Here is a 144,179-nt window from a genome sequence, read left to right on the forward strand (position 1 = left end):
AGGGTGTGGTGTGGTGTGGTGGCTCGCGTGGCCCGGGAGGGGGGAGGGGCCGGGTACTGCCCTGGGCCGTAGGGGCTGAGATCATGCAGCCCTGGGTGCCCGGGCGCGCTCCCGTGGCTTTCGGTTCCCGGGCGCGCCCCCCGTCGCCTGCCACCTACTTAGGACGCTGGCGGAAGGGGACATGGGCGTGACCTACTGTCTGTTTCTCTGAATGGACAATAAAGTTTGCAAAGTTTGAAAAGGCAGAGGAAAGTCCACGCCCCTGGTCGCTTGGGCGTGGGTGCCTGTGGCCCCGGCCGACCTCCGGCTGCTGTGCGCTGGCGGAGGTGTGGTCCGTGGCGGGGATGGGGATCACGGTGGACGTGCACCAGGTGTACAAGTACCCCTTCGAGCAGGTGGTCGCCAGCTTCCTCCGAAAGGTACCAGCCCCCTCTGTCCCGGCCCGGGCTCGCCTTCTCCCGCCCTGTCCCTGCAGCTGGCGCTCTGGTGCGCCGCTGCCTGCTGCGCTCGCTCAGGGGTCCTCTGCCCCCGCGGGAATCCGATCCGCGACCGAACCGCCTCTCCCTCCACCGCGAGTGTTGCTTCGGGGACGTGCGGGGAGAGGGAGGGGGGCGGGTTTCCTCGAAGACTCCCGGGCTAGGATGAGAGCAGGGACACCGTGCAGGGCATCACGTCCACACCCCGCCCAGCTGAAGGGAGCAGCCTTGGGCAGAGCTTCACTTCATCGACTGACTTGTGGATCTTTCTAGTTCATCACTAACCCCTTAAAGGCTAACCCCTTAAAGGAGGCTGTTGAAGCCAATGTCCTTATTTACTTAGTATTCATTCTACTACCTCAACACTTTCTCTTTTAACAGCTGTGGGACTTTGAGCTTATCCCTTACCCTCTCCCAGCCTTAGTTTTGTAATCAGTAAAATGGGGCAAATGTAAAACGGTTTTAACTCACAGAGTGGTTGTGAGAATCCAGACAAGATATTTAATGTGAAATGATTATCGCAGCGACTGATTATTAGTAAGGGCTCCAAAATATTACTTTTTTTTTTTTTTTTTGGAGGGGGTGGGTACCGGGGATTGAATTCAGGGACACTCGACCACTGAGCCACATCCCCAGCCCTATTTTGTATTTTATTTAGAGCCAGGGTCTCACCCAGTTGCTTAGTGCCTCGCTTCTGCTGAGGTTAGCTTTGAACTAGTGATCCTCCTGCCTCAGCCTCCTGAGCCGCTGGGATTACAGGCGTTGCGCCACTGCTCCTGGCCAAAATATTACTGTTGTTTATACTCTTGAAATTGAGAACCTTATCAAAATATATCAGGCCCTCTTGCATCCCAGCCTTGGAGTGGACTACAGTCTGGTTCTATCTTTAGTTAGTTTTCTGGTGACTTTGGCCAGGGGTCTTTCTCCCCAGGACTTAGTATCCGAAAGATGAGGGTGTTTGTACCAGATGATCTTTTAAGTTCCCTTTCAGCTTTCATAATCTTAAGCAAGATTTTAAAAAATTGCTGTTTGCCTTGGGCAGTAGCCCTGGATAGTGAAATCATATACAACCTAGAAGCAAAGCTCAGGGCAGTGCCGGGGGAGATAAAGGTCATTTCTTTAAGTGATAGGGGTTGGCCTCTATTACATGTAACATAGTTGGGGACCCAGGTTACTGAGGGTTAGAATGCTGGTTAGCATGGTGTTGCTTCTGAGGCCTTTTTTAGAGGGAATGTCAGCATGTTGGTATTGTTTATTGATTCCAGTATAGTGCCTAGCACCTATTAGGTATTCAGTAGAAATCTGATAAATGAATAAATGAATGAAAGAATAAATTATGTTCTTATGTAGACTTTGCCTTAGGCCAGGCATTTAGGCTTAAAAAAGGCAGTAGCCAAAAAGCTCTCTCCTGTTTGTTAGGATGAGCACTTTAGAATATGGATTCTCTAAGGCCACTTATGTTAGCTAGCTTTCCATCAAAATAATGAAATACCTGAAAGAAATAACTTGTAATGAGAAAAGGTTTGTTGTAGCTCATGGTTTAGGAGGTTCTAGTTCATGCTCAATGAATTGATACTATTGCTTGGGCTTGTGATAAGACAGCACATCCTGGCAGGAGTACCTGGTGGAGCAAAACTGTTCTGAGCCAGGGAGCAAAGAAGAGATTAAGGAAGGAGCTGATGTCCCATAACCCCCTTCAAGGGCATAGCCCCTATGACCTAAGGCACTTCCACAAGGCCCCACCTTCCAAAGCTCCACCATCTCCCAATAGCACTACCCTGGGAACCAAGCCTTTAACAAATGGGCCTTTGGGGAACATTTTGAGATCCAAACTGAAGCACCACCACTCCTTTGCAAAACTCTTCTGGGTTGTTGTCACAGAGAAGTTATCTCTGCCTCCTCAAGACTCAAGAGGTACTGACCATCTACAGGCTCAGATTCTGGTGGTGTCTTATTCTCCAATTAGACTAAGCTCTTTCTGGCCAGAACTCACTCCTGCAGAGGCACATATTGCAGCGCCACACTCTCATTCATAGATTACTCAGGAAAATGTTATTCTTTCATTCAACAGGTATTTTAGATACTGCTGTGTGCCTGCTCTGCCAGGTTCTAGAACACCATAGGAGGACAACAGGCAGGCTACCTTCTTATGAAGCTGATGATCTGTAGTGGATGAGACCACCATTATTAAACGATGAAGTGAACTATAACTCCAGTTGATGATGACACAAGGAAAACACATGGTGTTGTGACTGAGTATGGCAGGAGGCCGGCTAAAGTCCAAGAAGGTGGTCTTTAGGGAGGCTTTCGTTGGGAGGTGGCATTTGTGAGATGGCCTAAATAGGAGTTTTCTAGGCAAGTTGTGTTTGTGTGTGTGTGTGTGTGTGTGTGTATACACATGTGTGTACCCTTTCCATATATTGTCATCTTTACTCCTCCCACCAGCCTCAGGAAGTTGTTATAGCTGACTTCCATTTCACAGTATGGAGAAACTGAGGTTCAGAGAAGTTTAAGCAATTTTTCTCAAGTTCCTGCAGCCAGCAGGCAGCATGGCCAGGATTTCTAGCATATCTGCCTCCAAAGCCCATGCCCCTGACCGGCAGGCGCTGCTGCCTTGTGCATTCTGGACACTCAGAAGAGTACTCAAGTAATAAAATATTTCACAATCCCCTTTGTGGTGTTCTTCATCTGATCTTGGTCTCCTTTTGTGCAGTCTGCTCAACTGGGTGGACCTGTTGTCCCTGACATAAAGGTACAGCTTTGATGTGTGTTAGGGTGAGAACATGCAGTCTTCTAGTTATTCATTGCTCTGTAACAAATCACTCCAAAATTTAGTGACTTAAACCTATGACAGGCTTTTTTTCTTTTCTTTTTGATGCAAGGGATGGAACCCAGAGCCTTGCATGTGAGGTAAGCACTCTATCACTGAGCTATATCCCCAGCCTCTTTTATTTTGAGACAGGGTCTCGTTAAGTTATTGAGATTGGCCTGGAACTTGCGATCCTCCTGCCTCAACCTCCCGAGTTGCTGGGATTACAGGTGTGCACTACTATGCTTGGCTATGATAGGTTTTTAATCTTCTTGATTCTGTGGGTTTTTTATGTGTCACATAGTATAGCTGATGTCACTACATTCAGTTAGAATCCCGCTATGCTGCTTATAAGATGCTCAGCAAAGTGGCTGTATGGTAAATAAGAACCATGGAGGACATTTGGCAAGGTACAGTCATTCAGAGGTTGCCTGGGAGGAGCTATGTGACTTTCTGTGGTGTCAATAAATCAATTTGTGTTGAGAATGTTCACCTTTTTTTTTTTTTTTTTAAAGAGAGAGTGAGAGAGGAGAGAGAAAGAGAGAATTTTTTAATATTTATTTTTTAGTTATCGGCGGACACAACATCTTTGTTTGTACGTGTTCACCTTATATTATTTGAAGCCATGAACTGGATGTCAGTAGACATTGTTCGTTCATTGGAGGGATGGATAGCTATGGGAAACAGTTTTCACAGTGCTTTCAAAGATAAGTGGCACTATACTACAAATTAAGAAAGGCATCTTTAGGGGTCTTCTCCATGAACTTCTAGAATATGGGGCCAATGGAAAGTAAATAGAGCTGTTAATGCAAATTAGAAAAGCATCCTCCTTCCCTAGGTGCTCAGTGGCCTGTGCTCAGTGGCCTGCTTGACTAGAGACCTTGTTCATTAAACAACATACACACCTTGTATAAAACAGCCCTGCTTTCTCATCTGTAAAATGGTAATGCCTTCTACCCCACCTACCTCCCAGGATGGTTTTGAGGATGAAAAGTGTAACAGCTTGACACATATATGCTTTTTTTTTTTTTTTTAACACATGAAAGTTTATTTGTCAGAGCTGACAAATAAAGGCCATCTCTGGGAGAGAGAGGCCTACACATATGCTTTTTATAAGCCCAAAATAGTAAGAATTGTCTTTCTTGAAAAATATGCTTTTTTTTTTTTTTTTTTTTTAGCACGTGTGTATGTGTGTGTGTGTGTGTGTGTGTGTGTGTGTGTGTGTATTTTTCTCCCATAGGAAACTACTTGATGGAAGTGACAATCATATGAGGATCTCTGGGAAGCATTTAGTCTGATTTTGTACAATGGTATGTTTGAAGCCACTTTAGAACTGAGGAAGTTCTAGTTTAAATAGAATCTACTGATCTATGACTTTTGGTATGTTAGGACTTGCCTTCCAAGTTATAATACAGTACTATTTTAAGACCTGAAGAATGTTTGCTCTTCTCACACCTGCCTGTTGAATACCACAAGCAGAATTTTAGCTGCAAGATCTCAAAGATAAGCGATATTTTGAAAACAAACAATGCAATACTCTTTGTTCATGGAACATAGTGTTTCTCAATGAACTCTTCGTGGAGGAATGCTAGGAAACCCACAATGGTTTATTCATCTGATGCTAAACTGTACTTTCCATGAACTGGGATGTCAGTGCTCTTGACAGTGTGTTTTGGTTTCTTTCTTTGAATGACTCTTAGCTTTCTAGCTCTCATCCCTCACAGCTGTTTCCTTCCTTTTACTTAAAATCATCTACAAAAAGAACACGTTGTATAGATGGATGTAGCAGTGTGCAAGATCTGACTGCTCTGGAAGCCCGGATAGGCCTTTTGAATGGGCTTGCCTTTTTTGAGCTGGAAGAAAGGGAACTCCTTATATTTCATTTACCTGGAATTTGAAGTCATTAAAAAGGACCTAGAGAGACGTTGTATTGACTGGATTTTCTTGTTTCTTGTTTATACCTACAGGAGGCCAGACAGGTCAACGATTTTCTTATTAGAGAGCCTTTCAGGTGGACTGTGTGCTATAGGCAAAAGACTCATTTTAAGAGTGTAAGCTATCTTGAGCAGGGATTTTCGTCATTTGCTTTGCATGTATACCAGGTACCCAAAGAAGGCTCAGAAACATGTCTTTACCTTGAATACTGTAGCAAAACAGACAGATGAAAATAATCTCTCTGCTTCAATACATGACCTTGGGGGTTATTAATTCTAGTTGGGACCCTATGTGCTGAATGAAATGGCATGAGAGTTTACCCCCTAAGCTCATAAAAGGGATTTATGATTGGCTATTTCCATTTAGAGTAGGAAGATGATTGGGTAATTAATAATGTTTCCATTTCTGATCTTATCTTTTCTCTCTTGCAAATCTGACACTTACATGTGTGGAAAATTTCTCCCTCAAGAGCTCCAGAAATATTTAGGGTGAGCCTACATTTCCAAAATAAATGACCTGATAAACCATAGGCTTAGCATAACATAATGGCTATTCATCTTTTTTTTTTTTCACATCTGTTCTGGCCTTTCTTTACTTCTACTTCCTATTCTCAGTTCTCCTAGAAAAGAAAGCCTGACTTGAAAGAGAAGGGCACAGATGGGAGGGGCAAGGGGTCTGACAGGTTGGAAAGCTGCCATGTGAGTATGGACAGGTCCATTCATTTTTCTCTGCCTCAGTTTCCTCACCTGCAAAACAAGAGTAATAGGCTGGGTGCAATTGCGTGCCCTTTTCATCCCAGCAACTGGGGAGGCTGAGGCAGGAGGATCACAAGTTCGAGGCCAACCTGGCAATTTAGTGCGACCCCTATCTCAAAATAAAAAGGGCTGGCGATATAGCTCAGTGATAAAGCACCCTTGGGCTCAATCCACAGTACTGTGAACAAGAATAAAACAAAATAGGAGTAATAGTAACTATCTTCTGGAGTTGGAGAAATTAAATTAGACAATGCATATACTTACATACAATATGCCTAACTTAATGTTGGCACACAGTAGGTACTTTTGTGTGTGTGGTGGAGATAAACCCAGGACCTCGTGCAATACTAGCCCCACAGTAGTGCTTTTAATGTTCTTTATAAATGATGGGGATAATAATAATTTATTGAGCCCCTTCCATGAAGCTGAAAATGAAAAAACTGTTTTTGAAGTAGTCTGTACAAATCTTTACTAACTTGGAGTGACAAAGGGGAATAAGCATGAATAAAAATGCACATTTGAATGGCAAATTATTTTAAAAATGCCATTTAAGTAATTTTTAAGTGTGCTTTGAAACTTATCTAGTAGAAACTGTGGCTTAGTGTATGAAAGGAGATTTTTAATTATCAAAGTATTAATAGTTATACATTCATTAGGTTTATTATATGGCATTCTAAGTCTGCACTGTTTGACCCTGGGAGATGTGAAGATGAATAAAACATGTTCTTTTCCTCAAGGAGCTCATTGTCAGGGGAGAGGAATACACTCAGTTTTGTGATAAATGCTTTCCCAGGGACCATATTGCAGATCTGTAGTGTAGAGGCAAGATTCATATTTGAATTTAAGTCTATAAGAGTTTTTAAAGTATCTAGAAACAGTCTGTTACCTTCTTTCGGAGTAAATGTTCCCTCTAGTCCTTTCTTCACCAATACAGTGCTTTCCCCAATGTGAGTGAAGGGAAGAACCAGGGAGCTGTTGTATTTTCTACAAATTCTGAATTGGTAAAGTATGTATTAGAGAAGTTGAAAGCATTATGTTTGAATAATTTTTCAGTCATTTAAATGTTTTTGGATTGTGGATAGTTGCTAGAAATAAACCTAATGCTGCCCTGCAGTAGATCTCGAGGCAAAAAATCAATGTCTTGATTCATTCCTTAGTTCCACGTCAGCCGTGTTTGTTGAGTATGAGCCTGGTTCTGGTGTCAGACTTTATAGGAGCTTCTTTCCTTTAATTCCTGTAATAACTCTTTGAGATAGGTGTTTATTTTTGTTTTATAATGAAGAAACTAAGGCAGATCAAAGACGGTTTGCCCAAGACTCTCACGAATGCACTTCTAACTCTCTCTCTTGGATACTAGATACTAAAACTCATTCTGTTTTTCAACATTGTGTGTCTAAATAATTTTAGTTTTGGGCTGGGGATATGGCTCAAGTGGTAGCACGCTTGCCTGGCATGCATGGGGCACTGGGTTTGATCCTCAGCACCACATAAAAATAAAATAAAGATATTGTGTCCACCTAAAGCTAAAAAATAAATATTTTAAAAAATTAGTTTTATTTTTAAACCTCTTAAGTAGAAATAATTTGACAATCATTGCAAAACCAAATTATCTCCTTTCCCAGCTTCCCCAAACCACAGCAAAATTTTTATTTTTTATTTATTGTTTTGGTGCTAGGGATTGAACCCAGGGTCTTGTGCATGCTAAGCATATGTTCTACCACCAAGCTATACTCCCAGCTCCTAATTTTAAAACTAGGATGTTATCATTGCTTAAATTCTAGTAACTAATTTAGAGACCTATTCAGATTTTGCCAGTTGTCCACTAATATCCTTTTTCTAGTCTAGGATCTAGTCCAGGATCCTGCATTGCATTTAATTGAAATGTCTTAGTGTCCTTGGTGGTGGGCAGTTCCTTAGTTTTTCTTTGTCTTTCTGGATCATGGTGCTTTTGAAGAATGCCAGTCAATTATTGTGTCTTTGTAATTTTTATTTTTACTTTTTTGGCTTTGCTGGGAATGGAACCCAGGGTCTTGCACATGCTACACAGGTATTCTACCACTGAACCACATACCTAGCCTTTTGATTGTAAGTTTAAAAACTTTGGGTTAGCTGGGCATGGTGTCCTCTAACTGTAATCCCAGCTTCTGATGGGCAGAGGCACGAAGATCGTGTTTAAGCCCGGTTCTGAGCAACTTAGTAAGACCCTGTCACAAAATAAAAAATTTATAAGATCTGGGGATATAATATAATGCAATGGTAAAGCCCCCTTTGGTTTATGCATTCGTTTAAAGTTGAGATAAGATAATTTTCCTCTATATTTCAATTATAAACTATCCTTTCAAAAAACTTCACTATGCCATTTGCTGATTATTGGGACATTTTTGAAAGAGAGGCTGCTGCAACTTTGGGTGGCCTTCGTTGAGAACTGGAGTTTGTTCGGGGCAGGACCTCCGAAGAGCGCCTGGGGTTTACCGCCCTCACTTCACCAGAGGTGGCGTCATGGTCTACATGTCTGGGCTCCTTGTCCTTTGTTCTTTCTGCTTCATCATTATGTTGGCATGAAAGACCAATGAACAGCTACTCAAAAAATCTATTGACTTAAATGTTTAGTCCTTGATCATTCAAGTTTTGATTAATCAATGACTCATTTGATCTTCATGTAAAGTCAGGTTTGCTTTTCTTCCAAGATAGAGTATTTCATGGAGCTCACAAAAAAGGGATTTGGCACAGCTCATGGTGGTTTCTTTCTGTGGCTAAACACCAAATCTCTTTTCAGCAGTTTTATTCCTCTGCATATACATGTTTGGAAACAGCCTGGGTAGCAGATTCCCTTAAACCTTATAAAGGAAATATGTATTTGCTAATATGCAGACTTATTTTAGGTCCTCACGGCCTCCTTTGCAGGACTAATCAGAGATCTGTTAGCTCACCTGCTACCGTATTCTCCCATTTGAAATTTAGTACATATGACTCCTTTTGAGGTCATTGACACTTTTGGTGCGTGTGTGTGTGTGGAGGGGCAATATTACAAAAGGAAGGCACTGACTTCTGAGCTTTTTAGAAAGTTGATACTTTAATAACTTCTAATTTTTGAAAGTAGGATTTCTGAATTATGAATTTTACCCTCAGAAAATAAGAAAATTAAATGCTGTTTCTTCATAAAGCTTCATCCACAGTTGTATTGAATATTATTTCTATAATTAGACAAACTCATTTTTTTTGTCCTTATTTTTCCCAATTGTGTTGGTTTTAATGTATACTCCTCCCACTGCATCATTTAGTGTTTGGCCTCTGACCTTTTAATAGGTAATAAATAAGTAAAAGCGGGAGTATATGGCAACCAAGGAAAATCTACATTTTGCTTTTGCTAGACTGTTACATATACTATGTATGGTGATTTTTGATTGGGAAAGGGAAAGGAGTTATCTTATTTGTTTTGGAAAGAAAGTAAAAATTATAAGTAAAATAAAAATAAAGTCAATTGCACCTTGAAAAATCCCTCAAATCACCCATAAAACATCTTATACCTAGTGATTGTGTGTAGCTTTATGGGAAATTCTTATGCACACTGCAGATTGTGATGTGCCGAACCAGGTTCAAGGAAGACAAGGGCTTTTGGCAGAAATCTAGGTCATCAGACAGACCACTTTGCTTTTAGGAGAGACTCCAGTGTGGAATGGGAAAGGGAGAGTCCCAGTGAGACCCTGCTTGTCTGGGGGCTTCACACCATTAGGTTTGTAACAAAAAGATTCCGTGTCTTAATACTTTTTTTTTTGGTGTGGGGGGGCAGGGGACTAAATGAGATCATGGCAGCCTCTATCTAATGCAGAGCATCCTGCATGGACAAAGTTAGATGCTCAGTGAATCTTCGATTGAATAGATCCTGATCTGGCTCAATGAATTACATATCACACTGTGCTTGAAAAGGTTTTCAGAGAAACCTGGCCACCTGTTTACTGCCTTTCCAAGTTGGTGTTCCTGCTGGTGATCTCTTGGAGCACCTTCCCTTTCTCAAACCCGTATTATTGGCCTTTAGATAAATTTTCATGAATTGAAACATGAATATTCAAGTTACCACAAGATGGCGTTAGATCCTTTCTAGTAATGCCAGGTAGGAGGAGCCTCAGTTCAATATTTCTTTAATTAAAAAAAAAAAAGTTAAAATATGTGCTATTCATGTCATGGTGTAATGGTATTTAGCTATTGCACATAAACCCCCTCATTTCTTTTACCAATCTTGTATAGAAATTTGAGGCTCATGCCTGTAAAATGCCAAAAGTAGTTGTGTAGGAAAATGACTTAGATCTTGCAAATGATTATTTCCTACAGAGAACAGTTCATGGTGGCTATGTTCAGCTAATAAGATTTCCATTTTACTTTTGTTATTTACAAACATTGTCTAATGAATGATCCTGAAGTATTTTACAATGCACTGTTCCATGGGTTTTCATTTGCTTATTATCCTTCAATCTGCTTTATTTTCTTCTGAGCAGAACTGACCTATTTATTATTTGTTTACCCAATTAACCTATAAATCCTGTAAGAGGCTACAATTTTGTAGCCATATGCTATATCCTGAGTGCCTGGAACAGTGTCTGGCATGGTATATTCTCAAAAAAACTCGAATGAAGAAAAACTAGAGAGTTTTCACTATTGTTGAAATCAACACCTGTGTATTAGTAAGCAGATTTTAAGATTATGTAAAATCATGAAGTATTTGAGTTTACAGTCTTTAGGAATTTTATTGACAACTCAGTGAAGTATCAGAACTTGAAAACTTTTATCACTATACTTCCATGGTGACTACATTTCTAATTTCTTCTGTGATTTAATTCAGTGTAGACAACATGTAGCATATTTATAATATGATATTCAATGAGGATTTATTTGTGGGTATACAGTGAGCAAACCAGAATGTAGTACAGGAAACAATCTTAGTTACTTTAGTGTGCAAGTTACAATTCTCACACACGCACACAAGCTTCCCAGGCCTTGGGAGTCTCGGATTCTCCCCTGCTTCAAGGTTCTCGTTTAAATGAAGGTCTCTTGTGCTGAGAAGTAGAATATCTAAACCAACTCTTTTGGACATGTGTCTGTAAAGGGCTAAACTTCAGAAAACCGGTTGTTTTAATTTTGAGCACTTCCTTTCCAGGGATAAAAATGAATGTTTTTAAAGCAATTTATAAAAACCATGTTTTTTGGTCTGGGAATATAGCTCATTGGTAAAGCATATGGAAGGCCTTGGGTTCGACTCCCAGTACTGCAGAACAATCGAACGAATTAACAAACCATGTTTTTCATCAGTTAACCAAGATTGCCATTGCCAGAATGGAGATGGGAGTGACATTGCCAATGTGGAAGGTCTGGTGGTGTTGAGACAGCTGAAGAGTGAGAAGCTACCTGCTTCCCAGACTAGTTCCCGAGGTCACTCACTCACTCAGCAAATAGTTATTGGGAGCTTCCCATGTGTGCTGGTCAGTGGAGAAACGGGAGTAACTGAAACAGATGACATCCCTGCCTCATAGAACCAATGTTCTAATCTAGGGTCTTTCTGCGGCCACAGATATCTTTAAGCATGTGTGAAAGTGACAAATCCTTCTTCCTGAAAATCAGCTGGTCAGACAGACTCTTCTAAACAGAGAGACAGGTGTGCAGGTGCAGGTGCATACACACACACACACACACACACACACAGGTGCCTTCAGCTGCTGCTGGGAAAGACCCACATGCTTAAAGCTTGACTTAAAGCTCAAGTTCTTCAAGTGAATGGCCCCTCTGCTCTCACCCCTTAGCTTTACCTCTTGCTCAGCATTTTTTGTTGCCCTGAATAAGACTTTCTGCTAATTTCCTTTTCAAATTTGATCACATGAGAGGCAGGAAACCTGGGGAGGCCTGGGCCCAGGGGCTCAGGGCCACCTGATTTATGACTTTGAGGGAGTCACTTCTGATCCCTCCATTTCTCTCTCCACATCTGAGTAATGGAAAAGGTTGGGTTAAAGTAACTGGCGAGGTAATTTCATGGTAGGGAGGAGGACTGGCTTTGGAGACAGGCAGAGAGTATCTGGGGTAAATTACATTATCTCAATATATTACTCATGAATTCTTTTGAGCAAATAATTTAATTTACAAACCAATCCTTATTTCTCACATATGAAATGGAAAAAATAACACTCACTTCATGGAATGTTTTGGAGAATTAAATGAGATAAGGTATGTAAATTGCCAAGGACAAAAATGGTAGCTATTATCAACCTTATTACATCCAAATTGTCTTTCAAGAGAATTCAATCAGCAAATTAAATATTTATAAAGCACCTACTATTTCCCTGGCATGGTATATGTCTATGATCATTATCCTGAGATGCTAATCCAGCTACCAGGCAATGGTTATAGGACAGTAGTGAAGGAATTCTCTCCGTATTAAACAGGCCTGGTTTAATCTGCTCACTCCAGCAGGGGCCAGCTGGGTGACTGTAACCAATCCAATCTTCATTCAGTATCCATTTCTGAAAAATGGGGATAACAACTTATAACCCATTCCTAAGAGAACAGCTTTGGATTTACATGGGATCATGCCATTAAAGCATTTAGACAGTGCCTGGCACGAAGAACTCTCTTGATTTACGTTAGTCTGGCTCAGCATTGATAGTATTATTATTTGTTAATTAGTCTAACCTCACCCCCCCACACATACCCAGGGCTATGTTAGAACTAAATCTTCCCTGGATTTCATACAAGTCCAGGCTTCTCACTTATCCAGGCCCAATAATGAAATTAAGATCCTTGATTTAAAACTGGCCTTTACTGAGAGGTTGCTTGGCAAATATTTATGGATCCTGCAGATAGCTGTGGTTTCTACGACCTAATTCACTTTGGTTAAAGATGAATTATAATTCTTCTTTATGTTTTTTTCATTTAGTATCCAAACCCCATGGATAAAAATGTCATCTCTGTAAAAATCGTGGAGGAAAAAATAGGTAAGTCCTCTGAGTGTACCCACTCATCAGTGATGATTGTCAGGTGACGCCAACTTTTGTAAAGATGTATGTGTGCATATGTGTGCATCCTGTTTTGTCTTAAGCAATTCTCTTGTCACTTTCAATGGTAAGACTGAGCTGCAAGCTGGCTGTGGTGGCACACGCCTGTAATAACAGTGGCTTGGAAGGCTGAGGCAAGAGGATCATGAGTTCAAAGCCAGCCTCAGCAACTGAGTGAGGAGCTAACAACTCAGCAAGATTCTATCCCTAAATAAAATACAAAAAGAAGGGCTGGGGATGTGGCTCAGTGGTTAAGTGTCCTCGAGTTCAATCACTAGTTCAAAAACAAAACAATAGTGAGTTACATCATTGTAATAGGTAACATTTTGGGTTACTTAATATGTGCTAGGCACTCTTACTTTGATTATTTAATGAATGAAGACATTGATATATAGAGAGGTTAAGTAATTTACCCTAAATCTAACGGCTATATCTTTATCCTATGATTATGTATTATTTTGTAGATAGCAAAACAGGTGTGATTAATAGCATATTATGAGATGTGACCAGAGAATGGTTAGATTATGGACTCATAAATGTACTTGACAATGTGTTTCAGTGTTGGTTAGACCGATGATGGCTCATGATGCCTGTTTTGGGGAGTTCTATTGGAATATATTCACACCAATTATTTACCTATGACTCTTTCCTTTCTGTAATGGCAGAGCTGAGTTATTTTCAGTAGAGACCTTAATGCCAAATTATTTATGGCTCTTTTCAGAAAATTTCTGACCCCTGCACTAGACCTTAGGCATCTCTCCTGTTCTTTGTCATCGCTATCCTCAGTGGAAAGGTTGTCCCTGCCGTTTGAACTCGAGGAATGGGCAGCATGGGAAGCTATGACAATATACGTCATCAATGCACAAACGTTTGGAGACACCCAGATTGCTGTCTAACATGCCCTGCAGCCTTCTTAGAAATCATGAGATGCTCCTGCTCTGAGGCCCCTCTGTGCTTGATAGATGTAAAGCTATCTTTTGTTTGTAAGGGTATTTTCTTTACTTCTATAGTTAGATAAATATATTTAAAAATTGTTTTCTCATGTATCTGCATTTAATGTAGGATTAAGTTTTTATCTGGCATCAGACACACCTGACTCCCAGTCCTGATTTGTTACTACCTCCATAGTTTAACTTTTGGGAGGCTCAGTTTGTTCATCTGAGCTCCCAAGTAGTAAAATAATCTGGTTTTTAAGTTGTTGTGAAGATCAACATTGAGAAAACAACAAGCACATTCTAAAATGCTCTAGGAGTATTAATTATAATGTCTGTCATTGTCAAGGGCATCTTTGCCTCTGAGAGTAGCTCATCCATTTTAAGAGTGGGGATGACATGGCCAGAGGGAGTTCCAACAGGCAGATGGTTTTACAATAATTCTGGGCAGTCAGGATGTTTGCAGCCAGGATCAGGACTGTGACCTGCAGTGTAGTTGAGTTCCAGTAATTCTCAGAGCAAATAACAGCACTTCAAAGTTTGTCATTTTCTTTGCCTCTGTCTCCCTTTTCCTTAACTCCCATTTATTGTGTTTTTTATATACCTGGCACTCTTCTGGAAACTTTTTACAAAACAGAATCATTCTGTTCCCAGGGCATCAATTCCTCTATGAGCAAAGAGTATGGCTTGTATAATTAGTTAGCTGTAATTTCTAACCAAGGCTTAAACTCTGGTTAGAAATCTGCTTCAAAGTGTGGTATAGATGCTGACAGAACCAGATTCTACACCTTTTTTTTTTTTTTTTTTGGTACCAGGGATTGAACCCAGGGGCTCTTATCCACTGAGTTATATCCCCAGCCCTTTTTGAGATAGGCTCTCACTAAGTTGCTGAGGCTGTCTTTGACCTGGCAATCCTTCTGCCTTAGCCTCCCAAGTTGCTGTTATTACAGGTGTGCACTACCATGAACAGCTTAGATTCTCCATCTTAATACAAAACATTCTCTTTATTGGAATTGAGCAGGAGGCTCACAGGCTGTCGTCACTGGAGCATTGACATTGATAATCCAGAGTAGTACACAGTTTATGATTCTTTATCCTTGACTTTAGCATGTGCATTGTGAGTTGTTCTAAGTTTCACCCTCAATGCTTGATCATAGATAAGGAACACCTGTGACTTAGCGAAGAATCGGGGTGAAGGAAACTGAGTTTTGAGTTAAACATTTTCTCTACGAACTATACATATAGAAAATTGAGGTTGACTTTAAAAGATTTACGTCAAGAATATCTTTTCTTACTTAATTTCTTTTTGAGTGTGAAATTTTCTTTTCTAGATGAATCAACAGGAATCATCTATAGAAAGAGGATTGCAATCTGCCAGAATGTGATTCCAGAAATTTTAAGAAAGGTAAATTCTTTACAAAATTTAGTCACAGTACATGTAACACTGAGTAGCTTTTAACAGTTTTGGAGAGAGATATGAGGCAGAGCCCTGGACTGTCCTACTCCTCCCACCTCATTGCTCTTTGGAGGAGGAAAGCCTTTTCTTATCCACCCTGCTTTTGGCAGATGCTGCTGGGGATTCTTTGTCCCTGTCTCTACTTCTTCTGTGAAGGAATCTTAATGGATATAGAGATGTTCTACGAGTATTAAAGATACTTTTGGTATTTTGCATGAAGTGATATTGTTTTCAGCCTGTATATGGCTAAAAATGACTCAGGTAAACATGATTGGAAGGGGGAAGTTTGTAAATATTTAGTCTGATGGTAAGGAAGTTAAAAGTTCAGTTTCCTAATTCACTGTCAGAGATGAGTAATTTCTGAGAGTATGATGTTCTTAGTGCCCTATGTAAATCTTTTTGTATATTTCTGTGAAATAATCTTGTTGATCGTGAAATCTTCATGATAGCAAATTGTTTTCTCTCTTTGAAACTCTTTAAGCACTCTGGTGATTCTTTGTTGGAAAAAGGTGAGTGGAAAATTTTAATCGCTTGGCTTGAACCATAGAGAGACTTGTGACAAGAGTCTTTTTGCAATTATTAGGAAGTAAGAGGAAAGCATTATGATACACACGTCTAAAAATGCCTCAGATGGTTGTTTCAACCTGCAAGAGATTCTATGTGTGATTTAGAACTCAACTCGGCTCCTGCTGATTAGCTTGCAAATTAAATTGCTGCGCCATACGTAGGGAAAACGGCAGCTTCCATCACTTCCCTATCGTGGATTAAAAGACTCTGTCACATTCTTAGTAGAAAGAAAGCTAATATGTCAATGAAAATGAACTTTCTTTTATTTTCCAGATGGTAAAATGTGTTACACTGTAGCAGCAAATTATTACTGGCTTTTTCCACTGAGTGCATACCCTGCCTTTGCCCTATACACTCACTTTGAATCTATTATTTAGAAAGGCATTCAACTTTGTCTTGTATCTCAATTCTTAAATAATTTAAGGATACCTCTGACTTGTACAATTCTGCCTTTGTAGTTTTCCATGTCTTCTTCACCTAGGAAAGCATACAGTTCTAGGTATTGGACAGAGTTTAAAATGAAGAAAATATTTTACCAGATAGCACCCTGCATGTGAGCCTGTAAGTGGGCCCGATTAGAATCCATCAATTTAAGAAGGCCATAACTAGCCCTAGAAGGAGGCTGATAATTTGCTTAGTGTTTAGCAGTTAGGGAAATTAGGCCAGGCACCGTACAGCTAACATAAATTCTGGGCTGTTTGCACGTCTTTGCCGGCTCTTGGTAAGGTCGTAGTGTGTTTGATTGCCAGGGGCTCAGCATCGGTGGGCCATCATCTGTATGTCAGGGGGTCTTGTCCTCTTTATTCCCCAAGATTGAAAGCAGGTCTCAATTCCCTGCATAACTTTTACTTCTTAAATTGAAAAAGGCATCCTTTCTCTGTTGGCAGGTGAGCATTTTAAAGGTCCCTAGTATCCAGTTAGAAGAGGAATCGTGGCTCAACCCTCAGGGAAGAAACATGGCTATTCAGAGTCACTGCCTTACGTGGACACAGTATGCATCCATGAAGGAGGAGTCTGTCTTCCGGGAAAGTATGGAAAATCCAAATTGGTAAGGTCACCTCTGTGTGTGTGTGTGTGTGTGTGTGTGTGTGTATTTTGGGTGCAGGGGTGCACAAAGGAGCATGTGTATTAAAAAGCTATGATTGAGTACTTTTGACCTCTGCTTACAACTCCATAAATGCCACATAATTAGTTTCTTGATCACATAAGTAATAAATGAATAAATATTTCTTTGGAGGAAAAATGGTGGAACTCAACTCCTCTGACCATCTCTTTCAATTTTGGTGTCTTGTCAACTTCTCCAGAGGCAGTAGAATATTTTAATTTGTATAATATTCTTCTAGTTCTTTAGCACTTAAGTACCTTAGGGCTCTTATATAATGTAAACATAAAGGCTGAATATATGGTTTCATATATTGCTTTTGCAATACTGTGTAAATTATTTTACAACTTTTTTTTTTTTTTTGCTAAATGGAATGTTTCTGAGCTTTATCCATTTGAGACGTATATGTATGTATATACCTGACATATTCTTTTGCATAGGATTCAAGTTTATGACTACTCTACATTTTATTTATTTACTTCCTTTGTGATAGACATTCAGATGGTGTCTAGTTTCTCTATTTTACAAACAAGAACACAATATCTGTGAAGCATATGTCTCTTATAGGTGATCCCTTATACTATATTTGAGCATTGCTGTATGTAGAATTTTTAAATGTTGCCAGGTTTTTTGAGAAATCGTTTACATGCAATAAAATTTACTCATAGTTTAGAGTTCTGTAAGTTTTGACAAACATGTATAGTTGTGTTGCTAATCCTACAAATAAGTTGTTGCATATTTAAGATATATATTAATTATATATTACAAGACAGTTCAATAGGAGAAAGAATATTCTCTTTGACATATGGTTCTGGTACAACTGAATATCTATATATGAAAGAATGAAGTTGGACTCCTACCTCACACCAAATATAAAATTAACTCAAAATGAATCAAACAACCTAAATAATAAAAACTCTAAAGCTATAATATACTTAGAAGAAAACAGATATAAATTTTTGTGATCTTAGATTAGGCAATTTATTTTTTAGATATGACAATAGAAAACTAAGCATCAAAAGAAAAAAACATAAAATTGATTTTATCAAAATTAAATAAAAACTTTTGAGTTTCAAATGGACACTGTCAAGAAAGTAAAAAGACAATCAGGAGCATGGGAGAAGAAATTGCAAAACATATATCTGATAAGAGTCTATAATCCATAATATGTAGAGGACTACTACAACTCTATAATAAAAGGACAGTCCAATTAAAAAATTGACAAGATATTTGTATGGAGAGTTCTTAAAGAAGATACATAATAGCCAATAACCCCCACAAAATTTGTGGGGATTATTTGGGAAATGCAAATAATAAACCACAGTGAGATACATTTCAGATTTACTAGAGTAGCTATAATTAAAAAGACACATAATAGTTGGGCTGTAATCCCAGCTGAGGGATTAATCTACTGTAATTGAGAGGCTGGGGCATGAGGATTGTGAGTTCAAAGCCAGCCTCAGCAATTTATCAAAGCCCTAAGCAACTCAGCAAGACCCTGTCTCAAAATAAAAAACAAAAACAAAAACAAAAACAGAAAAACAAAAAGGGTTGGGGGAGCTGGGTGCGGTGGTGCATGCCTATAATCCCAATGGCTCAGGAGGCCCAGAAGGCAGGAGTATTGCAAGTTCAAAGGCAGCCTCAGCAAAAGCGAGGTGCTAAGCAATTCAGTGAGACCTCGTTTCTAAATAAAATATAAAATAGGGCTGAGACTGTAGCTCAGTGGCAGAGCACTTGTCTAGCATGCATGAGGCACTGGGTTTGATCCTCAGCACCACAAAAAAAAAAAAATGAACAAATAAAATAATGGCATTCTGTTCATTTACAACTACAAAAAAAAAAAATTTAAAAAAATACAAAATAGGGCTGGGGATGTGGCTCAGTGGTCGAGTGCCCCTGAGTTCAATCCCCAGTACAAAAAAACCTCACAAAAAACAATAACAATAACAAGCATTGGGATGGATATGGGGAAACTGAAACTTTTATACATTACTGGCAGGATGTAGAATTGTGAAACCACTAAGGAAAACAGGGTTTCAATGCCTCAAAAAGTTAAATATAGAGTTACCATTTGGCCCAGAAATTTTACTCCTATATATATATTCTGAGAAATGAAAACAAATCTCCACACAAAAACTTGTACAAACATTCATAGCAGCATTATTCATTATCCAGAATATGGAAACAGGCCAAATGTCTAGCAGCTGATGGATAATTAACTAAATATAATATACTCATAAAATGGAATAAAAAGGAATGCTTATTTATGTTACAATGTGGAAAACCTTTAAGGATATTGTGCTAAGTGAAAGAAGCCAGTTTAAAAAGTCCACATATCATGTGGATCATCCATGTATTTGAAATGTCCAGAAAAGGTAAATCCATAGAGTTAGAAAGTAGGTTAGTGATTGCCACTGGCTAGTGAGAGAGGAGAACAGGGAGTAACTTCTAATGAGTATGGAGTTTTTTTTGAGGGGAATACAAAAAATGTTCTGGAATTAGTGTTGATGACTTCCCAACTTTGTGAATATATTGAATTTCACTAAATTGTACACCTTAAAAAGCTGTATCTTAGCCAGGTATGGGGGTGCATGCCTGTAATCCCAGTGTCTGGGGAGGCTGAGATAGGAGGATTGTGAATTCAAAGCCAGCCTCAGCAACTTAGGTAGGCCATAAGCAATTTAGTGAGACCCTCCCTATCTCTAAATAAAATATTAAAAGGGCTAGAGATGTGGCTCAGAGGTTGAGCACCCTTGGGTTCAATCCCCAAAACCAACCCCAAAACAAAACAAAAAACTGTGAATCTTATGGTCTATAAATTATATCTCAATATGAGAAAAATTTATAGGGCTTGTTCTCAGGACATGAGTGTTTATGTTTCTATGATAAGAATTCTGTAGACTGGGTGATGTGAACAACACACACCAATTTCTCACTGGTCTGGAGCTTAGGAAGTCTAAGATGTAGGCACCTACAGATCCAGTGTCTGGTAAGAGCCCTTCCTGGTTTGCAGATAACTGTCTTCTGTCATTTCCACACAGGGTAGAGAAAACAAGCTCTTTCTCTTTTTATAAGGACACTAATCCCATGATTAGGACTTCTTCCTTATCACTTCCTATAGATTTAATTATCTCCCAAAGGCTCTATCTATCTCCTAATACCATTACATTATGGGTTAAGGTTTCCCAAAAAGAATTCTTGACAGATGTGTGTGTGTAAACATAGACATATAGTTCATAACATACAGATTGTGTCACATTGTCTTCCAGTGTGTTAATAAGACACTAATTTGCACTTATTAACAGCACATAAGAATTTTCATTTTGCTATAAAATACCCAACACCTAAATTTTTGCCAATATAAATGGTAAGAAATAATTAATTCCTTGGAGATGAGTTTAAAAACAAAAGTAAAATGTCACAAGCAATAAATTTTAATAATTATTGCTGTGAATTATGATTTCAGGAGATAACTTACTGTGTTTTTGTTATTCTGTATGGTTTGATTTTTTTTTTGTTATGCACCTTTTCATGGAAAGAGTATAGCCCTTCAAGCCCAAATTTATAACTAAAATGCCCAAATCTAAAATCCATTCTTATAAGTCCAGCACTTTTCCAAATCATTACTGCTCCCATAGCTTTTAGACATAGAATGATAATTCTAGGATGTTCCAGCAGCCCACTGGATGAATGAGAATGTCAGGTCTTATTAGCGTCACAGGTGGATTTGCTCTGAAATACCCACTGGTTTTTATTTCTTAGTTTCCCTCATGGCAAGAGCTCACATAGGACATAGATGGTTGGGATTTAGTGTAAAGGCTATAACAGAGAATAGAACTCTTTTCTCTGTTTGTAGAAATTGTAAAAGAAAGGAGTTGTTTGATTTTATGCAAAAAAGTCTTCCATTTCATCCATTCTATTTTAGCTTTGATTTTTGCAGGCATTTGGGCTATTGGTTAGTCTTAAGAGCTGAACTGAACCTTTATTCACTAGAGTAAAATGGTAATTATTCCTGAGAATCCATTAAAAGCATCTTTTAGGAACTTTTTCCGCTGTGTGTGTGTGTATATATATATCTTTGTGTGCGCGCACTTACATTTAATTTTATTTGAGACAGAGTTTCACTAAGTTGCCCAGGCTGGCCTTGAACTTGTTTCCTTTCTAAACCTTTCCAGTAACTAGGATTACAGGCATGTACCACTGTGCCAGGCTCTGTGTGTGTGTATGATTAAATATTTAAAATAGTCATTCTAATTTTGGAAAAAATGATAGAAAACATTGACCAATTCTGGGAACAAAAAGAAAAAAAATGCTCTTTACCTAGAGTTAGTTATCTGTTTATATAATTTTCTTGGTCCATGCCTAATTGACACTTAAGCTTTTTGTAAATGAATTTTTTAGATATCACAAACAGTGCTGTAATGAAAATCTCCAGAGTCTGTAGTTTTTACACTTAATTACCTTTTAAGGTGGATTGAGCAAAGTGGGGTTTCCAGGTCAAGGTTATGTGCATTTTTTATTTTGGTACTTATGGTCTGACTTATAAAAAGTTTTGACCAGTTAACACCTTTTTTCTTTTGTCTATTATGACCTGATCCACTCTAAAACACTCTATTTTATACCATCCACATAGAAGACTCATACTTATTGACACCTAGTATGACATCAAGGTCTAAGCTAGATCCTTCATGTGTACTTTTGAGGCTTAGTTTAAATAACATGGTCAAGGTGATACAGTTAGTAAACCTGAGGCAAGATGTGAATCCAGGTATAGAGTTCACCTCGAGTGAAGGGTTGAAGAAGGAATATGGGAATTTACAAAAGGTGGGTTTATCTGAGACTGCAGAGTTCTTTGGATCCCAGGTCTAGAGAATAGGTTTTGTCCTTCATCAACAAGTGGCCACATGAAGGCTTCTGAGTAAGGGCAGCTGTGCAGAAAGCTCTGAACCAGACTCTAGAGTATGTTTTCTTAGCTCTTGATGTGGATTTAGAGGCATTTAGGTGGGCATTCTAAATGGGTGGGTAGTCTGGGAGTGGGGAGGAAGTCAAAGAAAGAAAGACATGTTATTGTTTTCGCTTCCCTCCTTTGCCAGAGGACGTGAGAGTAATGACCAGCCAGTGTACCCTGAAAATGAAATATGGACAGTTTTTTCAAAGGGGGAAGAAAAATACCTAAATTTGTCATGGCTGCTGAACCTAAAATTAGACTTTCAAGCTGTATGCTGGTTAGCAGGTGTGGGTGGGTGACAAGAAACCAGATGTTACCGTCCCTGTTCATGGCCTACTGGCTCAATTCAGAGATGGGCTTGAAATCGGTTTCCTGTAGATCTGACGAGGCTTGCTCTTTGCCTCTTCACAGAGGTCTTTTATTTTGGCTTCCCACTGAAGTCTCCACAGTTGTGACATTTGTTTTGGACAAGAGCTACATTGGTCATTTCCCCATCTGTTTTCTCAGACAACTAGATAATTCTCCCCTTCTTACTTTTTTGTGGACTTGGGGATGGATGCAGGGCCTTTTGCATTGCTAGGCAAGTACTCGACCACTGAGATACTTCCCAGACCTTTTTTTTTTTTTTCTAAAATTTTATTTTGAGACAGGGTCTCATTAAATTGCCCAGGCTGGTCCTGAATTTGAGATTCTCCTGCTTCAGCCTCTAGGATTACCCATGTGTGCCACCAAGCCTGGCACAATTGGATATTTCTAATGTGCTTTCTTCCTCTGTTAACTTTATTTGACATTTTTCCCACTGTAGTTTTTATGGAATGGAATTTCCATCTTTTTTTGGAAGGTAGAGTGATGTGCTATTTTTTATTTGTCTAACTCTTCCAGAGCCCAGGTTGTCACTGTGCCTCAGAGAGCTCCTCTGGTACTTACTCTATCCCTTTTCCTGGACCAAGTAGGTTGCCTTTTGTTGCAAATAACAGAAGCCATGACTCAAGACAGTAGCAGCCTTCCATTACTTATGTTTTACTATATGCCTGGTACTGTTCTAAGAGGTGTGTGTGTATGTGTGTGTGTGTGTGTGTGTGTGTGTGTGTGTGTGTGTGTGTGTTTACAGTAGGTTTAAATATATCAATTTATTTAAAATTCATAATGACTCCCAGGTTTGAACTCTTATTGTCCCTATTTTATACACTCAGGCTTAGAGAAGTTAGTAACTTATACAGGGTAAGATGGCTAGTAAGTGTCAGAATCAAACTGGGCACTTTGGCTTCAGAATCTGCTGTTGATAACTATCATGGTTTTCCTCTCAGCCAGGAACTGTTTTAGCTCAGAACCAAGTGGGCTGTATTTGCATACTTTTATTCTTTTGGCTCTACCTTTCCCAATACTACCCCTTGGTGTGTGTATGCTTAAAAATTTAAAATAGTCATTCTGATTTTGGAAAAAATGATACATGCCCCCCTCCCCACGCCCCCGCCATTTGGATTCCTGTTGAAACTGCTGTCAGCATGCTTCTTTGCTTCTTTATCCACATTAGAGGAACAGAACTGTGAGAGGGAGAGAACCTATCTCCCAACACATGGGAAAAGACCTTTCCCTCAAGACCAACTGAGTCCCTTTAGATCCCCCGCCCCCACCACCAATAAGAGTGATCAGAGGATTGCTGTGGCCAGAGAGGCCCTGGCCAGTCAGGATCTGCCCTCAGGCCTGGGGTGAGGTCAGTGCCCTCTGCAGGACATGGACTTAGTGGAAGAGTAACTGGAGTGTAGAAGAAGGGGCACTGCGTGCCTTTCTTTCTATCCCTCTTTTCTCTTCAGTGGTACCCATTGTCTTTGTTTTGCTTTGGAAGTAACAGAAACTCATTACTACAAATGACAGGGACATCTCTGTATCAGTGATCAGGCTACTCAAATTGGAGAGCCAGAAAGAAGTTTTCACGATCCCTTGTTTTTCCTGTGTCCGGCTCATTGATTGCAGTGTTTACTGATCTGCTTTATTCACACAGTCAGCCTGGCTCACCTAGGCCTTGCAAGGTCTCATGTGTCCCAGTAACTGACAAGATCCTTGAGTTAGAACCCTACCTCTGAAAATAATTATATGAACTTGCATAGTTTACTTTGCTTCTTTATGCATCACTTTCCTCAGCTGTACGATGGGAATAATATCTCTACTTCGGAGTATGGTTGTGAGGATTAAAATAGTACATGAGAGAGCTTGCAGAAGCACCAGCCCATTGTGGTCAGTAAATATTAGTGTTCTGATATTATTGCTTTTGTTGTTGTTATCATCAGAATCTTAAAAATTTCTGTGTCTTTGATTCTAATCCCCATTATTCATTTGTTATATAGAAGTGGTGCTTCTAATTATTTACCATTATAGCACAAGAACATGCTTTAAAGAGAGAGAGAGAGAGAGAGAGAGAGAGAGAGAGAGAGAGAGAGAATTTTTTAATATTTATTATTTAGTTTTCGGCGGACACATCTTTGTATGTGGTGCTGAGGATCGAACCCAGGCCGCATGCATGCCAGGCGAGCGCACTACCGCTTGAGCCACATCCCCAGGCCCAAGAACATGAGTTTTGTTGAGAATTTTGCATTTCCTCAATATACGGTCTCCACTGGTATTGTGAACTTCCTATTCAAGACTCATGGGAGTAGGAACCTTCTATTTTAGTTCCAGAGTGGAATTTAAGCTCTGGAGAGAATTGTATTCAGGGGCTAATGCAAGCATTTGGCAGAAGTTTTTTGTATTTCTGGTTCTTTTTTTGGTTCCTACAGTGACTGGTGGTTGCAGCTCCTGGGTTGCCACACAGGTTGCTTTGATGAATGACTTGAATGAAGGTCCAGGCTGAAACTCTGCTTTGCCTTAGGACATTGGGACCAAATCAGAAAATAGAAAAGTGAATCTTAATCTGAAGTCTAAGAATAAAATTTAAAGTCAACTTTTCTGAGAATGTGCTTTATTTGTTAGGTAGAGTAAGATCCAGGCTTTTACCTCGGAAAATGGAGAATGGAATGTATTTTTTTTTTTTTTTAGGAGAAAGTTATAGTTTCTTCTCACTGAAACCTTACATTTTGAGATAAGCTTTTTTTATTTTTTTTTCCCCCAGTACCAAAGATTGAACCTACCAGGATTCAACCACAGAGCCACATTCCAGCCCATTTTAAAATTTATTTTCATTTATTTATTTATTTTTATTTAAGACAGGGTCTTACTAAGTTGCTCAGGGGCCTCACTAAGTTGCTGAGACTGGTTTTGAACTCATGATCCTCCTGCCTCAGCCTCCTGAACCTCTGGGATTATAGGCATGTGCCACCAAGCCAGGCTTGAGATAGGCTTTTTAATTTCATAATATCTTCTCTTTGCATCTGTTCTTTAACATGTATTTGTTTGTCTGTTTCAGTTCTTATTCTTCTCTTCCTGGTAATAGGTTTTTTTCTATTATACTATGTGGAATATTATTATTGTGCTTTTGATTTGATCTTGGTAATTGACATTTTGCCCTAGTAATGTAATTCTAAAAGTTAATCATCTTTGTGTAAAGGTGTTTCCCTGGTCTTTGCCCTCTCACCATAGCTCTGTGGTTTTTTTTTTTTTTTTTTTTTTTTTTTTTTTTTTTAACCACATAGGGGCTTTTCTTGTCTCTTCTAGCATCACCATGAGTGGAGTCTTCCTCTCTGTTCATGATGTTGCAAAGCTGTTGTTTTTGTGTGTCTTTTTGCTTTTGTGTAATAAGATCATCCTTCCATACTCAGTGTAGCTTCCCTATGGCCACGTCTTCACCTGTCTATGTCTGAGGATATCTGCTTTTCCTTTGGTGGTCACAAACCTCAATTCTGAGATTGAAAGAAGAGTGTGTATTAATAACATTGAGTAGATCCCTCTGATATGTTGGTTCCACATTTACAAACTTACCAATGAAATTCCTCCTGGAATATAGTAAAACAAACATAAAACCCCAAATCACATTTTACAAACAGATTAAGCTAATCGGATGAACAGCTGTTTTTAGTTCAATAAATTTTCATTATTAGGGAAGTTACTCAAATGAATATTTTTCATTCTAATAAATAGGTTTGTAACTCTTTTGAATTTTTAAATTGTGAATTGCTGGATTAAAACATCACAAGTCTCAAGTCATTTTCTTATAAATTGCAGATTGTATAATTTACATGTTTCAAGGGCAAATTGGGGGCATTTTTTTTTTGTGTATCTATATTTTTTCCTGTCTTGAGTCTTTTTCTTCTTTATTTCTCTAGGCGTTGACCTTTCTGATTGACCTCCAACTTGCTTTTGCTGAAGTATTAAAATTCTCTGGCTCTGCTGACTTTACTTGGGTATATTTGTAAGCCACGATCCTGGCGCTAAAGAGTTTGAGGGTGTAGTTATCTAACAGCCTGAATAAATGCCACTGTTATTTGTCCCCAAACATGCCTCCCTGTGCTCACATTGACCTTGATTTTCAGTACACCAGTGGGTGACGGAACAGTTAGCTGAACACACCACAACTGTGACTAGCAGAGCAGCAAGCCCTGTGTGCACATTGACATCTGGGCTGGAGCCTTATTTTTGGCTCCACAAGTTTGTCCTCCAAAAGATGCCCATTTGCCTTTTGATGTTTGTGTTCCCATAATCAGGGTCTTCTTTGGTTTTCTATCCTGTACTTAGCGTCTGGTGGTTGTGCCCTGAGGTCACAGTTCTCTGCTGGACCTAGCACAGCCTTTGGTTCAAATGAATGAGGAAAGCTCATGGGGATTCAGATGGCACTCCTTCTGGGCTGAAATGGGAATGAAGGGAGGGGAAGGAAAAAGGGATGGGAATGGACCAAGGGTAAGTGCAAATTGGGAAGCTCTGATATAATTTGGTGGGCTATGCCCTGCAAAAGTAGCCCTGAGGCAGTAATACAGGGGCAGGGACCAAAGAGCTGCTCCCAGTGAACCTGCTGGGTAGTGAGATTTGGAAACATCTGCTAACTAGTCAATATCCCGTGGTCCTAGTGATAAGCAGACCTATAGCTGGTATCCCTTTTGCAATCTCCTGATTTCTCCTTGGTCATCTCTGTGCTCTTTGGGCCTGGGAAGAGTTGGCTTCAGCTCCCTTCCAGGGTGATGTGAAGATTTAATAAGATAATAAACGGAATGCTCTATGCTTGGAGAGCATAAAACACGAAATAAATGTAAGTTGTTATTGGAACTAATGGTGAATAAATGTTGTTTTCAAAATGAGATGGCTTTTTAAAGGCACTACCTTTGGAAAGAGGAGTAAGCCCTTTTTTATTTTTTTTATTTGAAAATGGAAGTGGTGACTGAGCTGAAAACAATGTTGTTTTGCCAAGAAAGCATTCTATAGCATTTATGAGGAAGAGCTTTTGAAATATTATAGTGGATGACTATTGATTTTTTTTCATTTTCCTTTGTCTTTTTGGTTTGGAGTTCTGTTAGTCCAAGGTTCGGGAAGATTCAAATGTAGATGCAAAGTGGTGCTTCTAGTTTTGTAATCAGGGCTGGCTCCAGGTGAAGCTCTAGCTAGATTTAGAAACTTGTGATAACTAGTCAGTATCCTGAGGTCCTAGTGATAAGCAAACCTTAACTGGCATGCCTTCTAGAACTCCATTTTTTTGCAAAGTTCTTGTTAATCTTATAAAGCATGACCCGTTGATAATCTGGCTCTCCAGAAAACAGCAAACACTTCTCAGCAGGAATGCTATGCTGAAAAGTTTAGCAAAATTCAGGTGAGGGCCTTGTTAAATGTATGTTAGAGGAACGATCAATGGAAGTAAGAGATGAGGGAGGGAGACTTAAGGGGGTCTGAGTAATGTCAAAATTGTGTGACATTCTTTGCTCTTACAGAGCAGACATGCTAGCTAATTTTTTTTTTCTTTATTGTTGTTGTTTTGTTTTGGTACCAGGGATTGAACCCAGGGGCGCTTACCCACTGAGCCACATCCCTAGCTCTTTGCATTTTTTGAGACAGAGTCTCACTAAATTGCTTAGGGCCTCACTAATTTGCAGAGGCCAGCCTTGAACTTGCAGTCCTTCCCCCTGCAGCCTTCCGAGCTGCTGGGATGACAGGCGTGTGCCACCTGTATTACCTGGTCAATTTCAACATTTTGAGACAATAGAGAGAAACTTGGAGATGGCCCACCTCTCGGTCAGTCTGTGCATGCCACCTGGGAGCATGACTGCCATCAGAACTGATACTGGTTGTTAAGTAAAGAGATGGAGAAGAAAACTGACAGGCCAAGTTCACATTCCAGGTTTGCACTTGTGAGTATATTTTGACATGTCTTCTGTGCTCAGGTGGAGGCTTCTCCATTTCATGCATGCCTGACTTCCAGAGGGTGTGGCATCAAGAGGAGTTTTGTTGATGATTCCTAGCTAGTGTGATTTTCCCTTTAGCTCCGGAGGGATTCAGCAGCCTCTTGTGTGAAGAGAGGAAAACCTTCCAGCCTCACTTAGGTCTAGTTGGGATGGATGCTACTCCAAAAATTCTCCATTAAATATTTTAAATAACCTTTCGTATTTTTCACAGGTTTTGATTGCATGTTCATTGCAGAATAGTTACAAAATACTTGTAAGAAAAAACTGGGACATGCTCATACCCTCTTTGGCTCTGTTTCCTTCCTAGCCAGTTACCCCAGAGGAAACAGATATTTCGACCTCCATCCTTATAGGTTAGCTCTGCTTGTTGTTGCTCTTCATCTCCAGTAGAATCCCACATTTTGTTCAGCCTGTTTTGTTCACTTAGTGTTGTGTCTGGGAGCAGCACCTTGGGTGTGTCAGTAATTTGCTCTTTTTCTATTGCTGCGTGGTGTTCCTTTGTGTGAGCGGTCTATAGTTGCTGCAGATTATTTACTCATTCTGCAGAAAAATCATCCAAACATACAAACGTGGAGTTGTACTGTACACAGTATTCCAGCTTTTACATTAACTTCACACTACTTTTGGGACTAACTTTATTTATTTATATTTTTGTGGTACTGAGGATTGAACTCAGGGGTACTGTACCACTGAGCTACACTCCCAGCACTTTGTAATTTTTATTTATTTATTTAATTTTAATTTTTTTTTGCACCAGGGATTGAACCCTGGAGCGTTTAACTACTGAGCTACTTCCCAGCTCTATTTTTAATTTTGAGACAGGGCCTCACTAAGTTGCTGAGGCTGGTCTCAACTTGCAATCTTACTGCCTTAGTCTCCCAAATTCCTGGGATTACAGGCATATTCCTCCATGCCTGTAGTTTATTTATTTATCAGATATATTCATTGTATAAGATTACTAAGTATTCTAGTTATTGGGCATTTGCTCCTAAATAAAATGATGTGATGAATCGCTTTATAGATTGATGTAAGCCATCATCTAAGATTATTTTCTTAGGACATACCATATATATTTTATATTAATATTTAAAAATTTCTTTTCTAATTAGTTATACATGACAGCAGAATGTATATCATTTCATTGTATACAATGGAGCACAAATTTTCATTTCTCTGGTTATACATGATGTAGAGTCGCACCATTTGTGCAATTATACATGTACCTAGGGTATTAATGTTCATCTCATTCTACCATTTTACCTACATCCAAGCCCTCTCCCTTCCCCTCCCACCCTTTTGCCCTATCCAAGGTTCCTCCATTCCTCCCATGATCCCCCCTTATGGATCAACATCCACTTATCAGAGAGAACATTTGGCCTTTTTTGGGGGGCGTGGATTGGCATACTTCGTTTAGCATTATATTCTCCAACTCCATCCATTTACCTGCAAATGCCATAATTTTATTCTCTTTTAATGCTGAGTAATATTCCATTTCATATATTCTTTATCCATTCATCTCTGTTGAAGGGCATCTAAGTTGCTTCTATAGTTTAGCTATTGTGAATTGAGCTGCTATAAACATTGATGTGGCTGTGTCACTATAGTGTGCTGTTTTTAAGTCCTTTGGGTATAGACCAAGGAGTGGGATAGCTGGGTCAAATAGTGGTTCCATTCCAAGTTTTCTAAGGAATCTCCATACTGCTTTCCAGATTAGTTGCACCAATTTGCAATCCCACCAGCAATATATGAGTACCTTTTTCGCTGCATCCTCGCCAACAATTATTGTTGCTTGTGTTCTTGATAGCTGCCATTGTGACTGGAGTGAGATGAAATCTTAGAGTAGTTTTGATTGCATTTCTCTAATTGCTAGAGATATTGACTATTTTTTTTCATATATTTGTTGATTGATTATATATCTTCTTCTGAGAAGTGTCTGTTCAGTTCCTTAAATACATACCATATTTTACCACATAATCATGGCAGGTTTTTTTTTTTGCCAATTTCTTTCTTTTGCAAAAGAGTGGGGTGAGACCATTATGTAAAGTTATTTTTATTGTACTGATATTTCTTAAAAATTATATATTAGTAAACTATCCTTGGTGAAGATTAGAATCTTGGAATACTCAGGAATACATGTTAATGTGGTGAAATATGGTATTATTAGAAGTAGATCCTAAGGGTTCAGGGATTTTGTTTGAGATTTTCATTAAATGTTGCCAAACTGAAGCACATGCTCCTAAGCATCCCAGAAAACTCCCCAGGGGCATGGCCCTTGTCATTGTTGTATAGATCTGTACTTGAAATAATATCAAGAGCATGATATATAATTGTGGGGCACAGTGCAGATGACAATGCAGAGCCCCTACATTTCAAGACAGTGACATCAGAGTATTCAACCAAGTGTATGGCCATTCTAAATGCTGAGCCCTCTGTGACCACACAGACACCTTCTCACAAATACCACCCTGAGTGGAATGCCTTCACAGCCTGATATCTAGGGATAAGCTTCCAGTTGGGCCAGTTCACAAACCGTATGTTTTGAATCTTTGCCCATCAGCTAAGGATGCCAGTAAATTTTCTTTGAATAGACATTTTTATAGGTACTAGAATTATGGGAAAGGACATGGGTTCTGGTTAACTGGGGATTCAAATAGTGGCCTTGTGTGACCTTAAGCAAGTTTGCTTCCTTGAACCTCTGTTTTTTTCACTTGCAAAATGAGCTTAATATTATTTATCTCACAAAATTGTGAGAATTAACTAAAATGCATATTTATAAAATACTTAATACAGTGCTTTACAATGATAGACTATTAAAAAGTGTTAACGGTTATTATTATCAATTCTTAAATATGACATTTTAAGAGATGGAACAAGACAACATAAAATATATACCTGTCCTAAATTGCTGGGCTTCTGAGATTCCATCATTTGGTTTATTCCTTAGTGTTATGGTAACAGTTAGATGGATACCTATGAATCCTCCATGGGTCAAAAGATCAACTCAAGGCTGGTTTTGTGGCTCAGTGGTAGATCACTTGCCTAGCATGTGTAAGGCCCTGGGTTCCGTCCTTAGCACTGGGAAAAAAAAAAAATCAGCTCAGTGGGAACAGACTCCAGGAGATCAGGTTAGAGCGGGGGCAGGTGTGTGGTCTCACAGTTTCTCAGTGTTTGAGCATGATATGGTGGCATTGTGTGTGTGGGCGGGGTGGGGGGAGGCTGGGGTGATGGGAGGGTTCCCAGAATTGCAGGGCCTGTCATTACCTTTGTTGAAAATGGTTCTTGGTGATTGAGGGCCACTGAAAAGTTACTGAATTATAAGTGGATTGGAGTTCTTTGGAACTGGATTTGAACTGTAGGCATTTAACTTCTCAGCCTCTGTGTTTCTCTTACTATAAATTGGAACAATAAGGGGGATGATGATAGAATAGGATTATTACCAAGATTAGTAGTGTTAGTATTGTTTACTATCATTTGTTGAGTGCTTACGCATATACCTTGAGTGCTTTACACAGATTACCTTTTTCAACCTTGGGACAAATCATGAAATAGGTATTAACCCATTTTAAAAAGGAGAGCAAGCTTCACAGAGCTTCAGGAACTTACCTGTGTGGGTAGGAAAGATAAGATGTGAATCCAAGTGGTCTAATTCCAGAAACCATACCCTTAATCATTGTTCTGTAGTTCATTCTACTATATCTATCTATCTATGAATCTGTGCATACAGAGCATGTATTATATAGGGAATATTTGTTTATATTTTATTTGTAAATATAGTATTAACTTATACGTCAGGACTAAAAATTGCACAGCATTTCTTGAGCGCTCTGTAAATTTCATTGGTTCTCTGAGGAAGCAGCTTTAGAACTGGGTTTAGCCTGACAGTGTGGGGGGTGCAGACAGGAGCCAGGCAGGCTCCACAGCAGTGTCAGCCCCAGGGAACTGTGCAGGGGGAGTGAGCAGGCCTGAAGTGACCTGAAGACACTGCGTTTCCTTTGGGGCACACTGTCACTGTGGTTACAAGAGAAGGCCCCGAACACCATGATTAGAGCTGAGATGTCATCACAGCAAGAATATCTGTGGAACATTTTCCCTCCCCTCAAAGACACTTTAATTAAATTCCCATCATGAAAACAATTAGGCGAGATTTGCCATACCTACCCGGTCAATAATTCAGAGACAGGATCTCATTAAGAGTTGTTGCTTTTTCAGAAACTGCCGTTTTGAGCATTCAGAGCTGGTAGCTGCATGCTCTAGGGATTGATTCCTGATCCATATTTTCCCTGAACTTTTTTATTTTATCAAATTCAGAAGGAAAAAAAAATATTTAAATGACCTCAATGGACACTGATTGTATAAATTGCCATCCATTTTCACAAAGCTGTTTCCAGATTGGAGTGGTGCTTTCTCTGTCACAATTCCAGTGTGTTTATGTGTGTTGAGTGGGCAAAGCACTAGGTGCGACTCTCATACAGGCCCTGCTTGTGGGAGTGAGGGAGCCTCACATGCTGGTGGGTGGCTTATCCCTCAGCCTGGAGCAGGCTGCCCCCTGCTGATCTGGGAGGTGGAACTCCTGAGACATTTGGTTTACTTCCCCAACAGAAGCATTGAGATGTACCATGAATGTCTTCTCTTCTTTTGCTTCTTCTCTTCCTCTTCCCTACCCTGCCTCCTCATCTCCAGCCTTTCCTTCCTACAGGCATTGATTTTCTACCCTATGCTAGTCATTGCAATTAGATTGAGGATGTATTGAAGAAAAAATCAGATACAGCAATTTTGAAAACCATTTGGCTGTTGAAAAGTTGAAATTGTGCACATCCTATGGCCTAGATATTTGCTGGATACTCTACAGTCACTTGGGTATTTATACCTAGATACACTGTATTTTCATAACAGCACTGTTGATAACAGCCCTAAATGGTTACATCTAAATGACATTTTCATTAGAGTGACTAAATAATTTGGAGTGTTTTCAGACAATTGAATACTATGCAACAATGAAAATGAACAAACAACAGCTACATGCAACAATCTGGATGAGTTCCATGAACTAAGTCTGAGTGTGCAGGCTGTTTGCTGTGTCTACTTAGCAAACAGGCAGTGATGTGACCACTGTGTGCTTAGAACGCTGACTTTGGGCAGTGTGGAGCATAGGGTCTCCATGCTGGAGAAAAGGATCTCAGTGGGAGGCAGTTGCTGTGGTTCTTTCTAGAGAAGAATGTGCTGTGCTAGACCAGGAAGGAGCTGCAGTAAGGGGAAGAGGGCATGGATTAGTGAGGGTCATTAGGAGTAACATAAACACAATCTGGTGACTAACTGGATATCTGGATTGATTATAGAGAGAGAACCATAAGACATATTGAGGTTTCTAATCTCATAGACCAGGAGGATGGAAGTATCATTAGCAGGGATCAGAGGAGCAGTCAGGTTTTGAGGTGATCAATAATGAATTTGCACATCATGAAGCTATATGATTCTGGATGAGTTATTTAACTTCTCTTTCCCAAAGGTTTTTTTTTTTAATGTATAAAGAGAGAAAATAATTTTCATAGCATAGCAATCTCTGAAGATAACACTTTATCTAGTACATAATATACACAGTTGCTATTTGGTTCAGATATGACTTGTCCCCCAAACGCTCATGTGTAAGACAATACAAGAAGGTTTGGAGGAGAAATGATTGGGTTATAGGCTTAACCCAATCAGAGAATCAATCCCTGATGGGATTAACTGGGTGGTAGCTGGAGGCTGGTGGGGTGTGGCTGGAGGATGAGGCTCCTGGAGGGCATGGCTATGGGGTTTATATTTGTATATGGAGAGTGAAGTCTTTCCGCTTTCTGATCACCATATGAGCTACTTCCCTTTGCTATACTCTCCTGCCATGATGTTCAGCCTCACCTCGAACCCCGAGGAATAGAGCTGGCCTTCTGGGGACCAAGCCCTCTGAAACCGTGAACCCTCAAACTTTTTCCCCTCTGCAATGGTTCTGGTTGGGTCCTCTCGTCACAGCAGTGCAAAAAGCTGACTAAGACAGTAACTATGAAGAGGAGTCTCCCTGTGTGTGCAACAGCATAAATGCAGTGCCATTCTCCCTTCAGGATTAACAGAGATGAAAGAGAGGCGCAGGGAAACCCGACTTATCCTCATGTCTCTTGAGTGAAGTACGATATACTTCAAGTGTGGGTGGGAAGAACAAGTCTTAGGACAAAAGGCACAAAGAGCTGAGATTACATAGTGTGGGGACATGAAAGCCAAGAGGTGATGTAAGGAGATTTTTAAATGAAAGGCAAGCTCAAACTTAGTGTGTAGTTTTGCTGAAAATGGTGCTTGGTAGCACAGACCCTTTTAAAAAGCAATGTTTTATTTATAAAAATGATGCACAAGACCTTAACTATTTATTTTTTAATTGCCAGAGTAATACATATTTATTATAGAAAACTTGTAAACAAACGAAAGGAACTGAACACCTATAAATAAATTGCACCTATCTTTCTAATGCCTACAGGTTCTGTTCACTGGCACTCCAGCTCTGTTCATTCATCTATCTATCCCTGCATCCCTCCATCATTCATTTCTCTCTCTCTTTCTTTTACAGAGATAAAATTAAACTGTATGTCATGTGAACTGCTGTGTTTTGCATAGAAACTTTCAAGGAGGCTAATGCTGCTGAGAGAGATTTGGGTTAGCTCTATGTAGTAAGAAGAAAACATCCAATGTGCTTTGTCAATGAGTTATTGAGGGAGAAAGCAACATTTTCTACTTTGACAGTCTTAAAATGTAATAGGATAAATTCTCTTCTCATTGATGGCAAGGGTATGACCCCGCTTTACTGCCCTGCTATTCTCTGATATGTGGACAAACCCTGAGAGTGCTTTTCTAAGGACTTACTTCTCCCAAAAGTGGCAGAAAGAAATATTGGTTAGAATATGATGTAAGAGAGACTTTTTACTAATCCCTCACCTACACTTGCCTTGAGGACTGAAGAGTTCATCTTTCCCGAGAGTGTGAGTCTGCTCAACTTTTCATTTTTAAATATTAGAATCACTGTAAAATTCTACTCTGACTAATCCAGAATAAGGAGGGGGAAGATTAGTGTCACGAGGATATAGTTTTACATGAGCAAATCATTTTAAATAGGTTTAAATCTAAGAAGCTGCTTAGAGTGAAGGCATTTATGTCAGATTGGATGGGATAACTCTGTGTGTGTGTGTGTGTGTGTGTGTGTGTGTGTATGTGTGTGTGCGTGCTGTGTGCATGTGAGAGTGAATGGGGAGGCAAGGATGAAGTGAGAGAGAAATTCTGAACTTTTTTACATTTGCACGATTTCAGTATATAGACTATTAATATTGGAAGGTCTGGTTTAAGGGGTTATAATAGCTCTTTTGCTAAATTTACAACTTGTTGGATTCATTATCTTCTCATGTGTATTTTTTCTTTTTTTGGTGTATCAGAACCTGTGCTTCTGTAAACTTGCATCCCTAAATGAGTAGAAATATGTAGACACACATACTGGAGACCTGGCTCTCATTTTTTATAGGGATGTAAGAAGGTAGGGAGAATACTTTCTTTGTTGAGTATTTTTGATTAAAAAGATATTTTTTAAATTAATGAATTTTACAAATGTTCATTGAACTTGAGTATAAGCATTGTGTTGCAGATGGGGAATAGGAGATTTAAAGTATTAAGGAGTGAGAACTAGCTTTTTAGTCATTGGAGCACATGTAACTGTTCATCTGTGTCTATTACTTGGTGAACAAAGAAGAAAGTCCCTGTTACCTTCAGGATAACTCCTCAGCCAAACACCATTTCAGTATGATTCCCAGTCATCCTTTCAGCTTCATCTGTTAACATTTTCCATATTTACCTTTTGCTCTAGTCCTTTATGGGGAGATTATGGGAAGGATTTATGAAGTCCTCAAACATCTGTGGTTCTTCAAATTTCACAACTCCTTACCTGGGTCCTTGTGGTTTTCCTCTGATGGAATGCTTTGCTTGTTTGCTGACCCTTACTCACAAAATCTCTTCATATTTTCTGCTAAACAGTGAGATCCTGGAGAACAGCTGTCATTTCCTTCACTATGGCCTCTAGAACTCAGTATAATGCTTAGCATAGAGAAGCCACACAGTCAGTGTGTTGAACAAATGAATGAATGAGGAGAAAGTAATGTAATCCAAATCTCTAGTGGTGATGAATACATACAGCTTTTGTGTATCTGGGAAAGTCTTAATTTCTCTTTCATTTTTGAAGGGTAGTTTTGCTGAATTCTCGGTTTGTGGTTTTTTCTTTCAGCATTCTGACTATATTATCCTTTTCTCTTCTGGCTTTTAAAGAAGAGAAAAATTCATTGAAAACCCTATGAAAGGGGGCTGTGGTTGTGTCTCAGTGGTAGAATGCTCACCTAGCACATGTAGGGGCATTGGTTTTGATCCTCAGCACCACATACAAATATATAAATAAAGGTATTGTGTCCAACTACAACTAAAAATATTTTTTAAAAACCCTATGGAAGCTCCCTGTATGAGCTGATTTTTTTCTTGCTGTTTTTGATATTTTTTTCTTTGTGACCTTTGACAGTTTGATTATACTATGTCTTGGTGTGCATCTCTTTGGATATAAGCTAATTGGAACTTATTAACCTTTTTGAATTTGTATGCCCATTTCCTTTTTCTAATCTGGGAAGTCTTGGCCATTATTTCTTTATATAGCTTCTTTGCCTTTTTCTCATTCATGTCTGTTTCTGAGACTCCCATAATGTAAATTGATCCACTTGATGATATTTCATATGTCTATTAGGCTGTCCTCATTTTTCTTAATTCTGTTTCTTTTTGCTTCTGTGACTTAATAATTTCGAATGACCTATCTTCAAGTTTGCTGATTCTTTTTTATTCTTGATCTAGTTGCTATTGAACCCCTCAAATGAATTTTTCAATTTAGTTGTTATATTCTTCAACTCCTGAATTTCTGGGTTTCTCTTTGTTGCTATTCTAATTTTGTTAATGTATCAGTTTTCTGATTTCATTTAGTTGTTTCTCTGTGTTCTCTTTTAGCACACTGAGCATTTTAAGATAATAATTTCAAATTCTTTTTCATGTAATTTCTGGATCTGTATTTCTTCAGGGTCAGCTGCTAGAGATTTATTTGGTTCTTATACAGGACCATGTTTCCTTGTTTCATTGTGTGCTTTTCTAATTTTGTTGATATTTGGGCATCTCATCTCTTTCAGTCTTTATGGATTCACTTTGTACAGTAGAAGTCTGTACAATCAGCCAAGTTAGAGATTTTAAGAATCTTCCAAACATTCTCTGAGGATGTGTCTTCCTGGCTTTTGTGTGTATTTCCTTACTTAAAAAGAGACCTCTGATATTATCAAGAGCCCATAATCCCTTGTTCCTTTTGGTATCTATCTGTGGTACTTCAGAGTCTCTAGTGCTGAAACGAGTTGCCATGTTTGCTTTTGTTCGCTGTGGCCACCAGGCATCCAAAGTAGACTGTTGTTCCATTCAGTAACTTAGTCATGCCTTTAGGAAGTACCCTGTAAAGACAGAAAGTAACTCCTCTTTTTTCCCTCCTGAGGGAGAAATGAGGGATTGGGAGTTTACTCCTGATTGTGCTATTCTGTGCTAGGTGTGAGGGTACAGTCATGAGTAAATTCATAAAAAAATTCTTATCTGCTTTGATGTGGCTTTTCTTGGCTTTTCACTCACTTGGGGTGCTGCCAACTCTTAATTGGTTTCTGGAGTTCTTACACAGTGAATTTGGTTTATATGTTGTTGTTAAATCAAAGTCTTCATGGTGGTATGAGGGCTTGGGGCTTCCTATTCAGCCATCTTACTTATATCACTCTTAAAGGGAATCCAAATCTGTTTTGTGAGATGGAGATAATTAATATTGTAGAGCTTTGATAATTAGCATTTGTATAGATGGAAGCACATCTGTTTTCTCCCCCACCTTTCCAGTCAAGGATTAAAGAAGTCATTCCAGACTTCTGACTTTGTAATCTAGTGTCTGTCTCTCTTTAGTAATAGTGGTTAACATTTAGTAAATGCTGATTATGTGTCAGTCATTTTTCATATTCCTATTATATGTAATAACTCACTTGTTATAATAGTTTAAAAGGAAGATAGTATGATTTCTCCCATTTTACATGTAAGAAAACTGAGTGGCAGAGAGTCTATATAATTTATCTAAGGTCATACAGCTGATGATTATCTTAGACTCAATTTTCAAAAGGCATTAAATGGATATTTTGCATCATTAAGTTAATATTTTTAAGATTAGAATGGTGTTGTTTATATTAGTCAACTTTAAGCAAAATCATTTGTTGCAACAGGCAATTATTCAATTATTATGGATATTATTTTGTGTTGATTATAAGTGTAATTACACTGCTGAAAATATCTATAATTTACATATCCAAATGTAGAATGACATCAAAGTTGTATTTTTTGCAGGACAGAATTCATTCAGAGAGGCAGGATTTCAATCACAGGGGCTGGATTTCTCAACTGTATTTTGGAAACTTTTGCTGGCACATTCTTAAGACAGGGGGCACAGAAGGTAAGCTTGTTTCCACTTTGAACCAACATTATTTTAAAAAACTATAGGGATTCCAATAGGGCCTTGAAAATGATTTAACAAGAAAAATTGTCATGAACAGACATAATTAGAAAAAATACAGTTAATAAACAAATGTATCCTGAAATAATTTCTCTCAATAATCTCAATTAATTAAAATAAATCTAAATCAAAGTAAAACTAAAGTACAACTATTAAATTAAAAATATGCTGAAGTCTTCTTGTGCTAATATAAAGAATACTTTAGTCTAATTAAGAACAATATCATAATGAATAAACATTTGCAGTACATGAAATGTAACAAATATATTATAACCGCATAATAATAATTAATATTTATTAAGTGCTTACTATGTACTACTGATTACTAGATGAATTTTTATTTATTATCTCACTTAATCCATATAAATCTTTAAAGCGGCTGTTACTGTCCTTATATTATGGATGAGGAAAATAGACCTGAAACTCCCAAGTGTCCATTCTTACAGAGTTCAGGCTCTGATTTGAGGGAGCTTAGGCTTCCATGAAGGTGATTTAGAAACCCCTTTGTGGTTCTAAGTTCCCGTCTGCCCTGTTTAAAGTGGACTCATTCTGTTTTTAATCTGTCTGACATGGCAGTACATCTGACTTTTATGTATCCCATTTTCTTGCCCTTGTAGCACTGTTTTAAAAATTTCTTTAGAAGAAAGTCCGTTTTTCATGTGTTCTCATATGCCTATTGCAGTGTTGATTATAGAGCAAGTACTCAGAAGTGTTTTATTCTTGTTGGTATTCATTGTGATGGTAATTATTCCCATTATTTCCAGAATTTGCTCAGAATATAATGCATGTTACCTCATTTTCTTGTTGTATGGGATAAAGTTAATGAATGGTCTAAGGAAATATTGTAATTCCTGGTTAATGGACTCTTGCTTTTCATTTTTTTTTTTTTCCAAGAAGGAACCTAGACCAGAAGGCATTATTGGGTGGGGGGGTTGATAAGTGTGATGAATCAGTAGTTGATACTGTTCCATACCCCATAGACATCATGTTGTGGTTGGTGTGTTCTTGGCTCTGTTGAGGTGGTTTCTGACACATATCCTGACTTGTCTAGATGGCTTAATCATGGGCTTGAAAGGAGTACTTAATTTCTAGAAGGTCTGATTTCACCTTTAATCACTAAGACATTATTGCTAGGTTTTCTGCTGTGTCACAATGTGTGCATTTGTAAAACTCTCCATGTTCTAAAAAATTGCATTCTAAGTATGATGGGGGTGATGAGAAAAATAATTTTATTATCATGTCCTTGACTAAATGGGCTTTTTATGCATCCTTTAAATCTTGTGTTATAACAACAACATAATAATAATTAAATACATTTTTTTTGTAATGCAGGTTTATTAGAAGAATTTAATTCTTTTTTGGGGGGAGGGATAACATTTAGCTGAATTAGTATTCACAATTAGCGTTTGATGATAGCGTTCCCTGTCATCAAATTGGCTGCAGTTGTTCATTTGTAAAAACCATTCTTGTCCTGTGAGCCATGTAGAAACAAGTGTTGGGCTGGATTTGGCCTTGGGGCTGTGGTTTGCCAACCCTTGCTTTAAATAAGTGAACATTGTTCAATTAATCCAAGTGAGTCTGTATTTGATCTGCCAATCAATCTGAACCTATTAATGACTTTTAATCATACAGAGATTGTGTTCATTTTGATCCTGTGATGTGCAAAAAGTGAACATTTTGATTCTTATTTTACTAATGACAAATGACTTAAAGAGATAAACATATCCAATATATGGGTAACTGTTTTTTTTTTTTTTCCAAGAAGGAACCTAGACCAGAAGGTGCTTGCCCATCTTCGTTCTAGTAAAATATATGTTGAGTGCCTGTTTTGTGATTGATACCATGCTCAGTATAGGCTAAATGGATTCACTCAGTGCCACAGAGCTAGTATAGCATAGGATCTGGATTCAAATTTCTGTCTTTTGTCAACAAACCTTGCCTCTTTCTACTACTGTGCATTTCTCAGATGAATGAAACAGAGTCCTTACTTCTGAACAGCACGAATGTCACAAATGCTACTGTGCACCAGCTGAATTTGAGTTGTGGTCTCATTCCCTTTCGTTTCTTAGGATTCTTTTGTTGAAGTAACAGAAGTCACTTTAGGCTAGCTCATTGTGAGGGTACAAAGGTGGTGGGTGGTGAGGCTGGTAGGCTTCAGAAAGATCTGCACTGGGGTTTGAGAGCTGCCAAGCACCCGTCTGCTGATGTCTTTTCTTTCTAAATTTTGTAGAAGAGATCCTTGCTGGCCTTGTTATAGGTCCAGAGCCACCAAAAGGATGAGGGACAGGTTTTGTAAATACCTGTCATCCTCTACTCTGACCTTGTGGATCAGGGTTGGGGATTGTTTCTCAGAGAAAGGGCTGGTGGGAAGGGCAGATATTCCCAAAGTTTTCTGGCGTGTTATCACAGGAGTGTCTTTGTTCCTTGTTGGTAGAGAGGGGGTTTTGTTTCTTTCTTCTTCTTTTTTTTTTTTTTTTAAATTGAATCTTAGTAAATTTAGTTTATTAATTGTAGTAAAGAACACATAACAAGTTTTACCATCTTATCCATTTTTTAGTGTGTATATTCACATTGTTGTGAACAGATCTCCATAATATTTAAATCTTGGAAACCTGAAGCTGTAAACCCATTAACAGTTCCCTTCCAACCCAGCCCAATTAACTATTATTTTGCTTTCTGTTTCTATGATTTTGACTGCTTTAGATACCTCATATAAGTGGAATCATATAGTATTTGACTTACTTCACTTACTATCCTCCGGTTTATTTATATTGTAGGATGTGAGATTTCTTTCTCTTTTTGGACTATGCAATAGTCATATATCTATATTTATATCTACCTGACTATATATATGTATATATGTGTGTCTATTTATACACACGCACACACATACACCATATTGAGTTTATCCATTCATCCATTGATGGACATGTGGATTGCTTTTGCCAGCTGGATATTGTGAAAAGGACTGCTGTGGGCATGGGTGTACAAATATCTGAGATCTTCCTTTTAGTTCTTTTGGATATATACCTATAGTGAGATTACTGGATGGTTTTTAACTTTTTGAGGAACCTCCGCACTGTTGTTCTTATGGTTTTATTTAATCTTAATACTGATCCCTCCCCAACCTGTAGTACCTTGGACAGTGTTCAGTGTATTTATGTGAAAATAAATAGAAAGGAAATAGAATGCATAGTGATGTCAGTTGCTGATGCAGTTTCTGCTGAATTAATATTCAGTTAATACTGGAAAAAAATCAAGGTATTTGATTTTTAAAAGTGATGAACCCAAGTGATTCCTCTTTATTTGCACTTTTTAATTATGCTTAGAAGTAAGAATACATTTTTTTTCCTTCTAGTTTTACCCTTTCTGACTTTACTTTTTCTTTCTGAAGAGGCCAAGTTTAATTAGCTTTGTAGTTTTAGGAGCCACTCATGCTTAAGTGTCTTTTGCCTTTTATCCAAGTGGTGATGTATTCCAGTGTCATCCTGACTTCCTGATAAACCTTCATGGCTGAGCCTGCATAAATGGCTTCTGCAGAAGTCCCTGTGAGAGCGTTTTATTTTCACTTTTAGGCTCTATCCCTGAGGCTGTTCAGTAGTGGTGAAGGTGGGATCTGATATCTGTTTTTTTTTGTCCAATAAAAACAAAACTAGATACTCACAAACTTTATGCCTCTGTGTTTGTAAATTAGACTCTGGCTCCTGATGTGGCTCCCCATGCTGAGGTCACTGTTTCTGTGCCTCTGGGTACTTGTGCAGTTGCTTTTTTCTTTCTCTTCACTACTGAGACAGCTTGTAATTTGGGGGCCTTTCTCATACATGGTGACTTTTTTTTTTTTTTTTGGTACAAAATGTGTTCTTTTTATTAAGAATTAAAAAAAAAACACATAATCACATTCTTCTTTGTCATAATTTCTTTTTAAACTTGACCAAATATGTATGATGGATACAACTAGATTTTAAATCTGGAAGGCACCTTTTGGGTGTCAGTTGTGTGACAGGCATTGGGTGGAATACTGGAGACACACGTAGGAATAAGATATATTCACAAGATAGAGACTGCCGTCTGCAGCTTTGATTCTGGGCCATCTAGCTCAGGGTAGAAAGAGTGACAGGTAGAATCAACATCTACTGATGCTGAGAAGTTACTGAGCCCTGCATGGTGTTCATTGTTCAGAACTATGAGCAGTGCTGAGGACAATATTAAAGTGACAGCTAGTTTTTATGAAGGCTTATTAGATGCCATCATTGTGCTTAGCATACTTAGCCTTTTCTGAACAACTCAATGTATTCTCATCTTATGTATAGGAAAACTGAGGTCCCAAGTGGAAAAGCAGTTTTCTCAAGTTTTTAGAACTAGAAACTGGTGAATCTGGACTTTGAGCCAAAGTCTGTCTGACTCCAGAGTGTGCTCTTGATCACTGTATCATGCTGCCCCCTCCATCCTCTCTGCACTTAAACTATGTGGGGCAAGGTGTGTGTGATTGATGTACCTAGAGCCAGGTGACAAGGTGTGTATGGTAAGGATGAAAGAATGCAAGAACAAGGAATTCAGTAACAAGGAAGAACTCAGAACAGGTCAGAGGAGTGGGGCCCATGCTACTAGAAAGGGCCTTTGAATAGTCAGTGAATATCTTCCCTTCTGTTGAGAGATCTCAGCCTCATTGTCCACACTGTAGCTGTCCTAAATTCCAGAGTGCCATGGAGGTTGAGGGGGTGCTTTGTGGAATTTCTATCATTTTTATGTAACAGCACATCCTTTTTTTTTTTTCTTTTTTTGTACTGGGGATTGAACTCAGGGGCACTCAACCACTGAGCCACATCCCCAGCCCTATTTTGTATTTTATTTAGAGACAGGGTCTCACTGAGTTACCGAGCACCTCGCTTTTGCTGAGGCTGGCTTTGAATTCATGATCCTCCTGCCTCAGCCTCCTGAGCCGCTGGGATTATAGGTGTGCGCCACCACACCCAACTATTTATTTATTTATTTATTTTGCTTTCTCATGTACCACAGATTTGTTGTGTTATTTGCTTTGAAAATATCTTTACATTAAAAAAGGACACTCAAACTTTGTTTTTTATTGTGGTAAATATAAATATGATATAAAATTTACCATTTAATTATTTATTTTTTTGTGTGTTGTCATCTTTTTTCCATTTAATCATTTCTAGGTGTATAGTTAAGTGGCAGTGAGTGTTACATATATACCATGTTTTGTTTGTCTAGTTATCCATTGATGGATGCTTAGGTTGCCTCTGCATTTTGGCTATTGTATATAATACTGTGTGCTAGTTACGTTTTCGATGCTGTGACCTGATAAGAACAACTTAGAAGAGGGAAAATTTATTTTGGTTCATGGTTTCAGAGATTTTGACCATGGTGGGCCATGTTTACTGCTTTTGTTCCAAGGGGAGGTAGAACATCATACCTGAAGGGTGTGGCGGAGGAAAATTACTCAGCTCATGGTGCCTGGGAAGCAGAGGAAAGGGAAGGGGTCTCAGGGAAGATGCGTCCTTCTAGAGCATGCCCAGAGTGATCTACCTCCTTTAGCCATGCCCCACCTGCCTACAGCTACTACCTAGTTAATTCGTTCAAACTAGGATGGGCTGATCAGGTCACAGCTCTCATAATCTAATCTTTCACCTCTGAATGTGCCTATTTTCTTCTAGTAGATTTACAGTTTCAGGTAGTATGTTTAAATCTTTAATAAATTTTGATATGATTTTTTAATACAGAGTGAGATAAGGGTACAATTTCATTCTTAAGTATGTAGCTATCCAGCTTTCCCAACACCTTAGCACTGTGTATTGTAGAGAATGTTCTTTTCCTGATGTGTGTTCTTAGTACTGCTGTTAAAAATCAGTTGACTGTAAATGCATAGGTTTATTTCTGATCTCCGTTTTCTTCCATTTGTTCATGGGCTTGTTTTTATGCCATTACCATGCTATTTATATATATATTTCAAATGAATCAAATGTTGTGGTGCCTCCAGCTTTTTTTTTTCTTTCTGTTGTTGTTGTTCATGTTGCTTTGACTATTCAAGGTCTTTTGTTGTTCCCCTTAAAATTTAGAATTTCTTTTTTTCTATTTTTGTGAAAAATGGCATTAGTATTTTGACACGGATGACATTGAATCTGTGGACAGCTTTGGGTAGTGTAGACATTTCAATAATATTATTTCTTTCAATCTCTGAACATGGTTTGTATTTCCATTTATTTACACCTTTAATTTCTTTTCATCAGTTTTTTTTTATAATCTTACATGAAGGGTTCTATGACTTTCTTGGTTAAATTTATTCCTGAGTAGCTTTTTCTTTTTTGTAGCTATTGTAAATGGTTTTTACAGATTTCATTTTTGGGCAGTTGGTTATTAGTGTATAGTAATATTACTGATATTTGTATGTTTTTTATACCCTGAAACTTTATTGAATTTGTTTATTAGCGTTAACAGTTTTTGATAGAGTCTTTAAGAATTTTGTATATAAGATAATGTCATCAGCAAAAAGACAGTTTCACTCCATCATTCTATTTGAAGGCCTTTGATTTCTTTTTATTGTTTAATTTCCCTGACTAAGCCTTCCAAAATTATGCTGGATGTAAGTGGTGAGAATGGATCGCCTTTTATTTTTGAAGTAACTATTGGTGTACATGTCAGCAATGGTTGTACCTTTACTGAGTATATTTCTCAAGTCTATACAAAAGAGTGGGTATTTACATACTAGCCTCTTAGCCATGAGCAGAAGTGTGTGAGCCATGCAATGAGTTCCTCAGTTTAAGAGGCATTCACCCATCCCTCAACTCTGCCATAGTATCTGTTTCTCAGCTTTGATTTCATGTTATGCTGGACAGTTCTGACCCATGGTAGCCAACAGAAGGAGGGTTTATACTGCTGAAAACTTACAAAGGACAAGTATCACGTTGAAAGCCGAGTACATATTTTGGCATGCTTTGAGGTCAATAGTACATTAGAAAAGTGGATAAAGGAAACAAAGATCTGAAGGAAAACAGGAATTGGTAGAAGTCTGGGATACATAAAAGGCTTCACATTTATTTTTGCAGCGGAGGAGAATTGGCAGAGCTTTTCTGTGTGAACTGTGGTGAAGCAGAGCTTGAAGGAACCTAGGCCAAGTCACAACCTCAGGCCTCAGGCATCCAAAAAGAAGAAAGAGAGAGTTCACCTATGCTCTCTGGACAGCCATGATTGCCCAACCTTTTTTTTTTTTTTCATTATCACTCTTTAAAAAAGCCTTTTAATATATTTTTCCTTCTAATTGCTCCTTTCATTATGAAATTTTAGTACCATAGGCATACTGATTATATATTTACTTACTGTATTATATCTTTGATTTATGCACAAAATAATGTTTTCCTCATAAGAATGAATTTTTGCTTCTTTGTGATTTTGCTCCTGTTCCAAAAGCATGCTTTATACCAAAAGAACAGAGCTATCTTTTGGGGTTTTTGACACCACCCCTCCGAGTTAAAACAAAATAATCACCAGATATCCCCTCCAAAAACAAAATAAAATTCCAAATAAAAATCAAAAGAACATTTTGGTGAATTCCCACATGGCTAGTTATAAATTTCACATTTTCTGTTTCAGAGGAGGCTCAGGAGTAATATGGATGATAACAGTCTTGTCATGCAAGTATTCTTTTTTTAGCCTCGTTTGTCTCCATGCCTAGGAACTACTCCAAATGCACTGGAAATCAGAGCTCTCATTACACAATCACATAAACGTGCCTTTTTTTTTTTTTTTTTTTTTTAAGTTTGTGAAGTACGTTTCAATGTGTGATAAAATAATTTGTTATTTCAGCCGGTTTCCTAGCAAGGCCCCATTATTAGTTCCATCATTATTCTTGTTGTGTTTATCAGAGAGCTGAGAGAGATTAAATTCATATGAAATATTTGTCACTGAAACAATTTGGGCAAGTCAAAAAAATTGAACAGTACTTTGAAGAAGGGTTGACCTAGACATGCTACAGCTAGAGCCCAAGCATATCTGCTACTTCCTTGGGCTTGACAAAAATCTATTTTTATAGTAGAACATAATTCCCTGGAATTGAATAAAAATGTGGAATACTATATATGTAGTCCAAATGAGATTTTTAAAAAACCTGGTTACTACTTACATGCACGATTTTTGCAAACTAACTGTATTAGTTATTTATTTTGATATAACACATTAACCCCAACCTTGAAGCTTAGAACAATACTCATTTATTATCTCTCTGCTTCTGGGGGTCAGGAGTCTGGGCACATCATAGTTGTGTCTATTTCAGGGTCTCACAATTAAGTTCATAGATGAGGCTGCAAACTTATCCAAAGGCTCGATGGGGAAAATTCAATTTCAGACTATTCTGGCTGCTGGTAGGATTCAGCTGGCCTGTAGAGCATCAAAAACATCTTGGAAGGGAGTGAGTGAAAGGGCAAAGGAGTGCTGGCAAGGTAACATAATTACAGAAGAGATATCTCTTTCATTTTTCTGTAGTCTGTTCATTAGAAGAAAGCCATAAATGCAGCCCACCCTAAAGGGAAGAGTACAGGAGGACATGAATACCAGGAGGAGGGGTACTGGGAACCATGTTGGAAGCTGAGCTGAGCCAATGTGTATCTCAAGGTGTATGCACAACTATTGAATTCTGAGAAGTGGGATAATTAGAGATTGGTGATGGCCAACTACATACCCCAGACCTCGCCACCAGTTTATGAAACATTTATGCAATACATCCAGGCATGTATTAATAATTCATTTATAAGTAGGCATAAACTCATTGACTATATTCAATTTATGACTTAATTCAATTTATTCTATAAATTGAATTAAGTCTCCATCCTCTTGGGTTCTCTCACCATGAATTGCATGAATATAGTTCACTAAAGGTGAAGCAGACATTATTCCAAAGCCAAGATACAGCTGGGTTACAGATAGTGTCAGTCAGTCAACATCTGCAGAACCAGGCTGGCCAGGGGACGGTTCAGGCCTGAACTTAGGGTGTTTTCCCTCCAGTTGGAAGGTGAAGGGCTTGCTTGGTATAGACACCCTGATCATGCAAGGATGGGCACATTTCTAGAATTTTGAAGTTATCCTCGTATCTTAAGTCTCATTCATTGTATTAATGAGAATCCATTTTTTAAAAATATATTTCTTTTTTTAGTTGTAATTGGCTGCAATACCTTTATTTAATTTATTTTTATGTGATGCTGAGGATTGAACCCAGCGCCTCGCACATGCTGGGCAAGTGCTCTACCACTGAGCCACAACCCCAGCCCCAACGAGAATCCATTTTTAATATCCATTATGCTGGTTAATAAGCTACTAATTTCACCAGTGAAAATTTACAATTTTTAGCATTCCTTCTGTTAATTATCACAGGCTCTAATGTCTTTGAAGGATAAATATAACTGAAATGTCTGGTGAATGAGGTCATTGATAAGAACATCAAGGCAACTCCTGGAGTGTGAAGCCCACCTTCCAATAGCTGACTGCACCTGGTGTATTATATTTCTTGAACTAACATACATACCCCGTAGAGCTATTTGGTATGTGCTGAAATATTTTAAAGCAAATTATAGATATCCCAACAATCACACACCAAATATCAATTCCTAAACTAAAAGCAAAGTATATTGTGCCTTGCAAAAGATGATTCAGTGTGAAACAGGTTTTGGTCTTGTGTTTAACCAAGAGATTGTTGTTTTGTTTTTGTTTACTGGGGTTTGAATCCAGGGCCTCATACTTGCTGATCAAATGCTCTACCACCGAGCTACGCCCTAGTGCTTAAGATAGAGATAGAATGTAGAGCTTTAGAGAAGGGCTTCTTCATACCTGGTCTGGTTTTCTCACTATCCCAGTGTCACACTTCACCTCTCATATCCTCAGCTTTTCTCTCTATAAACCATGGCTCTATATCATGGGGTTTTAAAAATATTAAGTAAGGTTACATTTTTGGTGTCATTCCTTGAAAACTGACTTTTCATAGTTGTGTAGTATTCCACGGGCATAATAACTCTTAGTTTTGTTTTCTGTTTTCACTATTATAAATAATATTGGGTGAAATCCTATTTGAAGGCCTTTGATGTACTTGCATACATTTCTCATTGCTTCTTGGATTAAGGCCTTTAATGCATTTTACCAAATTTCCTTTCAAAAGAAGTCTACCAGTGTAGTCTAGACCTGGTTGGCACTGTGGGCCATCATTTTCTTGCTATATGACATGAATGAATGACTTAACCTCCTAAAACTTGCATATGTCATTCGGAAAGTAGGGTTCCTTATTTTTGCCTCATAGAATTATAAAGAAGCAAAACTGTTAGCTCCTGTCTTCTAAGTATCCACTCTGGAGATGCTTGAAAATGGATGACTCTACTATTCACTTGTGGTTGGACCTCAGTTCCACTTCCACCTTTTTCTGTTGTGTGACCTGGGCCTGGCTGCTCAGGGACGCTCACTCAGTTCCTTAATGGTGCATTGAAGTACCGCATGCACGAGTAGTCAAAACCCTAAAGAAGAGTGGACGTTTCAAAACTCAGTAATTCCAAGATCTGGGAAAACAGAAAATAAGACTGTCACTCCACAGAACAAATGGACGTCGCATGGGTGACATGAGGACCGCAGTGTGACTGTGTGCTGCCCACTTGTTGGTGACTTCCACTTCCTGCTTGTTCATGTGCATTGTTTAAGATTCTTTACATTACTCTAGCCACTTGAGAGAACTGATGAAATATGTTCTCTCTCTCGTTTCCAGAGGGTTTATTTCCCAGCTCTGAATTTACCTCTGCTGATAATACTTTTTAATCCCACTCTTGAGTGCTCAAATAGATTGATTTAGTTGATATTTATTCATTAGATGCCATGAGAATATTACCAAGAATTCTTATTTCTAACAACTTATTTCTGGATCAGTTAAATCATAGTAGCTGCTATTTTCTTACGTATCCCCCCTCCCCATCCGCTCTGCTCATACTGTTGCCTCCGGAGTTTTAGTCCCTTGAAACATAGTTTTTGCAGGGAAAGCATCTTGGAGAAAATGAGTATTCTGTGAGTGATAACGGTTTTTTTTTTGTTGTTGTTGTTGTTTTTTGTTCCCTCCACTGAGTTTAAATCAATGCTTTTACCTTGACTCTGAGGCCTAGGAATCCGAAATCCCTGGATGGCTCATTTGAATTCATCCGGGTTGTAATAGACTTTGCTCAGTGGTAAAGCTTTCGGGAATCCCTTAAATCAGCCGGCTGAAATGCTGGGACGTGTCTTCTGTGAAACTAGTCAAAGTCTGGGAAGTGAAGCTCTTGCCTGAAATGACAGAAGGTGGTTTCCTGAGCTCCACGCCCATTGGTATGATTATTTGTGTGGGGATGGGAGGAAGCGTGTCTCACCCTAGTGTGGTGGGCAGTGCGACAACCCAGCCGGGAGTCCGGCACCTGGCCTCCTGCCCTGTCTTGGCCACTCTCTAATGGCCAGGTTGCTCATTCTAGTTGTGCTAAGCACGTCACTGCCATTTCCCCAAAGTCAGATTGGATTAGATTAGTCATTTTTGATTCTGAAGTTGTATGATTTCTTTTATCTTCCACCCGCCTTTCCCCTAATCTCTATATAGCAAGATTTTTTTTTTTTTTTTTGGTCTCATTCTTTAAGCTGCATAAAAATTCAGTAGTTTAAGCTAAGTAGAAATCCCAAGCACCAGAGCTAATTCATCTAACAGATAGATGGTTAAGGGTTGAAGGAGTAATAAAATATTAAATAATAAGAGTCATATTTTTATAAAATACTGGTTAGCCAAAGGAGTGCTAAGCTTTTGGTAGAGATGTTACAATTTTATGTTGTAATTCTATTCATGTGAGTGTCACTTTGCAATAGCAAAGACTCATAGGTGTTTGAGATATTGGTGCCCAGTAATAGATATTGGCTTATTTTTAATCCATGCCATCTACAAACACACTGTTCTAGAAACTTTGGGGGAAGTACAGATGGAATAACGATAGTTATTTATTGAGTGTTCACTGGGAGCCAGGCACTGCATGGTTTTATAAATATGAGTCCTCCAAATAGCCCTCTGAAAGAGAGACTGCTCTTAATTCCACTTTTCCAATTTGCAGAATAGGAAATGGAGGAATGCAAATGTTAAATTACTTGCACAAAGTCTTCAGCCAGCAAGACAGTGGCTCCGGGTGGTCTGATCTCTGAGCTCACTCTCTTTCATGGCCAACATGAAGGATAGAATCCTTTCCTCAGAGAGTTTAGGTATGGAGACTGACCAATGCATGGCCCATCTCCACCAGCAATAGGTGTACTCTGACCTTGAAGGGGACACTTGGACGGAGGAGCATCCTGTCTTCAGTACACTTACTGTGACCCTTGCTGTCCTGTGCTCCTCTGCTCTCATACCCAACCAGGTATCTGGAGGTTTAGGAGCTGTGTTCTCTCTCTGCTGTTCAGGATGCATTTCCAGCCTGTATATTAGTTTTCTGAGCCTGTTCTCTCATTGTTGTGCTAAATTCAAAGACAGACAAAGACAATGAAAAAAATAGGAATTTGTGGCCACCATAAATCTTCACCTACCTCCTGTAAACCTGAGGCGGCACCAAATTGAAAGCTGGAACACTTCTGGCCAGGCTGCATTGAAATTCTGAAACAGAAAAGAAAAGAAAAAAAAAAAAAAAGATAGGGCTATGTCTGAGCATTGTGTGGTCTAAGTGCATTTGAGATACAAATCTGTCGTGGATCAAAAATATTACTTGTAGGATTGGGCTTGCATTCAGCCAGGCTCTTTGTGCTAAATTAAGGCTCTTAGTCTGATCAAAAAGACTGGGAAAGTGTCATTCAGTCATCTCAGCGCAGGGTAAATACAGAACTCTGGGTAGAGCTACATTGAATTGGAAAGGTAATTTCATTTCTTAATGGCATGTCCAGTGGTTAAACTGCAGTGTGTCCTTGAGCCATGCAGCATGCCAATTAAAAGTTCCTTGGGTTTTCTGAGGCATCCAGCCGTTCCTCTTGGTCACCCTGCCTCTCTTTATTTATGGTGATTTGTTTTTTAAAAAATTTGTTCTTTTTAGCCATATATGACAATACAGTGTATTGTGACCTGTTATATATACATGGTGTATAACTTATTTTAACTAGGATTCCATTCTTGTGGTTGTACATGATGTGCAGTTACACTGATTGTGTATTCATCATTCTGTTGTCTTTCTTATTCTCATCCCTCCTCCCTTCCCTTCATTCCCCTTTGTCTAATTCAATGAACTTCTATTCTCCCCCCACCCCCTTATTGTGTGTTAGCATCCACATATCAGAGAGAACATTTGGCATCATATTTATTTCATTTGGCATGATATTCTCCAGTTCCATCCATTTACTTGCAAATGCCGTAATTTCATTCTTCTTTTTTTTTTTTGGTTGAGTAATATTACATTGTGTATATATATATATACCACATTTACTTTATCCATTTATCTGTTGAAGTGCATGTAGGCTGGTTCCATAGCTTTGTTATTGTGAATTGAGCTGCTATAAACATAGATGTGACTGTGTTACTGTAGTATGCTGATTTTAAGTCCTTTGGGTCTATGCCAAGGAGTGGGATAGTGGTTCCATTCCAGGTTTTCTGAGGAATCTCCATACTGCTTTCTGGAGTGGTTGCACCAATTTGCAGTCTCATTAGCAATCCAAGAGTGTGCCTTTCCCCCACATCCCCACCAACATTTACTGTTGCTTGTATTCTTGATAATTGTCTAGGGTGGTTTCTTACGCTGACTGCCCACTCTGGTAGGATTTCATCTTTTGCTGCTGGAGCTCTTTGGTTGTGACTACACTTTGTGAGACTTGGGTCATGGGCAGAGCCCAGGAAGGTGGTAGGGCAGAGACTGCAGTACATGCCTTTTAGGGAAAAAAGAATTGCATCTAGTGGTTCCAGGTTTGTTGGAGTGATATGTCTTTGACATTTCTAGATTTTTTCTGGAATACCATAAGTGGTCTGGGATTTGATCCCCTATTCCCTGACTCAATATCTCCCTTGCTACTTCTAACTAATCTGTTTTTCTATTTTTCTCTGAATATCCTTAGTGAAGAAAAATGATGGCTTTTGCAGAGTTAATTAACTCCTTTCATATTGATTCTCAGTATAAGTAGAATTTAAAGGCTATAATTAAATACTTTCTTGATCAGTGGCCTTTCATGAGGTATAGCTTTTGTTATTTTTAAAGATATTAACATTTGTTAAAACCTACTGGTTTTTCTATTATTCTCTAATCTTGATATGTTTGAAATGGTTCAGATTTAAAGAAGTTATTACCCTCCTCTAAAGACTCTAAGTCTTTCAATTCTTGTTTAAAATGTTTTTTTCAGACACTACCTGCATATGCATTTTAAAATTGCATTTCTAGTAGAGCCACTTATGTTCTTTTGCCTCAGCTACCTTTGACACCTGTAGAATACCCTGTCCCCACCAGCTATGAGACCTTGGATAAGCCATTTAATTTTCTGTGGCACATTTTATTCATCTATGAAATGAGGACAGTAATTGGAGCCTACCTCATAGAGTACTCTGAGGAGTAAATGAGCCATGTACATAAAATGCCCAGGACGGTGCTTGGCACATTGCAAACTACCAGCTATTGTTGTGTTACTATTATTTAAAAAGCAAAATGCAAGGAAGTTAAAAACACAAGTGTGCTTTTCCCACTATGACATCATAGAGAGACATTCAGTGGCTATGATGAGCCTGTGTTTGGGGTCGACCTGACCTGGATTTAAATTGCAGTACCTTCTCTCATAGGTCTGTACAAATGCAGCCTCTGGGAGAAATGTGAACTGTATCATCTACCTTAGGAGTATGAATTAAAGGATATGTGTAAAGAAGTGCTTAAAATGCCTTGGCACAGGCTGGGGTTGTAGCTCAGTGGTAGAGTGCTTGCCTAGCCTGTGTGAGGCACTGGGTTCAATCCCTGGCACCACATTAAAAAAAATGTCTTGGCACACCATAAATACTCCATAAATGATTATTGTCATCTTCCATGAAAATTCAAATCAGCTGAGTAATATTCCATTGTGTGTATATGTCCCACAGTTTCTTTATCCATTCATCTGCTGAAGGGCACCTAAGTTGGTTCCATAGCTTAGCTATTGTGAATTGAGCTGCTTTGAACAAAGAATGACTTTGTGACATTTTCTAGAAAATGGATGGATCTGGAGACTATCATGCCAAGTGAAATAAGCCAGTCCCCCAAAACCAAAGGTTGAATGCTTTCTCTGATATATGGAGGCTAACCCACAACAAGGGGATAGGGAGAGGGAAGAATAGAAGTACAGTGGATTAGACAGAGGGGAATGGGGGAAGGGAGAGTGAGTGATAAGAAAAGGAAAGACAGTGGAATGAATCTGACAAAACTTTTATATACACACACACACACACACACACACATACATACACACACACACACACAAAACTCAGTGGATCTCACCATCATAAACATTTATAAAAATAGTATTCTAACTAGAATAAGATATATTTCATTCTTGTATATTATCAAAATGGATTCTGCTATCATGTATAACTAAAAGGAACCAATAAATTAAAAAACTCCTCCAAATTGTCATATTTTCTTTTAGTCTTTTATATGCAGTTTTAAAAAATCACTAGAATATTTGTACAATTTCATGTCTTAATTTTTTTCAATTTAATTATATATATTCTAATTAATTAATTTAGTTCTAATTTGTTGTATGTGACAGCAGAATGCATTTCAATTCATAATACACAAATGGAATACAATTATTCATATCCCTGGTTGTCCGCAAAGTAGAGTCACACCATTCATATCTTCATACATATACCTAGGGTGATGAACATCATCTCATTTCACCATCCTTTCTACTCCCAGGTCCCCTTTCTTATACCTCCCACTCATGTGCCCTACCCAAGTTCCTCCATTCCTCTCATGCTATACTCCCGCCCCCCCCCCCCCCCCCCCGCTTATGCATCAGTGTCCACTTATCAGAGAGAACATTTGCCTTTGGTTTTATGGGATTGGCTTATTTCATTTAGCATGATATTCTCCAGCTCCATCCATTTACCTGCAAAATCTATGATTTTGTGCTCTTGCTGAAAGAGCATAAAAAGTAATATTACATTGTGTGTGTGTGTGTGTGTGTGTGTGTGTGTGTGTGTATGTGTTAGAGTCTGTAAACAAGTCAGGATGGCACCTGGCATTTTGCCAGGGGGAGTGGTTTGTGAAGTAACACCAGGGAGCCATTAAGTGTGAAAATTTCTTATTGGTTGACTGCTGTTTATGCTAGTTTATGCTAATTAAGTTTTTATCTAGTTTATGCTAATTAAGATAAGCTGTGTGGAATGTATAAATACCACTCCTGTCCTACAATAAACGGCTTCCACTCCTGCTGTATCAACGTACACAAGTTGTTTGTCACCCCCCCAGTTATTTTGCTGCAGCTGGATTGCGGCATGTGTGTGTGTGTGTGTGTGTGTGTGTGTGTGTGTATATATCTCACAGTTTCTTTATTCATTCATCTATTGATGAATGAATGAAAGGGATCTAGGTTGGTTCCACAATTTAGCTGTTGTGTATTGAGCTGCTATGAACATTGATGTGGCTGCGTCAGTGTAATATGCTATTTTTAAGTCCTTTGGGTATAGACCAAGGAGAGGGATAACTGGGTCAAATGGTAGTTCCATTTCCAATTTTCCAAGAAATCTTCATACTGCTTTTCATATTGGCTGCACCAATTTGCAGTCCCACCAGCAGTGTATGAGTGCACCTTTTCCCCTACATTCTCGCCAACACTTATTGTTGTTTGTCTTCATAACAGCTGCCATTCTGACTGGAGTGAGATGATATCTTAGAGTAGTTTTGATTTGCATTTCTCTAATTGCTAGTGATGATGACCATTTTTTCATGTATTTGTTGATTGAATGTATATCACCTTCTGAGAAATGTCTGTTCAGGTCCTTGGCTCATTTATTGATTGGGTTATTTGTTTTTTTGGTGTCTAGTTTTTTGAGTTCTTTATATTCCTTATATTACTGCTCTATCTGATGTGAGAGGGGTAAAGATTTGCTTCTAAGATATAGGCTCTCTATTTACCTCACAGATTGTTTCTTTTGCTGAGAAGAAACTTTTTAGTTTGAGTCCATCCCATTTAAGATTCTTGATTTTAATTCTTGTGCCATAGGAGTCTTATTAAGGAAGTTGTGGCCTAATCCCACATGATGGAGATTAGGGCCTACTTTTTCTTCTATTGGACACAGGGTCTCTGGTTGTATTCCTAAGTCTGTGGTCCGTTTTGAGTTGGATTTTGTGCATGGTGAGAGATAGGGGTTTAATTTCATTTTGTTGCATATGGATGAGAAGAACTTGTTTGATGAATGTAGATACTCCATTGTTTGGGGCATATATATTTATAATTGTTATATCTTTTTGGTGTATGGTTCCCTTGAGCAGTATGACATGACTTTCTTTATCCCTTTTGACTAACTTTGGTTTGAAGTCTACTTTATCCGATATGAGGATGGAAACCTCTGCTTGTTTATGCAGTCCACGTGAGTGGTATGTTTTTTTCCCAACCTTTTACCTTCAGTCTGTGGATGTCTTTTCCTTTGAGATGAGTCTCTTGGAGATAGAATATTGTTGGGTCTTCTTTTTAAAAAAAATCCAACCTGCCCATCTAAGTCTTTTGATTGATGAGTTTAGCCATTAACATTCAGGGCTATTATTGAGACATGGTTTGTATTTCTGGTCATTTTTGTTCATTTTTAGTTTTTAACTTGACTTAGTTTCTCCTTTGATTGTTTTTTTCCTTTAGTATCATGCTTCCCTTTGCTGATTTTCATTTGTACTCCTCATAGAATATTTTTCCGAGGATATTCTGTACTGCAGGTTTTCTTGTTATAAATTCTTTTAAGTTTTTTTTTTTTTTAATCATGGAAGGTTTTTATTTTGTACTCAAATCAGAAGCTTAATTTTGCTGGATATAAGATTTTTGGTTGGCATCCATTTTCTTTTAGGGCTTGGTATATGTTGTTTCAGGATCTTCTAGCTTTGAGGGTCTGGGTTGAGAAATCTGAAGGGATTCTAATTGGTTCTCCCATATGTGTAATCTGATTCCTTTCTTTCGTGGCTTTTAAAATTCTCTCCTTATTCTGTATGCGAGGCATTTTCATTATAATGTGCTTTCATGTAGATCTGTGGATTCTGTACATTTTGTGTCCTGTAAGCCTCTTGTATTTGATTTTTTCCAATTCATTATTTTTTTCTTTTTATTTATTTATTTATTTTTGCATTACAATTCTTACTACACCATTTTACAATAATTTATCATACCTCTGATTATATATTAGGTATGTTGACACCAAATTCACATCTTCATACATGTATTTTGTATAATAATGAGGGTCTCCATTCACCATCCATGCTATTCCCTTCTCCCTCCCATTCCCTCCCTCCCCTATTCCCTATCTAGAGGTTCCAATTCATTCTTCAAGTTTGGAAAATTTTCTGATATTATTTCATTGAATAGATTGTTCATACTTTTGGTTTGGAACTATGTGCTTTCCTTTATCCAAATAATTCTTAAATTTGTTCTTTTGAAGTTATTTTGTAATTCTTGGATATTCTGCTTATGGTTTCTTACCATCTTCACTGTGTGGTCAACTTTATTTTCATGAGTATATATTTTGTTTTCATTGTCTGAGATTCTGTCTTCTAAGTGTTCTAATCTGTTGGTGATGCTTTCTATTGAGTTTTTAATTTGGTTTATTATTTCCTTCATTTCAAGGATTTCTGTTTTTTCCTTCCAGAATCTCTATCTCTCCTTGTTGAAGTAATCTTTTGCTTACTGTATTTGCTTATGTATTTCTTTATTGAAATAATCTTTTGCTGCCCATGCTTGCTCTCTTATATCATCCTTTAATTCTCAGAACATTTTTTAAATTATATATATCCTGAACTCCTTTTCTGACATTTTTTTCTGCTATGCTGACCATGGATTCTAAAAATGTAGTATCTTGGTTTGTTTGGGGCATTTTCTTCCCTTGTTTTTTCATATTGTTTATGCATATTCTCTTGTAGCAGTGCAGATCTGAGGTGTTTTAGTTTTTACCCTATAGACTTATAGTGTCTCTGCAGGGTTCAGAAGGAGATCAATATTAACAGATCCCAATTAGCCTTAAAACAAATTAAGACATTTACGGTTTTGTCACAATAGACAGAAATGATGAGTTTAATTATTATCTACAATATGTACAATATAGGTTTGCAAAAGGGTCTACAGTTTCTAATGGTGGAGAAGGAGAGAACGGGGTGGGGTGTAGGATGAGATGTTAAGTAGTAGGAGGTGAGGATATAGAGTTATTAGATCTTTGGAAGCATGAAAGAGGAATCAAAAGAAGTTGGGTACTGGCAGGAGAAAAGAAAGAAATGGCGAGACAAGTAAGTGGGAAGACAATAGAGAAAGTACAACAGACAAACATAAAAAGTAAGAAAAAGAAAAATGGAAAAATAAAAAAATATACAAACTATAATATACTATTCATATATTCCAATCCTCAGTAGCCTAATGCATGAAAAATACTTGGTTTCACGAATGTTGGGAATTTAAGGGCGGGAAAGAGAGAGAGGGAAAAGGAAAAAAAAGAGAGAGAGAGAATAAAAGGATAGAAAAGAAAAAGTAATCTTGAAGGAAAATTAAGGGATTGTTTCTGTTGGAGTTCAGTATCCTTCCTGCTTTCCTTCCCATCCAGTAGGTGGGGTTTTCTGTTGTTGGCTGTTTTCTCCACCCTCTGGATGGGAAAGGTTATTAGGGTGGGTGGGTTGGTCTTAGGGGCAGAACACCTTGAGGTGGGGCATAGCCCTTGCCTGACCCAGTTGGAAGACCATCCCCCAAGGATTTCCTTTGGGACCCGCTCCTGTGTTGTGGGTGCCTGGTCTTATCTTCTTATATTGCCTGTAAACCTCACAGTTCCTGGTCTTCAATTTAGTCTCTGAACTGTATCTCACTCACCTCCTCCCTTTCTACTTCCTAATCAGGAATCTCTTTCTCTGGAGTTCTTGAGGGCTGTGCTGTTTTGTATTGGGCAGATCAGGGCCAGGCTTTGTGAGCTAGGACTGGTCACATAGCTTCGAGCACTGTGCTGGGTTAGTGGCTGCTGGGAAGTGGTGGGTTGGGGGACTATAAGTACCTTGATATTGCTTCTAGGCCCCAGGCGGTGTCCCAAGCTGGGGGTTGTCCTAACTGGTGATGGCAGTAGCAAGGATAACCCAAGATGGTGACAAAGGTGTCCCAAGATAGAGGTTGCTGCTTTTAGAGATGGAGCGTTGGGGTGGCCCTGGCGGTGGCATTGGGTGGCATGTTTGGAGATGCAGCTCAGTGTCATACTTTGCTATGGTGGGTGGCTGTCTCTAGACCCTGTTCAGTATCTCTAGGTGCAGGTTACCACGTGGAGGGGACTATGGCAGCAGTTGTAGTGTCTCAAGATGGAGGCAATCAGGGGAGCCAACGTTGGTAGATGGGGATCCACACAGGAACCCGTGGCTGGGGGTACTTCTTAATTTTTTAAAAATACCATTATATCACAATTGCCTTTCATGGTGACTACAGAAACTTCAAACTCATCATTTTAATGACTGCTTAATATTTCATTAAGTAGTTATATAATAATATATTTCACCCTCTTTCTTATTGAGTGTTGAAGTTATTTCCAGCCTACACCATATATAAATGATACAATGTGAAACGTCTTTAGATGTAGAAACTTTATATTTTGTAACCAGTACCTTAGAAAAGATTTCTCAAAGTACCCTTATCCAAATATGACTGTTTTTATGATTCATTTTATTATTCTTGGTCTCCCTTACTGAGTGACTTCTATGTGGGACTCACCACTTTATCCTCAGTACCTAGCACATTGTCAGTTTCAATAGATATTTATTGACTTAATGAAAAAAATGTACATATTATTGTATTATTTTTTCCCTAAATGATTAGCCCTTTATTTTTTTTCAAAATGGCCATACTACCAAAAGTGCAATGACAGATTTATTAAAATTCGAATGTCATTCTTCATAAAAATATAAAAAGCTGTCATGAAATTCATTTGGAAAAATAAGAGGCCCAGAATAGCCAAAGCAATCCTTAGTGAGAAAAGTGGTGCAGGAGGCATCACAATTCCAGACCTTATGCTACTGATCTATAGTAACAAAAACAGCATGGTACTGACACCAAAATAGGCATGAAGACCAATGGAATACAAGTCACAGAGATTAAATACAGTTACCTCATACTGGACAAAGTCGCCAAAAACATACACTGGAGGGGAAAAAAGTCTCTTCAAGAAATTGTGCAGGAAAAACTGGAAATACATATGTAGTAGAATGAAATTTAACCTCTGTCTCTCACCCTGCACAAAACTCAATTCAAAGTGGATCATAGACCTAGGCTTTAGACTTGCTAGAAGAAAATGTAGGGCCAAATCTTAAACATGTTGGTTCAGGAACTGACTTCCTCAACAGGACTCCTATACAGTGCAAGAAGTAAAATAAAAAATCAATAAATGGGATGGCATCAAACTAAAAAGCTTCTTCACAGTAGAGGAAACAATCAAGAGTGTAAAGAGAGAGCCTATAGAATGGGAGAAAATCTTTGCTACCTGCACCTCATAGGATGTTAATTTCTGGGATATGCAAAGAACTCAAAAAAATATAACATAAAACAAAACAAAAATCAAACCTAATCAATAAATGGGCAAAGGAACTTGATGGATACTTCTCAATAAATATGAATAAATACTAATGGTCAATAAATATGTGAAAAATGTTCATGATCTCTAGCAATTAAAGAAATGCAAATTAAAACTACACTGAAATTCCATCTTATTCCAGTGAGAATGACAGTTGTCAAGAATACAAGTAACAATAAATGTTGGCTGGGATGCAAAGGAACAGATACACTCCTACATTGCTGGTGGGACTGCAAATTGTAACCACTCTGGAAAGTAGTATGGATGTTCTTCAAAAAACTAGGAATGGAACCACCATATGACCCAGTTATCCCACTCCTGGGTATATATCCAAAGGATTTAAAATCAGCATACAACAGTGATGCAGGCATATCAATGTTTAGAGCAGCAAAATTCATAATAGATAAGCTATGTAGTCCTTTATTTTAAGTTGTTTAGTCGACATTTTCTACAAGTGGTTAAGACTTCCTTATGTTTCCATTCTATTTTAATAAGTCTTAAAAATAAAGGAACTTCTTGTCAATCGTAGTACTACTAGGGAAGGTAAGGGTGCTTACTGAGCACAGGTAATAGTTATTGTGCACTATATACGTCTCAGGCATCATCCTGAGTACTTGCCCAGGATCACAAGGGTGGTGAGTTGGTAATACCCAGATCCAAACTTGGCAGTTGGACTCTTAGTCTGGGCACTGGTAGATTAGGTGGCATTGCTTTAAGATGCTGAAAATTCTCCCTCATTTTACTTTTCCTACAGCCCACCCCTTTACTTCAGCCAGTGTAACAAGTTATCAAATTATTTTCCAGAGAACCTGGACTAGTCGACCAAATTACAAACAAGGTGTTGATCAGAGTTACTGAGAATTTTGCATTCGCTTCCAAACAAGAGCTCGAACTGCTTGCATGGCTTGGTTTAAAAAAAAACCAGTTCACCAAGTGAAGCAGGTTGGAATATATATTTTTATAAGCCTTAGATTTTTTTGACTGAAGGAAAGAATCCATTATGTTAACACGAAAGACAGTTGGTGGCTTTAGAACTTCATCCATGTGGGAGTTATTAATCCATGAAGGACTGTATCTGAGACTGAACATTACAAGTGATATGATCCTAGGGATTAACCAATAATGTTTCCTATTTAGTTGGTAATTGACCTGATAAAGTGACTTCTAAAAAGTATGAGCCATGCCGTCATTATGTCCATTTCTTCAGTCTCTCCTTTCTATTATAGGGTTTGGGAGTTGCAATAAGCACTAGAAGGCTTTTTTTTTTTTTTTTTTTTTCTTTGCAGGAGTTGACTTAAGAATTGCAGCAGGGTTTATTCTATTACCTACATATCTCTATATGATTTTTTAAAAGTTACTTAGTAGCTTTCCTATATGTAGTTTCTATTCTAATTATGCTAGTTAATTTGTAATGTTAAATACTTCAAATTTTTAAAAAAGCATTCCTTCTTGGACTTGCCACAAACTTACTGTTCTGCCACCCCACAGATGACGTGAGGGATGCAGAACAAAGGCCAGCCTTTGTGTTTGTGGTGCTGTGGTTAGTGACAGCACTCTAGCTCCAAGTTGTAACCTGAGACTTGGCTCAGCAACTGTGAGTTTTGTCCCTAAGAAATGAGGATCATGTTTAGCATCAGTGGGAAGTCAAGGGACTTCCTGGTTGGGGTTAGGCATGGACCAAGGAGTTCTAATTGGCAGGTACAGTGTTGGAACGGAAAAGCTTCTGTGGATGCTTTGTGCTTGTCCCTTGGCTTCTCCAGAGTGCAGGAGCGAGCTTCACCTAGTAGAAACAGGAGACAAGGTACAATTGGAGATGTGGCGGGGGTCCTTGTTCTTAGGGTGATTTCAAGAACTACTTATGGTTTGTTCTCACCCTGCCTCCTGTAAATTAATAAAACCACCTAGATTTAGATGGAAATAATTTCAAGATGGCAGGGAGGACTGTGCGAAGTGACATGCCCTTTTTTGGAAATTTGAGAAGAGAACCCTATAAACACACTTTTTAAAGGAGGTTGTGTCCTGAGGGCTCAGAGTGACAGAAATCTGGGTGCTAGCCTGTGTTCTCTGCTTGCTAGTTAGGCCATTGGTTTCTTGACCTTTGTGAGTTTCATTTTACTCATGTGACTGACTCATCGTTTGGGCGTGGGGGTGAGACAAGACTCTGCGTGTAATGTGTTTAGCACAGCCAGGGGTCGCCTTAGCCTGCCAACCGATCATTTCTTTCAATGACCTGGATTCTAGTTCTATCTTTCTGTTGCAGAGGACCACTGTGCCCTCAGGAAAGCTGGTTGACCTCACTGGTATTTCAGCATTGTAAAAGCATCAGCGTCTCTTACAGGTGAGGTGAAGAGCAAGTGAAATATTTGTGAAATACAAAGAAGCCTTTGCTGACATTTCCTGTATGCCACAGACCACCGACTAAATCAGGGGATGCCTTGCAGTGAAAGCCCAGTTGTGAGGGGCTCCCTACTCAGATCTAGTTCATAAAGAAATCAGTGGCCACTTTTTAAGTCACAGGGTGAATGGAAGGTCATGGTTAATACAAGTCTGTTGTGTGCCGTGGCTTTATATGTTGTCTCCTTTAATCCTTAAAAGTAATCCTGCAAGGAAGTGTGTTTCTTTGCTTCTTCCCACCCATTTTACAGGCATAGAAATAAATTCAAGTGTGGTAAATACTCATTGAAGAAAGAAGCTGGAGAAACCCAGTTTAAATCTTAGGCCTGACGCCTGGTAACGGCTTTGTGACCTTCAGCAAGTTGTTTTCCTTTCTGAGGCTGTTTCCTTACCTGGAAATGGTGAGAGTAAAAGTTCAGAGGATTAAATGGGATCATAAATTCCTGGCATGTCGAGAACCCGTAATAAATTGTCATTAACCTCAGTATTGTTCAGATTTGGTGAGATGTTTGATTGAAGAATGGCTTCAAAAATTATGTTTTGTTCAAAGGGAACATCTGATTGGAAGATACAGGAGTCTGGTCCTGCATATAAAGATCACTGACTTATAGAAATGCATGAATCTGGGGGGAAGGAGAAGGGTAGAAATAAAACATAAAAGGAGAATTATCTGGGCATCTGTTAGATTTATTTATTACCTGGGCATCAATGGGATTTATTTATTCTGTTGGACAATTCACTGGCAAAATATATAAGCATGCTGTTCACCATTTTATCTTTCAGAATAGGGAAGAAAAAAGGAGAAATTATGTGTGAGTTTAACTCTGATGAATAGTGAAGAAATGGCTGATAAAAGAGAATTGATAGGAACCTTGTTCTTCTTTTTTTAGTGTGTCACAGCCAAGAGTTGATACTGGGGCCCACTGATGCCAGGCACCAGGATGGTTCTGTTTGTGCACGAGGGAGAGGTGTCTTATAAGTAGGACTGATACGGGTTGAATGAGGAGAGTAAACTTCTCCTGAATGGGGGCTACTAAGCAGATAAAGGTGATCAGTTGCCAGAAGTGTCATGGATGGTGTATGGCCTGGGGTGAGAAATTGGCTTTAATTACTGGTGAGAACAAGCCATATTTTATATGATGTCTGAGTCAGGAAAGGTCCAACTGTGCACAGGTTACATGTTTTAAAGTTCAAAATGGAAGTGGTCTGAGTCACATCAGAGGGTGGGGGAAGTAACTGTGTGAACTAGAGAACACCATGTGCCTTCAATGTTCACATCTGGACAGGGTTGATTTGGAAACTGGCAATGTGGAGATGACTTTGTTCCTTCATTCTAATATTTGATCACAAGGTACCTCTCTAAATCAGATGGGTACTTTCATTCCTTGGGTGAGAGTTTCCTATCTGGACTAGATAATACAAGGTCCTTTCTAACTTTTAGTTCTTTTTTTTTTTCTTTGAACATATTCTTTACAAGTTGTGAAAAATATTCTTCTTAAAGAGAAAGAAAAGATTCATAATGTGAAGTAGAGATATCTGAAGGATTGTATGAGTTTAATGTTCTGCAGTTACACCTAAAGATTGGGGGTTACTTGATGAAAATAAAAATCAATCTTACTCAAGAGCCCATTCACTACTATGGGAAAATGTATTGAAGCTGTATATTCTGTCAGGCTATTCTTATTTGAGAAGCATTGTATTTAACCTGATTTGTGGATGTGATTAGATATTGATTCATATATTAAGATTCGTGGTGTTTTGTTTGGGAGCAGGACTGAAATGTCTGATTTCTTTAACCAGGATTTTTGAGTGTTGGCACTAGAGAAGGAAGAAGACTCTTGCTGTGAACCTGGCGTTATAAACGGTGTTTGCACATTCATATTCTCACTTAAACTTTCCAGTCCTCTCCTGTTGTCAGATCTGGATTCTGGGTCCTCCTTCCTGGTTGCTTTGAGTGGAATCAAGGCCATGTAGTTACTGTGTGAGTTTTGGACAGGACTTTTAGTTGTTTAATTTCTCTGAGCTTTGATCTCTGGGGCGGGGGATGTGGGGATAGGAAAGGAATCCCCTAAGGTAGATGAAAGGGTCCAGTAGGCTAATGTGGGATAGAAGTCCACCCAGTGCTTGGCACATGCCATGTGCCAATACATTTTAACTGTATTATTATTTAGTGTTATTTTAGTTTTATAGATGAAAACATTAAAAGAAAAGAATTTAAAAGAATGGGATAGCCTCAGATTAAAAGATGTTTTGTTGTGGTGAAAGACCTCTTCCTGGAGAGCTTTGAGTCAGGTTTGTTTCTCTTACCTTTTGATGAGAAAATTGGATGCATGTTCTTCCCTCCCTCTGTCCCTAGCTCCTGGCATCTCTTCCTTTCTTCCTTCTCAAATGCTGCCTACCTGTGCTGCATTCCGGGGGGGCGCTAAGGATTCAGCAGTGAACACTGGCCAGATCTCTCCTCCTTCTCCCAGAGCTTACCTTCTAGTGTGGTGAAAGACAGTGTGAAATATTTTACAAGCATAGGATTTTCTTACAGGTACGAATGCTGTAAAGAGAGCAGGACAGGCAGATGTGATCGGGGTTGTGTCCGGGCAGTTTGAGCCAGGGGAATAAGGGAGCAGGTGACTTCTGAGGAGGTGCTGGATGAGTAGTTGGGATCTGAGTTCTGCAAGGAGCTAGCTGGCCACTAACTGGCCACTTCAGATCCGGGGTTGTTCCTCAGAACAGAGAAAAAGAAAGAAGGAACTGAGCATGTTCCCTGAATAGGAAGCAGGCCTGGGTCCTGGTAGGTGGTGAAGGGAGAATGGAGGGAGCTGTGGTTGGAGAAGGGGCTGGAAGCCTTGTTATCCCACTTTCTGAACACCTGTTGCTAATGCAGGTTCCTCAGGCCCCACATGAGTCCTGTCATTCTTTCTGCATCATTGCCTCCTTCCTTCTTTCTTTCATCCTTTGTTCTTTCCTATTTTGACCTTTGATCTCCCATGGAGGTCCTCGTTATTCTTATCCTTCCAACCACACCTCAAGGGCACTGAATACTAGGCAGATGGCACTGGAATTCCAGTCTCATCAGCCTGGCACTCAGGAGTAAGCAGTCGGTTAGGTTTATAGTGCACTGACATGGAGTGCCTACTGGTGTGTCAAATTCTGCACTAGATAATAAGATGCAAATGACGTGAATTCTGTCCCCTGACTCTGAATGCCTTTCTGTCTAATGTGGTAAACATGTAAACTGGAGACTGATTGGCTGGATAATGGATTCATTCATTCTCTAAGTAGACATTTACTGCAGGCCTTCTCTGTCCCACAGCCTTGTTCTACAGGGTACATCTTTTTTTTTTTTTTTTTTAAAGTTTTACAGGTACATTACACAGATATGTTTCCATTCATTCTACAACCAAATAAGCACCAGACACTCTTTTTTTTTTTTTTCAAGAGAGTGTGTGAGAGTGAGAGACAGAGAGAGAGAATTTTTTAATATTTATTTATTTATTTAGTTAGTTAGTTAGTTTTCGGCAGACACAACATCTTTGTTTGTATGTGGTGCTGAGGATCGAACCCGAGCCACACGCATGTCAGGTGAGCGCGCTACCACTTGAGCCACATCCCCAGCCCCTACAGGGTACATCTTGAACAAGACAGAGAAAGCTTGCAGCTTCATGAGGTTTACGTTTTAGTGGGATTAGATGATTACTGAAGAGATTTAGCTATTTATTGACTAAGTATTTACCAGAAACTAGTATTATAGCACTAAATACAGGGATTATTAGGCATTATTTTAGCTGATTCTTAGGACAAGCTGTGTTGCTATCTATATTCAATAAAGATGAGGCAGTCGAAAATTACAGAATTTAAGATCTTGCACAAGATCTTATAGCTAGTTTAGATGTGACCCTAAATCTCTCTAATAGAGTCATTGCACAATTACAGTGCTACTCTTGGTAAATGCAGAGGTTTTATGTGCTATTGTGTTTTCCAGGGAAGTGTAGAGCTAAGGTGGGAAGGAACTGTGTTACGAGGGTTGGAAGGGTGGGATGTGTAATAGTCTTGTCACCTGCTACATTCAGTCCCATTACTCAGCCTTCAGTGTGGCTTAACTGTGAGAGTGCTCTCTGCAGTTCCCACCCCCATGCCTTTTCTTTCTTTCTCTTCCTCCTCCTCCTCCTCCTCTTTCCCCCCCAGTCCTGGGATTGAAACAGGGTGTGCACTACCATTGAGCTTTGCCCCCAGAGTTTTTTTTATTTTTAGATAATTTAGTGTTGCTAAATTTCCAGGCTGGCCTCGAACTTGCAATTTTCCTGCCTTTAGCCTCCCAAGTCTCTGGGATTACAGGAAGGAGCCGTGGTGACAGGCCCTCATGCCTTTTCTTTGTCTCCCTCTGCTTTGTCTTCCCCTTCATCTCAGAATGTCACACTCCAGACCACACTTTGTGTCTTACATCTCTCCTCTTCCCGTGGCTTCCTCCAAGTTTAGTGTCTGCTTACTTTCTTCTATCACATTTTTTCTAAGTTGTAGTACTTCTCTCAGAGACTCTGTTACCTTTCAGGTAGTTTTCATTCCTCCATTACCGCTCCAGAGATCAGTGAACCCTTGAATCGAGGCTTTATGTCCCCTGTGCATCCCTGTGCCACAGGGTGGGTGCTCAGTCCATAGTGCTTGCTCCAAAGCCGTGACCTGCAGCATCATTTCCAGTGGTGTCTTTGATACCCATCTTGTATCACTGTGATCATTAAGTGAGCCTTTCTTTTGTTAAGAGCCCCTCATGGATGTGCCTTTTGAGAACTGCTTTAAAAGTTTGTGATTTTTGTCAGGTCTAATGGAGTCTCCTTGGAGCTTCCTGGGTAAATCAGAACCTCTTCAGGAAGCCTCAGTTTGATCAAATAAACATACCATCTGGATTTAGCCATCTGTGGTTCCATCTTATTCTTGTTTCTCTTAAGCTCCTCCCCACCTCCCGAGTAATAGCTAGCTGTTTCTCAGAAGCAGAGTGGGGAATTTGTGAAGTTTTCTGAATCCGAAAGGCTCAGTGACTCCTTTGGGCAGCATAGCTCTGGTATTAGGGAAATGAGACAGAGACAACTTCCTCATCTGTACATTGACAAGTGGAGAAAGATAGCCTCGTAATAGGGAAAAAAAATATTCTCTAAGGGGAAAGAAATAATAAAATCAAGCTGGTTTATGGTTTGTCAGTCCAAAAAGCTTTTAAGCTGTATCTATAAAGGTGTTTTTTACTTAATGTTTGTTCTGCATTTCAGGCATCATTGTGTGATAAGTGGTATAAATTTAGCCCCTTTAAGTCTGATCTCCTAGGGGTTGAGATTTAAGTGTTGGAGCGAACTGTATTTGAAAGGACTCTATTGATTGGGCTTTGATTTGGTCCTTCCTTACCAAAGAGAGATACTAAATAATGGCTGGCTTCCCTGTTTTTATTTTTTTATTTTTTAAGGTTCACTTTATAGGCTTCTCCTCCCCACCCCAGCCCATTCTCTGCCTCCTAACTGTTCTTCTTAAAAAGACTAACGTGGTATTAGAGAGAGGAAAAGAGAGAAAGAAAAATCAACTGTCACATTGTGAACATAATTGATTCAATAAATAACGTCTTTCAATTCCCAGGGCAAACCTCAGAGTCCTCACTGATGTCAATTAGTGCTCAGCTCAGTAAGTGGTGGCGGTCTTCATTTAGACAGATGGGAGAGTTCACAGACTCCCACCTCTCAAGGAAGGAATGTGCTTTTCTTCTTTTAAAGACATACTAGCTGGATTTATGCACCTGCTCTGCAAAAAAGAAGTTTGAAAAGGAATTTATGTGGGAGTTTTTAGTATTCCTAAAAGTAGAATGAGGACATTTAATTACTGTCCAGGGGTTTGTTAAAACAAAACAAAACAACAACAAAAACAAAACAAAATAAGAACAGGAAAATAAAAATTGCCTAGAATTCACAGGTCTGTAAGCTCTATGATGGTGGGGCCTGTCTTGTTTTTTGCCATTTAATCTCTAGTGCACACAGTAGGTGCATAATAAATATATTAATTGGATTGGGGTTTGAATGCATGAGGACAGAAATGAGTACAATCCAGGTCTTATGTTAAGAATTTGACATACTTATATATCTTATGTCAGAATGGATTCTATGCTCATGTATAACTAAAAAGAACCAATAAGAAACTAAAAAAAAAAAAAAAAATAAGGCCATCAATCGATGAATGGCTAAAGAAAATGTGGCATATTACATGATGGGATTTTATTGTCATAAAAAAATCAAATTATGTTATTTGCAGGAAAATGGATGGAACTAGCGACCATTATGTTAAGCAAAATAAGCCAAACTTAGGTCAAGTGTTGCATGTTTTCTTCTCACATGTGGAAGCTAGAGAGGAAAAAGGAAAATAAAGGTGGGGGACGATGTGTCTCATGAAAATCAAAGGGAGATGGGTAGAGTAAAGGGATAGGAGGAGAGGGAAAGGGGAAATAGTGGGGAATGATATTGGCCAGATTATATTGTTATATTTTGTGCATGTACAAATATGTAACAACAAATCCCACTATTATGTACAAATATAATGCACCAATAAAATATGGAAAAATAATAGTAAAGGAGAAAAGAAAGAAAAACAGATATGCATTAAAAAAAAGAGTTCAGTTAATTTTTGTTCCTCTGATTGTTTCATCCCCTGCCTCTGCTTCTTTCTCCCAGTGATTTAAAGGAGAATAACTCCAAAGAGTACAGTACATATTGCATCTTCAAAAGTGATTAAGGAGACCCTACTTCATCAGTTCCCAGACTGGTAGAGTTGGAAAGGGATCTCAGAGGTGGTATGAAGCTGCTACTTACAAATTCTAGTATATGAATTTGTATTTCAGAATCACATGGAGCATGTTATAAATGCACAGATTCCAGGCCTCAGATCTGGGATTTCTGATGGAGTCACTGGTAGGGAGTCTATTTGAAAGTTTATTTGCTTTTGTGGATTGCTGTAGAAATTCTGGTGTGCAGAGGGTGTAGAAGACACCAATCCAATTTGCCTTTCAGACCCCTGACCTCTGTGGTCTGAGGCACTCCTTAGTAAAGTGAGCAGCCTAAGGTACCCAGCAGAATGGCTGGTGGAGCAGTGACTAGGACTCAGGTCTCCTGGCTCGGATGACAGCATCTTGGGTAGTTTGCTGCTGTGCTTTGGCTGATGCTCCATGGCACTGGATATGTCTCAATTTTTCTTCCAAGACAATGGCTGTGTTTGGGGTGATGGCCCTGGCAGAATCTGAAGAACCTTCTGGGTCAGAACTCATTCATTCTACTTTGGTGTTAATATATTCTGTTGTTTTCTCTAGTGATACCTTTGATTATCCCCATCTCCATCCTTTGGCTCAGAAGGAGTAGGAAGTCCTTGCCTTTGTTCTGTAAGCCATTCAGTGTTTTCCAGCCCTGCTTGATCATAAGAGAATCATATGAGTGCTCATTCTGGGTGTAGGGACCCGGGACCTGCTTGAGTCCTGTTACAGCAGAATCTTCCTAGGAGGGGTTTGGGGAACTGTATTATTATTATTATTATTATTATTATTATTATTATTATTATTATTATTTTGGTGCTGGGGATTGAAACCAGGGACACTTTGCTACCAAGCTATGTCCCTAGTCCTTTTTAATTTTAATTTAATTTTATTTTGAGACAGGCTCTCATTAAATTACTGAGGCTGGCTTCAAACTTGTGATCCTCCTGCTTCAGTCTCCTGAGTCACTGGGATTATAGGTGTGTGCCACCATGCCCAGCAGGGAACTGTATTTTACATTCTACTCCTAATTTTTTTTTTGGAGTAAGTATTTAATAAGCACATTTTATTTAAATAAATCCTCCAGTAAAGAAATGGAGAATTTACTGCCTTTACTGTGTACATAGATATGTCAAATTTACATGTGCAGCTCTCCAACATTCCCCTTATTGGAAACATCCATATTTCCACATCACAGTTCCCAGAAAGACTTAAATGTCTCAAAATTCTGTATCTCCTTTGGCTTGTTTTTCTCTTGATACCACCCAGGCTTTATTAATGGTTCACTTCATATCATCATCTCCATCTTCATAAATTTTCTTTAGAACATTCATTAATCCCTCACTGGGATCTGTTTCAGTGTCATATGAAGGCTTTTCTTTCTCTTTGCATTCTTTTTTCAACCTGAGTCAAGTACTCTCACCGTTGTGTTTTCTGCTTTCTTTCTACGTAAGATGAGAACTGTGTCAGTCTTAACTGTTTTTGAACTGCTTTCCTCAGAGAAGGTTTTCAAGAGATTGTTCAGAATCATGGAGTAACTCTTCCCATTTAGAGTCTTTACCAAAAATCAAACAACCCTTGCTGTGAAATGAACCTGCACATTCTCAGCGGGAATTTGATGAACTCCCGTTAAAGTAATGTAGATTTTCACAAACTTATTGGATTGATCCCATCCATAACTACTGATTTTCAGGGTATATCCTGTTGTAATGGGAGCAACCACAGCAGCTGGCTTTTCCTCCTTAAGAAGTTCTGGTTTCTTCTGTAATTTCTGTTGCATCTTGTCCTTTATTTCTGTATCTGTTTTTTTCCCCCTGCTGTAAGAGCATCATGTACTTTTTTTCTAGTAGTCTTTTCCAGCAACACCTTTTCCTCTTCTAGATCTTTCTGCAGCTCGACCAGAGCTGAGGCCATGGTCTGGCTGGGTCAGGCTGCAGGCCCACGCTGTAGCCGTCCACCCAAGTCAGGAAACGCTGCAACAAGCATGTAGACCCGCATAGAACTAGCAGGTGCAGCCCACATGCACACAGACCCTGAGCCGGACCTCGGCCGCCCTACGTATGTTGGAGCCTCTGGAACCTTTGCGAGGTCGCAGCCCCACTGGGCCCCACCCCACCGAGCCCCCTCCGTTCATAATTTTTATTCTCTTCAAATACTTTTCTAGCCTCTGTCTCCGAGAATAGTGAGTCCCTAGACTCAGCTTTGAGGCCCTTAAGACCCTCCTTCAAATTTATATATAATTCCATCTTGCCTGTCAAAGAACTTGTCCTTGAAGGAAGAAAAGATAGATCTATCTACTCTCCTCCGAGGTAGAATTTTACCGCACAGGGCAGGGGTGTAGGAGGTTGGCTGGACAGTTGTGGATTGAGTGGTGCTGGAAGGTTAAGAGGTATCTCTAGAACCAGAGCAGAGGGCCTGTGTGCCTTCCCTGGCCTGTCTCTTGAAAGCTGTATGACTTTGGGCAAATTGCTTAAAACCTTTTGAGTTTGTTTCCTCATTAGTAAACTGTGGGTTAGAGTACCACTTGCTTGAGGGTTTTGTGTGTATTAGACAAGGGGTTACAGTTGGGCTCTGGGTACACAGGCTCAGAGATGGAGGTTTGCATGCAGAGTGTATTGGAGATAACTTACAGGAGGAACTCCATGATAGAATGAGGGAAGCAGGATTAGGAGAAGGTGACATTGACCAGGGTGAAGTTGCAGCAAAGGTCTCAGCTCCTGCTGTGGAGAACAACAGGGTGAGGCGCCCTTCAAAATTGTCCTGAATTTTTATCCTAATATCCAGCAGCTGTTGGATGTGGTTGTGCCTGGAGGCAGGCATGGCCTCAGCTCCCTTTGGTTGAGGGTGGCCATGTGCCCACGGCAGCTTATAGTCCTGGTCATTGGGGACAGGAGTGCTTGTGACCTGGAGGGTAACTCACTGGGCACTCCCGCACCCACTGCACTGGTAGCACACGGGATGTCTTGGTAGTGAAGTGAGCACACTTGTTAATGTTAACAAATATTAGCTCATTGCTATTCTAGCTCTGGCAATGCCGATAGGTAGCTGGGCACTTTCAAGAAGTTGCCCAACTTCTCTTGGGCTATCCTTGTGTTTACCATGGAGATCCCAAACTCTGCTTTGCCTGTCTCCTTAAAAGGGTCTGAGCACATGTGGAAATATAGTGTAGGTGAAATTTGTGAGTAAAATATTATGAAAATGCATGAGATGACTCTGAGCCTACTTTATTGAAATGAATATCTAGCTGTGATCTGGATTCCTTGAAGGGACAAGGATGTGATAAATGTAAAACTGCTTGTCTGTGAAATATGGCATTTTGATTTTTCTTTCTCTCTCTTTATAGGGAATTAGAATAATGGAGATGCTGCTAAAGGAACAGTGTGGTGCCCCCTTAGCTGAATAAGGAATCATCAGTGAGTACCAAAAGCAAAATCAGAATCATTTACTCAAGCCATGTGTTCATGCTTATGAGCCTGGCATTATGTATCAGCCTCCCTGGGCTATTCATGCTGTATATTTCCCAGCTATGTCTGCAGAATGCTATTTCACAGGTGTTTTGTTATCTATTCAGTACCTTTATTTGCTTGGTTCTTTGATTTTCAGAGCAGTTTTTTACTACGTGCTGGGTCACAACTGCATTCAAATTGTTAAAACTGTTCAGTATAATCTACCCTGATTGAGACCCTCAAGGTGGCATAGATTTGTAAAGACTGCAGCTCAGGATTAACTGAAGCTTAATTTTATTGTTCAGAGAACAACAAAAGCAGATTTAAAACTGTTATTGGAGCAGGAAGGATAACAAAAGGGAAAATGTGGATTGGCCAGTGAAACAAATGTTATCTTATTAGTCATACAGGTTGAGCATTCCTAATCTGGAAACCCAAAATAAGAAATTCTCCAAAGTCTGAAACTTTGAGTGCTGACATGATGTCACAAGCGGAAGATTTTATACCTGACCTTATATGATGATGGCAGTCCAGGTTTACTAAAAATATTTCCTAAATTTACCCTTAGGCTATGAGTATGAGGAGTATATGAAACAAAAATGAATTTCATGTTTGGGTCCCATTTCCAGGATATTTCATTACGTAGATGCAAATATTCCCAAATCTGAAAATATGTATGTTCCCAATCCAACATACTTCTGGTCCTAAGCATTGTATAAAGGATACTGAACCCACTGATTGAAGGTGTCTGCCTGAAATGCTATTCTGAAAGATTCTAAAGCTTGAAAATAGTGCTAAGGGTAAGGGTACCTTGAGTGATTGGTAATGTATGCTATGGTCACAGGCAGCAAACAAGACAGTTCTTGTGTATGGCAAATGGTGAAGGGTTAACAACAGATACTGGGGAATCACAGAACTATTCACATTCTCTCCCCTAGTAATTTCTATTGTCTACATCAAGGAGAAAATTTTTCATAGTGGAAAGGATGGGACAAAGCTATTTAATAGAGAATAAAACCCAAAATAAATGAATAACATCTTGCTGAATTTAAAGGTAGATTTTTAACATTAGAGAGAAGGTAAACCTCCGAGTAAAGCAAACAGTGCTTTGGGTATTTCAGAATTACCTTATGTTGGCTTAGAAACACAGTATATGGTTTTGTATAAGTGACCTGGTGTTCTAATTGTAATGCACAATGAACTCTGAGAGCAATTTATGAAAGAATAAGCAAAAGGAACCCTTGTATACAAATGCCTTGGTATTCAAAGCATGCTGGCCAGGCTTGTGAATGAACATCAATTGGAAACTAAAGTGTTTCTGTTTTTTGCAGATTGGACTCCATTCTGATTAAGCTTCCATACTTGAAACATATTAATAGATTTCATTATTACTGGAAAGGCTAAACAAGATTGTTTTACATAGCATACACGGCAGGTGCTCATAAAATGTCAGAACTTAATCTTAAATGTTTTACTCCCCCTTCCTTAAGAAATTGTAGAGAAGAATGTGGCCACGTCACCTGAGGCTCACTGAGCATTGCTTGTATTTGGGCACACATTTTACCCTGGCTGGTGGGATCTAAAGTCAGGTCCTGGTTCCATGAAGGCATGAGGGGCCTCCAATTACATATACCTATCAGTTTTCAAACTTCAAATTAGTGTAATTAGAACTTTAGCAGACATCAGAATCATCTGGAAGACTTGTTAAGCACAGAATGGTGTTTCAGTAAGTTGGGTGGTCTCCTGAGCATTTGTATTTCCAGAACACGTTCCAGGTGATGGTGATGGTGGACCCAGGACCACATTTTGAGAGTGACTGCTTCAAATGAGTTCCCATTTTTGGATGGAGACACATTCAGTGCTTAGGCACTAGGGAGGCTTACAGTTGGGGTTTTGAAATTGTTGCCCGTATTTGGTCAACTTTAGATTAATTGGAAGAATGGTTTTCTTTGTATGCCTTTTCTCTGATTTTAGCATCTCAGTCTTGCTTGCCTTTTTTTGGTGATTTGAATGTTGACAAGCTCTAGGCTGAAGTGGACACAATTGGTAAAAGAGCTGAGACTCAGGTCATCTTGTGCTTTGAAGCAGCTTGGATTTAAAGTGTTGTTAGTAAAGATGAGCAAATTAAATAATTTAGTAGCATTTCCTTTTGATTACCTATTATCTTTTGTGTGTGTGTGTGTGTGTGTTTTTACTGTGATTGAGGCCTAAGCCATGAATTCAGGGCTTTGCATTGTTTGTAAAAATAAAAAAAATAATAAAAAAAAAAAAGAAAAGAAAAGAAAAGAAAGAAAGAAAACCAATTCATTCTCCTGTCTTTCAAGTGGAGTGGTAGTGTTAGGTCTGCATACAGCCAGGAGGTTAGTATAGGATAGTTGTGTTTTTAGCAGTCAATACAATAGAATTCGTGAAGGATTTACATAATTCAAACTCAAAGTTCATAACCAGTTTTCTCAGAGGAGAAAATGTAAAGTGAGCACATACCCATTAACTCTCACTAATAAATCTACAATTACTGTAAACTAAAGGCTGTTGCTAAGGCTTTAAGTTTTTCTCAAAATTAGCTTCAGTGAGATATCACTTATATACAATTAAATATATATATATATATATATATATATATATATATATATATATATATATATATAAAATTTGTGTGTATGTGGTGCTGGGGATTGAACCCAGGGCCTTGTGCACGAGAGGCACGCTCTCTACCATAAATGAACTAATTTTAAGAGTACAGTTTGTTGAGTTTTGAAAAATGAGTCATATAAGCATTGCCACAAATATGGTACAGAAAATTTTGAGGCTTTGATGTTACCAGCTTATCCCCTCCCACACAAATTTCTTGACTATTTTTACAAAGCTTTTCAATTTTGAGATGTTTCTGTTTTAATGAAACTTTTTATTTTCTTTAAAATAGCTCTAAGGAAATTGTGGGGATGGTTTTAGGTGTGTCAAAGGATTACTTGTTTTTGAGTAGTGTAAAGCCATGTTAAAAGAAATGGGACACCATACTTAGACAGTAGGGATGAGAATATGATAGTCCAATAAGCTAAATTGAGTCTGCTGTCTGCTTTTATAAGTTTTATTGGGACACAGCTATGTACTTGACTATGTTCACACTTAAAACAGCAGAGCTGAATACTTGTGATAGTAGAGACCTTATAGTCTGCAAAGCCTAACATATTTCTTATCTGGCCTTTTAAGGAAAGATTTATTGCTTCCTGAGTTAGCATCCTAAATTAGTCCAAATTAATGTCAAGGAGTGTTGTGATTGCCTTTTTGTGTGTGTGTGATGCTGGGAATCAAACCAGGACCCTTTGCATGCTACATAAGCACTCTGTCATTGACCTACATTCACAACCTTTTTTATTTTTCATTTCAGTTCATTTATGTATTTTTTATTGGTGTTGACCTTTTTTGAAAAAAAAAAATTCAGTATTTAGCCAGGCACGTTGAAGAATTAAGACTCTCAAAATCAGCCAAACACAGTGGGGCACACCTGTAATCTGAGCAGCTTGGGAGGCTAAGGCAGGAGGATCGCAAATTCAAAGCCAGCCTCAGCAACTTAGTGAGACTCTGAGCAACTTAGCAAGACCTTGTCTCAAAATAAAAAGTTAAAAAAAGGCTGGGGATGTGGCTCAGTGGTTAAGTACCCCTGGGTTCAATCCTCATTATAGATAGATAGATAGATAGATAGATAGATAGATAGATAGATAAACAAACAAACAATATTCATGATATCTTACCTGTGTTCCAAAGTTTATAGTTTGGCAGTTTATTTCCCCTGCATTGAGTCTAGGATTATCACTTTTGTGATTTGGATGATGGTATTTTCAGGATACATAAAAAGTACTAAAATGATAACAGTGAACTTAAAATACCAGCCACAGTGGTCACTAAAATTGCTCATAAAGTTCCAACACACATACCCAGTGGAGTAGAAATACAGGCATTTTGTTAGCAAATAAAGTGGCACTGTGATGTGACGGTAGTAGAGGTGCTGTTTATAATTTACACAATATTCTAGACTGTGGAATTTTGCTGTTCTCAATTTTTAAAAGATATTTTGCTGGATTTGTAAAAATGTGCATAAGGAGAGATTACTTAATATTTTATATCACGCTGTATTTCACGTTTGCGTAACTTGAATACACATAGAATGTGACTACATTTTATATGGTTCCTACAATTAAAGTTAACTTCCTCAAATTCTCTGACCTGTATATCCAAACGTATATTTGAAAATTAGAAAACTTAGAAGGTGATTTTGTCATGAGCCAAAACGGAGGCACATAAATCTCAGTCGCCAGTATGCTTGTGGCGTTGCTGCTGACACATCATTTGATAGATTTTTGATTTCCTGTCATTTTTGAATAAAACAAATAGCCCTGACATCTGTTTGTTCTTGCCGCTGGCAGTTGGGAGCCTGGACTTGTGAGGTTTGATAACACAGCAGCATTCTGTCACATCGTGATGATTAAGACCTCAATTTTAGCTATATCTTAAACTCTTCTCTGAACCAGCTCCTCTAGCTAGTTGGACTTAATAAAATGAGGTGCTGGCTTTGTTCGAAGATCATTAGGAGGTAGGAATGCGATTTCTTCAAGAATTATCCGTAATGATAGAATTCAAGTGACTCTGAGGAGTTGCTTCAGAAAAGAGGGCAAATAAGTATCGATCAGTAGACATGTTTATTAGGTGATAAAGCCTGTTTGTTTTCTCTTGCAGGGGAGCCGTGTCCAAGTGGGCTTCTTTCCAATAATAACTTCTTGGCCACAACACATCGTAGGCACAGTTTCTGGAATACAGGTTTGAGGATACAGTATTGGCAGAATAAAGAAGAGGAGACATCCTTGCCAGGACATAAAACGATACCCTCCCCTTGGAGCCTGCTTCAAATAGTGGGACTCATGGAGATGAGACAATCTAGCTGGATTTTTATGAACAGTCTCTTTATGATTTTATAAATAAAGAAAAAGATCCATGTGAGATGACATCCACTCTTCCTCAGGATGTCCTGCTACTTGTTTGTGATGGCACCAGGGCAGTCAAAGGCCTGGGGTGGTGGTGCTTGTACCCATATTTTAACAGCATGATTGTTCATGGGATTCATGAGTGGATTCTGGAACATATAAAGTTGTTGACTCGATTACCTGTTCTAGGGGGCTTGAAACAGGCATGTGCCAGACCTGTGTTGAAGCTAAGCCATATGTATACCAATGTTTAAGATTTTCAGAAATCAAAGACTTTTGATGCATAAGCACTGTTAGCATAGCTTTCATAATATAGCATGAACTGACTGTACTTGGTGCTCTAGAAGAACATGGAATGGATGGTGGAAGACAGGTTCTGGTCATGACTCCCAGTAACTCATCCTGTGATATGGAGCAAGTCATTCAGCTCTGCTATTTTTTTTTTTTTTCCCCAGGGAGAGTGGGGATAATCAGGCACAGGTCTTTTGCCTCTGGATTGTGATGACTAACAAGATAGTTTAGTTTGAAGAACACAATTTTGGGAGTCAGATAGATAGACATGAATACAAACCCGTCTACTAGTTCATTGATCACATCCATAAAAATCTTCCTGAAACTCATTTTTTTCACGATTTATAAAGTGAGGTGATGAGATGAACTCTGTGAGGTTGTTGAACTGCTTTGAGATCACAAATATAAAGTGCTCATCATGTGGCTTGATGCCCGGAAACCCAGTAAACAGAAGCCATTATTATGTAAAACCATTTGAACATATAGTTTTCAACTGTAATGTCAGGGAGTATTTGTTTGAAAATTAGATGACAGTAGTTTGCCTTTCTCATGATGAGAAGCCGAAATATGAAAGCATGCTACCTAACAGAGAGCTTGAAGAGAGGCAATGATTTGGAATTCATCTTAAGATAAAAATTGGGCCATTACTGGAAATTCTTGAGATTGTTCTTTTTTTTTAATATTTGAAAGATTTCCACTCAGTGCCTTGATGAATTTCAGAGCAATTCTTCTTTCTCATACAAGCCTGCCACTGTGAGCCTCCTCTCCTGTACTTGAGCTATTTGTGCTGCTCGAGTCTTGTCTCCTGGGATAATTTCTCTTCCATCTCCTCAGTGTTTTATTCAGTTCTGTTGCAGGGAAAATGAATGGTAGAAACCAGAACACATTTTGACCTTCTCTTCCATTTAGTAGGGTTTTGGAATAATAGCCCCTTTCCACAAGTAGGAGGTGATATAAATTGTTGAAGGTGAAAGGCAAAAATTTTTATTTGGAGATTGATGTTGGGTATAAGCTTAACCTTTCCTACTGAACAATGTGCATCCTCTGCAGGCCAGAGTTCTCAGCCTTGGCTGTCCATTAGGGTCACTTGGGGAATGCAATGCCGTCTTGATGACCTGGGCTGCACCTAGATCAAGAAATCAGGACCTCTGGAGGTGGAACCCAGGCATCAGTGTTTTCAGAAGTTCCCCATGTGATTCCAATGGGCATCTAATTTGTAGACATTTATCTGATTTCTTTCATAATGTGTCAGAGGTAGGAAAGGATCTCTGTAATAGGGATTTTTACTAGAAGCAGAGTGTAGCAGAGAGAGGCTGAATTGGTGCCTTGGTTCCCTGTAGCTGGGGTGGCCAGTGCCAATGTGAGCAGTGACCTGGCAGCTGGTCTGAAGAGTGAAGCAGGTAGCTGCTGTCGAAGTCCAGGGAGCACAGGTCTGATTGAGGGTGAGCAGCTGCTGTCCAGCACCAGCACAGTGTAGCAGTGTGCCTGGTTTTTCTATTTTATTTTCAATTTTCCAGGAAAAGAAAAAAAACATTTATAAAGAGATCTCTTAATTTTCATGTTGCAAAAATTTCAGAATTGCTTAAAGCCTCCTCTAGCCAAATATGTTTGCCAGCCAGTACTTTTCAGCCTGTGTTTGTAGGGTGTTAAGGATTGGCCTGCACATCCCAGCCAATTTTTAATAGATTTGCATGTTTGTATTCTGGACATAAAATGCATCCTGCCTTTCCTCCAAGATTGCTTTTGGATGCATTTTTCTTCCTCGTTCCACAGTAATCCTCTGGACCTGCATCAAACACTTTTCCTCACTCAGTATTTTTCCCCTACAGGCATCTTTTACTTCAAGCTTCATATACATGGTTTTCAAAAACTTATGGAGTTTTCATAATTAATTAAGGTTTTTTAGATTCATTTAACTTATATGCATATTATAGAATCCCATCTTTTACTTTGTCATCTGATATGTAGTGTAAGAAATGTCAAAGCCAGGATTGCTGCTTTGATGGACACACTAGGAACAAGAGTGGGAAGGGTGAATCCACAGACCTGGCTGGTCTCCTCTGACGGGGCCAGTGAGCCTGCCCTTCAAAGAGAGGATGTACCAGACACCCCTGGAGGGATGTGTTGACCTGCAGGTCCACTGGTCCTTCCCCCAGAGATTCTGACTCATCCACTTTCAGTTGGAACTCAGAATCTGCATTTTGACAAGTTCTCCAGGAGATTTGGTTGTGCTGTTCCACAGACCACATTTTGAGAAACATTCATTTGGGAGAGGTATTTTTGGCCTCAATGTCTCCTTCATTTAGGAAAGTTTTACAGTCAGTTTGGCCCCCTGATCAATGTAGTTGATCACTCAGAACTCAATATGAAGTTCCTGTGCAGAGAGAGGCTGACTCAAGCTATCCCTACAGTGATTGAGGTACTTTTCCCAGGAAGGCTGTTAGGATTTAAATTATATATAAATGAAAAAGGTGCTGCATTATTTTTATATGAATTACTTTATGGCTTTTTTTTTTTTCTTTTTTATGGTACTGGGGATGGAACTCAGGGCCCTGTGCATGCTAAGCACATTTTCTACCACCGAGTTGCACCCTCAGCTCTACTCTGTGTATTTTATAAGCAGCGTATATGTATTAACAATCCCATTTATCAGATTTCGTAGGGCACACAGTATAGACAACTCAAGGTTATTCTTTTAAGTTGGACTCTTTTTTTTTGTTGTTTCGACCATTTCCATGGAATTGTTTCTTAATCTAGTATATGTTTCCCTGCTTTGAAAAACAGAAGCATTGAAGAGAATGAAATGTTTTCAGGTCCTCATTTGTGTTTTTAATTATGACATGCTCTGTCTAGGTTTATTAGAGTTCTTCACTGAATAGCCCCAGATGTATTTGCTCTTTGAGTTCCATGGTGGTTTTAAGAGTTTTTCTTTTCCCTCACTGTTAGCTGTCATTTCTCTCAGCTATTTTGGTGTCTGCCTCTGGAAGCTTCCACTAGTTTGCTGTGGGGTTGGGAAATCGTGTAACTGCATCCTCTACCTCTTGACGTGAACAGCAGTTGAATGAGGCTTTTTGAACGTTAAAATGGGTGAACTTTGCTACATTGACTTGTGACATTATTTGTGGCTCGGCTCCCTCCTTCCAACTTATTTTTTGATCTTCAACCGTGGTTGTCAGATCTGCGACCTCAAGATAAGCAAGACATTGGTAGAAATCATTTCTCCTGATGGATGAACCATTGCTTTTCTCAACTGTGTTAATTTTTTCTGTATACCGTCCTATCATGTGAAATGTAGTGGATTAAAATTCAAATGAAAATTTCTCAGGCCCGGTTTTTATATAGGATAAAATATTTTATATTCAGTATTACTGTGATCTAGATCTATAAATCAGTTGCGTGCCTAAGAAATTCCATCCTGCAGTCTTTCTGAAATAAAGGTGTTACAACCAATATTTATGTGTGAATTCTAATTTCTTGGGGGCATCACATCTGTTGGCGTAGTTTGTTTTGATTCTTTCTAGTAAGGATCCCTGTCCAGCTGCCCTGATGAGGGTGTTGTAGCTACTGCATGGTGTTAGCTACCTGAAGGTGAGTCAGTAGTCCCAGAAATAAGCAGAGGCCACCATTGTTAGGTGATCTGGGAGGGTCATGCGCTAATGAAATGAAGGACCTGGGTCCACGGAGGGAGAAGAGAGGAAGCACATTGGGAATGAGCAGCAGCACAACCCTAAGTGGTCTTAGAGAGGAAGGGACAGAGTAGCTTCTTGTTGACCCATGTGGCTCAGCTATACTTTCTGTACTTGGTTTTTGTGAGATGCATTTTTGTCCTTTTATTTGACCCCTTTAGATTTGGGTTATTTAGTTGGGTTTTTGTGCCTTGTTACTAAAATGCCTCATCCAAGCCCTATTAATACTCTTCCTTTCCTCTAGTTAGGATGTGGTGATGACTTACTTTTAGGAGTACAGTCCTTGTTTGATAAGCATCTATTGAGAACCAGCTGTATACAACAGAAAGACAGGGTTTGTCTTCTCTTTTGACTTGATCCAGTGGAAAACTAGAAAGCTTGCGTTGTCATTGCTGATGGATGGTCAGACCAATACAGCCACCTGGGTGGGGAGTAAACCCAATGATCATGATTTACTTAAAGAATGTAGGAGAGAAAGTCAGTATAGGATGTACAGTGGAGAGATCCACATGAAAATGTGTGAATTGGCTGGGCACGGTGGTGCACGCCTGTAATTCCAGCGGCGTGGGAGGATGAGGCAGGAGGACCCGAGTTCAAAGCCAGCCTTAGCAAAAGTGAGGTGCTAAGCAATTCCGTGAGATCCTGTCTTTAAATAGGGCTGGGGATGTGGCTCAGTGGTCGAGTGCCCCTGAGTTCAATCCCTGATACCTCTTTGTTCCTCAAATCAACAGCAGATGTAAATAGAATGTCTGAGTTAGCATGGGGTGTGCCACAACACGTTGGAAGTTATCAGCTTTTTTTTCCCTAGGCCCAGCCCCATAGAAGGGTGGAGCAGACCCACAGCTAAGTCAGGTAGGAACTTCAGAGTGTGCAGTGATTGCAGGGTACTAGACACTAGGCACAACCTCCTTTACTTTCAGACCCTTATATTACCGCCTGGTCTAAGGACATGCCTGAATTCAGGGCAGTAGAATCAGCACAGTACTTCCCTGGTGTCTCTGAGGGAGGCAGGATGGCATGCTAACTATTGCAGGCTAATCCTACAATCCAGAGCCTTAACACAATCTTTGGAGAGAATGAGGCAGATGGAGAGAGGGAATCCTAAGAAAGACAGGCAGACCCAGCATGTTGGGGATCCAGAATAGAAGTTAACAGGGAAACTTACCAAATAGAAATCTAAAATGCAGTATTACTTGCAAACCGTAGCTGTCCCTCAGGAACCCCCTGAGAAGGTTTTAAAAAAATACTAATGCCTGGGTGCCACCTCCAGGGATTCCTTCTGGTTTACTGGTGTGACTTGCAGCCCTTTTTAATCAGCATTGCAAAAAGCTCTCTCTCCATGCTTCTTAAAGACTGAAGAGTAATTCCCATCAACTTCAGAGGTAAGTTTCTTCCATCAGTGGTAACCCCTAAGAAACTAGCCAGGAGAAGCAGTTGGAGATAGGAGATTTCTCCTTTATTGTGTTCTGCCTCTACTCATCAGAAAAATATAATTCACCATTTCAGGAGGAAAAAGAAAAGCTCCACTAATGGAAGAAAAAAGATTCTAAAAATACTCCACCATGGGCAATCCGTCGTTAGGATTAGAAATTGGAGTTGCAAAATTTGTTGGAAGGGTATCCCATGTAGATAAAGGGTCTCATATAACTCCAGATCTGTGATAATCTCAAAGGGTTAACCTGAGTAACTGTATGGCTGGACCTTAAGATGTAGTTCTTTGAGCTATGGACAGGCGTGCTGTGTAACAGGCAGCAGAGAGAAAATAGCAGCCACCATCCTGTTAAATTAAACTCCACAGAGCTATTCTCCAGCATTCTCAGAGAAGGTTAGAGCCATTTCGTGCCTGCCATCTGTTAGGCGGCTGATGGAATCATCCCTCCTTCGTGTCAGTGCCAGGATGAACTTTTAGATTTGACGACAACGGAGAATATGCTAACTCTTCGACTGTTTTTGTTTTCCCATTTGGAATTTAGGTGTCTCCCTAAATTCAAAAATTCATAGATTGCTCCATCTTTCAAATTGCCACATTGCCAGTTTCTTTAGGGGTTTAGGGAAATCATTTTCTGGACTGAATTCCCCTCTGTCATTTGTGTTTGTTTAAGAACATGGTCATTAGTTGCTCTTGTCAATCAGGCAAAAAACCAAACCCTCCTTGTCACTAGGATAGGAGCCTTACAAAACAAAACAAAACAAAACAACAAAAAAAAACGTAGTTAGAAATATAAAATATGAAATTATTACATTCACCATTTAGGGTCATTTGCAAAGTTACAAATTGAACTAAGTCTCCTTTGCTTCCCAACAAATGCTTCTGAATTGCTATTTTCCTACCAAGATTAAAAGCCCATACAATGAAACAGAGAGAAAAAGAATGTAATGAATGGGTGATTCCAGAGTATAGTTTTTGCAATGAAAATACGATATGGGGGCAGAGGAGAAAAGAATAGGAAAAACCTATCACAGCCATACCTGTCACTGATTAAATTAGGGCAACTGGGAGGAAAACTTCCTGTCTGAGGTTTTCTTTTACAAATGACATTCAAATAGTTTGAGACTGGGGGCTGGGGTTGTGACTCACTGGTAGAGCGCTAGCCTAGCACATGCAAGGAACTAGGTTCGATCCTCAGCACCATATAAAAATAAACAAATAAAGGTATTGTGCCCAACTATAACTAAAAAAATATTTAAAAAAATAGTTTGAGACTGGAGCATATAGGTTTAGAGTGCCTAATTTTATCTTTCTTCCTTGGTCTTCTTTTTTCCTAAACGTATCCTTAGACTTAACAGAAAAAAATTGAGTGCAGTTTTCTTGCTGGTTTCCTGGTGAGTAGACGTAAAGCCCTTGGACAACTCAAAATCACATGGGAGGCACTAGATGGCTGCAATTTTTAATTACAGTTTAAATTGGATTAAACACTATGCATCCGATTGCAATTGGAGCCATTCCAGCAGGGAAGGTAGTCTTTTTGTTTGTGTGAAGTCAGAAGCCAGCATTGTAACTTTTTTCCTTAGGTGTTAATTGTTCTGTCAAGTGCCATGAGAACCATTTCTTCCTGGAGGAAATAAACGCTGGCAATGTTTTTGGGTCTATTAAAGGGAAGAGTTTTGTAGAGATGAATTAGGGAAGAGCAAAGAGTCGGATAGACTTTTATTTTTCCCTGAAACCTCTTCCTGAGAGGCATTTCCTGTGATTTGCAGAGCAGGGTGCTTTTTCCCCTGGGATCTGTAGTCAATTGTGTGAAGGTGTGAAAAGCTTTTGTTTTTCTCAAAGCTTTGTGGGGAAAACATTTTTTATATTAAAACAAGGAAAAAACTTTGCGGAATGTAAAGTTGGAATATATTCTATATATATATATATATATATATATATATATAAAAATATTCATAAATATATATAAATATAAATTTATATATAAATATATATATATGTATATATATATACATATATATATATATATTTTAGTGGTAGGTGGACATAATACTTTTATTTATTTTCATGTGGTGCTGAAGATTGAACCCAGGGCCTCACACATGCTTGGTAAGTGCTCTACCACGGAGCCACAGCTCTAGCCCTGGGATGTTTTCTTGATTAAAAAAGAAAATTGAAAAAAAAAAAAAAAACAGTTTTAAATTTCCCACACATGGGGAAAATTCAGAAATGCTTGTAATGCCTAGCACAGAGCAAGTGTCATAGTAGGTTGAACTTAGGGGACATGCTTAATGAACTTAATGGGACAAATATCTAGTAAATACAGGCCAATCTTGTCAGCAGATGCAGCACAGATTATGTTGAATACTGAGATAACATAGAGTCTTTAGATGTAGAAGCTCCTTGGAGAAGGACATATGTAAGTATGAAGAACATTTATTGAACATTAAATTGTAAGTTTTTTTTCTTGTGCACGTGTGTGTGTGTGTGTGTGTGTGTGTGTGTGTGTGTGTGTGCATGCTTGCGTGTGTGTTGGCAGTTTTGTTTTCCTTCTCAGGAAAATATTATTTGTCCATATAACACTGGTAATGCCCTGCTGCTTCCAAATGGGAGGCAATTCAGATATACCTGTATGCCACGATTTTCTCTAACCCGTCAGTCTGCAGTGTTTAATTCAGGGTACTTGCTAAATTCATGGGAAGAAGTATAATTAGTGTTAAGGGGTAAAATGACAAACACAGGGAAAAATTAATGAAGTAGTGTTTTGATTCTTGATTCTGGTAATTACAGAGGTGAGGCTTGCTCAGCTTTACTGAAGCTTATCCTTCCCAATAACAAACCACTTTCTGGTTTATTCTCTCAGACCTATTTTAACTGTCATTGGGACGGAAATTGCCTGGCAGTTACCAGCAGGAATAATCATGCTTTTTGTTTTAAAATGGCATACATTTCAAATAAGGATGGCAAGGATGGTAGTTCCTACTTTCTTTGTTCAGATAGTTTGTCCCAGTCAGATCTAAATTTCCTTTCACAAAGTGAAGTTTGAAAGTAAATTTTAGCCGGGCACTGTGGCGCATACCTGTAATCCCAGCAACTGGGGAGGCTGAGGGGGCAGGACGATCCAGAGTTCAAAGTCAGCCTCAGCAAAAGCGAGGCACTAAGCAACTCAGTGAGACCCTGTCTCTAAATAAAATACAAAATAGGGCTGGGGATGTGGCTCAGTAGTTGATTGCCCCTGAGTTCAATCCCTGGTTCACCCCGTTCCCCCCAAAAGAAAGTAAATTTTATAACAGACAAGAAATCTCAAAATCTGATTTGATTCAATTATCCATTGAGCAACGGCCATGGACCCAATTCTAAAAGTTTCCTAGATGAGAGTCAGAACCCACATGAAGATCAGAATCCACATGAAGTCCTGGTAGAGCAGAGACCAGATGTGCTGCTGCTGCCCTCTGGGTTTCATTTCCTCCATGAGAGGGAATAATAATAGTGCTGCCTTTACTGGGTTATTGAAAGGATTTAATGGGTTAAGACATGAAGAAGGAGCTGGAGCAATGTGTGTCTGGCACATAGTGAACTCTCTGCCATCTTCAGAAGCTATTGTATACAGAATTGGTATAAAGTCCTTAAACACTGAGGATGGTTCTCCAGGGAAAACATGTAGACTTTGAAATTTCTTTTTTGGAAGCATTTTAAATTTATAAAATTAAATTTCCCTAATACTCTTAGGGCTCTTCAAAAGTTCTGTCATATTGAGTGAATTGTGGTAATTTGTGTTTTTTAAGATAAATTGGTCCCCATCATTTAAATTGTCAATTTTTGCTCATAGTTTTTCCTTTATTTTTCGTTTCCTGTCTGTCTGGTCTTTAGTGATATCCCATTTTATTCCTGATATTGCTGATTTGTGTCTTCCTTCTCTCTTTTCCTTTTGTCAGTCTTGTGAGGTATTTGTCAATTTTATTGATCTTTTCAAAGAGCCAGCTCGGTTTCCTTTTAGCTATTCACTTTTCATAGTCTTCTTCATACAATGCTCATGGGTTTTAGTTGTACTGCTACTGACTTTTTCAAGTCCTAAATATCTGGCCCCTTCTTTACGTAAGCTCCACTTTTCTTCAGTTCTCAGCCTCAGCTTTACTTCTTCTGGAAGCTCTCTCTGAGCCTGCACAACAGGCTGAGTCCCCTGCGGCCCCCTCCCATAGAACCGTGCACATTTCCTGTGTAATGTTGCTCAGACGCTGATCCTGTCTTGAGTGGGTGACAGATTGTGTGTAAAATGAAAGAATTGGAGTTGATGAAATCAAAGACTCTCCCCCACCCCTTTTTTGGCTTTCTCTCTCTTTATCCCCCCCCTTATTTTCTCTTTGTTTTCTTTTCTCTCTCTCTACTCACCCAAATAATTCCCCAAATACCTGAAATTTTCTATTCCCTATAAACAGGGTTTTATCATGAAAAACAGAATTGAAAATGTGTTATCTGTAAGATTAAAAATGACATCTAATTACCATTATGTGTGTGTGTATACAAACATATATTCATTTATTTTTTATTATTTTGTACCAGGGATTAAATCCAGGGGCAATCAACCACAGAGCTACATCCATAACCCTTTTTCATATTTCATTTAGAGACAAGATCTCAATAAGTTGCTTAGAGCCTCACTAAGTTGCTGAGGCTGGCTTTGAACCTGTGAGTCTCTTGCCTCAGCCTCCCAAGTCTCTGGGTGCCATTATATCTTTCTCTACTTGTATTATTTGAATACAAAGAAAATTCATTCATCAAATGCATAACTGTTGAGTATCTTTTATGTCCCAAGCTCTATGGGAGGCTATAGGATAAGAACGGTTGGTTCACAGAACAAAGTCCTTTTTTCTCATGTAACTTATAAAGTTGTTTTTGTTGATGGATTTATTGACCATTTCCATATCTTTTATGAATTACCTCTCCACATGGTTGCTCATCTGCCAGTTACCTCCCCTCCTCCTTATAGTGTTTCTTTAACCAATATTTTGTTCAAGAATATGGGAGATATAACATGAAAACACTCCTCCTTGCATTTCACTGCGCATGCATTCTGCTTTACAGGTTCATCCATCCAAAAGGAAAGGTCTTCCTTGAAGAACCAGTCTAGGGAGCCTACTTATCCTCACTAATTGTTTATCATCTTAAGTAATTAACATCTGAATTTAAACTGAATTTGATAGGGCTGTGCTCTTGAACTAGTGACTTCCACTCTGGGAGTCAAGATGATGGTGAGGAAAAAACAAAACAAGATGACAAATTAAACTTAAAGAATATGGGTAATTTTAAAAGAAAATATGGGCCAAAGTGCTTGTGACTTTTGGCATTTTATTTTTATATCAAATGTGTGGAACCAACTATAAAATACTCTGTATTGCAAAGGAGAATCAAACAGTTGGATTTAATGAAAATATTTTGATAAGAGCCAGTTGTAGTGTTAGGTTGTAATTGCAAAGGAACCTGACTGGGCTTTAATTTGTCATTTTGTTTTATTTTAAAATGAGATTCAATTTGTGTTTCCCAGAAGCAGCAATGAGAGGTCCTGGGTGACAGGCCTGTGATATCAGCAAGGTTTTAAACAAAACCCAGCATTTCTCTGAAGAGCTAAACTTCTTACTGCTGAGGGAGCCTGAGTAAGACTGTTTTAGTCTCATGATGCCATTGGTCATGCTGATCATCCATTTCACTTATTTCACACATACTTGGTAACTCCCCAGGATAATGTGTAAGCTTATTAAACACTTTATAGCCACCATCTCATTTAATCTCTGAAAGTAGCCTTGTGAAATGTAACAGGTGGTTTAAAGATGAGAAATCAAAGAATCACCAAGGGGAAAAGACTTGTCCAGGAGCACATAGCCAGTAAGTGGCTGAATGGAGTCATCGCATGGCTATATCTTTATTATACTGTAAATATAATTGCATGGTAATGTTGAGTAATGATAGACACATCAAAGTCAGATGTCTATGGGTCTCTATTTATTGTTTCTCATCTGTCCCTGAGGTGAAAAAAGCTCCATTTTGACTTCCTAGGTGTATTTCAGAATATGTATAGAAATACATCTTTGTGGAAGTTATTAAATTCCCTTTAAATTATCCATTTCAATTAGACTTAAAAAATTTTGTTTTGGTACTGGGGATCAAACTCAGGAGTGCTTAACCACTAAGCCACATCCCCAGCCCTTCTTTTTTTTTTTTTTTAGTTTTATTGATTTTGTTTTTTTTAAATACATGATAGCAGAATGCATTATAGATCTTATTACACATATAGAGTACCATTTCTCATATCTGTATATAGAGTATGTTCACGCCAATTCATGCCTTTATACATGTACTTTAAAATTTTTGCATTATAATTCTTATTACACATATATACCACAATTTTTCATTTCTCTGTTTATATATAGAGTATGTTGACACCCAATTTGAGTCTTCATACATGTACTTTGGATAATGATGGCCATCACATTCCACCATCCTTACTAATCCCCTGCCCCGTCCCTTTCCCTCCCACCCAGAATTCTGCCCTATCTAGAATTCATCTAATCCTCCCATGCTCCCCCTCCCTACCCCACTATGGTCAGCTTCCTTATATCAGAGAAAACTTTCAGCATTTGTTTTTTTTTGGGATTGGCTAACTTCACTTAGCATTATCTTCTCCAACGCCATCCATTTACCTGCAAATGCCATGATTTTATTCTCTTTGAATGCTGAGCAAAATTCCATTGTGTATATATGCCATATTTTTTAATCCATTCATCCACTGAAGGGCATCTAGGTTTTCTCCCCAGTTTAGCTATTGTGAATTACGCTGCTATAAATATTGATGTGACTGTGTTCCTCAGTTTGACATTTTTCAGAGTGCTAGTTAGTCTTTAGTGTTGATTTTTAAATATTCCCTGCTCTCTACTTTTTTGGGAGAAGGTAGAATTACACTTATCTTCCCTTCTTTGGAATTGGGCATGATTATGAGGATTACTTTGGTCAGTGAAATGTTCCTGGAAGGGACACAGAGTCACTTCCAGACAGAAGCCTTAAGAGCCAGTGTACAATGTATGTGAGCATAGCAATCTCTCAAAGTGTGGGTAAAAGTTAGACACATAGCTACAGGAGCCAAGATTCTTTCCACGATTTCACAGAGTGACACCTGAGGAATCACAACTGACTCTTAACAGTAGATAGGAATAAGGTCAATTTTTACCAACTTGGTCTTAAACACCTGGCAGGAGAGTATACCAAAGCACAGTCATACATAGGCATTTAAAACGAAAGACAATGGTTCTTTTAATGTAACTTAAGATGTATACTAGGGTCAGTCCTGCCAAAAGTAAGTAAAGCTGGAGTCTCTAAAGGAAGGGTTCTCAGACAAGAGTACCTGATAACTATAACAAAAGACTGTCCATCATAAGCTTTTTCTGAGTCAATTTGAGACCTAAATATCTTCCTTTAAAAATTTTTTTTGCTACCAAATTTTTAATTGATTTTTTTGCGTTACAATACGTATTACACATATAGAGCACATTTTTAATATCTATGGTTGTATATAAAGTATATTCACATCAATTTATATCTTCATACATGTACTTTGGATAATGATGTTCACTATATCCCACTATCATTTCTAATCCCTTCCTTTCCCTTCCTCTTCCAACCCTCTCCCCTATCTAGAGTTCATCTATTCCTCCCATGCTCCCTGTCCCTACCTTACTATGAATCAGACTCCTTATATCAAAGAAAACATTCGGCATTTGTTTTTTGGGGGATTGGCTTACTTCACTTAGCATTATCTTCTTCAACTCCATCTACCTGCAAATGCTATGATTTTATTCTCTTTTATTGCTGAGTAATATTCCATTGTATATAAATGCCACATTTTTTAATCCATTCATCTGCTGAGGAGTATCTAGGTTGGTTCCATAGTTTAGCTATTGTGAATCGTGCTGCTATAAACATTGATATGGCTGTGTCTTTGTAGTATGCTGCTTTTAAGTCCTTTGTGTATAAACCGAGGAGAGGGATAACTGGGTCAAATGGTGGTTTCATTCAAAGTTTTCCAAGGAATCTCCATACTGCTTTCCATATTGGCTGCACTAATTTGCAGTCCTACTAGCAATGTATGAGTACCTTTTCCCCCACATCCTCGCCAACACTTATTATTTGTCTTCATAATAGCTGCCATTCTGACAGGAGTGAGATGAAATCTTAGAGTAGTTTAGATTTGCATTTCTCTAACTGCTAGAGATGATGAACTTTTTTCATATATTTGTTGATCGATTGTATATCCTCTTCTGAGAAGTATCTGTTCAGGTCCTTGGCCCATTTATTGATTGGTTATTTGTTGGTGATTCTTTCAATTGAACTTTTAATTTTTTTTTGGTTTGTTTCTTTCATTTCAAGGATTTCTGTTTGGTTTTTTTTAAAGAACCTCTATCTTCCTGTTGAAGTGATTTTTTGCTTTTTGTATTTGTTTATGTAGCTCCTTGTAGAAATGATGTTTTGCTGCCTGTATTTGCTCTCTTATTTCTTCCTTCACTTCACTAGAACATTTTAATCATGTATATCCTGAACTTCTTCTCTGTAATTCTTCTGCTGTGGTTTCCATGGATTCTAATATTGTGGTATCTTGATTTGTTTGGGGTACTTTCTTCCCTTGTCTTTTCATGTTGCTCATGTGTCTTCCCTTTTAGCTCTGTGGGTCTGGGGTGTTAAGGTTTTTACCCTATAGGGTTTGCAGTGCTCCTATTGGGTTCCAAAACCTCTCCTTTGTGGGGAAGGACAATGTTAACAGATCCCAATATCAACCTTAAACTACCTATGAACAATTTATTGCTATTAAGACATTTACAGTTTGCTCACAATGTATAGAAATGTTGAATTCAATTATTAGCTATAATATAATCAATAGATTTGTAAAAAGGTTTAACAGTTTCTCATGGTGGACAGTGAACTGGAGGTGGAGTGAAGGATGATATGCTGAGGAGGTATGATGTGAGGATATAGAATTAATATATCTTCAGAAGTGTGAAAGAAATCTTATGAAAAGGGTTAGTAACAAGAGAATAGACGAGAAGTAGTTTTGGGTAGACAAGTACAGGGAAGATAGTAGAGTACTTAAGACAAAGACACATATGTATTTAGAAATAAATAATGTTAAAATAGTAAAGATTGGAGGGTAAAAGAAAAATAAAAGAAAAAAAGGGCATATATAACACCTCTATATTATATTTTTATTCAGATGTCCCACTCCTCAGAATCCTAATTCACGCAAAGTTCTTGTTTTCACATTTGTTGAGGATGTGAGGGTGGAGAAGAAAAAAGAAAAAAAATTCTTGAAGGAAGAAACCAGTGTTGTTGCTAGTTTTAGAGATCTGTATCTTTCTTGCTTTTCTTCTTGTCCAATAGGTGGGGTTGTCTCTTGTTAGCTGGTATCTCTGCCCTCGGGATGGTGGAGGTAACCAGGGTGGGAAGGCTGGTCCTGGTGCAGGGTGCCTGGAAGTGGGGAGTGGCACCTGCCAGTCCCTGCAGGGAGACTGCACCTCAAGGGTCTCTTTTTAGGTCCACTCATATGACTTGTTTGCCTGGTCCTATCTCTCTATCTTGCCTGAAGATTTCCCATTTCCTGGTCTTTCTATCAGTCTCCAAACTTTTGCCCCATTTCCCTCTCCCTTAGCAGTTCCCAGATGAGGGAACTCTCTCTTGGGGCTCCTGTGGGCAGTGCCCTGGTCGCACTGTGCACCTGTCCCACTGAAGTTGGGTGGCTACTGTGCTGAGTTACCACCATTGGAGAGAGGGGGGTGTTGGAAACCAGATACCTGGCTGGCTGAAGATCCAATCTGGGAGCTTCCCCCACCAAATATGGCAAGGAAGGTGAGCCAAGATGGAGGCACTCTGCTTCCAGCGCTGGGGTGTCGGGTGGCGTGGAGGGAGTGAGCAATGACATTGTGCTGAAAGTAGGTAGTGTTAGCTGCAAGAAAGGTTGAATAAACGCAGGGTAAACTGAGTACCCATTCCCACCCTTCATTAGCCCTTCATTTTGAGACGGTTATTTGGCCTCTTTTCCCCTTTACTTCCTCTTGTTATTTTTTGATTTGAAACCTGCGCCTAGCCCAAGCCCAATTCACTTGAAGGCAGAAGATGACACCCTTAGCAACTACTGTGTGACCCAATCACTGGATGCCAGCAAGGCAGCTTGCAGACCCAGAGATCCTATTAGATTTAAGCAGCACAGCAAAGGGCTATAAAAACCTTCTCCTGCCTGACTCTCTCTCTCTCTCTCTCTCTCTCTCTCTCTCTCTCCTTTTTGTCCAGTCGATCTCCTAAATATCTTCTTAATGTCCTACACAGGCAAGCTTGCTCTGTGTTTTGCTGCTGTGATTACTTAGCCCTGCTATTTATCCCTATACCTTCACTGCAGCTCCAGGAGACTCCTGTGACATTGTAAAAACTAAATGTTGTGTATATGTTTCTAACAACTCTGCCAATATTTGTGAAGCCTTAAATGGCCTCCATCACAAACCCATGCCCTGGTGGACTCCACTTTAAGCTTTAATGAGTTGCTATCTTCATGGCTTTCATAAACTGACCAATAATACTAATTGCTTTTGTGCTAATTGTTTGCCAGACAATGAAGCTTTGCTGTCTTGTTTGTTATTATCCTAGCATGATCCCTGCCCTATGTATACCTCAACCAATTGCCACTGTGGATCTCTGGACTCCCTGGATGACTAATGCCCTTAACTGTCCATGCCTCACCTGCTACAAAATCATAAAAAAACTAAGCCATCAAAGTTCTGCTGTTACTACAGCAAGCCTACACGCTGGCAGATCTACAAACCTATACCACAAATGGACCCCAACACTATGCTGTTTGATCTTTACCAGCTAGCGCAAGAGTTCCATGAATCCCAAATAGGAATGGACAACAGTCCACTGTCAGCCTTCAGGTATAAGAAGATGAGATCTCCAGCTCTCTGGTCACCTAAAAATAATTTTGGGATCACATCTCTCCAGGGGAAATGTTAGGTAAAAGTTTGGGGATTCCAAGATGGTAGGGGCAGGGTATAAAAAAATGCTGCTGAAGAACAAGACAGGGAGGTGAGGCATCATGTCTCCGTTTATGGTAAGTTCCATTACCATGGTAACCCCCACCACAGGCTTAGTATTCAACCAATGGAGGTAAAGTGGGCAGTATTCTAATTGAGTTTTCTAAGAAAATAGGACACCATTCTGATCAGGTATTATAAGGTAACCAGTGGGAACAAATAGGGTAAAGTCTTCAATCAGGTCTGTATAGGGAAGAGACGGCCTCACAACTCAGCATACAAGACTAATTTCCAGACACTGGGCCTTGAGCCTCTTTCTCTTGCTCTGTCCCCTCTGCTCTACCTCCCAGAGTGCTGCTCCCACACTCACCTTCAATAAATCTCTACTTTGCCTGTTACTTCAGTGTGCCATGCTCAATTCTTTCTTCAGGACATCAAGGACACAGACCCCAACTAGACACCCTGCAGGTAATAATGTGATATGGACTTGAAGTGGAAAGCTAAGTATAAAAAATTTTAGCTGGGCTGGGAATGTGGCTCAAGTGGTAACGCGCTCGCCTGGCATGCGCGGGGCGCTGGGTTCGATCCTCAGCACCACATAAAATAATAGATGTTGTGTCCACTGAAAACTTAAAAAAAAATTAAAAATTCTCTCTCTCTCTCTCAAAAAAAAAATTATAGCTGAAGTCAAAACTGGGTGAAAGGGGACTAGTGAGGACAATTCCTGCTTAAGCTATGGTGTCTATCCACCATGATTGGCCCATCCATCCTCCCAGAGTGTGGACTTCAATTTCCTGGTTCTCAGTGGAGTCTCCTTGGGTTCAGTGAAGTACTCCAGTGGACCTACTTGTACAGATTTATCTGTCTGTCTGTCTGTGTGTCTCTATCTATCATCTATCCATCTATCCATGCATTCATCTCCAGGAGTGGAACTGTGAGTTGGTATTGACCAAGACTGATTTAATGTTTCCTTCAGCTTGACTACAGATCCCTAATCTCCCCCTTTTTTTCTTTTTAGATAATTCACTTAAAAAGACATCAATTGTAAATTATTTCCATTTAAAGTTTTTAATTATTATTTATTTTGGTGCTGGTGATGGAGCTCAGGGCCTTTTGCATGCTAGGTAAGTCTTTGACTACTGAGCTCCATCTTCATCCCCTCTAATTCTAATTGTTAAATTATTTTCTTTGAGATGTAAATCTTCTACCACCCAGAAGCTCCTTTCTTTTAGGATATTTGAATGATCTTTTTTTAAAAAATTATTTTATTTACTTATTCTAATTAGGTATATATGACAGCAGAATACATTTTGATTCATCATGCACAATTGTAGCATAACTTCTCATTTCTCTGGTTGTACATGATGTAGTGTCACACCATATGTTTACATGTACCTAGGGTAATGATGTCTCATTCCATATCTTTCCTGTCCCCGTGCCCCCTCCCCTTCCTCCCCTTTGCCCAAAGTTCCTTCATTTTTTCCATGCCCCTCAGCCATTATGGATCAGCATCCACTTATCAGAACATTCAGCCTTTGTTTTTTTTGTATTGACTTACTTCACTTAGCATGATATTCTCCAACTCTATCCATTTACCTGAAAATGCCATCATTTTATTTCTTTCAATGCTGAGTAATATTCCATTGTGTATATATACTACAGTTTCTTTATCCCATTCATCTATTGAAGGGCATCTAGGTTGGTTCCACAGTTTAGGTATTGTGAATTGAGCCGCTATAAATATTGATGTGACTGTGTCACTGTAGTATGCTGATTTTAAGTTCTTTGGGTATAGACCAAGGAGTGGGACAGTTCGGTCAAATGGTGGTTCCATTCCAAGTTTTCTAAGGAATCTACATACTGCTTTCCAGAGTGGTTGCACCAATTTGCAGTGCCACCAGCAAAGTAAGAGTGCACCTTATTCCCCACATCCACGCCAACATTGTTGTTTGTATTCTTGTTTTTTTAAAAAAATATTTTTAGTTGTAAATAGACACTATTTATTTATTACAGTGCCTCACATGTACAAGGCAAGCTATCTACCACTAAGCTACAACCCCAGCCCCTGTTGTTTGTGTTCTTAATAGACATTTATTTTATTTATTTATATGCGGTGCATAGAATCAAACCCAGTGCCTCACACATGCCAGGCAAACGCGCTACCACCAAGCCCCAGCCTCAGCCCCTCCCACTGTTGTATTCTTAATAACTGCTATTCTGACTGGCCTGAGATGAAATCTTAGAGTAGTTTTGATTTTAATTTCTCTAATTAATAGAGATGTTGAACAAAATGGGATGAATTCAAACTAAAGAGCTTCTCAGCAAAAGAAACAATCAATGAGGCGAAAAGAAAGCCTACATTTTGGGAAGAAATTTTTAGCACATACATGTCAGATACAGTGCTAATCTACAGGATATATAAAGAACTCAAAAAACTTAACGTCAAAAAGACAAACAACCCAATCAATAAATGGGCAAAGGAGCTGAACAGACACTTCTCATAAGAAGATACACAATAGATGAACAAATATATGAATGATCTTTTTGAAATGCAGTTATCAGAGGAGATAATATGTTATATTGCTCAGTATCTATGGTAGGATAAGAGCCTAACTTCAAAAATGATAATTAGGAAACAATCATATTGTCCCTTCTTGCCACTAATGTCTTCTAACACAATTCCATTGGCTCATCCTACCATTTATAAACCCTCCTCCTTTTGATTCAGTAAAGTTCAATTTCTCTTATTTAAATAAATTTAAAGTGTCCTGTGCAGTTTTTCTTCAATAGTCAGCATTTTTTTGTTATTTGCTTTAATTAGTAATATGTGACAGTAGGCATTTATACTTTGATATACCATACATAGATGGGATCTAATTTCTCATTTTTCTGGCTATACATGTTGCAGAATCATATTTGTCATGTAGTCACATACATACATAAATTAATAATGTCTGTTTTATTTTACTATCTTTCCTATCCCCACATTCCCACCCCTCCCCTCCCATCACTTCCCTCTACCTAATCCAAAGTAATGCTATTCTTCCCTAGTGCTCCCACCTCATTGTGAATTAGCATCTGCGTATTAGAGAAACCATTCAGGCTTTGGTTTTGTGGGATTGGCTTATTTCACTTAGCATGATGTTCTCCAACTCCAACCATTTACTGGCAAATGCCATAATTTCATTCTTCTTTTAAATTGAGTAATATTCTATTGAGTATATATACCACATTTTCTTTATCCGTTCATCTATTGAGGGACACCTAGGTTGGTCTCATAGGTTACCTATTATGAATTGAGCAGCTGCTATAAACATTGATCTGGCTGCATTACTGTAGTATGCTGATTTTTTAAGTCCTTTGGATATAAACCAAGGAGTGGGATAGCTGGGTCAAATGGTGGTTCGATTCCCAGTTTTCTGAGGAATCTCCATACTGCTTTCCATAGTGGTTGCACCAATTTGCAGTCCCACCAGCAATGTATGGGTGTGCCTTTCCTCCCACATTCTTGCCAACATTTATTGTTGCCTGTATTCTTTTTGTTGTTGTTGTTGCCTGTATTCTTGATGATTACCATTCTGATAGGAGTGAGATGAAATCTTAGTTTTGATTTGCATTTCTCTAATTGGTAGAGATGTCGAACACTTCTTCATATAATTGTTGATCAGTTGTATTTCTTCTTCTATGAAGTATCTGTTCAGCTCCTTAGCCCATTCATTGATTGTGTTATTTGTTTTTGTGGAGTTAAGTTTTTTGAGTTCTTTATATGTCCTAGAGACTAATGGTTCATTGAAGGTGCATGCAGTAAAGATTTTCTCCCTATCTGTAGGCTCTCTCCTCATATTATTGATTGTTTCCTTTGCTGAGAAGAAGCTTTCTAATTTGAATCCATCCCATTTATTGATTCTTGATTTTACTTCTTGAGCTTTAGGAGTCTTGTTAAGGAAGTCAGATCTTAGGCCGACATGGTGAAGATTTAGGCCTATTTTTTGTTCTATTAGGCACAGGGTCTCAGTTCTAGTGCCCAAATCTTTGATTCATTTTGAGTTGATTTTTGTGCAGGGTGAGAGATTAAGATTTAATTTAATTTTGCTACATATGGATTTCTAGTTTTGCCAGCACCAATTGTTGAATAGGCTATCTTTTCTCCAATAAATGTTTTGGGCACCCTTGTGTAGTATGAGATAACTGTATTTATGTGGATTTGTCTCTATGTCCTCTATTATATACCATTGGTGTACAAGTTTATTTTGGTGCTAATACCATGCTGTTTTTGATACTATAGCTCTGTAATACAGTTTAAGATCTGGTATTGTGATGCCTCCTGCTTCACTTTTCTTGCTAAGGGTTGCTTTAGCTATTCTGGGTCTCTTATTTTTTCCAAATAAATTTCATGACTGCCTTTTATATTTCTATGAAGAATGTTATTGGGATTTTTAATAGGAATTGCATTAAATTTGCATAATGCTTTTGGTAGTATGGTAATTTTGACAATATTAATTCTGCCTATCCAAGAGCATGGGAGATCTTTCCATCTTTTGAGGTTTTCTTCAATTTATTTCTTTAGTGTTCTGTAGTTTTCATTGTAGAGGTTTTTCACCTCTTTTATTAGATTGATTCCCAAGTATTTTATTTTATTTTCTTGAGGCTATTGAAAATGGAGTAGTTTTCCTAATTTCTCTTTCAGTGGATTTATCGCTGATGTATCGGAACACATTTGATTTATGGGTGTTGATTTTATATTCTGCTACTTTCATGAATTTATTTTTTAGTTCTAGGAGTTTTCTGGTTGAATTTTTTGGATCTTCTAGATATAGAATCATGTCATCAACAAATTGTGATATTTTGAATTCTTCTTTATGCATTTCTGTCCCTTTAATTTCTCTTTTGTCTAATTGCTCTTGCTAGAGTTTCAAAAATGATGTTGAATAGAAGTGGTGAAAGAGGACATCCTTGTCTTATTCCAGTTTTTAGTGGGAATAGTTTCAATTTTCCTCCATTCAGAATGATGCTAGCCTTAGGTTTAGCAAATATAGCTTTTATAATGTTCAGGTGTATTCCTACTATTTCTAGTTTTTATAGTGTTTTGAACATAAATGTGTGCTGTATTTTGTTAAATGCTTTTTCTGCATGTATTGAGATGATCATATGATTCTTGTTTTTTAAGTGTTAATATGATGAATTATGTTTATTGATTTCCATATGTTGAATCAACCCTGCATTCCTTGGATGAACCCCCTTGATTTTGGTGCACTATCTTTTTCATATGTTTTTGTATGTGATTTGCCAGAATTTTAGCATCTATGTTCATTAGGGGTATTGGTCTGAAGTTTTCTTTCCTCGATGTGTCTTTGTCTGGTTTTGGTATCAGGGTGATATTAGCCTCATAGAATTAGTTTAGAAGGGTTCCCTCCTTTTCTATTTCATTGAATACTTTGAAAGTCTTGTAAAACTCAACTGAGAATCCTTCTGGTCCTGGGCTTTTCTTGGTTGGTAGGCTTTTGATGGTGTCTTCTATTTCATTGCTTGAAATTGATCTGTTTAACCTGTGTATATTCTCCTGGTTCAATTTGGGTAAATCATATGACTCTAGAAATTTGTTGATGTCTTTGATATTTTCTATTTTATTGGAGTACAGATTTTCAAAATAATTTCAAATTATCTTCTGTATTTCTGTAGTGTCTGTTGTGATATTTCCTTTTTCATCAAGAATTTTAGTAATTTGAGTTTTCTCTTTCCATCTCTTCATTAGTATGGCTAAGGGATTATCAATTTTATTTATTTTTTCAAAGAACCAACTTTTTCATTTTGTCAATTTTTTCTTTTTTTTTCATCTTTCATATATTTGATTCATGTGAGTTATGCTTTTCCACTTTTACCCCAAATACAAATTGCAGAATCACATCAGTTATACATTCACAATGTTTACATAATGCCATATTAGTGACTGTTGTATTCTGCTGTCTTTCCTATCCCCTACTATCCCCCCTCCTCTCCCCTCCCATCTTCCCTCTCTACCTCATCTGTTGTTGTTCCATTCTCTCCCTCCCCCCTCTTTCCCCTCACAACCTCATATATGTGATTTCGTATAACGATGTGGTTTTCCTTCCGTTTCCATGCAATTTCCCTTCCCTCTCCCTTTCCCTCCCTTCATTCGTCTCAGTTTAATGTTAATCTTTTTCTCATGCTCTTTCCCCCTGTTCAGTTCTTAGTTGCTCTCCTTAAATCAAAGAAGACATTTGGCATTTGTTTTTTAAGGATTGGCTAGCTTCACTTAGCATAATCTGCTCTAATGCCATCCATTTCCCTGCAAATTCCATGATTTTGTCATTTTTTAGTGCTGCATAATACTCCATTGTGTATAGATGCCACATTTTTTTTTTATCCATTCATCTATTGAAGGGCATCTAGGTTGGTTCCACAATCTAGCTATTGTGAATTGTGCTGCTATGATCATTGATGTGGCAGTATCCCTATAGTATGCTCTTTTAAGGTCCTCAGGGAATAGTCCGGGGAGGGCGATAGCTGGGTCGAATGGTGGTTCCATTCCCAGCTTTCCCAGGAGTCTCCATACTGCTTTCCATACTGGCCGCACCAATTTGTAGTCCCACCAGCAATGTACAAGAGTACCCTTTTCCCCACATCCTCGCCAGCACTTATTGTTATTTGACTTCCTAATGGCTGCCAGTCTTACTGGAGTGAGATGGTATCTTAGGGTGGTTTTGATTTGCATTTCTCTGACTGCTAGAGATGGTGAGCATTTTTTCATGTACTTATTGATTGATTGTATGTCCTCTTCTGAGAAGTGTCTGTTCAGGTCCTTGGCCCATTTGTTGATTGGGTTATTTGTTATCTTATTGTTTAATTTTTTGAGTTCTTTGTATATTCTGGAAATTAGGGCTCTATCTGAAGTGTGGAGAGTAAAGATTTGTTCCCAGGATGTAGGTTCCCTATTTACTTCTCTTATTGTTTCTCTTGCTGAGAAAAAACTTTTTAGTTTAAGTAAGTCCCATTTGTTTATTCTTGTTATTAACTCTTGGGCTATGGGCGTCCTATTAAGGAATTTGGAGCCTGACCCCACAATATGTAGATCGGAGCCAACTTTTTCTTCTATCAGGTGCAGGGTCTCTGATTTGATATCAAGCTCCTTGATCCATTTTGAGTTAACTTTTGTGCATGGAGAGAGAAAGGGATTCAGTTTCATTTTGTTGCATATGGATTTCCAATTTTCCCAGCACCATTTGTTGAAGATGCTATCCTTCCTCCATTGCATGTTTTTAGCCCCTTTATCAAATATAAGAAAGTTGTAATTTTGTGGATTGGTTTCTGTGTCCTCTATTCTGTACCATTGATCCACCTGCCTGTTTTGGTACCAGTACCACGCTGTTTTTGTTACTATTGCTCTGTAGTACAGTTTGAACTCTGGTATTGCTATACCTCCAGATTCACACTTCCTGCTTAGAATTGTTTTTGCTATTCTGGGTCTTTTGTTATTCCATATGAATTTCATGATTGCTTTATCTATTTCTACAAGAAATGCCGTTGGAATTTTGATTGGCATCGCATTAAACCTGTAGAGAACTTTGGGTAATATCGCCGTTTTGATAATGTTAGTTCTGCCTATCCATGAACAGAGTACATTTTTCCATCTTCTAAGATCTTCTTCTATCTCTCTCTTTAGAGTTCTATAGTTTTCATTGTATAAATCTTTCACCTCTTTTGTTAGGTTGATTCCCAAGTATTTTATTTTTTTTGAGGCTATTTTGAATGGAATGGTTTTCCTCATTTCCATTTCAGAAGTTTTGTTGCTGATATACAGGAATGCCTTTGATTTATGCATGTTGATTTTATATCCTGCCACTTTGCTGAATTCATTTATTAACTCTAGCAGTTTCTTTGTAGACCCTTTTGGGTCTGTTAAGTATATTATCATGTCATCTGCAAATAGCGATAATTTAAGTTCTTCTTTTCCTATTTTTATGCCTTTAATTTCTTTTGTCTGTCTGATTGCTCTGGCTAGCATTTCAAGAACTAAATTGAATAGAAGTGGTGAGAGAGGGCATCCCTGTCTAGTTCCAGATTTTAGAGGGAATGCCTTCAGTTTTTCTCCATTTAGAATGATGTTAGCCTGAGGCTTAGCATATATAGCTTTTACAATGTTGAGGTAAGTTCCTGTTATCCCTATTTTTTTCTAGTGTTTTGAACATAAAGGGATGCTGTACTTTGTCAAATGCTTTTTCTGCATCTATTGAGATGATCATATGGTTCTTATCCTTAAGTCTATTGATGTGGTGAATAACATTTATTGATTTCCGTATATTGAACCAGCCTTGCATCCCAGGGATGAATCCTACTTGATCATGGTGTACAATTTTTTTGATGTGCTTTTGCATTCGATTCGCCAGGATTTTATTGAGAATTTTTGCATCTAAGTTCATTAGAGATATTGGTCTATAGTTTTCTTTCTTTGAAGTGTCTTTGTCTGGTTTTGGGATCAGGGTTATGTTGGCCTCATAGAATGAATTTGGAAGAGCTCCTTCTTTTTCTATTTCTTGAAATAGCTTGAAAAGTATTGGTATTAATTCTTCTTTGAAGGTTTTGTAGAACTCTGCTGTATACCCATCCGGTCCCGGGCTTTTCTTAGTTGGTAGCCTTTTGATGGCCTCTTCAATTTCTTCTTTTGTTATTGGTCTGTTTAAATTGTGAGTGTCTTTCTGACTCAATCTGGGCAGATCATATGACTTAAGAAATTTATCGATATCTTCACTATCTTCTATTTTATTGGAATATAGGGTTTCAAAATATTTTTTAATTATCTTCTGTATTTCTGTATTGTCTGTTGTGATATTGCCTTTTTCATCCCGTATGTTAGTAATTTGCGTTCTCTCTCTTCTTCTCTTCGTTAGCATGGCTAAGGGTCTGTCGATCTTATTTATTTTTTCAAAGAACCAACTCTTAGTTTTATCAATTTTTTCAATGGTTTTTTTTTGTTTCAATTTTGTTGATTTCCGCTCTGATTTTAATTATTTCTTGTTTTCTGCTATATTTGCTGTTGTTTTGTTCTTCCTTTTCTAAGGTTTTAAGATGTAGTGTGAGTTCATTTATTTGTTGGTTTTTTCTTTTTTTGAGGAATGAACTCCAGGAAATGAATTTCCCTCTTAAAACTGCTTTCATTGTGTCCCATAGATTCTGGTATGTTGTGTCTGTATTGTCGTTTATCTCTAGGAATTTTTTGATTTCCTCCTTTATGTCTTCTGTAACCCATTGATCACTCAGTAACATATTGTTCATTTTCCAGGTGATGCAGGATTTTTCCTTCCTTCTTTTATCATTGATTTCCAGTTTCATTCCATTATGGTCAGATATGGTGCATGGTATTATCTCCACACCTTTATATTTACTGAGAGTCGCCCTATGGCATAATATATGGTCTATCTTTGAGTAGGATCCATGTGCTGCTGAGAAGAATGTGTATCCACTTGATGACGGTTGATATATTCTATATATGTCGGTTAAGTCTAGGTTATTGATTGTGTTATTGAGTTTTATAGCTTCTTTGTTCAGCTTTTGTCTAGAGGATCTATCCAATGGTGAGAGTGGTGTGTTGAAGTCCCCCATAATAATTGTGTTGTGGTCTATTTGACTCTTGAACTTGAGGAGAGTTTGTTTTATGAACGTTGCAGCACCATTGTTTGGTGCATACAAATTGATAATTGTTATGTCTTGATGGTGGATGGTTCCTTTTAACAGTATATAGTGTCCTTCTTTATCCCTTTTGATTACCTTAGGTTTGAAGTTGACTTTATTCGATATGAGAATGGCCACTCCTGCTTGCTTCCGAGGGCCATGTGAGTGGTATGATTTTTCCCACCCTTTCACCTTCATTCTGTGTATGTCTTTTCCTATCATGTGAGTCTCCTGAAGGCAGCATATTGTTGGATTTGTTTTTTTAATCCAGGTTACTAGCCTATGTCTCTTGATTGGTGAATTTAAGCCATTAACATTTAAGGTTACAATTGAAATATGGTTTGTACTTCCAGTCATGTTTATTTATTTATTTATTTTAGATTGGTTAGTTTTCCCTCTTTGGTTATTTTTCTCCCCCTTTACTGAGATACCTCCCACTGTTAGTTTTGGGCGCTATTTTTCAATTCCTCTTCTTGTAATATCTTGCTCAACATACTTTGCAGTGCTGGTTTTCTAGCTGAGAATTCTTTTAGCTTTTGTTTATCGTGAAATATTTTAATTTCATTGTCAAATCTGAAGCTTAGTTTTGCTGGATACAGTATTCTTGGTTGGAATCCATTATTTTTCAGTGTTTGAAATACGTTGTTCCAGGATCTTCTCGCTTTCAAAGTCTGTGATGAAAAATCAGTCGTTAACCTAATTGGTTTACCCCTAAATGTAATCTGCCTCCTTTCTCTCGTAGCTTTTAGTATTCTCTCCTTGTCCTGTATGTTAGCTATCTTCATAATTATGTGTCTTGGAGTTGGTCTATTATGGTTTTGGATGTTTGGGGTCCTGTAAGCTTCCAGGATTTGGCAATCCATTCCATCTTTCATCTCTGGGAAGTTTTCTAGTATTATTTCATTTAATAAGCTATCCATTCCTTTGTATTGATTCTCTGTGCCTTCTTCTATCCCAATGACTCTCAGATGAGGTCTTTTGATGAGGTCCCATATCTCTTGGATAGATTGCTCGTGAGATTTCAGCATCTTTTCTGTCTTGACTATATTCTTTTCAATTTGATAAACTTTGTCTTCATTATCTGATGTTCTGACTTCTACTTGATCTAGTCTGTTTGTAATATTCTCATTAGTGCTTTTAATCTGATTTACGGTTTCTTGCATTTCTATGATTGCAGCTTGATTTTTTTTTAACACCTCTATCTCCTGATAAAGCTCATTCTTTGCGGACTGAATTTGTGTGGTTAGTTCCTCTTCAAAATATACTTTCAATGCTTGGATTTGCTGTCTCATGTCTTCTCTAATATTCCGTTCCATCTGATTTAGGTATGCCTTGATTTCTTTCCCTGTCCATGTTTCTGATTCTTCTAGGCCTTCCTGTATATTTAGGTTGTCCTCTATTGTTTGTAACCCTTTTTTTCCTTGTTTTTTCATATTATTCACGTTGCTTTCCAGCTCTGTTTGACTGCTTAGTAACTGCTTTCTCCTATACATTTGTTTTGGCTTTGTATATCTCTGTTGTCTCTCTTTTGTGGTGGGAGATTATACCTAGAAATGTTGGGCTTTGTTATACTTTACAGCTGATTCATTCAATTCATATAAGGCTTCTAGGTTCTGTATGCATATAATGTTTTGCTGTTTGTTCTTAGGACTATATGTTTAGGTTGGGTGCTCTGGTGGTACGATGGTTAGTATTTCTTGGCTACTTTAGAAGATTGCTCCACTGAAGGTGGATACTACCAGGCAATTGGATCAGGGTGCTGATAGTAGCTAGGTATTTATGAGTCTTATAGACAGCCTCGAGACATTCACCTATTTGCATTTAGACAATTACACGCAATGGAGGATGTAATGCTTGGGATGAGAGTTGGGGGTTAGGGGAATGAGGGTGCTGTTAAAAAAAGAAAAAAGGTTAGAGGTAGAGATAGATTAGAGGGGAATGAAAAGAACAATAAAACTTGACATGGGATAGAAAGAGAGAAGGAAAAGGGGAGAAAGGAACAGGGAGAGAAGAAGGAGAGGATAAAATATCGACAACAGAACAACAACAACAAAAAAACCACCAAAAAAACAAAAAAATTAAAGTCTTAGAGATCCACCTTCCTCTCTTCCAGTAGGCGGTGCTGTGCCCTCCAAGCGGAGCGTCTGCTCTGTACCTGCCGAGAGCTATCTCTGTAGGGCGTCTCCTGGGGGTCTCTCAGACTTGTCAGTCCAGAGCCATTTCACTTCTCCAGCTCTTAACCCCCTTCCTCCTGTCAGTCTACCAGCCAGGTCCTGTTCCCCATAAGTGACTCCCCCAAGGTCTAATTACACTTGCAGCCCCACCGTGTGTCCCTTTTAAGCCCCAGTGCTGTGGTAAACTGGTGGCTAAGACCTCGGGATTTGCGCTGGTGATATGTGGGGCTGGGGCTCTGGGATCCCCTCTGCTTCCCTACGGACACGACCCCTGAGAAGTCAATGAGGTTTCCTGGCTGCCTGTATCAGAATGGGGAGTCACGCACCTGCTAAAGTGGATTCTGCTGGGAAGGAATTCCGCCGGCCGAATTCCGATGACGTCGCCTCTCTGCTATGGCGGGCCCCAGGCTCCTTGCCGGAGTGTCCGAGGGGAGGGGTGAGACTGGTCCGGCCCGGTTCGCCTCAGCTTCTGGCTTGTGGAGGTTTGGCTAAAGACTTCTTCCTGCCAAGCTGTGTCTCGGCGTCTGGCAGGACCCAGTCACTTTGGCTGCGGGCGGGTGGACGGATCTGCAGCTGTGCCCGTGGTGAGCGGATTGTGGCTGTTAGTTTTGTTTTGGAATTCCGCGTCTCTGGCAGGGTCCCGCTCGTCCGGGTCACACAGACGCTTCAAAAAAATTCTAGTAGCTCCCGGGCGGTCTCTCTTCAGAGGAATTTTGCTAGGAGAATCTCCGTTGGTCGAATCCAAGAATTATCCTTGCGACTTTATGTTCCCATCACTGGGTGTGCCTTAAAAGCGCAGCCTCTCTGCCCGCCGCCATGTTGGATACTGTCAATTTTTTCAATTGTCTCTTTTGTTTCAATTTAATTGATTTTAGCTCTGATTTTAATTATTTCCTGTCTTCCACTACGTTTGTTGTTAATTTGTTCTTCTTTTTCTAGCGCTTTGAGATGTAATGTTAGATCATTTATTTGTTGACTTTTTCTTCTTTTAAGGAATGAACTTCATGCAATGAACTTTCCTCTTAGTAATGACTACCTAGTGTCCCAAAGATTTCCATATGTTGTATCAGTGTTTTCATTTACATTTAAGAATTTTAAAAACATTTCATCCTTTATTTCTTCTACTACCCATTCATTATTCAATTGTTTATTACTTAGTCTACATTTTTTATTTTGTCATTGATATCTAATTTCATTCCATTGTGGTCTGATAGAATGCAGGATATGATCTCCAGTTTTTTTTCATTTACTAAGAGTTGCTTTGTGGCATAAGATACGGTCTATTTTAGAGAAGGATTCATGTGCTGCTGAGAAGAAAGTGTATTCACTCATTGATGGATGAAATATTTTATATATGTCTGTTAAGTCTAAATTATTGGTTGTATTAATTAGTTCTTTAGTTTCCTTATTTATTTTTTGTTTGGAAGATCTTTCCAGTAGTGGGAGAGGTGTATTAAAGTCACCCAGTATTATTGTATTGTGATCTATTTGACTCTTGAAATTGAGAAGAGTGTGTTTGATGTACATTGATGCTACATTTTTTGGGACACAAATATTTATAATTTTTATGTACTACTTATATATACTTCCCTTAAGAAGTATGAAATTTCCTTTGTGTCTGCTGATTAACATTAGATTGAAGTCTACTTTATCTGAGATGAGAATGGAAAACTGTGCTTGTTTATGCAATCCATATGAGTACTAAGTCTTTTCCCATCCTTTCACCTTCAGCCTGTGGATATCTTTGCCCATGAAGTGAGTCTCTTGAATACAGCATATTGTTGGGTCTTGCTTTTTAATCCAATCTGCTGGTCTCTATCTTTTGATTGATGAGTTTAGGCCATTAACATTCAAGGTTATTATTGAGATATTATTTGCATTCCCTATCATTTTGATTTATTTCTGGTTTTTGATTTGTCTTAGTTTCTCATTTGCTTGAATGTCCCTTTAGTGTAGATGCTCCCTTTGCTGGTTTTCAGTTTTTTTTTTTTGTTTTTTTTTTTTTTTTACTTCATCCTCTTGGAATATTTTGTTGATATAGTGTAGTGTAGGTTTTCTAGTTGTGAATTTTTTAAATTTTTGCTTATCATGGAATGTTTTAATTTCATCTTCAAATATGAAACTTAATTTTGCTGGATAAAAAATTTTTGCTTGGCATCTATTTTCTTTTAGAGCTTGAAATATATTATTATAGGACTTCCTAGCTTTGAGGGTCTGGGTTAAGAAATCAGTTGAGATCTGAATTGTTCCCCCCATATGTAATTTGATTTTTTTCTCTCATAGCCTTTAAAATTTTTATCTTTATTCTCTGTATTAGTCATTCCCATTATAATGGTCTCATAATAATGGTGTTGGTCTGCTGTAATTTTGTACTTTTGGGTTCCTGTAAGCCTCTGGTATTTGATTTTGCATTCCATTCTGAAGGTTTAGGAAATTTTCTGCTATTATATCATTGAAAAGATTGTGCATTCCTTTGGTTTGTATCTCCACTCCTTCATCTATTCCAATAATTCTTAAATTTGGTCTTTTCATGTTATCCCATAATTCTTGGATGTTCTGTTCATGGTTTCTTACCACCTTATCCACATGCACAACTCTACTTTCAAGAGTATATATTTTGTCTTCGTTGTCTCAGGTTCTGTCTTCCAGGTGGTCTAGTCGGTTGATAATGCTTTCTATTGAATTTATAATTTTGTTTACTGATTCCTTTATTTTGAGGATTTCTGCTCCCCCCCAATCTTTCTTTATTGAAGTTGTCTTTCACTTCCTGTATTTTTTCTTTGATTTTACTCCTTATACTATCCTTTACTTCACATATCCATTTCACTATGTACAATCTGAACTCTTTCTTGGGCCTTTCTTCTACTGAATTATCAGTGGCTTCTGTTGTTGAAGCATCTTGGTTTGTTTGGGGTGCTTTATTCCCTTGTTTTTTTCATGTTGTTAGTGTGTTTTTCAATCTAAAAGTATGGATCTAAGGCAGGATAAATTCTACCCTGTAGCCCTATAGTGTTCTCTAAGTTCCTAGCACTTCACCTTTACTGGTAAGACCATGTCAACAGCATCTAGTATCACATTCCCAGTGACAAAAACACTCAGGGTCACTCCAGGGGAACTGGGCTGCATGAAATAACCACACAAGAGCCAGAGGTACCTTTTTCTTTGGGGCTCTTGTGATGGCTCCTCTGACCTTAAGGGTCTGCAGAAAAGAGAGGGAGAGCGAGTGCATGCTGACCCCTTTTATTGAGGAGAAGCCATTCAAATGAGGCAAGGGGTCAGGTTTCAAGGGGCTGAGATCATGTTGTCTGCTGTCAGAAGGTTGACTGGTATCTAGGAAGGCCACACCCAAAGGCAGAGCAAGAGAAAGGGACACACAAAGGGTATTTCCATGGAACATTCTATCCCAAACAGGGCAAGAGATAATATCACAAAGGAATAGGTGAGCAAAGCTTGTAGCTTGACCCATGGGGCTGCAGGAAGGCACACCTATGCATGAAGACACATTTTGCAACTTCCAAGATTGGGGCAGCCATCTAGGGCCACTTTGATGTGGCCAGATCACTTGGAAGTGACCAAGAGAGCCTCAATCAGTCAGGAAAGGAAAATGCTGGTCACACAACCTTGTGTACACAATATATAGCCTTAAACCTAATAGCTCCCACTAAGGCGTCTACTGATCTCTCACATCAAACCAAAATGATGAATTCAATAAGTATCTATAGTAGAAACAGAATATTTGCTAAAATGATTTATAATTTCAAATGGTAGATAAAAGAACAGAGGTAGTGTAATATGAAATATTTGCTAGGAAGGAAGAGAGAAGCTAGGAGTAAAAATTCACAGGAAGAGTGGAAGAGGAGCCAACAGAGATTGGCTATTGGTTGAAGAGAAGTTGGAAAGAAAATCCGTGAAAATAGATAAGAGAGAGGAAGAATATGAACAAAGAGAAAAAATTAAAGACGTAAGAATACAACAAAAATGCAAAACACCAATCATATATCATTGTCCTCCACACACTGATGCATAAAAAACATCCTGTTTCAAATACGGTAGAGAGATTAGTGAATCAAAAAATAAAATAAGGGCTGGGGATGTGGCTCAAGCGGTAGCGTGCTTGCCTGGCATGCGTGCGGCCCGGGTTCGATCCTCAGGACCACGTGCAAAGATGTTATGTCCACCGAGAACTAAAAAATAAATATTAAAAAATTCTCTCTCTCTCTCTCTCTCCCCCCCCTCTCTCTTTAAAAAAATTAAAAAATTAAAAAAAAAAAAAATAAATAAATAAAATAAATCTTGCTGGAAAGTGGAACTGTCTCTGTCAGTGTTCAACAGTTTCTCAGCCCTGTCTTTGACATCTCTTGGGATCATCAAACCTAGATAAGCTCTCAAAACCCAATCTCTATCCCACCGATCTGAGCTTCGGATACCTCAGGCTTGGTCACCCTGCAGTCCCAAGATCTCAATGCTGCTCCTACTTGCAGAGAGACCGCCAGGAATACACTCATGCAAAGGAGCAACCCCGAGATTCAGCAGCAAGACAAGGGCCACAAGAATTCTCAATAGGAAGACCCCAGACTCCTCCAAACCTGCAGGCACCCTGAAACTGGTCCTGCAGGTCCCAGCTGGAGTCCTCAGATAGAGATTTTTGTGGTGGTAAACCTGCTGGCACCCGGTCCCCAAGCCCTGGCTGGTGTTCCAAAATGGGTGCAGCCACGTGCAAGCAAACTTGGAGTTTCCCCTGAAGCAGTCCTCTAGACTGTGGTAGCAGCAGTAGTGACAGTGGTTGTTGGCAGCAGGCAGCGAGCGGGTCAGCAGTAGTGGCGGCTGCAGGGGCAGCTGCAACTGAAGCTGTGGGGGCAGCATCACCTGGCTATCTCTGAGGTCAGCATCAGTGTCAGCTTCAGCTGCATCCGGGGCAGCGTTTTTTTCTGTGGCAGCAGCACTCAGAAAGAAGACCTCCAGGCAACTTCAGGCTGGCAGCAGCAGAATCAGAGGCAGGAGCCATGGTGGCAGCAGTGCAGGAAGCGGTTGATTCTCAGCATATATTTAATTTAACTAATAGTGTTATTTGTTAACCAGAGTGGTCATACCAGTCTATACCCCCATATGCACCTATTAGGAATGCATAAGGGTTCCTACACTTCAACATTTCTACCAACTCTCAAAATTATTCAGAATTCTGTTTGTACTTTTAATAGGGGTTATACAGTAATATCTCATTACTTTTTAAATTTGCATTTCTCAAATTACCCATGATTCTGAGTACTTTATTATATGTTTGAGAGCTTTTGGCGTTACCTCCTTTGTAAATTGTCTGTTCATAACCTTTGTCTTTTTTCCTATTGGAATTGCTGTTGTTCTTTTGTTGTTTTGCAAGAATTACTTCACATTCAATAAAGGAGTTGTGCGTATTAGACATTTCAAATACTTTCTCTCATGCTTTCAATCAGTGGTGAACTTTGTCCACATTATTTGTTGAACAGAAATTTACACTTTGAAAATGATTTGTTTTGAATTTCAAACTTGCAGAAAAATTGCAAAAATAGTACATACGAACTCTCATATATTATGAGAGTTCCAAACCATAACAGAAGTATAAGTATATTTGCATGTTAAATATGTCATTCATCAATATATCCAAAATTTGGTTCATTTAACATTTTGCTTCATTAACTTATCTCTCTCTCTTTCTAAACACACATACACACAAACATTTAAAATATTTTGAAGATTTGCAAATAAGTTACAGGCATTTGTTGTCATCTCAGTGTGTTCCCTAAGAACAAGTTATAACCAGAATATAGGTATGGAATTAGAAAATCTAATGTTGATTCAATATTATTATCTGACCCCCTCTTTATATTTAAAATTTGCCAGTTATTTTGATACAGAGTTTTACAGCTGTTTTATCTTTCAATCCAGGACTGTATGTATTAAGTCTTTTCAGTTTCCTTTTTCTCTGTTGCTTAGGATTATTTATCTTTCATGCTCCTAACATCTTATTTTGCCTACTGTTGATGAGTTTGTGTTTGTCTGATTTTTTTTATGATTATGAATATTTTTGCAGACATAGTAATATACAGGTGATGTTGTGTCCTCAGTTTCTCATGGCAGGGGCATGTGGTATCAATTTATACTGTTGCTGAAAATGTTAACTTTGACTACGTGGTTAAGGTGAATCTCCGTGAATGACCATTTTCCCTTTGTAATTAACCACCTTCACAGAGACACTTTAGAAATTGTGTTAGCTTAGTGTCTCTGTGACCTCTGGACTGGAGGTAAGGCAGAGCATCATGGTAGAAGAGTGTGGTAGAGGGAAGCAGCTTAGGACATGGTGACCAGAAAGCAGAGAAAGAGTCTTCAGGGAAGGCGAATCGTTCCAGGGCATGTCCCCAGTGGCCCACGTCCTTCAGCTCCACCTCACCTACCTACAGTTACCACCCAGTTATTCCATTCAATCCAAGATGGACAGATTAATTTACAGGTCTCATAATCCAGTCATTTCACCTCTGAATATTTCTGCATTAACACAGGGGTTTTTGGGGAACACCTCATATCCACACCATAAGAAAGTATAAATACATTTGCATGTTGAATATGTCATTTATCAATATATATCAAATTTGGTTCAATTAGTCTACAGAAATCTCCCTTATTCTTTATCACAAATGTATAGTACTTCACTGCTTGGATATATCATAATTTATTTTACCAATTTCCTATGTGTAAATATTTGATTGTTTCCAATATTTTGCATTTATAAATAATGTTGCAATGGATAACCAAATGAAAACGTTCTTAGTGTTATTTGCATCCGAACATAAATTTCTAGAAATGAGATTGTTGTGTCAAAAAGATATATAATTTTATTAATTTCCCCAATATAAGGGCTTTATCACCCACCAGTGATAAATGAGAATGCCTCAAAGCCTTGCCAAAGAGTGTGATGCCAATTTTTAAAATATTTTTTGCCAGTCTGATAGAAGAGAAGTGGTATGTCAGTGTAATTTTATTTGCATTTCTCTTATTATGAGTAATATTGAAATAGTTTCATTTGACTATTGTGTGTGGTTTTATAAATTGTTTACTTGTGCCATTGACTCATTTGTCTACTAAAGCTTTGGTCATTTACTCCCTTTACTTTAAAAGTTTTCAAATATATTAAGAATAATAGCTTATTGTCTGTGATACATTTTATAAACATTTTTACCTAGTTTTTCATTTTGCTTTGTAATATTTTTCCATAAAATTTTAACATTTTCATATAGTTAATTTTCTCTCTCCTTTTAAAAAAATGCTTTCCTGCTATTGGTGCATATTTATTTTTCAATGTGAACTTTTGTTGCAGCATATTCAACTTCATAAAACCCCCTTTTTTATTATTGTTGCCTTAAATTTATAAATGTAGGGAGAATCAGTCTTTTTGTGATTTTGTATTGTCCTATAAAAGAACAAGGACTAGCTGTGTCTTTCAGTACTGGTTAAGATATTATCATGCATATTTTTATTGCTGCATAACCAATTACTCTAAACTTAGAGGTTTAAAACAATGAACTTTTGTTGTTGTTGTTGTTATGATTCTGGAGAGTAAACTCAGGGCTGTGGATGCTAGGCATGTACTCTACCACTGAGCTGTACCCCTGACCAATAAACATTTATTATCTCACACACTTTCTATAAGTGAGGAATTCAGGAGAGGCCTACTAGGTGGGTTCTGTTTTGGGGAGTGGGGTCTCTTGTCATGATGGTGACTGGGGTTTCTGACAACTGGGGCTTGGTTGCTGTTTCCAAGATGAATCATTCATATAGAGGGAAGTTAGTGCTGACCAGTGGCAGGAGGCCCTAGTTTCCTTGCACGAGGTCCTCTCCAAAGGTTGCTTGAGTCTCCTCACAGTGTGGTAGGTGGTTTCTCCTAGACAAATGATCCAAGAGAGAGGAAGATAGAAGCTACAGTTGTTTTTGTAACTTAAAACTGGAAGTCACGTAGCAGCATTTCTGCTTATTCTATTGGGTACACAGGTTGGGACTATTCAATGTGGGGATCTGCACAAAAGAGTGAATACATGGAGGTGGAGATCACTGGGACCATTTTGGATGTGCAAGTCTTGCAAATATCAGTAGTGTTTTTACATTAAGTAAGATCATGGCTTTAGGATCATAGCCTGTGTGTATGTGTTTTACACTTGTGGATTGACTAAACTGAGTGTACCTTGCATTCTTCGAACAAACCTCTGTGGTCATTCAGTATTACTTTCATAGTGTGGTGATGAATTCTGTTTGCTAATATAATATTTTTGCATTCATTTTCATAAGCTATATTAGTCTTGTAATTAAAAAGAATTTTGATTTAGATATTATCCAAAATTCAGGCTATCAAATTTAGGTATTAGTATTGAACTTCTTTACAAGTTGATCTTCAAAGTTTCCTTCATTTTTGTTGAGTGTGCTGACTCACACCTGTAATCCTAGCAACTTGGGAGGCTGAGGCAGAGGGATGTCAAGTTCAAAGCCAGCCTCAGCAACTTAGTGAGGACCCATGCAACTTAGTGAGACTCTGTCTCAAAATAGGAACTAAAAAAAAAGGACTGGGGAATGTAGCTTGTGGTAAAGTACATATGGGTTAAATCCCCATTACCAAAAAAAAAAAAAAAAAAAAGTTCATTTTCTATGCTGTGGAACAATTTTTGTATTCCTAAGCTATCTGGTGCACAGTTTGGTTTTGTTGAGTTTCCTTGTGCTGAAACCTTCTAAGTTTGGTGCTTTCTGTAAGGTAAAGCTTTAATATATTTTTTATAAATTTTTTTCTTCTATTAAAATTGGTCAATTTTAACTTTCTAGCTCTACTTCAGCCTAATTTGGTAATTTTTATTTCTTACAAATATTATTCATTTGATGGTTGTTAAGTTTATTTGCACAGAGGTATGCAATCTTATGATTTTTTTAAAGTTTTCTTGTGTCTCAGTGGTTGTTTCCTCTTTATCATTTCTTATTTTATATATTTGTTTACTACTCTTTATTAATTGTATGAATTAGTGATTTGCCTACTTAATATCTTTGGAAGAATGAGGGTTTTGCTTTATCAATTAGATTTCCTGTTATTTCTTTTCTCTCCCATGATTTTCACTTGTATTTATTGCTTTATTCTTTGTGATTTTGTTTAACTAACTTTATTCTTTTTAAAAAGTATTTTTATTTTGTAATTTGATTAAAATTTTATTTTTATCATTTCATTTTTATTGATATTAGTGTATAAGTCAATTATTTTCTTCTGAAGGCTGTTTAAATGTATTCCATAGAATGTGATCTGTTATGTTTCGTTATCACTATATTTTAGAAATTATGAAATTTTGAGTTGTATTTTTTTCTTTCATTCAAGATTCAGGAGAAAAAAATTAATTTTCAGGTCAAAGAGTTTTTATTTTAAATATTATTATCAATTCCATTTGCATTATACTATAATCAGAGTGTTGTTTGTAATAATTCTTCTCACTATGACTTATTGATACTTTATTTATTACCTAATATTTGATAAATTTTATAAATGTTCCTTGTATGCTTGAGAAGAAAATAATTTTCTATTATCAGAGTTTAATGTTTGATTTGTTTTTATAAGAACTAGGTTATTAAGAATGTTGTTTACATCTTGTGTAGCCCTATTATTATTATTATCCACTTGATCCGTATTCTACTAAAAGTAGCATGCTGATGTCCATTATTATTGTGTTTCTGTATATTTCCATTTGCTTCTCCTGTAGTTTCTGCTTTATAAGATGGTTGTTATGTCATTTGGTACATAGATATTCCTAAATATTATGTCTCTATTTTGAATTTCAGCTTTTAGCATTAAAAATAATCTTTAGTCATGTTAAAAATTCTCTTCTTATATTCTGCTTCATCTGGCATCAGGATGGCAAACCTTTCTTATTGATTCCATTTATCCTCTTATATGTGTGCTCATCCAATTTGGTATATTTTTTAATTATCTATTTTTGGTGTGACTGTTTTATAAAATTTAAATTTAATTAAATTAATTTATTTGTGTGTATGTGTACTGTGAATTGAGTCTAGAGCCTGTGCATACTAGGCAAGCACTCTACCACTGAACCACATCACCAGCCCCTTAATACTAATTTTTTTGTTTTGAAACATAATTATTGTATACATTTATGGGATACAATGTGATAGGTGATACCTGTAAACAAAATGTAGGATCAAGCATAACTAACATTCACATCTCCTTAAACATACATCATTTCTTTGTGTTCAGAGCTTTTGAACTCTCCTCTTCCTGTCATAAATATCATAGGTTATTGTAAACTGTAGTCACCTCACTGTGCCATGGAACCCTAGTGCTTATTCTCCTCTCTGGCTGTATCTTATCTGTTGTTTCTCTCCCCCCTCCCCTTCCCACCATTTAGAAATCACTATGCTACGCTCTTATAGGATGACAACACTTTAAGCTTCCCCACGTGGGTGACATCATGTGATATATCATTCTGTGCCTGGCTTGTTCCTAGAAGTGACTCCTGAATTTGACATTTTTTCAGAAATCAGTTTGGTTATTTTTTTTTAATGAGTTAGGTTCATTTACAATTATTAATATGGTCGTTTTGTTTGTGTAGACTGTTATTTGAGTTGTAATTATGTCATTTTCTATTTTCTGTTGCCCTATTTTTTGTTTGCTTTGCTGTTTAAATTTTAAATTTTCTTTTGGTATTAGAATTGCATATTTAAGAATAAGTTTATACTTTGGCTTTTAGAAAGTGCCCTAATCACTGGTTTCTTCATTAACATTCATCATATGGTTTCTCAGTTTCTTATATATCCTTTAGATCCTCCTTTCCATTTCTGTAATAGATGTTCTCAAAACATGTTCCAGTGGGGGTCTTTGAAACCCTTTCAGCAGGTGCATGGGGGCAAAACTCTTCATAATAATACTAAGTCAGCATATCACTTCTCCTTCTCGTCTTCTCTCTGTGCACATAGAAGTTCTCCAGAACTATGTGGTGTGCAATGACGTCATCTCTGTGCTGGCTAGTGAAATGGGTGACGCAGCCAGGAAAATCCCGGTCCTCTGCTAAGCCAGAACTTATTTGTAGAAATGTAAAATGATTCTTCTTGCTGTATTTTTGATAAAACTTTTATGTTAATATGTAATAGGTTTATGATTGCTATTTTAAAATAATATTTTAAAAACTCAATTTCTAATATGACAAACACATATGACTCATGTAAACGGAAACTTTCTGAGGTCCTCAACAATTTTAGAAATGTTAAAGATTTCAGAGGCCAAAGAGTTTGAGAACTGCTTCTACACAGCAATCAATAAATTTATTCTCCTTTCCATTTTCCCTCTCCCTTCTTTTACAGCTTTTATTCACATTATTTTTATTTTATCAGGGCATATGGCATTTTATATTATTGTGCTAGTCTTCTCTTTACTTCTGTTTTAGTCTTAAATCTAAAATCAAATGTATTAAATCTTCACCATTACCTTTTTCCTAAGTTTCCTGGCTTATAATAACACTCTTCCTTTAGTAAATTCTCAAGAAGAACTCACAAATATAGGATTCTCCAAGTTCTTGCATGTGTAAAAGTGGTGGTTATTTTATGTTTTGTTTATAGGTTTAATATTTTTAAAAAATTTCAATTTTTATTGGTGAATTATAATTATATATAACACTGGGATTTATTGTTTTTGGCCTTGATTCTGAAGAACAGCTTAGCTGAATCTAAAAATCCTTGATTCACATTTTTTTTCTCTTTGAGTTTCTTGCAAATGCTGCTTGTTTCTGGTTTTGATTTGTAGGTTGTCCTTTAGAAGTCTGATGCCAAATAAATTTCCTTGCCATTGTAAGATTTTTGGTCCTTTTTGACTTCCTGGAGACCTGAGGTTTCCTTTGTTTAAAGTCTAGTAGTTTTGCTAGACTATATCTCAGGCGTGACCATTCTGGGTGAATTTTCCCATGTACTTGGTGGGACCATTTAGTACGTGGATTTAGATTTTTCTATAGTTTCCTGAACATTTTCGTGGATTGTATTTTAAAACCCTAATTGTATTACATTGTTCTGGTTTTCTTTTATGAAGTCTTATTATGTACAAGTGGATCTTGTTTGCTTATCTTTCCTATAATCTTTCTTTTTACCCTTTTTATATTATTATTTTTTTATCTTGGCTATTTTTCTGCTTTTCTTCATTTCCTCTTATTACATAGCTATTTGAAAAAAATATATATATATATCAACTTCATAATTTAAATTTTCATTTCTGAGATGATTTCTTTTTCTTCAATTCTTTAATTTTTTTGAAATCAGCTTTTACTTTTTCTTCCTATTTTATGACCATTTATGTTTCTTAGATTTTGATTTTCTGATCTAAGGCATTTTTCATATTCCTATATTCTTATTTGAAAATACTGGATTTGGTTTGGAATATTGTGCTATAATTTCTTGGCTTTGTAGGTGTTTGGGGGCATAATGTGAGAAGAATTTCATTGATTTAATGTTTTAATTTAAAATTTCCATTTTATGCTTTTAATATCTTTGTATAGATGTGAACTCTTTGAGTCCTTATTTTGTGGGTCAAGTTAGATTATAAGGGTTGGACTTGAGAGATTCCTCTTCCATCAGTATAGTGATGAGTAGATACCCATTAAAGAAACTGCACCTCACTACACTGAAAAAATACAAATCCTGCAAGAAAAAATAGAATGAAAAAATTGGGGGATAAATGGCAGCCTTCCCACTGTGAGAAAAAAGAAAGATACATACATAATATGTGTGTAGTGGCTGTATGTGAAAAAATGCATTTTAGGAAGACTGGAATCAGGGAGATCAATTAGAAGGTATACATTGGTCTGGGCAAGAGCTGACAGTGGCTCAGATTAGGAGAGTACAAGTAGAGAAAAAGAAAAATCGTTGTTGGGATTCTTTCAAAGATAAGTTAGCTGAATTTGTTTTTGAATTGATTGTGGGGCACACAGGAAATAAAGCAATTCAAGATAACTTCTAGAGCTTTGGCCTGAGTAGTTGGGAAAGTGGTGATACTATTTATTCTGAAGAACTTCTGGGCAATAAAAAAGGTTCTGTTTTGATCTTATTAAAGCTTCCCTTTAGGTATCCAAATACGAATGACATATATTTGCATATATAGTGCATATTTCCAGGGCAGCTATTGAACTTGTTGTTTCCAATGTGGTATTTAAAGCCATGGTATTGGGTGGGCATACCTGGAGAAAGTGTGGAGATAAAACTGGGAGAGACCCAGGAATAAGTTCTAACACTGAGAGGTTGGGAAAAGAAACCAGGAAAATAAACTGAGGGGAGCAGCTAAGGAGGTGGGAGGAAAAACAGGAGAGAATCGTGGCACAGAAATAATGAGAAGAAAGTGTTTCAAGAATGACAGAGTGAATGTACTGTGTCAAACGCATTGAAAGGTCTGGTAAAGTAGAGATAAATTTTGGATTTGGCACTAGAAAGGTTTGTGAAGATTTGTGGACATGAAGACACAGATTTTGGAGACAGGTAAGAGTGGGCTTCAATCTTAGCTTTGTTGTAAAATTTAAATAAGATAAAACATATGAAATTATTTAGCATGGAATAGATATTTAATAAATTCCACTTCCTGGAAAGATAGCATTTTTGGAATATCCCAGGAAGGATATTTTAGCTTCTAGTGTTTTGTTTTGAAGCCCCGGCAGTTGGTGTTTCCCAAGCTGCTGTGTTTAGTTGTCTGTTTTCTGTTAAAAGTAACACAATACCACAGATCAGGTAACTTATAGAGAAAAGAGGTTTGTTTTGGCTCATTGTTGTAGTTGAAGGTTTAGAGTCTGTAATTGGTGATGGCCTTCTTGTGGCAGCACAGGCCATCACGTGGTAAGAGACAGAGAGCCCGTGCGCTTCTGGTCTCCTCCCTCTTTTCGTGAAGACACAAGTATTCAATCATAGGGGCTCCCTGCCAGTAACCTTTTAAAATCCCAATCACCTCCCCAAAGCCCCATCTCTGAATATCATAGTTGGAGTAAATTTCCAACCTCTTAATTTTCACAGTGGAGTTTAGATTCCAACATGAGTTTCCAAAGGGGGCAAACCACAGCAACAGGAAAAAGGGTCCCTGGACCCAGAGAGTTGAGACTTCAGAAAGGTTCTTCTATCCCAGGGTACGGATGCAAGTTTATTCCCTTGGGGTCCCATGGAGCTCTTTTCTTAGCTCTTGCCTGTTTCCTTGAGTATTCATGCTGGTTAAATCCCAGGTCACCAAGTTTCATACCAACCCATCATCATAATTTAGTTCTAATCTGAACAGGGTGGATGGAGGCTAAAGGTGATTAATGTCATGGCTAACACATCGATCAAACAAGAGTTCCTCTGGTGAGTTACTTCTTAGGAGACTACTGTGGAAGCTCAGGAGCAGACTGGTAACCATTCTATTGTACTTTATTTCTTTCTTCAAAGTATCATTTCCCATCAGCCTAAAGAATTTCTTGTAGTATGTTTCTGCTATGGACTACTTAAATTCAGTTTTTGTCTATGTGAAAATGTGCTTATTTCAAGAATGTTTTCATTGCAGATAGAATTCTAGGTGAGAAGTTTCTGCTTCGATATTCCCTTTAAGCACTTTAGTATTTTTTTTTTTGAATTTATTTTGTATTTTTTTTTTTCAGAACTGGGACTAGGGATTGAACTCAGGGCCTCAAGCATGCTAGGCAAGCACTCTACCATTGAGCTACATCTCCAGCTTTTAAAATTTTATTTTGAGACAAGGTCATTTGCTAAGTTGCCCAGGCTGGTTTCAAACTTTTGCTTTTCCTGTTTCAGCCTCTCCAGTAGCTGGCATTACAGGTGTGAGCCACCATACCTGGCTTTCTTTTTCTTTTGTACTGGGGAATGAACCCAGGGGTGCTTAACCACTGAGCAACATCACCAGACCTTTATTTATATGTTATTTAGAGACAGCATCTCACTCACTTGCTTAGGGCCTTGCTAAGTTGCTGAGGCTGCCTTTGAACTTGCAATCTTCCTGCCTTAGCCTCCTGAGCCTCTAGGATGACAGGCATGTACCACTGCTCACGCCTGGCTTTTTGCAACACTCTAATGATGTAATTCTATTGTTTTCTGGTTTATATTTTTTCTTATCAGCAGTCTGATATCATTCTTATAGTTGTTCTCTTACATGTACCGCTGCTTTCAGTTGCTTTTAAGATTTTTCTCTGTATCTTTAGTTTTTGGCAGTTTAATCACAGTGTGTCTAGGTGTGTTTTTGTAGTATTTATCTTGTTTAGGATTATCTAAACTATTGGATATGTGGTTGAAGGTGTGTTATCAACCCTTGGGAGATTCTTAGGCACTATTAATTCATGTATTCCCTTTAGCTCAGTCTCTCTTCTGTCTGTCTGGGACTCCAATTATCTATATTTGTCCCATAACTAATTCTTTTTCCTCTATGTATTTCAATTTAAATAATTTCTATTGATCTATCCTTAGTCATTGGTTATTTCTTCTACTGTTTTCAGTCTTATGATAATCCTATCAAATAAATTTATCTCTGATTTTTTTCCTTCACTTTTCTTATTTATGGTAATTGTTAAAATTTTCATATATACATAATAATAATAGATTTCATATCTGCTGAAATAAACCACTCTTGTTTACCTTTAGCACTATAGTCATTCACCTTTACTCTTATTGTCTTACTTTTAACATGTGGGCCATATCTAGATCTCCTTCTATTGACTATTTTCTTTCTTTTTTAAATGGTGCTGGGGATTGCACCTAAGGGGCCTTTACCACTAAGCAACATCCCCAGCCCTTTTTAAAATTTCATTTTGAGACAGATCTTGTTAAATTGCCCAGTCTGGCCTCAAACCTGCCTCAGCCTCTCTAGTTGCTGGGATTATTGGTGTGTACCACCATGCTGTCCTAGTGACTGTTTTTTTTTTTTTTCCTATTGATTATGGGCTTCGTTTTCTTGTTTCTTCACATATCTTGTACTAAAAAAAAAATGTATGTTAAATATGATATGTAAAAGAACAGTATCAGCTGAATTAAATGACTTTTATCTGCAAAAGTATTTCTTCATTTTGTAGTGGGCTGCTAAAATTGGGGGGGGCAAGTCACTATAATCTATCAGTGAGGTGCTTGTAAGTGTTTAACATGCAGGTTTCTATAAAGAAAAGAAGTCCCATTTTATAGACTTGCTGATTTCTACTAATGCCAACTTTGAACTGTTGATACAGATCACTGAACAGAGTTGGAGAACCACAGCAGTATAGCATGATATAATATTTCTAACATACAGATGCAATAGATGTGAATAACTTTAAGTGTATATAATAATAACTTTTAATATCCTTAGGAGTTCAAAGCATTTATTACCTTTTAAATGTAATTCATTTATATAAATTAATATTTCATAGTGACTGTGTATTGCAACAGATGTGCTAAATTGTTGAAAATATGACAATCACCCTCTTGCAAGCCAGGTGGGCAGGGAGGGCTCCTGCCTACCACTGTTAGCTCATTGTATTAGGGCTTTGCTGTTGTTTTAGTTAGACTCAGTTCATTACTGAATTCAAATGGTTTCCGGGGTGGTATCATGGTCTTGCCTTCAGTGAGGTTTGGGATTTGAATACCAGGGAGATTCTGGAGATGTGTTTGTGCTTTATAGTCCAGTTTCCTGTTTTCTGACCCTTGAAAATGTCACTTGGATTTGCAGCTTGGTGCCATCTTGTTGGGGACTTGGAGACTTCTTGTTACACTTCTGTTCTGCCGCTGGCCCTGCGACCCTCACTCTGCCCTGCCTCTGCCTAGGGCAGTGTGTTCACTGAAGCCCAAAGTGGTTGTGAGGGGTTCCTCTGAGTACTCCTCCTGCTCTCTGGCCAGCCATGAGTGGAGCCTGCCACGGGACTGGGGTGCACTGGAGGGGATTTCTTAGTCCTGCTCTGCCCTCAGCCTTCAGCAGACACTCAACATCTGTACCTTCAGGAGGGTCTCTCGACTCTCTGCCATGTCTCCACATTTCCACGTAGGCAGCTAGTGAAGATCTGCGGGAGAAAGTAGCAGGTGGCTACAGATTTGTGGCTGGGGATCTTAGGGCATTCTAAGCAGTCATGATGGCTCATGCTTGGCCTTTAACGATTTGACAGGGCTGACTAGCAGCCTCCTCCCTATCCTAATGCTCTGTCAAGGACGGAAACAGCCACGGGTATCTTCTTTCCTGGGAGAGCTTACCATTTTTTTTTTTTTTTTACTTTAGTGTTTTTAGATTTCTTTGCAACTCCAGATTATTAACAAATTTAAAAAAATGTGGTGATTTTGTAGGTCTGCTCTTGTTGTCAGGATGGGGAAAACACTTTTCCATGACATTTTACTCTCCATGTGAAAGTAAAATTGTCTATATTTTAATCTAAGCATGAATTTCAGTTGTGTTAAATCGTGCCCCAGTAGTTGGAAAATTACGACTAAAAATAAGTAGAGGCTAGTAGACATAGACTCTCTTGAATGCTTTCATTCAGGAGATTTAAATGGTTTGAGCTGAGGGTAAGTGGGTGTAAGAAAAAGGTGAGTGAAATTGTAGTATGTGGTTTGATGTATACGTGGCAGAGATGAGTAATTGTCTATTCTAATGCCATCTTCTTCCTCACCAATAGGAACCTGAATGTTTACCTGACTCATGATCACCAGAATTCAGTCTCTTTTCCAACTTCCCTTACGGATAGGCTTAGCAACATATCTTCAGTTCAGGCTAGTGAGATGAGCAGAGATGTCTTATGACAGCTTATGGAAAAATTTCTATAAAGGATCTTCTTTTTTATCCCTTCCTGCTATGTTGTGTGAAGATGAGATGGCATAAGCCTTAGCAGCCATTACGGACTATGCTGTGTCCTTAAGAGAAGATGCCACTCTCTGGGGTAGTGGAACAGGAAGATGAAAGGATTCTGAAACCTGATTGTTTATGTCAGGTCTGGGTTACTTTCCTCCTGATGTCTTTCATGGGAGGGAACAGTAAATTTTCGGTGTGTTAGCTATAGTTTGTGGGGAAGGGGATCCATTCACATGAAGCTATACCAAAGACCAACTGATAGAATAAATGAACTAGAATCATGCAGTCAGTCTTAGAATTTTAGAACTAGATGAATCCTTTAAAATCATTTAATTCCATTTTATTTTTCTTTTTAAATGAGAAATCTGAGACTCAGAGAAATTAATTTACTCTTCTAAAGAAAATTTGAATTAATAGCAGTTTGATTTCAATAGTACTTGGGAAAGTCCTCCAGAGAGGCCCAGGATCCATGCAACAGCCGTGCAAGATGATTTCCCTCTGTTTCTTACAGAAATAGAGAAGTCACTAAAGATAATAAATATCTTAAAATGTATCACATATGTACATATCTCTATCTATCTATCTATGTATATAAAAGTTAACTAAAATATTGTGCCTTAAACAAGGCAGACAAAAAGTCTTAGCACATATTGGAACACTTGGTGGAGATAAATTAGCAGCATCTACCAATTACTTGGAAAAGTTCCTTTGCATTAGAATTCTTCCATTGCCCTTGTAATAAATGTAGATCCCTAAGAAGATCAGTGTGAAAACTGTCCTTTTCCTTCCTAAATAAGGCAAAAGAAAGCTGTAAATGGGTTTCAATATTAGGTTATTCTTTCTGCTCCAGGGACAGAAATTAAGTGGGTTGGAGGCTTGCTCTTTATTACTAGAAAGAAACTGAAATTGACCTTCCAGACCTTCACTGTGAGATCACACACAAATCCCTCCCCCCAATCTCATCTACTCTGGCCTCCAAGCTATCTCTGAACCCAGACCATCTGGATCAGGGGGCTAAACATGGGGTGTTGTGTGTTATCCATATACTTTTTGAGCACCACATTTGAAAGTAAATAGGGACTGTGAAGATCTCTGCTTGGTGATTGTTTCCTGTCTCTTGATATCCTAACATTTCCATCTTAGTACTATGAAAACATTTAAATTTGTTCTGGTCCAAAGGAAGCATACATACTTATTTCTGTAATCCTCAAACATGTGGATCCAGAACTAGAACTTTATTCTTATTCCCATCATAGTGTTCATTCCACCTCTCTGAACCAAACAATGCAATCAGCTAAGTCCAGCCTTGTGCTGGTGGGCGGAGGCAGTTATACCTGGTTTCAGATGGGCCTGGAGCTCTCCTTGCACCTGGTGCTCCCTTTGTAGACAGTTATCCCTTGGATTCTACTAAAGTGTAACCACCTGGGAGAGAGATCACAGGAAGCCATCTAATTATTTACACTTTAAAACAATTAGGTCTCTTCTTGAAAGAGGTATTGAAGAAAAAGGAGAAGAGAGGATTAATCATAAATCCATGGAAAAAAGGAACTGAGCATTGGTAAGACTCACAGTGGGTGGGATTCGGGCAGGAGTTGATTGGCAGACCAGAAAAAGACACAGGGTGGAGACTGGCAGTCTGGATCAGACCTTGTCCCAGGGGTACTGGTTTTGCTCACGGTGATCCCAGAGGGTGTCCGCTTCTGGACACCAGCCACCAGCCGTGCTTATATCCTCCATGGGAGTTGGGAGCAGCAGCTTTCTCGCAAAGCTCAGGGCATCTCACAACCTTTGTGCAGTTTTCTGGCCCTACCCAGAGGCAGCTGTCGACAGAGCGCTTGAGGCCAGCTTGCCGGGGGAATTTTCCACAAAAGCACACGAGGATTTGTCCCACCCGACTGAGAACGCTGCTTTTCTGGATGGATCTCTGTTTATGCATGAGGAAACTTGGCACTGGGGAAGCGGTGGCTTATTTTTCTTTTTTTGTTTGGTTTTATTTTGTGCTTCAGAAATAGAACAGATTAGGCATCACTTGCTTTTGAAGGCTCCAACTCTCCCTGCAGCATGACTTTAAATTCTGTTCTCCCCAGGCGAGAACGTGGAACAACATCTCTTCTAGCTTTTGTTAAAAGCAATGCAAATGCAGGGAATACTTGGGAGGGAATCTTTTTTGTTATTGTTGTTTAATTTAATTTATATGTCTTTGAAAATAAATCTTTTCTTCCTTCCTACCAAAAAAAAAAAAAAAAAAACAAAAAAACAACATGCTCATTGTAAAGAAATTAGAATAAATCAGAAAAGATACAAAGGAAAAATAAATAAATAAAATTGAGTGGTAATTAAAATGATGAAATAAAATCACATGAGAGCTGGAAGCGACCTTAGAAATAATCTAACTTGACAAAATTTTTATTAATGGTAAGACTGGATTCCAGAGAAGTTAAGCAACTTGCTCAAGGTTACTCAGCTAATAATAGAGTTTTTGACTTTTTTGTTCTCAATTATCTTTTCTCTTATACCAGTGGTTTTCAATTTTTTTCCTTTTTAGTGATGAGAGTTTTTCTTTTAAAAATATTTTTTAGTTGTAGATTGTCACAATATCTTTATTTTATTTATTTTTATGTGGTGCCAAGGATCAGACCCAGTGCCTCATGCTTGCAAGGCAAACACTCTACCACTGAGCTACAACCCCAGCATTGGGACTTTTTCTTTAAGTCAAATATTACTGAGAACTCAACATAAAATAAGCATGTTCTACTTGAATGGAAGCACGTGGAGAGGGGGAAGTTCAAGCCTGTTTACCTCACCTTGTCACCCCAAGATTGGTTTCAAAATGCTCCTATAGAACACCTCAAATTTTCTCGAATGGTGTATGATACACTTAATAATCACTGCATGATACCATTTGGTCACTTATTCAGTAGGTGTGTATCGAGCATTTACTATATGCCAGGTGCATTTTGAGGTGTCAAGAATATAGCCAGAAGGAAGGGGCAGTATTGTAGGGTGGAGTTGAGGGTCACCTGTCTCCTGATGGCCTAGGGATACTCTTTGCATCCTCTATTGAAGGTTTGGATATTCCTTATAAATTGAACTAGAAACAACACTTGATGGAAACCATCCTAGGAACCTCCAAACTGGCTAAGTTTTTTTTTTTTTTTTCTTTCCTGATATGAGTAATTTTTTTTTAATCTGTTTTTGTTTTAAAAACATCCAACATTTTCAATGTTCATTTGGAGAATTTCAGTTCCCCATAGCTGGTTTAGTAGTTGCCCCATGACTAATTTCTGTTTTCACTTTTATTAAAGAAGAGGAACTTTCAATTCCCAGGGCTGCCATTCTACCACCTTGTAGCTAAACCTCATAAGGAAAATAAATATACTCACTTAACAGGATTAGAAAAAGTCTTATCCCTCGTGGACACAATTAAAGATCTTATTCCTGTGGCCCCTAATGTCTCTTATTGTAAGTTAAAGTTTACATGGTAGTCCACCCTCACCATGGAGTATGCATTCCTAGACCTCAGTGGATGCCTAAAGTCATGGTTAGAACCAAACCCTTTATGTACCATGTTTTCCCAGGAACATACATGCACACCTATGATAAGGTTTAATTTATAAATGAGGCAAAGAGAATAACAACAATAGCTAATAATAAAATAGAACAAGTATAGCAATATACTGTAACAAGTTATTTACAGCTTGTGAACTGTTTATTTCAGGAATTTGCTATTCAGCATTTTCAGACCAGAGTTGACCATAGGGAACTGAAGTTGAAGAGAGAACTGCAGTAATATAGAAGAAATTGCCCTTTCCAACATCAGCTGAGTGCTTTCCAAGTTGGTGACAAGGCCAGGACATGAAAGCAAGATGGGCAGAGGGCTGACCCCATCCCTGGGATTAATGCCATCCTGCCACTCACCTGCTGTGGACATTGAGCACTCTGTTTAACTTTTCTGAGCCTCATGTTTCTCTTAGGATCATTGGATGGGCATGAAATCAGAATGATCATGGTGATGAAACGGAACATAATCATGTTGAGGTGGCACAGTGCCTGGATCTTAGGTACTTACTAAATCCTATTTTCCTTCCTTTTGAAGCTGAAGGGCACAGGAGTCACCTGGGAATTGTGTCAAAATATAGATTCCGATGAGCGGGACTGTGAAAGGGAACTGGGACAGCATTTCTAACAGGCTCGCACTGTCAGCTTGTAAGCAAACACCAGGACGCAGATCTCAGGTCACTTCAGAGTTGCACATCATGGATTCTTGGCTTTGCCAGTTGCCAGCTGGGTGAGCTTGGGAGAGACATTTTGCCTTTCTAAGCCTCAGTTCCTCAGTTAGGTTTACTTATGTTTCCCAGGTAAAGTGGACACTTACAATGAGAGAGTGGGTGCCACAAGCTCAGTACCATTATTATTATCATTGACATCTTTATCTTAGGTTTCAGATAAACTAAACATTAGCAATGCTGACATTGGGAACGTGACCATCTTTTTGGAAGGCACCTTGTATGCTGTGTGGCACATAGGAGGTGACACTGATGATGAACGGCACCGAATACGTGAAGTTCCTATTGGCAGAAGCTGGCTGAGGACCCAGTGGAGCTGCTGCACAGAAGCATTCAGGCCATGGTGAGAGTTGGGCTGGGTGCTGATCAACTGGGTTCAAAAAGAAGTGTTTATGTTCATATTTTTGTTCCATTCCTTCTACGAGATACTCTGATTCTAGGCCAGGGCGTTGTTATTACAGCTTCTGGAACTGGGGCCCAGGTAGCTGGAGGTACCTTCTGTGGTAATGTCATTCTGTGTTGGTGCAGCAGCTCAGTATGCACAGGACTCCCTGCCTTGTTTCAGTGGCCAGCCACAGTGTCCAGAGAGTCTTTGATCTAGCCTCGCTTGTGGGAGTTCCAGGATCCTTGTGCCTCCTCCTCTGCCATTTTCCAGCCTCCTTCTTTGCCTTTGAACTACATTTCATGACTCGGCTTTTTTTTTTTTTTCCATTAGACTGAAAATAATTCACAAGTTAAATATGTCTATGGTAGAAAAATAGAAAATGCAGGTGAACAAAAAGAGGAAAGTAGTATTCCTGGAATTCACCACCTTAAGATAAATCATTTTAACATTTTGAAGTGAGAATTTCAAAGCCGAATGTGTGTGTGTGGCCAAGAATGGATTTTATACTTTACACATTTTGTAATAATTGAACAAAATAAAATAAAAAAAATAAAAATATTTTAGGGCATGTAAAATTTATATGAAATTCACAGTACAGTGTCCATGAGCAGTTCCATTTGTTTGCAAATTATCTGGGGCTGCTTCCTCAATAAAACACAATTAAGTAGTTATGACTAAGCTCACATGACATGCAAAGTCTAAAATATTTACAACCTGGCCCTCTATCGAAAACGTTTGATGATTCCTGGTATAGATGATTTCTTTTTGATAACCTGCTCATCTGCTTAATGATAAAAATTTTTCCACATCAAGAAATATTTTTCTCCAAAATAATTGTAGTCTTTTATTAAAAAAATAGCATGTTTGTATGGATCTACTGTCACCTGTAGTTTTTATAGCTCTTCCTATTACAAAGCATTGTCATCTCTTTTAATTCTCATGGTCATCCAATGAGTTAGACATCATGTGTTCATAAAAGCTCTTTGCTTGCAAGTAACAGAAACCAGCTTGAATGTCTTAAACAAAGAAAGAGGATGAAGAAATGTTGACTTTGAGGATATAGGATTTGATGTGGGATCCTTGGGTAGGGCTTGGCTGGGTTTGTGAACAGGCCTAGAAAGCAGTTGAGACTCTCTGGGCCTCCTCTCAGCTCCTTCACATATCCACATTTTAGTTCTTCTTCTTCTCCTCCTCCTCCTCCTCCTCTTCCTCCTCCTCCTCCTCCTCCTCCTCCTCCTCCTCCTCCTCCTTCGCAGAGATTGTCTTCCTCTACCCATGAGTACAAGTGAATCTGTCTGCTAGTAGCTCAAGTCCTGTTTGTACTGGTCCCCTCACTTGGAAGGTGATTAATTTTTCCCTTTCAGGCCCAGTTCTAGTTATTATCAGGGAGAGAAATGTAGGTGACCTAGCTTTAGTCAGATTTTGCTTTCAGTTTAATCAACTGTAGCTATCATAGAAAGATCTTAGAAAATGGAAAAACCTCTCATGTTCTTGAACAGGCAGAATTAATATTGTCAAAATGGCCATACTACCAAAAGCACTATACAGATTCAATGTAATCTTCATCAAAATATCAGTGATATTCTTCCACGTAACTAGAAAAAGCAGTTCTAAAATTGATTTTAAAGCATAAAAGACCCAGAATATCTAAAGTAATCCTGAGCAAAAAGAGTGATGCTGAAGATATCACAACACTGGACCTCAAATTACACTGCAGAGCCATACTAACAAAACCAGCACGAAGACCAGGGAATAGAAAGAAGACACAGGGAGAAACCAACCTTGCATACAGTGATCTTTTACTAGACAAAAGTACCAAAAACATGTTGGAGAAAGGGAAGCCTTTAAAAAAAAATGGTGCTAGGAAAACTGGATATCCATTTGTGGAAGAACGAAAGTCAATCCCCATCTCTTACTTACCCTGCACAGAAGTCAACTCAAAATGAATCAAAGACCTAGGAATTAGACCAGAAACTCTGTAATTGCTAGAAGAAAATGTAAGTTCAGCACTCCAACATGTTGGCACAGGAACCTACTTCCTTAACAAGACTCCCGAAGCGTAAGAAATAAAACAAAAATCCAGAGGTGATAACCACAAATTTAAAAGCTTCTGCACAGCAAAGGAGAATTAAGAGTTTGAAGAGACAGCCTATGGAATAGGAGAAGATCTTTGCTATCTGCTCCTCAGGACATTAGTATCCAGAGTATACAAGGAACTAGAAAAATAGTGCGCACGCACACACACGCACACACACACACACACACACACACACACACACACAACCAATAGCCCAATTAATAAGTGGGCAAAAGAACTAAACAGAAATTTCTCAAAAGAAGAAATTCCAATGGCCAACAAATATACGAAAAGATGTTCAACATCTCTAGCAATTAGGGAAATGCAAATCAAAACTACACTGAGATTTCATCTCACTCTAGTCAGAATGGCAATTATCAAGAACTCAAATATTATAATAATAAGTGTTGCTGAGGATAAGGAGAAAAGGGAACACTCATACATTGTTGGTAGGGATGCAAATTAATGCAGTCACTCTGGAGAGTCCTCAAAAAACTAGGAATGAAGCCACCATATCATCCAGCTATTTCACTTCTTGATATATATCCAAAAGATCCAAAAGCAGCCACATCAATATTTATAGCACCTCGATTCATAGTAGCCTAGCTATGGAACCAACCTTGGTTCCCTTCAACAGATGAATGGATAAAGAAAATATGGTACATATACACAATGGAATATTACTCAGCCATAAAGGAGAATGAAATTATGGTGTTTTCTGGTAAATGTATGGAACTAGAAACTACTATGCTAAGTGAAATAAGCCAGGCTCAAAAAGTCAAAAGTTAATTGTTTTCTCTGATATGTGGAAGCTAGTCCAAAGTAAGCCGGGAAGGGTGAGGGAGATGAAGAAGAAGTTCTATCAAAATAGAAGATCAGTGGAGTAGAGGAAGTGGATTGAGAGGTGAGAGGAGGGTTCAGAATAAGGGAAGAACAGCAGAATAAATCTGACTTAATTTTCCTGTGTGCATATATGAATATACCACAGTGAATCTCATCTTTACTTATATACACAAGACACTGGTTAAACAAAAAGAACTATATGTAAGTATCAGGAAGATCAGTAGTGTAGAGGGGAGGGGACAGGGGGAGGGAGGAGGGGAGGAAAAAAGGGAAGTACTGGTGACTTAATTAGAACAAGTTATATTCTGTGATTTTTATAATTATGCCAAAACCAGTCCTAATGTTAATCAAATAATCCTAATGTATAACTGAAAAGAACCAATTAAGAAAAAGGAAAATGGTTGCTAGGAAATTATGAACCAAGAGGCTCCTTTATCCATTGGGAGACAGTTAACTAGAGTAATTGTGGATTGGGCAGGTACTTCAAAAGGTGTCTACTTCATTACATCTTTCCAATTTTACAGAGAAGATTGAGTCTTAAGACTCCAAATGAGTTGTCCAAGTAGGAATTTGTCAAATACAAATATCTGGACTCTAAATTCCACATCCTTTTTGAGCACACCAGACTGCTGCTCATTGGTTGCCATGGTCCTTGTGTGCTACAACAGTAACATCATATTTGGGCTGCAGATCCTGTTCCGCTCATTTCTCATCCGGTTGTTTGATAGATCACTGGAAGTTGAAAATCCCCTCTGTAACTCTGACTTGGATTCCAGGCCACAGCTGGGAGATGGATGGACAGATGTAGATTTTGGAATTTCCTCCTGGTTGACTGTTATGCTCAGAGTGCTTTGATCCGCCAGTGGAAGGAAATTGAATGAAAATGATCTGCATGCCAATCTGGGCTGGCATCTCATCAGTTAGCCAGGCTTTTGTCTCACATCTTGTGTCGAATGCCAGCAGCTAAATCTCCAAGCTCGATTAGCCATGGTTACAGCTCAGTAAGCATGAATTCAGCTTTGACATGATGTTTCATGGGGGGAGGGGGAAATTGTAGCCACCAAACCCACTCCTGAGCCAGCAGAGGAGGACACCCCAGGTAGCAGGATTCTGATTCTTGGATAGTTGCTGAATAAAATATACCATGAGTTTATGAATCTATTTCTCTTATGTTGAGTGCAGAAAATCAGCCATGTGATTTTGTGAAACGTACCTTTCAAATAGTCCTGGAAACTGGAGGTTTGCTGGAAGTGTTCCTTTGTGTAGAGAAGACCTCAGATGTGCCAGATGCAGTGGAATTTGATTCTCCTGTGCCCATTCCTTTCTTCTCCCCATTTTCCTCTAACTATACCCTGAACATACTTTTTTCCCTGTCGTTTCAGGGTAGGACTGACCCCACACACGGTTCAACAACTAGGCTATGTTTGACCTAAGCCAATTTGTCTTTTTCCCCTGGTTGCACCTGGTTTTAGTCAGATGAACAACAATGGAAGAGATCCCAAGCCCAGGGTTGACATTTTCTTGTATCTAGATCATTTAGGATAATAATTTGAGACTCGAAGTGGAAGCAGATATTTCATTGTTGCAAGAGTCCAGCTCGAGAGAGAGTTTGGGTCATATCCACCAGAGGCGAGTGTGATGAGGAAGCTGGCCCCATGACAGGTAGGGCCAAGAAACAGAAGATGAGACACCCAGGATCCCTGGTGTCTGAATGCTGCTCAACAAGCATCATTAGAGCCCACTGCACCTCTAAATCAATTGCTTACGCCATCTGATCTGAGTTTTAAACAATTCGCACATAAATTCTCACTGCACATGTAGCATTGCTCTGAATAGATTATGTTCGCTTGGACATTTGACCAGCTTTTGCCAAAGGCTTACGCCACTTGTCCCCTGGTGGCCAATGGGTGCTGGATTGACCTGCAGGGGATGGTGAATTGAACTTCCAGTTTGAAGCAGCTTTTTTTTTTTTTTTTTTTTTTTTAATATTTTTACTAGTTGTTCATGGATCTTTATTTTATTTACTTTATTTACTTATTTATACGTGGCGCTGAGGATCGAACCCAGTGCCTCGCACATGCTAGACAAGCGCTTTACCGATGAGCCACAACCTCAGCCCCTTGAAGCAGCTTTAAGTTCGTATGATGATTTGCATTTTTGTCAGGGTTGAGAGGTGGGTAAGGGCTTTATTTGACAATAGTAGCTGTCTTTTGATAGCAAGGTAAATAATTATGTATCCATCTGTTAAATGACTCCCTTCCTTCCTTATGGTTTACCTTTAGGACTTTTTGAGTGGACGTGGGACCCTAGCCCAGGTGATACCTTCTCTGACTTTAGCTCATGAAGTTCCTTCAGAGTTGCTCTGGAAGGTAGGCAGTGTCTCCACGAGTGTGCTTTTCAGGATAATTCCTTTTCCTATGTGCTTATGTAGATCCACGGGGTACAGGTGACCATACTTGGCCAACAGAGGTGGTCTGAGAATCCGCTGGGAGTGAGGGTGCCTCAGGGAAAGGTGTCTTAGCTCTTTAAGAAACCTTAAATTGCTTTACCTCCAGTTTCTTATTATGTGAGTTTTTTTAAATTATTTTTTTGGATAGCAAGTTATATGGCATAAAGCATGAACTTTTTTTTTCCTTTTGTTTTTTCAGTGCTGGGGATTGAACCCAGGACCTTATGCATGTGAGGCAAGCACTTTATCAACTGAGCTATATCTCCAGCCTGAGATTTTTAACTGTTAGAATTTTTCTCTTCTTTTCTTTCTTAATTTGTGTCACTGAAAGCGTCCTGATATTCTGCCATGACCACATGAAGTAGGGAATTGTTGATTCCCCTAAGGAGGCTATAAAAGAAAGAAAAATACATCTCAATACATCTACTGTAATTCCTTTATGTTTATCTGAGCATCTTTATTCTCTGTGCACAGCTCCACCCTCGGCCGCAGATGAGATGAGGAGTGTTCATGTGATTGCCAGGCTTGGAGGGCTCTTTTGTGCAAATTAGAGGTGCTGGAGTACTATGCAAAGAGCATCATAAACCCACAGGCTTACTCTCACACACACTTATGTAGACATCCTTTTTATAAGTGTATGCAGGGATGGTGTTAAAAAGACTTAATAAGCATTATGAGAATATAAGTTAATATGTGAATCAAGTTATAAATAAAAAAATTAATCATGCATTCCTTTTTATTCTCTAATCTGAACTTATAAAGTGCTTACCAAGTGATCTAAGTTGTAGGGCACAAAGTTCATTAAAATTATAATTATTTACAGATCATTTGTTGATTTTAAGGAATTGTTATCATGAGCGTTTGATGGCATGGCTGTCACCTAAGTGACTTCTTGATCTAGGGATTGCATCAAACTCTTCTGCCAATCTCTTGGTTCAGTTGACAGTCATTAGGAGACCTGCAATCTTTAAAAAGTAGAGATTTTCTTTTTAAATCAGTAATATTATTCATGGTCCTGAGCCCTCTCTCAGCTTCTGCTGAACTAAGCAATTACATCAAAATTCTTTCCTAGGTTTTATAATGTTGCCTGAAACTTTTATATAGTCAAATTCTCTCTTATCAACTAAGCCATGAAAATCATTTACTGGAATGTCATTTTTAATTAAGTTTAGGGTATACCTGAGGCCGAATGAGAGGTGGTGCAGAGTGAAGGCTCAATATACACTCCCCCCATGCCAACGTGCCGAGATTGGGTCTGCATTCTGCCACTTCAATATTAAAGACCTTTTTGTTCCTCAGTTTCTTTATTTGCAAAATAGAGAAAATCATGGTAATTATAGGACTCTAAAGAAGTACTTGGAAGTGCCAGTCATGGAGTTGAAGCCTCAAAGTGCTGCTCCGAGCCTGCAATGACTCTTACTATCTCCTCTCGGAGACATCTGCTGTCTCCATCTCTCTTTGGTTCTCTCAGGACCTGGCTTATGGTGGCTCTAATTTCCACAAGTGGCCACACAGGGATGACTCTAGGGAATGCTGGCCTGAGGTGGGCCGTCATAGCCTTGGAGGTCCAGGTGGGCCTGGAGGGCTTGGGACATACTGTGTCAGGTCCGATAGATACTGGCATCTGGCAGTGACAGAGGATTGACTGCTCCCACGTGTAGGAGTCAGGGTATCCTGGCAGTGTCTGCCAAGGTATCCCAGGGCCAGGAGGAATGTATGGTTGAAGCACAGCTAGCCCTTGGGAGCCCTGGGGAGAATTCATGATTCTTTGGTTGTCTTGGGCATTTACTAATGAGAAAGGATGCCAGCTATGGGTTCTAGAGGTTCTACACATGCCAGTTATTAAGGATTTCATTGCTGGATGATGGAGAGATTCTGGGGGCACCATAGGAGGGTTCTTTGGAGAGTTCCAGGCAGTTAAAACTACAAATATATTTAACATTTAAAAAAATCACTACTGCCCTGTTGGTGAAAACCAGAAGAATATTGATTCATGATGTTGGAATTAAAAGTGAAGAAAGGTGGATATTTAGAAAAGTAAACAGTTTTTGAGTGTGTGGTATTGAAAAACTGAGACTCGGGCACATCACTTCAGTTTCCCAAGGTCATACTGTGAATGTGGAGAACTTGGGATTTGAATCTAGGTCTGTTTGCCTGACTCGTTGCAGATTGCTATCCAGAGGAGAGGGAAAGCTGAGGATGCTGATGATGGAAAACAATTCTGGTCATGTTCTTGGTTCTGATAAATGAATGGCTGCTAGGACTTGCAGGGGTCATATGACTCTGCTCCAACTTTTTTTTTTCCTATCTATTTTCACTGTTAAGTAGGAGTTAAATATCCCCACATAGGAACTTGGGTATGTCTCTCCGTGTGGAGGTCTGCTCTAAGAAAAGTGGCTTTCTGCTCGGGAGGCTTTAGGGGCTGCCAGAACTTACATCCAGCTTCCTGAGCCCAGTTTGCATCCCCAGGAAGTGGGCCATCCAGTGATCCAGGAAACCGGGAGAAGGAGCAATGAGATTTCACTGAACACCAGAGTGTGTTCCTGGGAATCTCCATGAGTCCAAAGAACGGAGGGCAATGTTTTCTTTTTCTTTTTCTCTCTCTCTCTTTTTTTTTTTTTTTTTTTCAGAAAAAGAAATTTGTGAGCTCCTGTGCTGGTAATGGTGGGTGAGTGGGTTGCTGGAGTGCTGGGGAGTCTGGCCGAGTGTAAACGACAGCTTCTGACATTTTTCTCCTTGAATTTAGAAATCTTAAGGCAAAATCATATGGCTCTGAAATTAGTCTTTCCTTAGAATAGTCCTGTGTTGCATGAACTGAAATGGAAATTGGACCACGTGCAAAGGTTTCTCAGGTTTATCAATGTTAAGAACAGCAGAACAGACGTACTTCATGGGGCAGAGAAATCACGGCCCGTGGACTGAGCCTGTTTGATCCTCAGGCTCCTATTCGCTAGGCAAATGGAGAAATCATCAGCTCTTCACCCACTGTTTGACTCGCTCATTTGTAAGTTGGTGGGGCGGGGGAGGGGCAGGCTCCAATAACACTAATATCCAACTTGCAAATGTTAAATATCACATCCTGTTTCCAGCTTCTCCCACAGTCTTTGGCATTACAGCATGAACTTTGTGGCAAAGGTACTCTTTCCAAACAATTTTCTTGGCTTTGCCCTGATCCTGCCCTGGTTCCCACCTCAGATGTCACTTCCTCTAAGAAGCTTTCCTGACTGTCCATCAGGAACCAACGGCCTTGTGATGTTTTTCCTTAACACTCTATTCTTCATGCTTTCTGCTACTGTGGACTGGATGTTTGTATCTCCTCTGAAATCCACTTCAATCTCCCCCAATCTGATGGTATGAAGAGGGGAGGCCCCAGGGAGTTGATTAGGTCACAAGGACCATCTCATAGAATTAGCGCTCTTATAGAGGAGCCCCAGAGATCCGCTTTCCACTAGATGAGGGAACATTGAGAGGATGCTGTTCCATGAACCAGGAAGCAGGCCCTCACCAGACATGGACTCTGCCAGTGCCTCCATACTGGACTTCCCAGCCTCTGGAATGGTGAGTAATACAATTCTATCGTTTATAATCTACCCAGTGTGTGGCATTTTGTTATGACAGTCAAATGGACTAAGATGATCATAATATGCATGTTTTTTAGTTATTTGTGTGTTTGAGTCCTTTTTTACTCCTGTATACTATATGCTCCCAAGATAATAAGGACATATCTGTTTTTTCATGTCATTGGTGAGGAGTGTGTAACACTTGATAAGCCTACTGACACTCAACAATCAAGTATTCTGTAAGCAATTACAATGCCGATTATGTGGTAGGTCCTCAGTAAAAATTTATTGAATGAATGAATCCATGAGGTATTGTGGATTGGAATTGAAATCTAAACTTTCTATGGCTTTGTAATAGAAATGTATATGATGAGGCTTGCAAAGAAGACTGGATGTTATTTTTAGTTAATAATAACAGGAATCTATATATTTTTCATTGCCTTGCAAACCATAGTGTCTCTAAAATGATTATTATTGTTTTTTTGCATTTGAGGGGCATCAGGAGAATCACAGGTCTCGTATGTGAGCTTTGAAGTAAGTAGGCTGCAAATTTTTAGTGATTTTATTTTGGAGTATCAGATAACAGGCAGCTGAAATCGAAACAGCTTCAAATGTCACAAAATGCCTTTTTGTAATTCTTCTGGAACATTAAATGCATTAAACCTTAAAGGCACAGTCTGCATTTCCCAGATGACTGTAGATTTAGACTAAGGAGACACAGCCACATCTGAGAGGCAATTCTTATCTAAATGGACTGCATTATGATGATTTGCCTAGATTTCTCAAATTAGTTTTTCAGGTCAGATAATAGTAAAGATCTGGAGTTGGGAAACTTTCTGTAAAAGGCCAAATAGTAAATATTTTAGGATTTGCAGACCACATGACCTCTGTTACAACTACTCAGCTCCACAGTGCTGGCATACAGCAGCATAAACACTACATAAAGAAATGGTGTGGTTTGTTTCAATAAAACTTTATAAAAACATATTATGAAGAGAATCATCCATGGGTATTTGGTTTGCTGGTCAGTGATTAAATACAGAGGCTTTGGAGCCAGAATATATGGATCCAAATCCTGACTACCATTTAGATGCTGTGAGACCTTTGGCAAATTTCTTTTCCTTTTTAAATTAATTTTTAAATTTGTTTTAATTAGTTATACATGGTAGTAGAATGCATTAATGCACTTTGATATATCATACATGATGGGATATAATTTCTCATTTTTCTGAGTGTAAATGTTGCATAAACATATTGGTTACATAGTCAAAGCTACACTAAGATTTCATCTCACTCCTATCAGAATGGCAATCATCAAGAAAACAGGCAACAATAAATATTGGTGAGGATGTGGGGAAAGAGGTACATTCATACATCGCTAGTGGGACTGCAAATTGGTGCAAACACTATGGAAAGCAGTATGGAAATTCCTCAGAAAACTGGGAATGGAACCGCCATTTGACCCAGCTATCCCACTCCTTGGTTTATACACAGAGGACTTAAAATCAGCATACTATGGTAATGCAGCCATGTCTATGTTTATAGCAGCTCAATTCACTATAGCTAGACTATGAAACCAACCTAGGTGCCCCTCAATTGATGAATGGATAAAGAAAACATGGGCCAAATGTTTTAATTGCTATAAGGAGGCTGATTCACAGTGGGATAGGGAGCCGGAGCTTGGGAGGAATAGACTAACTCTAGATAGGGCAGAAGGGTTAGAGGGGAAGGGAGGGGGCATGGGGTTATTAGTGATGGTGGGATGTGATGATCGTTATTATCCAAAGCACATGTATGAAGATACAAATTGGTGTGAATATACTATGTATACGACCAGAGATATGAAAAATGTGCTCTATATATGTAATAAGAATTGTAATGCATTCTGCTGTTGTATATAAATAAAAAATAAAAATAAAATAAAAAAAGAAAATATGGTATATATACTCAATGGAATATTACTCAGCTTTAAAGATTATGGCATTCGCCAGTAAATGGCTGGAGTTGGAGAATATCATGCTAAGCTAAATAAGCCAATCCCACAAAACTGAAGGCTGGATGTTTTCTCTAATATTCGGATGCTAATTCTCAATACGGCAGGAGGGCACTAGGGAAGAATAATGTTACCTTAGATTAGGTGATGGGAGGAGAGGGAAGGGGATGTGGTGACGGGAAAGATAGCAGAATGAAACAGACATTATTAGTTTATGTTGGCAAATGTCTTAACCTACATCCTATGAATGTAGGTGCATCTTTAGCACCTACACCAGTACCTGGTGAGGATATTCCAGAAACTCTGTGGAAAAAGGCCCACCCGGGTAGGAATGGAAACCTGTCATCATGCATGAACATGAGCCACTGTGAAGCAAACCCCTTAGCCCCAGCCAAGCCTCTTCAACCGCAGCCCAGTTGAAAGTGTGACTGTGGCCTCATTAGAGACTCTGAGTCAGGACCAGAATTCTCTTGGGCAAGGGTGGTGTCACCGGGCAGCTCAAGGAATAAGGGTGTGTTAGAGGTAGCATTTGGAGATTGACCAAGATCGCATTCTCTTCTGTTGAGAAATGAGGCATAGACTGATTTTGTGTGTGAGCGGGCTTTTCTCCACATCTCCAGCAGCATCCTCCTCCACCTACCCCTTTCTTCCCTGTCCATTACTTTCTAATCACACAGGTGTCCTTTAGGAACTCTGAGTGCACCAAGTTCTTTTCTGTCTCAGCGCCGGTGCACATGCTGCTTGCTCTTCTTAGCTCCTCTTCTGATTCTTCCCATGACTGATTCCTTCTTATCCTTCAGTTCTCAGCTTACATGTCACCTTACAGAACAAATTTAACTGCTCGATGGGGTAGATCCCTTCCCTGCCCGTACTGTCTTTCCGCTCATTTAACCTAATGTGTAATTATTTTTATCTTTTACTTTATTTATTGCTATTGTCTGAACATAGGATTTTATAGATGGGAGCCATGACCTTTTTGCCACATTGCATTCTTAGCACCCCGACTGGTACCTGGCACGTCCTCAGTGCTTACTACTTGTGGAGTGATGAAACAGATATTTGTCTTTCTATTTGTCAAAGGACTTTGCATCACTCCTGCCATGCATGAGGGCTGCCCGAGGCTTAGTAAGACCATCCTTTTAAAAACTGTAGCCAGCTTTACTCCCTTCCCTGTTGTCCCTGTACCCAAACCCTGACACTCTGCTTCGTAGTTTTCCAGATCCATTTATTGTCTTCAAGGACCCTGCATAATTTACTTATTTTGCTTACTGTCAACCTCCCCTTGCTAGAACACAAGGTACTTGAAGGAAAAGGTCTCTGTGTATTCCACTCATATATTAGGTGCTTGTTAAGTGAATAAATGAATGACATTTCTGACTGCCACGATGCCAGAGGATAAACATATCTAAAAATCAAAACATAACAGTCCTATCTTACTTTATACTGGGGATTTCAAATGCATCAAATACAATGTATTTTTTATTTAAGCTCAAATAAAATTTGTAGCCATACATTATATTACATTGTGATACTACATTGTATTTATTTTTTAAGCATGGTGTTCTATTAATATTTGGAGAGAAAAACCATATAAGAAAAAAGGACTTTATTAGAGATCATCAACATTTTAAAATTACAAAAATGCTGCATTTTTATTCTGGAAAAGTTAAAACAACAACAACAACAACAACAACAACAACAGTCTGCACACGCCTGTCATCCTAACAACTTGGGAGTGTCACAAGCTTGAAGCCAGCTTCAGGGACTTAGAGAAATCCTGTTTCAAAATAAAAGTTTTTGGATCTGGGGATGTAGCTCAGTGGTAGAGTGCTCACCTCTTATGCCATAGGCCCTGAATTCATTTTTCAGTACCTCAAAATAAACCAACAACAAACAAAGAAAAAAACCCTAAATGTTATCCTTAATCTTGTTGAGATAATCATTGCTAACATTTTGAGGCATATTCTTCCAAGTATTTTTTTTCTTAAATATATTTATATACTGTGTTTAAAAACAGAAACATAGTGTAAATGTAAGGGCCAAAATTTGTGTTGCATTTGTATTGTTTACTGAATGCCCTGTTTATATTTAAGTGTATTTTTTTGTATTTATATTTATATTGGCTTAATTCTCATGAGGACTGTATATTCTAGTTCCTCTGTTAAGGCTCCTGAAGCCACATGTCTCATGAAGGGTGGAGTGAAGGCAAGCAGCCTCCAGAATCCATGCTGGTAATTATTCTTTTTGCTGCTTTTTCTTATGACTTGTTTTTTCCCTCCCACATCAAGAATGTTTCTTCAAGTTTTGTATATTCCTCAACATTGTTTGTAAAGGCTATGTGTTTTCAAGACATCAATATGCTAATTCTTTTTCTTCTTCTTCTTCTTCTTTTTTTTTTTTGGTTACCCAGGATTGAACCCAGGGGCACTTAATAATTGAGCCACATCCCCAGCTCTTTTTATTTTTTATTTTGAGACAGGGTTTCGTAGAGTTGCTTAGGGCCTCGCTAAGTTGCTGCGGCTCTCTTTGAACTTGTGATCTTCCTGTTTCAGCCTCTGGAGCCACTGGCTTTACAGGCATGAACCACTGCGTCTGACTATTCTTTTTAAAGAATTGTTAAGAATCCCCCTACCCCGCTATGAATAATTCTTCACTAAAACATCTTGAAAGTAAGTTTTTGCACACCAATAGGATGACTTTGCCAGGTTAAATTTCTCAGATGGATATATAAAGTTCAACAAAAGCATGCATGTTAGAGAATTTATAAGAACTTTTTTAAAGAGTGGATACCTTTCCAGTTTTAGGCATCTTGAGAATTATGTAGTTATTTCATGAATATCTTTATGGGGGACCCACCTGTATTTCCACTTCTCTATCAAATGGTGGCTTCAGTTAAAAATTTATTTGGTAACTTGTACAAGAGGAACTGGGTTCCTACTGAGAAATTCTGACTGTGGGAAGAGTGATAATTGATAATAGAAATTCAGAACTAAAATTCAGGAAAAAACTGAGCAAGTAAAGTCAAGAAAATCAGTATACTTAACACTACAGGCAAATTGGAGAGTATTTTAAGCCAAACAAAGATCTTGCTTTCTGAAGACACAGAGCTAATTAATCTATGTCAAATTGTTTTTTAAATACTTGCCTTTTGGAATAATTCAAGTTCACTGTTGCAGGAATTAATCTATCTTCCTTTTGCCATTTGTAATTGTCGACCTGACAGGCATTTACTTGGATTTTTTTTGTAGTATAAAGTGTTTATGGTGGAAAATTAACATCATTAGACAAAATGTCACCCTTTGGGTGAAAACATGAAACACTTTTGGCTCTTAAAGTGTCAGCCCAATCTCTCCTGATGGATGCCTGATGCTATTCTGGGAGAAGGTCTCCAGATGGTCAAGTATTGTCTCTGCAAATATTCAGAAATACACAGAATGACTACACCTGAGGCTTACAAGGTCTGTGTGTGTTTGTTGGTGTGTGTATGTGCACGTGTGTGTTTGTATGTGCACGAGTGTGTGCAGGGGTGCATGTGTCTGTGTCCATGTGCACAGACAAGCTTGCAGAACTCTGTGGACAAAAATACATCTAAACCTTTTCTGCCTCATCAACCACAATTCTCAAAAACCTTCCAGTGCAATTAGTTTAAAATTCATCCAATAATCAATTCAGTGAGCATTTATTTAGCATGGTCTGACCTCAGGTCTGCTCTAAACCCTAAAATAAGAAGGTGCATGAGAATCTCAAGAACTTCATGGCATCATGGAAAAATTAGCCAGGTAAAAAAGTAGTTGGTGACCGTGGGATTGTGTTACACATAGTGACAAGTGTAGGGAACACAGCATGGATCAAGGAGGGAGGAAATTTGGAGCAAGAATCATAGGAGAAATTTCCCTTTGTTAGGTCTTAGAGGATGTATCCTTCAGGTGACCAAGGTGGCATGACAGACAGGAGGAAAGAGTGTTCAAAGGCACAAAGGTGAAGTAGCATGGGGTATCCTTTGTATTTATCCAAAGAACTAAATTCAGCATATATAGTGATACAGCCACATCAATTTTATAGCAGTGTAATTCACAATAGCCAATTTATGGAACCAGCCCAGGTACCTGTCAGCAGATGAATGATAAAGAAAATGTAGTATATATACATAATG

At 38.5% G+C, this 144,179-nt stretch overlaps 1 protein-coding gene and 1 pseudogene across 1 annotated transcript; one reads left to right on the top strand and one right to left on the bottom strand.

Moving 5' to 3' along the window:
* The first annotated feature begins 344 nt into the window (after nt 1-344).
* Nucleotides 345-78,208, top strand: Prelid2 (PRELI domain containing 2). The gene is made up of 7 exons (XM_077109386.1): nt 345-419; nt 12,895-12,952; nt 15,276-15,349; nt 16,855-17,015; nt 38,784-38,889; nt 73,204-73,273; nt 78,041-78,208. Exons 1-6 carry the CDS (start codon nt 345-347, stop codon nt 73,261-73,263), a joined length of 534 nt encoding a protein of 177 aa, XP_076965501.1. The 3' UTR covers nt 73,264-73,273; nt 78,041-78,208.
* On the bottom strand, nt 71,081-71,774 carry LOC143399230 (calcyclin-binding protein pseudogene; annotated as a pseudogene).
* Nucleotides 78,209-144,179: the final 65,971 nt, after the last annotated feature.

The sequence above is a fragment of the Callospermophilus lateralis genome, chromosome 5 (genome assembly GCF_048772815.1).
Source record: "Callospermophilus lateralis isolate mCalLat2 chromosome 5, mCalLat2.hap1, whole genome shotgun sequence".
Lineage (NCBI taxonomy): Eukaryota > Metazoa > Chordata > Mammalia > Rodentia > Sciuridae > Callospermophilus > Callospermophilus lateralis.

Excerpts from the sequence above, each read along its gene's own strand:
- Prelid2 (XM_077109386.1), top strand. The coding sequence starts at position 345 with ATGGGGATCACGGTGGACGTGCACCAGGTGTACAAGTACCCCTTCGAG. Across the intron at positions 17,016-38,783 it reads AGTATGGAAAATCCAAATTG|GACAGAATTCATTCAGAGAG; the intron begins GTAAGGTCACCT and ends TATTTTTTGCAG. Across the intron at positions 38,890-73,203 it reads TAAGACAGGGGGCACAGAAG|GGAATTAGAATAATGGAGAT; the intron begins GTAAGCTTGTTT and ends CTCTCTTTATAG.